Here is a 121896-nt window from a genome sequence, read left to right as displayed (position 1 = left end):
GTGAAAGGTCTGATTTTTTTACCTTGCCTCAACAGAAAAAAAAAATGTACAATTTATTCAAACATTCCATAGAATTTCTACCCTTGCTTAAAGTTAAATATTGTATTATATACGAGGCGATGGAAACCCATGCTGTTGCACAGCTGTGGCTATTGGGCCATATAATCTACCATCTATGCAGTTTTACTCCTACAACCAATGAAATTGTTGCATGCAAATTAGCTGAAGAGTAATGGTGGTGATTGGCTGAGTTACCTCTGATAGCACAATAGTCTAGGTCAGTGGTTCTCAACTTTTCCAGACTACTGTAACCGTCAGGTGTCTGATTTGTCTTGTGTACCCCAAGTTTCACCTCACTTAAAAGCTACTTGCTTACAAAATCAGACATAAAAATACAAGTGTCACAACACGCTATTACTGAGAAATTGCTTACTTTCTAATTTTCACCATATAATTATAAAATACATTGATTGTGATATAAATATTGTACTTACATTTCAGTGTGATACTTGAGCCAATTTTTTACTTTTGAGCAGCGTCTGAAGCCCGAGACAGCAGGCAGCAGGGCTGAAGCATGTAACTTAACTTCATGGGGCCCCAGGCAGTTGCCCTGCCTCCCATCCCCTAATGCTAGCTCTGCACCTGTGACCCCCCTAAATCCGTCCTGTGACCCAATGTATGTGCATGATGCCATGTGTCCCAGGAGACTCTGGCACTTTCACACAGTCATGATAGAATGACTTTGGAGGGATCTTATCAGGGATGTAATTGAAAGGAACCGGTCGTTCTGAAGTAGAGCTCATTTGCACTGAATTGAGTAGTGCTCCGATGAACTCTATCCTTTGGACTGGGATCAGGATGGACTTCTGGCAGTTTATTCCTGAAGGAAGGCCACTACTACTGCCATGCAATTGGTGAAAACTTGTGCGGCAGCTGACAGGCCCAACAGCAGCACCATGAATTGGTTGTGACCTGGGTTCACTACAAATCTTAGGAAATGTTTGTGCTCAGGAAAGATTGAAATGTGGAAACAGGTGTCTTTTAGATCGAGGGCAACACATCAGTCCCTGGGATCTAGTAACTGGATGATGGAAGCTAAGGAGACCATGCAGAACTTTAGATTCTTGAGATATCAGCTGAAACAACGGTCTAAAATGAGTCTGAAATTTTTTTTGACTTTTGGAATTAGGAAGTAGCAGGAGTAGAACCCCTTTCCTCTCAAATGAAAGGGAACCTCCTCCATGGCTCCCACCCAAAGGAAGGATTGGACTTCTTGTTCTAACAGGAGCTCATGAGAATAGTCCTTGAAGAGGGACAGGGAGGGGAGTGGGGTAGACAGAAATTGGATGGTGTAACCCAGTTCTATTGTGCTGAGAACCCAGCAGTTGGATGTGATCTGGGTCCAGGCATCCATGAAATAGAAAAGGCAGTTGGAAAATGGGGATAGCTGGATCCAATCCAGGGGAGATTGCAATGCCAACCTAGAGTGTCTCGTCAAAACGAGTGCTTTGATGACCCATCATGCCTACGAGCAGACTGTGTAGGGCCTGTTGAGGATAATTGAGGAAGGGGCCTGCATCTGAACCCTCGGTTCCTTCTCCTCTCTTGGTCCTGCTTGGCTGTTGGAGGGAAATACTTGACTGCTGCAGCCTATACCACTTCCTCAAACCTGCCAGTACATAAAGTCCCAGGGATTTCAAGGTTGCCTTGGAATCCTTAAGACTGTGCATCCTAGCATCTGTCTGCTCTGAGAAGAGCAATGATCCCTCAAATGGGAGGAGCTAGATCATGTGTTGTACTTCCTGCAGGAGCCCTGACCACTGCAGCCAGGAGCTCTTGTGCATTGTAACTGCTGTTGCCATAGACCTGGCCAGAGAGTCAGAGGTGTCCAGGGCCACCTGTAGGAAGGCCCGAGCTACCATCTTCTTTTCCTCAATTAGGGAGGAAAACTGTCTGGAATCTTGGGGAAGTAGCTCCTTAAATTTTGTCCAGTGTATTAAAGTCATAGTACCACAGCACAGCTTGCTGGTTCGTTATGCGCCCAAAGAGGTCCAGTTTCTTAGGGTCCTTTGCCTTGGGCGTAGTACATGGCTGTCCCTGGAGATCCCACTAATTGGCCATCACAACTACCAAGGATCTTGGAGGGGGCAGTGCAAAAAAAAAAAAAAAAAAGAAGAATTCATACCTTTAGTAGGAACAAGGGGGGAGGGAGGCAGGGGTTTGCCACAGGGCATAATCAGGTCCATGATTGCATCATTCAGTGGCAGAGCTTTTCTAGATGGGCCTTCTAGTGAAATAATGTCCAGAAAGCTATGTGTCACCCTCTTGACCACCTCCACTTTGAGGCTACCTGCTTTAGTAAGTCTTGGTAAGCCTTATTGTGCCCATCTTCAAATAAGGGAAGGAGGAGGATCCGGGAAACTACAGACCAGTCAGCCTCACCTCAGTCCCCAAAAAATCATGGTTCAGGTCCTCAAGGAATCCATTCTGAAGCACTTGGAAGAGAAGAAGGTGACCAAGAACAGTCAACATGGATTCACCAAGGGCAAGTCATGCCTGACCAACCTGATTGCCTTCTTTGATGAGATGACTGGCTCTGTGTATGTGGGAAAAGTGGTAGACGTGATACATCTTGACTTTAGCAAAGCTTTTGTTACGGTCTCCCACCATATTCTTGCCAGCGAGTTAAAGAAGTATGGATTGGATGAATGGACTATAAGGTGGATAGAAAGCTGGCTATATCATTGGACTCAATGGGTAGAGATCAACGGCTCAATGTCTAATTGGTAGCCAGTATCAAGTGGAGTGCCCCAGGGGTTGGTCCTGGGGTCGGTTTTGTTCAACATATTGATTAATGATCTGGAGAATGGAATGGATTGCACCCTCAGCAAGTTTGCAGATAACACTAAGCTGGGGGGAGTGGTAGATATGCTGTAGGGTAGGGATATCATAGAATGACCTAGACAAATTGAAGGATTGGGCCAAAAGAAATCTGATGAGGTTCAACAAAGACAAGTGCAGAGTCCTGAAATTAGGATGGAAAAATTCCATGCATGCTACAGACTGGGGACCGATAGGCTAGGCAGCAGTTCTGCAGAAAAGGACATGGGGGTTACAGTGTACAAGAAGCTGGGTATGAGTCAACAGTGTGCCCTTATTGCCAAGAAGGCTAATGGCATATTGGGCTGCATTAGCAGATCAAAGGAAGTGATTATTCCCTTCTCTTCCACACAGGTGAGACCACATTTGGAGTATTGGGTCCAGTTTTGGGCCCCCCACTACAGGAAGGATGTGGACAAATTGGAAAGCGTTCAGCAGAGGGCAACAAAAGTGATTAGGGGGCTGGAGCACATGACTCATGAGGAGAGACTGAGGGCACTGGGCTTTAGTCTGCAGAAGAGAAGAGTCAGGGGGGGATTTGATAGCAGCCTTCAACTACCTAAAGGGAGGTTCCAGGGAGGATGGAACTAGGCTGTTCTCAGTTTTGGCAGATGATAGAATAAGGACCAATGGTCTCAAGTTGCAGTGGGAGAGATCTAGCTAGATATTAGGAAAATCTTTTTCACTAGGAGGGTGGTGAAGCACTGGAGGTGGAATATCCATCCTTAGAGGTTTTTAAGACCAGGCTTGACAAAGCCCTGGCTGGGATGATCTAGTTGGAGTTGGTCCTACTTTGAGCAGGGGGTTGGACTAGATGATCTCCTGAGGTCCCTTCCAACCCTAATCTTCTATGATTGTCCTGTGGGGAGACTCTGGGTGCCATGGTTGCCTCATCTGGAGAGGAGGATGAGGAGGCTAATACCAGCTGAGGAGCCTCAGTTGGTTCCTTGGTATCCACAAGTGCCTGTGAGGCTTACTCCTAGGGCTCGGTGCCATGTTTGGTACCAGAGTCTGGTTCCAGGGTCTCTGTGTGGTACCAGGGGCTCCCTAGCCTCTGAAATGACAGAATATGACCATCTTGAAGAGGTACCCTGAGGTGGGGGAAACCACCCAGGGTTCTAAAAGGGCCTTTGCATGGTCATCGGCCCTCATGCACTCGGCCACCAAATACCCATTAGTAGCAATGATATTGGTGCTGTGCCAGAATGAGAATGGCCCCAGGGAGCAGCGAGGTCGACTGTGTTGGCAGCGGGAATACAATCTCACTTTGGACACTGATGAGGATGATGAGCTACGCTGCAGAGACTAGGGCAGTGCTGTGCCGCTCAGTGCAAGGGAGGGTCACCGAGGGGATCGCAAGGCTATCAACATGGGTTTCCCCTTGGATAGCTGTCACAATATTGGGTGACAATTCCCTGCCACTTGGAGGCACCGGGGGTGCTGAGTCCTGACCCTCCAGCAAGCTCGGTACTAGTAGCATTAGAAGGTCCTTGGCTGCAGCAAAAGCTTTGAGGATTGACAGCACTGCAAAATGGCTGGTGTACTGCCCTTATACTTGTGGCGAGGTTGCTGCAGTACTGGGGCTGCAGGCACTTGATGCTGCAGTGCCAGTGAAGATAGCGGCCTCACATGGGTCTTGCTTGCTCCATCTCCTTTGTCCTTCTGTACTGGAGACCGACTCTTCTGGTGCTTGTGGTGTTTCTTCTTAGGCACTGGTGAAAATGATTGGTGCTTAGAGTCCTGGGTTGTTGGAGGCGCACTCTGCACTGAGACTGAGGTACTTGGTGCTGAGTCCAAGTGTGACTCTGAGGCTGGTCCATGAGGCGTGGTCCTTCTTGACCTGGGGCTTGAAATCCCTGTAGAGTTGGCAGCGGTCTTTCCTATGAGCTTCCTCTAAACATTTGAGGCAGCTTGAGTGTGGTTTGCTCAAGAGTATAGCCTTACTGCAAGAAGTGCAGAGCTTGAACCCCAGGGACGGAGGCATGCCCCAGCCCTGGGACGGTGGACAACACCGCTATCTAAGAGCAGATGTGTCCAAGTGATCTACAAAAACTACAGATTACACTAATTACTAAAACTACACAAACTAGTTACACTACATTTGTCAGAAAAAAACCCACTAAGGCCTGGTCTACACTGGCAGCTTAGGTAGATTTAAAGTCCCTTAATTTGAATTAATTACTCTTGCGTCTACACTGGCGCTACTGTTAATTTAAATTAAGGTGCCTGTAAAATCGAATTAATAAGACCATCTCTGCAAATGGCATAGTGCCTAATTCGAATTTATTAATTCGAATTAGCGTCAGTGTAGACGCAATAGGACTTAATGTGAATTAATTGACCTCTGGAAGATATCCCATAGTGCCCCATTTTAAAGTCCCTGCCCCTCAATCAGCCCCGGGAAGATATGAATCTTCATTTCCTGTGCTTGTTGCCAGCATGGCAAGAGCTTTCCCACTGTTCTCAGCACGGCTACTGCAAAGCCCAAACATGCTCCAGCATGGAGTCAAGCAGAGGTCTTAGACCTCATTGGGCTGTGGGGCAAGGAGTCAGTTCTGGCTCAGCTCAGAGCCAGCAGAAGGAATCTAGACATCTATGGGAAGATATCCCAGGGCATGCTGGAGAAGGGACACAAGAGGGACGCTCAGCAGTGAAGATCAAGGAGCTGCGTCAGAAAACCAGGGAAGCTAACAATCGCTCTGGCCCCTCTTCCAAACCATGCAGGTTCTAAGGTGCATGCTATTCTGGGGGGCGATTCCACAATAATGCCTCCCTGCAGCATCGATACCTCCACTAGTTCACAGTCCATGAACAACGAGAAGGACTTCATGGACGAGGAGGTGGCTGTGGAAAGCAGGGAGCATGAGAGCAGGGTGTCCATTCTCCAAGAAACTCAGGACTTATTCTTGAGCAGTCCACCAGCACACAGGACAGCACAAACGATCCCGTGGAAGGCACATCTGGTGAGTTTTCTTTCTTATTAGCATTTCTGTCCTTGTACATTGGGGGGAGGGAGGGGCACGAGGGGGATCTCAAGTGTTTTGTTGCCTGTACTGGGTGGTAACCCAGGCCTCATTTGATTTGATTTGTTGAGAAAGGCTACGTTTATCATCAGTTATCACTAGGAAAATTTACTGTATGTAATTGTTATTCCTCCCTCGCCTGGAAAAACTTGTCAGGGGAGGGCTGCCATGTTCCTCCCCACACAGCAGGAATCTTCTCTGCAATCAAGGTAGCCAGCATTGTGTTTTAAGCATTTCCCCCCCACCCACAAGCTGTCTGTACTTGCTCTCTGTAAGGGTTTGAAATCCGAGCAGAGATTTCCCCCCCATCCAAAACAAGCCGTACGAAGTTGATCTATGTAAGGGTTGAAATACAAGCAGAGAGAGGAAATAATTTGCTAGCTACATTGTTTCATGGTCTAATTATTTACATAGTAACATTTGTATCACTTTCTTCACTATGCTAACTCTGGCTCCCTTGTTATTTTTCTTTCATTCGGTAGTCACCTCGGTACACCTCGGCAGTGTACCGACCCTTAAGAAATGCTGCGGAAAGACTGTCTCAGATTAGAAAAAGGAAAAAAAGAAACATGACATGTTTTCTGAGCTCATGAACGCCTCAACATCCGCAGAGAGAGAGAGCAAAGAGCGTGGAGGCTGACCTTGTCCAACAGCATGGACGGGGTCGCGGACACTCATAGACAAATGCAGGAGACTGATCGCAGAACCACGCATGAGATGCTGCAACTCCTGCAGGACCAGTCAGACATGCTCCGGCGTCTTGTGGACCTTCAGGAGCGGAGACAGGACAGAGTCCCGCTGCAGCCCCTTCACAATGTTCCTGAAACAAAGCCTATGCTGCTCTCCACCTCCCCCACCACCATGAGATCTCGGAGGAGATTGTCCAGGATGCAGTACATGCTCTCCTCCACCCCAGCAAGCTACCATTCTACCCCTGGAGACAGTGAATGAACCCTCTACCCCCATGACATGAATGTTAAAAAATAAAGTTTTGCATCATTCAAAAATATATATATATATTTTTAAATTAAATATGCTCTTGACCAGGAGGGATTTGTCAGGCACAGATATCCAAGGGAGATTTTTTTGGGGGGGAATCAAAGGCAAACAACATACTTGAAAAGAAATCACTCCTACATCTCATTGCAGAACCTGGTTTTCAAAGTTTCCCTAATGCAAAGTGCTCTGTGGTTAGCTCTCTGCGTAGTGTTGGCATCGGGCTGATCATAATTGGCAGCCAGTCTTTCTGCTTCCACAGTCCAACCCTGGGGGAATCTTTCCCCCTTGGCTTCACATACATTATGAAGAACACAGCAAGCAGATATCACAGAAGGGAGGTACTTCTCACTCATGTCCAGCCTAGTGAGGAGACTCCTCCATCTACCCTTTAACACCCAAAGGCACATTCTACAACCATTCTGCAACTGCTTAACCTCTTATTAAAATACTCCTTGTCACTGTCAAGTTGGCCAGTGTAGGGCTTCATTAGCCAAGGGAGCAAGGGGTAAGCAGGATCCTCCAGGATCACTATGGGTATTTCCACACCCCCAATGTCAATTTTTTGGTCAGGGAAGAAAGTTCCCGCCTGCATCTTAGAGAATAGCCCCGTATTACGAAATATATGAGCATCATGCACCTTCCCAGACCACCCCAGACTGATGTCTGTGAAACGACCCCTGTGATCCACAAACCCCTGCAGGACCATGGAAAACTACCCCTTGCGGTTTATGTACTTGGTCGCCAGGTGTGCAGGCGCTAAGATGGGGATGTGCATCCCATCAATGGCCCCCCTGCAGTTTGGGAAGCCCATCATGGCAAACCCCTCCACTATATCCCGCACATTTCCCAAAGTCACTAGCCTTCATAGCAAAAGTCAATTGATGGCATTGCACACTTGAATCATGGCAGCTCCAACTGTAGATTTACCAACTCCAAATTGATTCCTACTGAGTGGTAACAGTTGGGGGTTGCCAGCTTCCAGAGAGCGATGGCAACTCTCTTCTCCACCGTCATGGCTTGTCTCAAGTGAGTGTTCACCCGCTTCAGGGATGGTGACAGTTCTGAGCACAGTCCAAGGAAAGTTGCCTTTCGCATAGGAAAGTTTTGCAGCCACTGATCATCATCCCACAGCTGCATAACTATGCGGTCCCACCAATGTGTGCTTGTTTCCCTGCACCATAACCTGCAGTCCATGGACTGCAGATGAAACATTATAGCCTGCAGCAATCGAGAATTGTTCTGCTCGATTGCCTGTAGCAGGGTCGCCACAGTGGCATAGGTGTAGTACCTGTTTCGCCTTCTTGCTCTATTTCTAAAGTACTCCATGATAAGCCGCGTTGTATTTGTCACCATCGGAATTACAGTGCAGAGTTCAGCTGTCTCCATGCCTATGCAGCATGGCGATGGGGGGAGGAGGAGTACACAAACGGCACAAACATCCTTTTCCTGTTTCTTTGGGAGGGAATGGGGAGGGGAGGGAAAGCAGCATTGCATCCTGGGACGAGGACACTCTTCCAAACAGCCACTGTGGCTAGTTGCACTGTGGGATAGCTACCCACATTGCACTGCTTTGTAATTCGAATTAAGATTGACCAGTGTGAATGCAAGAAACCAGCACTAACAGCATAGTGTGGACAGTCTGCTGCGATTTCTATAAATTGGCTTCTGAAAGTCGAATTATGCTAATTCGAATTAGCGATGCAGTGTAGACATGGCCTTAAGAGAACAATTGCATAGGAAATGAGGAATTTCAACAGCCCTCAGAGGTGGTAAAAAGGAACTGAAGGGGAGCAGGGGTGGCAGGGCCCTTTATACTGGTGCTATGAGTGTGCAAAAGCTCAGGATGTTACAGCCAACCTAACAGATATCATTAAGGGAAAAATTCCGGCAACTGTGATTGGGGTGAACATCCACCTACATTGGAATGAACATAAGCAAGAATAAAAGCTACCAATTCCACACCAGACTCCATCCGTTTAAGAAGACTCAAATTGAGATGGTTTATTTTAACTGAGTGTGGTCATCTGAAAATATGAATACCATTTTGGATTCATTTCTCCAAAGAGGAGTTCTATACAACTTATTTTATGAGTAAGGGAATTAGGTGCCCAACTCCCATTGAAATTCAATGGGAGCTGGGTGCTTAACTCCCTTAGATACTTTTGTAAATCCCAACCTTAAGATTCAGTTTTAAGATCAATACAAATCTAAATACTGTCAATGTCTAAAACAGACATCTTCTTACAGGTTTTATTTAAAATTGGTATTTGCTAATCTCCTTTTCCTAGCTGTCCTAGAGGTCTATCTTTAATGTTCAATTAGTGTCATACTGGCTATTCTTCATCAGCCAAAATATACGTATTTATCTACAGCAATTTATGATTTACAAAGTGAAAAAACTATTTTAATACTAAGCACCTTCAAAAAAGGAAAATATATATGTCAAACAGTAGTGACAACACTGGTAGAAAAAAGTTTTATTCTCCATATTCTAAAAAGGAGTTACATATAGAAAGTAAAAACAAAATATAAATAGTGCTTGATAGTGTCATTTAAATAAAACTGTATTCAAAATAAATTTAGAGCGGCGTCATTATGAAATGTTCAGTCTGCACGCAATCGTATCAGAACACAGCTGAGCCCCAGCAATTTTCAAAGCCATTTGTCTGTAAAGGGCACCGCTCACTATTCGGTTCATACCCAATGCACTTTGCTTCTGTTCATTTTGAAGCTCCTCTCTGAACTGCTGCACTGCTTCCTTTTTTTCAGACAAAGAAGACACTGTGACCCTGCTCATTGTCTTGCTTGCCTCATAACTCACTGTCAAGTTGTTTTCAACTTCACTCACTACAGAGGAGAAAGAACTCCTAAAGGTGACCATTTCCTTTTCCAAAGCTAGTGCAAGCTGGTCAGTAAGGATGTCCTTGCTTTCTAATCTTAGGGGTTTTACTTTGCAGGTTGATGGGAGAACGCCAATGAGGCTATGAAGACACTGGAACAAGACAGTTTGATTTCTGTAAAATAAAAAGAATCTTCAACACAAGGATACAATTCTTTCAAGATTCATTAGTGCAATGAAGCTACTTTAGACTGACCAGGGAAATTACCTATACATCTTATTATGTAAACCTTTTAAGTTATATTTCCTGCGGATGGAATGGCAAACAATATCTTCCCTTTAGAGCTTATGCCAACTACTGTATAGCTAAAGAATCAATGCTAAGCAGACTTGCGCAACATCAGCAAATACTCAGTGCTGAAATATATACCCACAATTAAGAGTGCTGTGTGTCATCTGTTTCTGGGAGAAGTATTAGACTGTAATTAAGAGGGTGCCTATAATATGAAGGAGATTAATGTGTTGAGTTAGTGTTTCCCCTTACATGCTGAGTCAGAAGGAGGTTATTTGTGATGATGCAATGTGTGTTGTGTGGACATTATAGTAAAGAGGTGTCCCATAACTTGGCATTTCCTTGTTTTTAAGGGTGTACAGGGGGAATGGGTTTGTTGCACTTAACCAGCCTTAATTCCTTTTAAAAAAGTTTTTCATTTATGATTTCCTGGGTTTTTAAACACAAGAATAGGAGGGTATGGGGGTGGGCAGGGAGGGGTGCTACTCCTACAACTTCCATTACGGCATGTGGATGTAGAATTATGGAAGAGGGGAGACTCAGGGAAGACAGAATGGGCCTGTCCAGTGCTATATCTACTGTGCTAGGCCTCAGAAAAGAGGAGTTTTTGAAGCCACAGAGCTTAGACAGAAGCTTGAGAGTACCCAGTACATTCAATGCTAACCCTGATTAAAATGGAGTTTGCATCATAGGCTATCTTCAGGTTCCTGTACACTTTTTTAACCACAGAATATACGGCCACCATTTTTCTTGAACACATTCTGATTTCAGTCCATCTGAAGACAATAGAAGATGGAGAAAGCCTTATTTCCACATGACAAGGCATTAGTAAAACAGTAGCCTTTTTCACCAAAGATAGCTTGTGGATTCAGTCTCATTATAAATTATATTAACTGACAACTATTTGAATGAGGATTAATTGTAAATACAAGGGAAAAACTTAGATACAGTGGAGTTAATAACTTTGATTAGATATAACCAAAATTCTTGAAATGTACATTTGGCACTACTTTTCAATTAATTAATTACATGGGAAGCTTAAAGGATAACAAGCCAGGGGTGTGTTAGCAAAATGTATTTAGAAAAAAAATGGTGAGACACTAAGTTTCTTAAAAAGATTGATACTTAATCAGCGGATCTATTTAGAATTCCTCAGATGATTCAATCTTTACTCAAATAATGTCCTTTAAATTTGGTGATGATACACTGTATTCTTCATTTGAAACAGAGGCTGATCCTACTTTGAGTAAAAATTGAGCCCACTATAGTTATAGTTTACTCTTTGACTTTTAGACTGAATTTTTCAGGGCAGGGAATGTATCATATTTCATGTTTCAGAAGTATCTGTGTAGGCTACCAAGACAAATAACAATACTGCTATTATTAACTCAGTTCTTGGCCTGATGGAAGAAGTTCTATGATCTACCTATTTCTGAAACAGGTAAGATCTAAACATGATTACATGCTAGTTCAACTGATCCACACTGAAAAAAATAAGTTTTATTTAAATAGAAGTTATAATATTGCCTTTGTGTGGAATTCAGGATTTTTCTGCATTGATATTATCTTGCAATTCAAACTGAAGAAGCAATTAAGTGCCATAAACTGAAAAAAGTGGGGACCTCATAAGAGTTGCAGGTATTTGCACTTTCCAAACTGCCTTATGAAGTTTGTGTATAAGACGTCCTACAGGAAAGCCTGCAAATTGCTAAGCTTCATCCATTTACCAAAGGTCTGTGCTTAGTAGTGACAAGATTCCAACTCCTAGTGCCAAGAGAATATTGCCAGAGATCTGACTCAGACATGCATTATTTTCCAAGGATAGTAAGCAAAGACAACCCTTAAAACTGCTGAAGGTACATTATTCCAAATTCATGGAATGTACATTCTGACATATCAAATAGCGTAAGTCCTGTGTATACCTCTTATACTCTGCACAGATACCTGGGCATAAAATAATGATTGCAAAAGGCAATCCAATCAGATCTACTAATAGGCCTAGGATGATCATTTAAAAATAAAGCCTAGATGTCTCTCACTGCTCACTTATTATACTGTGGCAAAGTAGTTAGAATGAAAAAGTGATATTCTGCCTCAAACTCAAGTTACGAAGAATTGGGTATTCCCTAAGCTTTCCAACTACTATTACCTGCAAAACAATGTTAAAATGCCTTCAAATGGAGTTTTCAAATTCCAGTTAAAGACAGTGCCGTGCAGATTTCCCAGTTTATGACAAAACATATTTTCAGGGCATTCCTTGATTGGCATACACTCCATTTGTGACAGTAGCCACATGTTCACTGGAGTCAGTGTGCAGTCAGATGAGACTATCTGAAAGGAGAATTTGAAAGCTACTGCAAGAATAGCTAATATATCTTCCATGGTATCTGTAAGAGAAAAAATATTTAAATACTTAGATTTAATACTTTTATATGTTATTAACAACAAATACTGATCAAAATGGGGTTTCCTTTCAGACTTCATCCTTAGTTACCTCCTTTTTACTGCTATTTCAAGAAACCTAGAAGTGGGAAGTTTCTATGGCCAGGAATGATATCTACCTCCCTTACTTAGCACTAATATGTCCCTCTTGTTTGATATTACATCACAACTGCTTATTCTGATGTCACCCCTGGATCCTGTTTCATCCCACAAGTCTACCAAAGCATCCAGCCCTGCCCAGGGAATTCCCTTCCCACCACCTTCTTACTGCTGTTCTTAGCAAGAATCCAGGTTAGCTGACTAAGAACCTCCTGGATATTAGATGACTGTAGAGAAAAATATCACTTTGCCAAGAGAATTATCAATAGCTACTGTGATAGTAGTGTGATTGGTGGATGTTGGCCAAAGATACAGTAGCTCCTAAACAGACTCTTCCCTGGTTTTGCCTACACAGATGATAGAGAAGTACAGATTCCCTGCAGCTGATTGAGAGAGGGAGGAGAGATGACTGGATCACTAAAATCAGGCGAAATGAGACTCTCTTTTTTTTTTAAACATAAAAAAGTTTTATGTATGGCTGCATTTCCGAACAGGAGTCTCTTCAATGGTTTCAGTGTCATCTGCATGAGGTATTCTCAAAAATTTTAGCTTGTTATCCGAGGAAAAACATTTGGTTATATAATTAATTATGTATATGAAAGTTAAATCTCTCACTCTTAGAGCAGCAGAGACTATATCCTTAAAGACATTTTGTTTTCTCTCCCTTTCAGAGCAAGCTCTAAGATTTGCCATATATGCTGGTTTGTCAGCTCCTCTTGAAGAATATGTTTTAAAATTGATGCCCTTTGTTCTTCTATTATACAAGAATAAACTGGAGTTCCCAATTTACCTTCTCTATATCTTTCTCTCTTTGTACATCTCTATCCTATCCCCTTATTTAATTCCTCTAAATTAAATAATCTCAGCCTTTTCAATTTCTACTTATGTAGAAATCTTTCCATGCCTCTTGTCTCTGGGCATCTTCTATTTCTACCACATCTTATTTTGAGAGGCGATTAGAATTAAATACAGTATTCAGTGAAAAGGCCATTGACATATAATGGGATAATGCCATTATATATAAAATGGGTATCGTAACATTGGTGATCAAAAAGCAAACAATGTGCATTGAACAGAAACCAGATTATAGTTATTTTGATCCCAGCAAAGTTTAAGCAGAGCTGGTGAGAAAATTTCAGACGAAAACACTGGTTTGCAAAACCTGAAATTTCTTGTGAAAGTGAGTCAGGTTCAACAAACTTTTGATGAACATTTGACAGTTGTCTGATTCCCTACCTGCTCACCTGGTCAGCTGCTGGGGAGCTGTGCCATGCAGACTGCCCTGGGGCCATGAATCTCAGGATTCCAGGGTCTGTGGCTTCAGAGCAACCCCACTAGGATTCCTGTTGGTAGCCTGAAAGCCCTGGAGCTTTCAGGGTTTCCAGGCTCCTGGATGTGGAGGGATTAACGGGCTTTTGCCATGAGGCTGAGAGCCTGGAGGTCCTGGAATGGGCTCCCAGGGTCTGCAGCTCTGGGGCACTTACCATGGCAGGGCAGCACTGTAGACCCTGAATAGATCCTGGAGCCCAGGCAGCTGCTGAGTGAAACTGACAACAATGTCATTTTCACAGGATAGTGGCTGGTTGGATGAGAAATTTCATTTTGGAAACACCATGTGTCAGCATTTCTGAAGTGACATTTTTTTAGAATTTCCAGGTCACAAGAAGTTTTGAAAAATTTCAAAGTTTCAAAATTTGTCAAACCAGAAATCCCTCAACTAGCTCTAGTTATATGTACTTCAGATTACTCTTTCCAGGATCAATTACCTTGCATTCATCATGTGCCATCACAGTGCCAATTGACTAAGTTTTATTAGATCCCCTTTAAGTTCCTCTTCGTCTTTTCTAAATAAAGAATCTAAGTACCTCCAAATTGTGCACTGCACTCCCTCTTTTTAAGATTATCAATAAATACATTTAACAATTAATCCTAGTACAGAACCTTGGAGCAGCTCACTTAATATTTTTCCACACTGAGAACTGTATTAATTTATTCTTACTGTTTTCTGTCTCAGTCAGTCAGTTTCTTATTCATGATAGACCATTGCCTTTTAATGAAATTATATATATTTTGATAAACTCGATTACAACATGAAAAAATGAGCTTACTATGGCTTGAAAACAAAGAGGAGGAAATTAAACTAATCAGCTCTTCTGATCAATGTGAAAAAGTCAATGCATTACATATTTACCTGTACTATGACTATTATTCCTTGGCAAGTTAACTGAATATTTTCCACTTGAAATATCTTCCAGATTTAATAAAATTTTCCCACATAGTAAAGTCAGCTTTTTGCTTTCCTGTAGGTCGCCATCTCGATATTTTCTCCTCTTAGCGTGTAGTAGTATCATGCAACATACATCACGGAATGCCAGCAGTGGTGAAAGCTGGGTAATAGCAACGAATGTCTTTGCCACATCTCTTGCAATTTTAGAAGGCCTTTCATGGTACTCTTTTTTCAGATCATTCTCGCTATGGAAGTCCAGTTTTATCCTTTTTGGTTGTGGCTCCATTTGGCATGAGGAGACAGACATTGCTGAGAAAGTGTTGTTCAGTTTAACTATTTTACTCTGACACTCAATAACTGGAGAAACTGAAGTGAAGTCTTGATCCATTACCAGGGATAAGCTGACATCATCCAGTGACCTGTAAAACACATACAAGATTACTGTATTTCAAGTTCACATTTTACAGTCAGACAAATGTAATCAAAGCTTTGCAAAGATGTCTACTGACATTTAGTGCTTTAACGTCTTGGAGATTCAAGATTTTAAGTTGTCAGCCACATTACCAAATGAACAGTTGAACTGATCAAGAACCTTTAACATACTTTCAGACTAATTCATTCATGTACAAAGGTGTCCGGTAAGCACTCTGGTGTATTTTAACATATACTTTACCCAAACACAGTATGCATGGTTTTAGGTTTTGAAAATACTGGCTGGGATTTTCAGAGGAGCCTATGGGAGCTAGGTGTCGAATTCCCACTGAAAGTCAATAGGGTCTGTGGGCTTATCTCCCTTAGATGTCACTGAAAATCCCAGTCATAAGTTTCTGGATATAAACTATTAAAGTTTATTTTTAAATTTTGTTTTAAAGAGGATATTTCTTTATAATATAGTACAAGGATACCTAAAATACAAGACAGCAACATTCCTTCCTTCTTTAAGACCTGTTTGAAATGTGATGTTAACCTTTCAGGTGAAGGTTAGGGCTCTTGCTACTCCATCCTTAATTTTAGAACCTCTATGCAATTTTGTTCAAATAGCATGTGAATTTCAAATTAAGATTCTAAATTACTATACTATTTAATTTAACTAAGATATGATACAGTGCTGTGTGAAATTTGTGAAACGCTTTATTCACTTTAAAAACGAGAGTCCTGTAGCACTTTAAAGATTAACAAATTTAATTTCTGCAGGCATAAGCTTTAATGGGCTGTAACCCACTTGGTCAGATGTAAGGAATAGAAATCAGATAGGAGGTATCTATTCACTTTAATATTACTTGTATTGTTCTCTCAGAAGGGCCCTTGAAGGGTCCTTCAAGTCCTTGAAGGACTTGAAACAATATTTTTGTTAATTTCATTTGGTCAGTCAACAAAGATTCAAGCTATGAGTCATGTTTAAAAGTCTTATGTTTCAGTTTTCTTTGTAGTGAAGTAACATTTTATGCTATAATCCAACATTGCAATTTTGCTGTACAGGAAAGGGAAATGTTTTCAGGCACAGGCATCACTAGTTAAATATTCCATGGTCCCATTAAAAACAATTACTATGTTAAATACAAAATTACTACCATCAGAACTAAAACTTAACACTTAAAAGCAAAGACAACTTCTTCCCCCAGTGGCTCTTATAGAGGCTATCAAGATAATGAGGTCAGGTTTTTTATAAAGTTATAGCAATCTGGCAGGGAGAGACACTATATCTATAACTTGGGAACAGTGGCTAAAGGATTTAGCAGATCAGTTCACTCAGTCACTGGACTGATTTTCAGTGGCACCTATACTCAATTACATTGCTTGTGGGGAATATAGGTCAAAACGTAAGAGTTCTGCGTCTAACAAGAAATATATGTTCCTGTGTCAAGTTCATGAGTTTCAAGAACTTTCTTTAAACTAACTTGTAAATTAAATTATTGCTAATTATATTTTTCTAGGGCATAAGTGAAATATTAGTGAACACTCTCTAGAAATAGAAAATGTTCAACTAACTATGAAAATCAAGATACATAACAGAATAAACAAGCCATTTTAAAGAAAGTTAGTTTTATATAATTTATTTATACATACATAAAGTGCTACAAATTTATACACTTGATTTAAATCATGTGGAATTGCCAAATTTTTATTTGACTTCACACCAAACTGTAACCTAATTCAATTCAAAAGAATAACACTGGAGTATCTGGATGCACACCACGTGACCAGATATTACCAATGATATGATCAACAGAAAGTCTACTATGTTTTCTACTGTACTTTTCTCTTAAATGACATAGACCCTTGCCAAGAATGGAAACAGAAACAAACATTTTTATATTATTGAAGGAACTATGCTAAGGCAGCCATGAAAAATAAATCCAAAAATGCAAACGTTAAGGAACTTTTAGATTGATGTAACCATATTGCCCATAGGTAGTGTGCGACGTTCAGTTTTCTTGCTTCCCGTATAGTTTAAAGTATCTTTAAGTCTATATCATAAAATATAGATTTTCAAAGCACAAAACCAAAAGTTACAATCAAATTTTTAACTTTGTAGTCACCTTCATCTTTGCAATTACAGGGCCCAACTTATAGACGAAGTTATTAGAATGTATTTACTTACAAGTTAAGTGATTCTGTTATTTTTACTCCAACTACCAAGCTGTCATCCACCACGCGCTGCCATAATTTTTCTATGAGATGTTCTGGGCCCTCAGATGTCATTGTCGTCCTTTTATCAAGAGGATGAAGAAGATTTTCTGCATCATCCCAGAGAGAAACAAGACCTTCCTTACAGAAAAATACGTTGTTTAAGATAACTGAAGTGTATATAGTATAATTCTTTTACTGCAGTACTTAAGTACTTTTACTGTGCTGTTTACCAAAAAGTATTCAGTTGATCATGAGAAGGAAACAGAAATGTATCTGGGAAGTGCTTTGGTATAACTGAAGTATGAAAGGAAATCTACAGAAACTAATTCTATTCTTTATAATAAATGTCAGATGAGTTCATGTAACTGTGGTTTGCCATGAACTCCTCCATATGCATTAAGACATATTCAAAATTCATCCTTCCATTTTGAAATTGATTATAGATCACAACAACTCTGCACTGCTACACAACCCAATTGGCTAGAACAGGTTATGTGATCACAAGTTGTCTTGCACTATTGCCCTCTTAATTACTTAATAGCTTCTGGTACCTAAAACTACAAGCTAACTAGCCATTTAATTGACAGGTGAGTCTTGAGATGCCCTAAAATAGAGATGTTCCAGTATAGGTTAATTTAATATGCTGCACATCTAGGGCAATATATTAAAGAGTCAGTTTTCTTAAGTCTGTCACCTCTTCAACCCACAACTGAAAAGTGAGTTTTCTATTATAAGCCCATCTCCATTTAAAATAGATCATAGTTCATTTTGACAAAATATATAGAAACTATGACAGTGTAATCTATTTTACCTTTTCTGCAGTTGGTAGGATATGCTCTGTCCCTTGGACAAGGTCTATTAACGCGCTACAAGATTCAAAAAGAACCTTCTCCTTGAGTCGTAAATGCTGCAGTAGTTGCCGAACAGAAGTGCAACCAGTCTGTGGGGTGTAAAAAAGGATGGTGATTAGAGTTAGTCAGCAAACTATGAGTGGGATCTTGAAAATGCCCATGGCCTTTCAGCTTTACATTTCATACTAGACATTTAAGTCAAGATTTTTTTAAAAATAGGGTGTCTGAAGATAGGCACCGAAATTCATATTTTAAAAATCAGGCCACTTTGTTGCCAAATCAAACTTGTGTGCCTTACTATATTTTAAAAAAAAAGCCTAAAAAGTATCTTGCTTTAAGATAGTCTTCTGGATCCTTAAAAATCACAGACCTACAAAAATATTTAGTCATCTCTTCTTGCTTTACTTTTATTATCTAAGAGGAAAGGCTGTTTTACCTATGTTGGTAGTGATTATTCACTCAACAAAGTAAGTCACTACATTTAACTTGATGGCATTTCTCTGTATTTACCATGATAACTTCTGAATGAGACATCTGATGAATTTCAAAGTTTCATGGTATGTTCTAGGCAGAAATTGGCAGACATTATTTTGGTGAAAATGAAAAGGGGGAGAAGGGAAACAGGAGACCACCAAAACCCCCTTATACCTAGTTAGTAGACTTAGCTGCTTCAACCACCTCTTTAATCATATATAGGTTTAAAAAAAAAAAAAAAAAAGGTGATGGCAACCATTCAGCCTTCCAGCCCAATATCTCAGCTCTGCCCAGGATGATCAGATGCCCTGATTTTATAGGGATAGTCCTGATATTTGAGGCTTTTTCTTATATAGGCACCTATTGCCTCCCATCCCTGTTCCAATTTTTCACACTTGTTATCTGGTCACTCTAGCTCTGCTCATCTTCCCATTAGAGTTTATAATGATGACACCCCGAATGCACTTATCTCCCAGAAAGAAGACAATAAGGAAGAATAGAATGAAGGTGGGAAAGAAGAATGAACGGTCATGGGAGGCACATAGAGACTTGAGAGAGCCTATGAAGGAATGAAAGGAATCCCTGGTGCATGTAATTAGCTGAGCCTAAAGAAGCAATAAAGCATACAACCCTCTGGTAATCTAATTTTAACTGTAAGCATGAAAAAATATTGCACTCTAATTTGCATCTTCTATGCTTTTTCTCTAGAAACCTGAACACAAGTCTGGAATATGCTCTGCCTCAAGACAGAGAAACAGCAGCATTAAAATATTTGTTTAGTCAACTGTCCACCTTGTCTTGCTTTCTAGAAGAGCTTCAAGAGAATTTTAGAAAAGATTCTAAAGGGCATAAAAGATCTTTTTTCAAAAGGGAAAAGATATAAAAATAGGGATTCACTCACTTAGTTGTTTCTGCAAGTCGAGATACATGCATACCTCCTATCCTAGGCCACTGTTCCTAAGCTTCCTGTGTGGAACTCTCCCATCCCTTTCTATTTCAGGAACTCACTGCAAACCCATCACTACCAGCTCTTTGATGCCAGGGGCTCCCCCTCTATTGACCTCCTCTAGTTGGGACGGTTCCTCAGATTTGTCACATAAAAAGAATGGCTCACATATGGGAGTCTCCCTCACATCCTCTGCAATGAATATTGATGCAAAAATTCATTTACCTTCTCTGAAATGGCCTTGTCTTCCTTGAGTACTGCATTAATACTTGGACTGTCTAGTGGCCTCACTGATCATTTGGAAGGTTGCTGCTTCTCGTGTACTTAAAAATATTTTTGCTGTTAGTGTGTGTGTTTTTCTATTTGCTCTCTAAATTCTTTTTTGGCCTGCCTAATTACACTTTTACATTTGATGTGCCAAAGTTTATGCTCTTTTCTATTTTCCTCAGTAGAATTTGACTTCCAATCTTAAAAAAAAAACCCAAAAAACCAAACAAAATAGCAATTTACATATCAGAAAATAGAGAGAGAGGTAATGCAAACCTGTAATCTTGTTTCAAGAGCTTGGATGGTAAGAAAACCATTCTCTTGTAGTTGTTCCGCATGAGGAAAATCCTTTTTACAACTGATGTCGCTCTAAAGAAAAGCAAACAGTCTACCAGCTAAAAGCAAGGTGCAGCTTATTGACATACAATTATAGAAGAGTCTATGATAAGAAATTAAAAAGCCGCAAGGACCATAACGTGCAATAAAAAAAAATTATTTACCCAAGGAAATTAGAGGTTAATGGTAAATATTGCAAAGCCCAATTTATGAAAGGTTAATTAACAAGTGCCAGGTTCTTAATTAGAGTCTTTGGTTAACCAAAAAATAAGCACTGTAGCAATTGTTGATATATGAAGTATCAACATGAAGCCTCTTTAGCGGCATTATTTTAATTTCCCCAAAGATTTCCTGTTATTATCAACTGTCTCTTCCAGTCAGACTGTTATTTCGATTGATTCTTGCTTATTATAACCTCATTATTAAAATCATAAGGCAATGTATTCAAATTTAAGGGCATTTGATAGCATATGGACAGCTTCACTTCATACAAACATTTCTATTAATATCTTGAGGTTCTGTTCATGAAGTTTCATTGTTGTGTACTGAATGGGTAAGAAAAAGTAAATTGAACTTACTGCATAGCTGACCTCTCCAAAATCTGTTATTCTGAATGTACTTAAACTATCTGTATTGGATACGTCCTTAAAAAGCAATAAAATTTGTTCAGTCCCAGTGCCAATAAAGTCATCTACCAGAACAGACTTCACGTTTTGCCATCTGGAAGCAACCTGCAGTAAAATGCAATATTAAAAATGTATACACCTTTTTGTAAGACATCTGTATTTGAGATTCAGTTTTGTCACAGTTTACCCATATAATTTACTTTCTAAAAGAGCACATAAAAAAACAATTACTACTTTTGCACAAGCAGGCACTTTAGTCGAGAGGCTAGAGCACAGTACTGTGAACTAAAGTCCCAAATTCTGTTCCTAGCTCTATAACTGACTAGCTGTGTCACCCTGGACAAATAATTTATCTTCTGTGTCTCCATTTCCCCTATATATAAAGTGCATATAATGCCTTTAGAAGAAAAGTCCACTTTTCCAGGTAACAGCTTTCAAATACTGCAACTTTTGACTGTTTATTCTTAAACAGAATTTACAATAAGAATTTTCATAAATTTATTGAGACCTGAGATTTAGTCAATTCCCATCAATATGAAGATAGCTGTAGAGCTAAATTCTGCACAGCATATGGAAAGCTAGCTTATTCACAGAACAGTTAAGGAGATGGTAACTTCAGGCATTTACAACTCTCCATACTTCCTCTGAAAGCTCAAATTACAGACAAAAATATCAAATTAAGTGTTTATGTTAATTATGTCCATTAAATGCAGAGAACTGAACAGAAAGGATATTTTGTGCTCTTTGAGGGCAAACTATGGGTTTCCAAATAAAGAAAAATTATACACAGCTCTTGGCAGCATACCAAGAAAACACTAAATTCACATTGCCTCATGCATTTAGGAAAACTAAAGCCAAAAAATGTCCATGGGCTCTCTCTGACATTTTGGCAACAAAGAAATGCAGCAGGTGAAGTTAGTAAAATTCAACAGCAAATTTAAATTTGGGGTCAATATCAATTCAGTTCAGTTCTCTAAAAATGGATTACATAAAAACATTCATAACACAATGTCTTGTTATAAAGGCAATTCTTATTCTAAACAAATTTTGAAGTAGGAATAGGGACAATGGCCCAGTCTCAAAGAATTCTCTCTCTCTTTTTTTTTTTTTTTTTTTATTAAGCAACTGCATCATTTACTGCTTTTTAGACAAATCACAGAGCAACACTAGAAAAGATGCACACTATTGTATTTAGGTCATTTTAATGGAAGCAACATACAGAAGAGCAGAGGGTTCTCTAACTTCTCTCTATGGAAACCTGACTTACAAATGTGGATGGGGAGAGGAAATAGAACCCTTAAAAACTTCCATTGTTACTTCCATTAAAAACTTTCATTGTTATAAGACCACCATACCTGAAAGCTATCTTTCCGCACAACACAGACATCTCTGGAAGCAAATGACACAACAAACAGCAGGTCATTTCTGCTTGTTGCCGCTACTTGTATTGAACAGGGCTCCTCATCTTGAAGCTGGCAGACATTTTTGGGGAGACCATCTTGGAACCAGATCAACTGTTTTTTGCAGGTGATAGCAACAACTGACGTTTTGAATTGGCTTTTTGATATCTCAATCCTGCAGACATGCACACAAGATATCACGCTGCTATAGGCGTGAGGCAGAAAGCAAATGCCAGTTAATATTTTCTGATTTTCAATTGCATATACAACAAACTCACTACCCCAGATGGCTCCATCTGATACAGAAAATGTTTGCCCATCTCTTTCTCCTGGCAAACAAGCAGTTCTCATCCCTAAAATGACGATACCTTCATTCTCAATCTCACCCACCCATTCAATGGAAGAAAACTGAACAGAAGCACTTAGCACTGTACAAGTTTTGATAGAGATGTAAAAGAGTTTTTTGGCATGTCTCCATAATACTGTTGGTCCATTAAGTAACCTTATATCATCTTTCAATTCATAGTCCAATTTAAAATTTAAGCACTGTTCAAATTTGTTGGAGCTGTGAAGCAACAATAAAAAATATTTGAAAACACTATTTTTTTTCTCTCTCATCAAAATACAGGGGAGATTAATTCCTGTTCTGAAGTCCGTTGTACAGTTGCAACAAACCATTTCAATACTCAAGTTCCCACCATGCATGCTGAACAGTCCTGAGGATTTTTGAACAAACAAGTTAGTGCCACTGTCATATACCATTCTTTTGACATGTAATCTTGTTGTTTTTTCAGTTGCAAATTTTGCTTTTGACAGCTGAAAAATGAGGACTTCTCCATTGTAAGGTAAGATTTTTTCTTGTTCATCTGATAGCATTTCCCTTTATGGTTATTCCACTACATGGAGTCTGGATGTCTCTCCATTTTTCATTAGGATAATTTTTTTGTTGAATGAAATTTGTAATCCATCCGGACTTTTTCAATCTACAAAAGTAAAAAAGAAAAAAAAAAAAGCTTTCTAGATTAATTGAATATAATTCAGGAGAATTGCATATGAACAAGGGTACTAGTTACAAGCCAATCATATGGTCCCTATTATATAGTTCTGAAGTTAGTGTGAGGTTTGCCACAGTTAGAAATGCAGGACTAGAAACAAAGTTAGCAAGTTTTTAATCAAATTTAAATGATCAGTGTAACATTTTATGGTACAGATTTAATATTTTTACTCTTAATATAACAAAATATCTTTCAGTTTTTGACACTTATTTACTAAAAGCATTAATTTGCTGGTTATCAACAATTGTACAACAGAACTTAAATTAAATAAATTATTTTATTTAATATAATTTTGTTAAATTATTCCACATGTACAATTAAAGAAGGTTAGCACTAGGATGAAATTAAACAGATCAGGAAATTGCAACTCCAAGAACTCCCAAACTTTTTACTCAGGCAAATTTCTATTTACATTTAAAGAATATATTTTTGAGCAGTTACACAAAAAGATCGTTTAACAAGACCTTTTTTCCCAGAACAAGAATACAATTACTCCTTGTTACATGGAAAACCATTTCTAGATAAAATGTGTCACTTAATTTATACCTCAACTACCAATTCTTAGCAAGCTCCTGAGAAAAACAAAGGTTAATTTCCATTAGCTGATCTCACAAGTCAATACCGGGCAAAGTAAATTGAGTTTTAGCTGCAGTTAAAAAACAAACAAACAACAATATTACACATTAAATTGTGTGAAATACATATTTAAATATATGTAGCAACTATTTTATTAGTACTAAATTACTTGCATACTAAGCTCTGTAGTTCAGTTGCTTACAAGTCTCTCAAATAAAATAGCTTTTCATGTAATATTTCTCATATCAACTGATTCAGTATAAAAGTGTTTTTTCAGCCTAATCTGGGCTGAGTTAGTTGAGCCTTTCTGAGAATAAAAACACATTTTCTCCATAAATTCCAATCAGAAAGTTTTGTTCTCGGAGAACAAACACATCCAAATCAAGATACTTCAAACTTGGCTTATTAGTTCTTTTTGAAGCTTAAAAAGCAAACCAGGTTTAAGGAAAACTGATTCAGCAGCTTTAGAGTTCTGAACTTTTAAGTAGACAATTGCATGCATGTTCAAACTTTCTTCCAGGTTTGCAGTGGAAGAAGGGAGGACCATTCCACTCTCATCCTCATGTCTCCATCTATTTCTTTTTTTTGATAAGATGTAGAGAAATACAACATGACTACAAGTTACCACTCACAAGTTACACAATAGTATTCATAAAGATATAACAGAGAAAGAAACAGATTGAAATGTGTTGTAAAACATTTATAGTAAACATTTAGTGAAAGTTTTCACTGATACCTTTTTTCATTAACAGTTCCACAAAACAAGATGACCACATGTAATTTATAAAAGACCATGTTACAAGTAATTTGCTAACCTGTATTTGCACATGAACTAGTAACTTACAAACAAAATTATACATATTTAATGAACACAAGTTAACATTATTACAGGAATGGACAAATCATTTAGTCACTCTGTACATCAGTTCTCCATCTGTAAAATAGCAATAGTAGTATTTCCCTAGTTCACATCAGTGTTGTGAAAACAAATATATTTATGATTGTGACACTCAATTGTTACAATAATGGAAGCTATTTAAATACCCAAGATTTATAAATAATCTGCAAAAGTGAAGATCCTATTGTTTACAGAGTCTTATAACATCCTTATCACCATATTATCTGCATGCCACTTCCCATTTTCCAAATTCTGTGCATCGAAGACCCAGAACTTGTGACTTATTTACATAGGTAGGTCTGTGCATTGAAATGGTGCTTGTCTGTGCAGAGCAAGTTGCAAGGCAAGCCTTAAATTTGTGTTAAAATAGGTTTTTCCAGGTAATAAGTTTTGCAGAAATAGTATTTTCATTTAAAAAGCAATCTCACACCTCTGATAAAATGTCTATTTAAGAATGTTCCAATAGGAAAGAAACTATTCTTCTAGACATCCAGTGAGGAATTCCCATTACTCCAAGTATTTTGTATGGCCATCTTACAAAAATGAGTGTTCTAAACTACATGTAAAATATCTGATGCTGCATATGCTCATTAAAGCTACAATACTAGTTATGGTCTTCTGCTCTTTTTAGTAGTAGAGGTTCATTGGGCAGATCAGATTTTGATGCTGGAACAAATCCTGAGAGCATCCAAATTTTTCCATCCATGGCATTATTTTCTCAGGCTTCCTATTCAATTACACTTTTTAATCAAGATGTACTATAATTGTGTGTGTTAAGGATGTATAATTCACAAAAGAGAAAAATTTTACTTATACACTTCGATTAAAAAGTAGCTCTCTGCACAACAAACCATCCTTTGACTCAAACTGCACCAGAAGAAAAACAGCTGTTGCCCACATTCAGAAATTACAAGTTGAGTTGTCACTGGATTTTGCAATTTACCCCATCAACATGGAGAGCGATGCAAGTTGCAAGTGAGGTATCAGGTGATGTGTATATTTTACCACTTTGAACATGGGCAGAACACTTGGATAGTCTGCTAGTTCAGAGATCATCCAGATAACCACTGTTCTTGTAAGTCAGAATAGTCCAATTCCAGAGCTAGATAACAGTGAACGGGCACCTTTCCCAATCTGCTTCCTCCCCACCCCCACACACTATAATAAAGTCCAATTTCTTTCCCCGCTGCTTCCTGGGATTTGCATTTGTTAAATAAGTCAAAAGTAAAACTCAGCTCAAATCTCAGCCACAGGCTCGTCAGGCTCCTCTCTAAAGGAGACTCAGCCCACACCCTAAGTCATCGATCTTTAAACAGCCAGTCCTTATTCCCAGCTAAGGTAATGGACCGTCAACCAACTCTTCCCCGGGCCCCATCAGTTCAGTAAGCGCCAAGGGCCGCGGGCCGAGGCCGGTGGTGCGGAACACACGGGGGAGCGCTGGGGGGAGGCTGAGGGTGGGAAGCGGAAGGTGGCGCGAGCCCACAGCGCGTCACAGGGGCTGCGGCTGGGGACGTGTCGGGCGAAGGAAGAGGCCGTTACACGGGCACGAGCCTCCCCTCCCCTGCGGTGTCGCTGAGAGCCAAGGGCCCGCCGTGACAGCGCCCAGGGCGGCAAGGAGCCCCAGGGCCGAGCCCACCCCCTAGCTGCAGAGCGCACCGGGCGGCGGGACAACGCTCGCACCCTTCCCCGCCCGCGCCATCGCGCAAGGCGTCAACCCTCCGTCTTACCCGCCCAGCGCGCGGACAACCTTCGGCGGCGGTTTGGTTCGGAGTCCGCAGGGCCACGCGCGGGCTCTCTCTCGTTACGCTCTCTCCGAACGGCCCGCCCCGCAAAGCATTGTGGGAGAAGAAGCACCTTAGCACCGCCCTCTCCCGGAAGGGCCGGAGGAAGGGAAGGGCGGGGCTACCTCTCTACTGAGAGGAGGTGGGCGGCTGTCTGCGCGCGCGCGCTGTGTGACTCTCCCTTGGACGGTTGGCCGGTCGGGCGTCGTTGGTTAGTTGGGGGTGGACTCCTTAGCAGGTTGCGGGAACTGTTCGCGGTTGTTCCAGGAAGCGCGTGGCGTCGGCGCTCCTCTCCCGGCCCCACCCCTTCTGTCACGCGTTCCAGTCCTCCGTCACCCCCGCGCGCCCGCCCGGCTGCCTCCCTTTGTCTCCAGCTGCTGCTGCTGCTGCGTGCGGTGGGGGCGACCCAGTCAGCAAGACCATGGCAGGCGTGAGTAGCTGCGCGAGAGCGAGGCGGTGACCCCGAGAGCCCCCCCACCCCCCTCTCTTACAGCCGCCCCAGGGAGGGCGAGGGGATGCAAATTTGGAGGGGTGGGGGACACTGGAGGAGATGGGGGTGGTGAGAAGGGGACACCTTAGAAACAGGTGTAAGGGACTTATCCAGGGCTTATCCTCTTGTTTCTCAGCAGCAGGACAAGGCCGCATTAATAAGCGAAACCAGACGGCGATTTGAGACTGAATATCTTCCAGGTTGGTACCAGGCTGGTGGTGGTGTCCATCCCTTTTAGGGTTTCATGTGGTGTCCATCCCCAGCTGCAGTGCTGGGGTAGTGTTAGGATGAATGTTTCTTCACATAGATTACACATCCTATGGTTTGCACAAGCCTTAGTTATTTTGTAATTCTTGTCATTTTGCCATTCTTCTATCCCACCCCCCGTCCATCCAAGTGCATTGATGTCTTGTCCTTCTTCAGGTGAATTGACGTGCAGAGTCCTTCACTTCTAGATCATGAGAACTAACACACATCCATGTCCTGCACATTTGGTAGTTTCTGTGGAATGAGTTGCTCCTGTGTTTGTTTCATTTTCTACTACACAGGTGACTGCATCATAAACCACCACTGTAATTGGTGTGCTTCTGTTTGGTAGTGTTAGAGACAAGGCCAAGGATAAAATGGGAATAGTGCTGAGTTACTGTAACTCCAATTAATTAATTCATTTTATTTATTATTTGTATTACATCAGGGCCTAGAAGTGCTAGTCATGAACCAATACCCCATTGAGCTAGGGACTGTATAAAAAGACAGTCTCTGCCCCAAAGAGCTTACAATCTGAATATAAGACAATATTTGAGACAATAGATGGTCTGAAAGAGATCTATCTCTTCATGTCAATTTCCCCATGTCTGCACTGAGGAAATACACATTAGTTAACACAACATTAACAATTTCATTTAGTATTTAGCATCATGCTGTAAGAAAACATGTTACAGTAGAACCTCAGAATTACGAACTGTCCGGTCAACCACACACCTAATTTGGAATTGAAAGTACACAAACAGGGCAGCAGCAGAGCCAAAAAATAAAAAGCAAATATAGTACAAATAGAGTGTGTTAAACGTAAACTACTAAAAAAAGGAAAGTTTAAAAAAAAAAAAAAAGATTTGACAAGGTTTGACAAGTAAGGACACTGTTTCTTTGCTTGTTTCATTTAAATTAAGATAGTTAAAAGCAGCATTTTTATTTTGCATCATAAAGTTTCAAAGCTGTATTAAGTCAATGTTCAGTTGTAAACTTTTGAAAGAACCATAATGTTTTGTTCAGAGTTATGATCATATCAGAGTTACTAACAACTTCCATTCCCAGGGTGTTCATAACTTTGAAGTTCTACTGTGGTTAGGTTTTTTAACACAGCCTGTGTGAACATACTCTAACATGATCTCAAACATGATTTGGCATTCAGTGTAGATAACATGGCTCCCCTTCTTAGGAATTTTAATGTAAATCCATGAATAGAAGAACCCAATAGCATAAAAAGTGTGATACTGTGTCAGACCAATGTCCTGGCTCCGGCAATGTCTAGTACCAGAGCTTCAGGGGGAATGTACAGAACAGGGCAGTTGGTGTCACCCACCCCTGTCTTCCCCTTCTGGCTTCTGACAGTCAGAGGTTGCATCCTTAACTATGTTGGCTAATAGCCATTGATGAATCTATCCTCCATGAACTTATCTAGTTCTTTTCTGAATCCAGTTATCCAAAAGTACATCACAACATCCCATAGCAATGAGTTCTACAGGTTAATTGTGTGAAAAAGTACATTATCTTGTTTGTATTAAACCTCCTTCACTAATAGTTTCTAACATTCTGTTAGCTTTTTTGACCGCTGCTGCACATTGAACCTAATTTTTCAGAGAACTACCTTCAGTGATTCCAATATCTCTTTTCTTCAGTTTATATGTGTGTCGTGGAAAAGATCACGCAATCTCTCTTTTAGGGTTGGATTGAGCAGAACTTTAATTGTGACATACACACAGGAAGCTATAGTTATAGGAAAGCCCAGACAGCACATCCCTGTGGTACAAAATACAGATAGCTTATATAGGCTTTTTTAAGATTCATTTTACATACAGATCGTATAGTGGAGTTTCTGATACTTAACAGGTCATTTACCGCACATAGGGTGCTTATAACACACAGTGGGGGTCTCACGGTGCCAGCATGTCCCGGTGATTCTTTTGGTGCCAGTGAGTCCCTAGTCTCACATATAGTCACTTGTTATCTATCTGACAGAGTACGGCTGGGTGCTATTACAAAGAACGTCTTACAACATAGACCAACGATTTTGCATTTCTATTGTAGTTCTAAGACATCCTGCCTGAATTTAGCATTTCCATCACAGTTTCAGTCTAAGGCATCTTGTCTGAATTTTTGTGATTCCACATGTGTTAGTTAATTGTGTAAGTTGTATTCCCTGGACACTATCATTTTAATAAGGCCTCAAACCAGCAAATGCACATGTGCTTTAACTTTATGCACATGAGTAAGCCTACTGAAGTTGAACATGTGAATAAGTGTTTGCAAGGTTGGGGTCATACTTGATAGTGAGTGTTTATTGTACTTCCAGTAAAAAACTTTGAGTACTGCATAATTGGACTCTAATGTGATCAAAATTTACATTTGATTTTTAGTTACAGTGGAAGTGAAAGGAACACCTATGGTTAAGTTTGTATAATGGCCTGCATTCAAACTCTCTGTTTACAATCACTCATAATTGCTGAAATATTTCAGGCTTGGTCTTTGCCTAAAGGTGAATTTTTCTTTACTGGTTTGGTGGGAGGGAGAGGAGAGGATCAGTTGTCATTGAGTTCAATGATTTTTGTGTTCAGGGGGGCTGGAGTATGGATATGCTTTTCCCACTGTAAAAAGGAAATAAATGTTGCCACTCTTTAAACAGCCCAAGCAGTTGCAGTACTCATAATGGAAAATTGAAATTTGTCATTAAAATAGTTTGATTAAAGAGCAGAACTTTTGAATTTCTGATGATATCTTTCTTTTCTGCCAACAGCATTCACAAATAGCTTGTATTTTATTTGGTAAGACCTCAGTGATATGCACCTTCAGTATATTTTTATCTGCACAACTGTTTAACCAGGCACCTGTGCAAAGTCAGCCTTCCTTAGCTACAAGTTTTGTGAACCTGTTTAAAAACAAAACAAAATGCATGATATAGACTGTACTGTATGAGCACAGCATGCAATATTTACAAAGGTTTCTAGCTCACTCATACCAAAACTGAATTTTACCATAATACCTCTCTTCCTTGCTAGATTTCAGTCCTGTCTTTTCAGCTGTGGATCTGTTTTTTTTTTTTTTTTTTTTTTTTTTTTGAAAAAAAAACCCACTGTCAATGTAATAGGAAAAGTTTTTGTCCCACCCATCTCATATTTAAAAATGGCTTTGCCTCTCTCTGGTTGAAGAGAAATTATTTAGTGCTTGAGTGCTGATAGAATTATATACCTTGGAGAAGAAGGAATTTACCATACCATATGAAATCTCTACATAGTAAAGATGTACTTGACCGTTCCATAACAGAACTGTGAGTCATTGGGGTTCATTTTTTTTATTATATGGTCTCTTGAATATTGTCATTTTCAGACAGGAAACAATTCCTTCACCCATATTAGTATCAGGGGAGAGGAATTACCTTGATCTTTATCAGTGTGATATTATCATGAGATCATAGCCATGTGAGGATGGTCTTGGGTAGTCACCTAATGCTGCTTTGGTCCTCACACAATCTCTGTTGAGAAGTAATATTCCCTTGAAATAGGGAGCAGCCTCGCTGATCACATAGCTAAAGAAGTCTGTGGAATTCCATGGGCTGTTAGCCACAAAGGCTGTTTTTGGCTGGCTGAAATCCTTAAAGGAGACGCTTATACCGTTGCTACTGCAATACAAATAGTTATTATACTTCTTGGAATTCCTATAGAAATATCTTTTCCATAAACTGTTTTTCTGGCAATGTTCTAAGATTTTTTTCTTCAGTTCTATTTTTTTCCATGAAAGCAGGATTATGGTTTCTTCAGTTAACTTGCTGCTATGGCTAATTTGCCCCTGAGGTTGTGATTCTTTGTTTGTGGCGTCATAATCCTTCATGCAGTAACCAATTGCAGTATGAAAAAATTAGGGTTTTGGCTTCAGTGGGGAATAAGCAGCAGCAGAACCAGTGAAGCAGTTAAAACAGAACACGTTGTACTTAATTCTTCTGTTCTCCTTATTTGAGAAAATGTGAGCTACTCTGAGGCCGATATACCTGTGAACACATCAAACAAATGTATGGATCACTCTGTCATAAAGGAAGAAAACACTGCTAGATATCCAGTTCTGTTAGCCTGTCTTGAAAATTTGGGCATCAGCACTTCAGGATGTAGTTTGAGAGGTGTGGACTGCAGCTGTGTTCAGATAGAGTCCACTAAATTTGCTTGGAGTATTATAGCAATAAAATGAACAAATGGTCTACTTCCCATTTACAGATGGGCTAGGAGAGCTAAATGCTAGTCATGTGACATTGTGAAATCCTTAGCATATTTGAGTATGAGAGAATTACAGCCCCCACTGTTTCTTCATTTATTTATTTATACAAGGAAGTCAGTGTCTTTGATTATACTGGAGAGAACTTTTTGCCCCACAACAGAAAGGGACCATACCATAATGCAGAATTCATGACCTCCGAGTTGTCTCAGCAGAGAAAGAATACTAAAACAGAGGGGTCAGTGTCACAAGCATGATTGCTAATGTTGCAATGTGTTGTCATGTTGTTATAGTGTTGTTTTTTTGTTAATATATGAAAAGTTATAGAGCATTTGAAATCTTATTTTACTGAAAACACTTAAACCTATTTGAGTTTTTTCACATTCCATAAAACAAGGAGTAAATTTCTTATCTGCTTATCCTTAAAAAAATTTGAATATAAAATGTAATATTTTAATTGGTACCTCTTCCTACAAAGACTAAGGCCAAGGTGTGAATAAGCCAACCCCTAAGCAATGTATGTTACACTGACCAAAGTGCCAGTGTGGACAGTGTTGTGTTGTCATATATCAGCTGCACCGAAATAGCACTTCTAGTGTAGATCAACCTTTTGTCACATTGATTATTCTTTATATTTAAGATGGTTCAAAAACTGACACTATAACGGTGTTGATAATTTGCAGTGTAGGAGTTAAGGAATCAAATTCACCATTTGAGAAGTTTTTCAAAGTTGTTATAAAGCCGGTTCATCCATGTGGTTAAAGTAACCAGTCAATAACCAGATATAGTTTGAGGAAAAAATACAAAACTTAAGGCATCATATAAATACAGGATAACTTCACTGTCTCATTTCCCAAAAATTTACATGAATATTTGCGTGGGAGTGCCTTTTTTCCATGTTCCTTGAAGCAATCTGGAAGGAAGATTAGGCCAACATGGGATCTGTGTTAGGTTTTCATGTTCACTGTGATATGATTTTTTCTTAAAACATTAGATATCTAGAGATATATATATATATATATATATATATATATATATATATATATATATATATATATAAAGTCATCTTCTGTCTTCATTGTTTGAGTTAAAGGAAAAAGCATTGTGCCTACGAACAAAAATATTTTTTCCAGTAACAAAATGCTCTCTATTTGGATATTGGAAATATGCTTCTAAAAGTTCCTTTTGCTCAGTTTCAGGGATTAGTGGATACAATCTGGGCTGTACTGGTGTGGAAAATTGTGGCAGTGCAGGTTGGCCCATGCAGCAGGGGGAAAAATTTAATCTTTTTCGTAAGAGCTGTTGACGTAAGTGGTTGGGATGGTGAGATTGAAACAAGGCAAACAAGATTATTTGCAAGTACTGACTTATAATAGCAATATTTTCTATCAATCAGTCTTACTTTTTTTTTTCCTTTTTTTTTCTTTGCTAATGCTTTTCACTGCTTAGGAAATTTCCACAACTAGCCTTTTGACCATGTGTTGCTACTGTTTCAGTGTTCCTCTCTTTATGTAAATGGTGTGATCATGAAAGAATATTACTAATTGTTTTAATGATAGCTTAATCATTCCCATGCAAAGTCTCTAGTAATAAATAAGGGAGGAGAATTGTAGAAAAATGTATTAAATATATGTAATTATATTTGAATAATTGATTCATGTTTTTCCTTAGGCATCAGTGCATCTTCAAAGACAATTTTGTAACATTAGTTTCTGAGATTTTTCCTGTATGTCATTCTCTTTGTACATGTAACTCATTCCAAATGTAAGGTTTGTTTCTGTCTTCGTTTAAGGCAATGGCAAATCTGCACTTGTCTTTAATATGAGTAGGATCAGACCTTGCATGTTTTGAATTCTGTGTGCTGAGAGAACCTTGATTTACATATATGGGAAGGGCTCATAGAGATTGTGACTAGTTTTAAAAAAAGCCAAAAAATCCACAACCCTTACAGGCAAATATGTTGCATGCCTATTCGTGTCTGTCTAGGCTCTGAAAAACATGTTTTTCCAGGCTCTGGCTCTCAACAAGCTGAGAAATGATATATTTACGTTTGTATCAAGGTATATAGTGAAAGGATAAGGCCTTGTCTACATTAGAAAAATAAGTTGACATAATGTAGTTTGACTTACAGCCACCTTACTGCGTCCTCACCAGGAGCACTTCCACCAACCTAAGAGGAGCAGTGTGAGGAGCTGAGAACCTGGTCAGGCTTCTGGACTCCCAGTGGGCTCCCACCCCCCCGCACTCCCTGTTTCCCTCCGGGAGCCAGCTCTGGGCTTCTCCCCTCCCCATTCTCTATCAGGAGCTGGGGAAAGACACCCTAGGTTTTCCCCCTCCCTGTTCCCAGGAGGAAGCCGCCTGGGGCTTCTTGTCCCTGGGGAGTGGGGTCCAGCTGTCCTAGCTTCTCGCTCCCTACCGGGAACTGGCAGCCTTGTTTGTTTTCCAGCTGAGCTGCCTCAACAAGGCTGCCCTGGCTCCCTGCCAGAAGCAGGTGGAGAAGTGCCCGGGCTGTGAGCGGGGTCCAGCTGCTCAGCTCCATCCCAGTCTGGCTGTGAGTGGGACCCAGCTGCTTAGCTTGGCTTTCCAGAACGATGGTGAAATTGATAAGAATGATAGCCTACAGCCAATGTAAGGGAGATGCAGTGTCTACAGTTACACTGTATTGCCCTTACTAAGCCGACATAAGCCCTACACCTCTCGTCAAGGTGGTTTTATTTTGTTGGAAAAAAAGAGTTTTGTTGGTGTACGACAGAGAGATTGCAGTGTGTACACCAGCACTGTTTTATCGAAAAAAGCTGACTTTGGTCAACAAAACAGTCTGGTGTAGACCAGGCCTAAGAAAGATATATTGTTCTAGTCAGTGTTATGCCTTTATCTACTAGATGAAAAAGCCTTCTGTCTTCTGGTGTCTTCTCGCATTGCAGATACTTACAGCCTGTGATGAAATCACCACTGAACCTTTTTTTTTTTAAATTAAATAGATTGAGCTCTTTAAGTCTCACTGTATGGTGTGTTTTCCAGTCCTCAAATCATTCTTGTGGTTCTTCTCTGAACCCTCTATGATTTTTCAACATCCTTCTTAAAGTATGGACACCGGAACTAAACACAGTATTCCAGTAACAGACTAATTAGTACTGTAGTCAAAGGTCATATAATCTCCCTTTCTTACTCAATATTCACTTTTTTTATACATCCAAGGATTGCATTAGCGCTTTTGGCTACAGCTTCCCTCTGGCAGTTTATCTTCATTTGGTTGTCAGCCATAATTTCTAAGTTCTCTTCAGAGTCGCTGCTTTCCAAGATACAGTCACCTATCACATAAGTATGGCTTAGATTATTTGTTATAAGTTGTATGACCTTGGATCACCTGTAGTTAGATCTAAAGGAAGAAAACACCATGGAACAGAGGCACAGACTATGGCCAAACATTTTTCCTGATGCCTCGGTCAAAACAGCACATTTTTTAGCAAGTGCAGTTAAAAAATATGCTCTAGGTTCTCCCAAAGTGTGGAGACAAAAGAATAGTAGGCTCCTGGAAATCATTTACCTACTATTCTTTCAGGAACAAGAAATCAGGTTCCAGGAAAAAAAACAAAAAACCCTGAAACTGTAATATTGTGCGATATGTCTTCAGCAAAGCCACACTTGTCAGGCTAGGTTTCAAAACCTAAAATCAAACTTTTTGGACTTAATACCTTCAATCCCTTTTGGGGACTTTATGTCCCTCCCAATGTCATAGAGTGTAATTACCTTGAACAAGTGGATTTAGAGGTTACAGAAATCAATAATTCCACCTAGTTCCATCTAGTTCCATTCTGTGTAACTACTGTGCCTCTTAGGAGTTACTGGGGAGGAAAGGAGTTTTACTCCTATTGTTGCCAAATCTCCAAAAGAATGAAGAGGATAGTGAGAACATTGGCCCACTCTAGACATGTGAATATTGAACCAATTCATTTGAAAGCTGGAATTCAGAATAGTAACACTAAATCTCATTCCTTAAGTCCTCAGTATTGGTTCAGGCTCCATACCTCAAGGATGTATGTTTTAAATTCTGTTGTCTTGTCAATTACCTTGTTTCTAAGTTGGCATATAGAGATCCTGTATGCCTGCCTTTTGATATAAATTGCTTTTAATGGAAATCAAGAAAACTAAAAAGAAAGAAGCAAAGATGCAGCAAATTGGGTTTGTCAATATTAGTACATAAACATCTTCAGTCTAACGCTTGAGCTTTCAGTGCCTCTTCCATACAAAAGGGAAGCATTTTACACCTTGCCACAAAGTCCCTGCAGTTAACTGTCTGAATTTCATAACCTTGAGAGAGAGGTTTGAATGTTTCTTAGAAGTAGTTACTGGTAATTGTATTCCATCTGCTAGGCAGGTAAAATCTGGAGATTTTTCTCTGAACAGATGGCAAGCTGATTGACCTAACATCTGCTACCTTTCCCCATTGTATTGGACCTATCTCCTAATGCCCAAGAAAGGGTTTTCATGGTGCTGAGAACCTAGCATCTCCCCCTGAAAGTCAATGAGAGTTCCTAGGTGAAATATGTGCTTAAGAACTAAATGTCAAGCATCCATGATTTGAAATTTTACCAGAGTTTTTACCTAATATAGTCCATTAACTTAAATCTAAATCAGACTCAATTTGCCACTTTCTTCCCTAAAGTGTTGGGAGAATCTAAAGTTCATAGTTTAAATATGAAAAGAGCAATTAGCTCTTTTTCTGAAGGAAAAAAAGAAGTCCTGTAGTTTGTAACTTCTGGACTAAGTCCAAAGTTTAGATTCTTATCTGCTTGGACTGTCTTGATAAATAATATTTTATATGAAAACATGTTATGCTTTTTGAGATATGTAATCTCTGAGGGATTTAGGGTGCATTTGTATAAAGCCAGAACAATCTTTACAGCTTGCCTGAGAAATGTCCCTGTGGTGGATATTTTCAGAGCTGATATGTGAAGCACTCTCCATACATTCATATGGTATTCCAGAGATGTAGACTTTCGTTTGGTGGAGTGGTATTTAGTCTTCATTTAATTGGGTCATCTTCAGACCCACCATCTTTGTGAAAGGTCACTGCTGCTCAGCTCCCAAATTGTGGATCTGTGCCAGCAACAATTTTTAACAACTACAGTTACGGGTAAGTAACATGTCTCCCTTTTTCCTTTTTTGAAGTGATCATCTCTGAAAGTAATAACTAAGTGAACCTTTAATTTATTGATAAAGGATTGATAGGGGGTTGCTGAGACTGGAAATCGGAAGTTTACAGGTTCTGTTGGAGAAAGTCTCTGACCTTTGTTCTGCAGTTTTTATAAACTTTTTAGACTTAAGCATTGAAGGAGTTCTTTTTGCAAACTTTCTACGTAGAAAAGTTTGTATGGTTAGAACTAAACAGGACATATATATCACATTTGGATAACTTTTACCCATGTCTAGTGGGTGAAAGGATCAATAAAACACATTAACATGAGATATGATATAGCACTATAGGCTTGAATAAATATGCTTTTTACTAATTGTTAAATTGTAATTCACCCTGTGACTAGTGTGACATATATGTATGTGCTGTTAATTTGTTAAGAAATAGAGAAACTTAATTTTTCTGAATAAAAGTATTTTAGAACAAATATTGTAACAGCCTAATAATTGCACAGAAATGTGCACTGGGTAATTTAAAATTACCAAAAATACTTCAGATTCTTGTACAAATGTATTTTAAAAGATGGGCTTCCAAATTTCTGTAGGGTAGGTACATTTAAAGTTACTGGAACATATCAGAACAGAAGTAGAGCTTCATGCTTCTGGATTGAAGCACATTATAGTTTGAAGGACTTTCAGCAATTACATATTACTTTGTTTCATATGTCTAGAATAACAGTAATTTTTATGGTATGGAATTTGTTTATAAATATTTGTACTGTAACAGGAATCAGTTCATTCAGGTCAGGATGTCCTACAGGTATATTAATTTTACTGGGCTTACATCACTGAAGTCAGTAGGATTGCATCAGGAGCAAGCTGGGGTGGAGTATGACCCATTGTTCATTTTTATATGCATAATGTATTATGCAAAATTTATTTGAGGGATGGGAAAAAGTCTGAAGGTATCCTAGAAGTAGCCTTATACTCCATATATATGATGGAGAGCAAGATCCATTAAACTAAGGAAAGAGAAAATATCCCACTTAATATTCACACTGAGTTTTCCATTGTGATATTGAAGTGAAGAGGTGTGGAATGGGCAATATAGTGCCGGTCTCTAATAAGGACAACCTGGAGAATTAAAGTTCAGTCCATTTTTAAATTCAGTCCTTGGAAAGATAATGGAGAAAGATAATGGAGAAGCAATCAATTTGCAAACACATAGAAGATAATAAGATGATAATTAACAGTCAACATGGATTTGTAATCAAACCAACCTAATAACTTTCTCTGTCAGGTTAACAAGCCTTGTGGATGGGGGAATGCAGAAGATGTGGTATATCTTGACTTTAATAAGGCTTTTGATACTATCTTGCATGACCTTCTCATAAACAAAGTAGGGAAATAGGAGCCTAGATGGAGCTATTATGAGGTGGGTGCATAACTGATTAGAAAACTGTTCCCAGAGAGTAGGTTCAGTGGTTTGCAATCAAGCTGGAAAGGCATATTGAGTTGGGTCCTGCAGGGATCAGTCCTGGGTCTGATTCTGTTCAGTATCTTCATAAATGATTTAGGTGATGGCATAGAGAGAGTACTTATGAAGTTTGTGAACATTACCAAACTGGAAGGGATTACAAGGTGCTTTGGAGGATAAGATTAAAATTCAGAATGATCTGGGCAAACTGGAGAAATGGTCTGAAGTAAATATAATGAAATTCATTAAGGATAAATGCAAAGTACTCCACTTAGGAAGGAGCAATCAATTGCACTCATAGAAAATGGGAGTTGCCTGCCAAGTACGGAATACTGCGGAAAGGGATCTGTGGGCTATTGTGGATCACAAGCTAAATATGAGTCAACAGTGTAACACTATAAAAGCAAACATCATTCTGGGATGGATGAGCAGGAGTGTTGTAAGCAAGACACAAGAAGTAAATCTTCCACTCCACTCTGTGCTGATAAGGCTTCAGCTAAAGCACTGTGTCCAGTTCTGGGCACCACATTTCAGGAAAGATGTGGACAAATTTGAGGAAGTGCGGAGGAGAGCAAAAAAAAAAAAAAATTAAAGGTCTAGAAAACATCACTTGTAAGGAAAGATTGAAAAAAAATTGGGTTTGTTTAATCTGAGAAGAGAAGACCATAGGTTAGAGGTTTATTATAGGAGTGTGTGGGTAAGGTTCTGTGGCCTGTGTTGTGCAGGAAGTCAGACTAGATGATCATATTGGTCCCTTCTGACCTTAATGTCAATGAGCCTATAAGACTGAGGGGGGACATAAGTTTTCAAGTACATAAAAAGTTGTTACAAGAAGGAGAGTGAAAAAATATTCTCGTTAACCTCTGAAGATTAGGACAAAAAGTAGTGGGCTTAAATACAACAAGGGAGGTTTAGGTTAGACATTAGGAAAAACTTCCTAACTGTCAGGATAGTTAAGCACTGTAACAATTTGCCTAGGGAGGTTGTGGAATCTCTGTTACTGAACGTTTTTAAGAAAAGGTTAGATAAACACCTGTCATGAATAGTCTAGTTTAGTGGTCCCCATCTCCCCCTTACTACTGTCTGCCCTCCCACCCTGTTACCCCCCCCAGCCCCAGGGGCTGTGGCAGGCCCCTGCAGCCGGGGGCTGAGCTGGAAGCCAGGTGCCAGAGCCAAGATGGGAGCCGGGGGCAAGGCTGGAGAAGAGCTCAGGGCTAAGTGGGCTGGGTGGCAGTCCCTCTCTGCCCCCAGTGGGGTCTGGCCTGAGCTCTGCTGTTCCTCTCCTCCCAAATATTCCTCTGTGCCCCACTAGGGTACACATTGCAGTTTGGAGACCCTCTGATCTAGTTATTACATAGCCCTGCCTTGAGTTCAGAGGACTGGACTAGATGACCTCTCGAGGTCCCTTCAAGTCCTATGCTTCTATGAAGCTATGATTGGTAATTAGTTATAAATGGTCCAGAAATAAAATACCAGGTAGGTTGCAGATCTATATTAATTCACGTCCCATAGAAGTAGATGCATTATGTAAGCTCCTAACTGTCTCAAACAGGTGCTTCTAATCCCTATTCTCTTGACCACTATTCTCACAAATGTATTTTAAGATAACACAGAACCTGCAAAAAACAAAGTGGAATGGTTGGATGCTACTTCAGTTTTAGGACTAGTGCTGACTCTCAGAGCCAAGGCATTGTGATTATAAATTGTTTTTAAAAATTATCAAGTGCTTCGCTGCACCTTGAATATAACTAGGCTTGTCAGGATTCAATTTAAATGGTCAGTCAAAGGTAAACCTTGATTTCACCAGACACAGATATCCATCATTACCTGTTGCCCAGCACAGCCTGCCCTGCACCTAGTGCCTTCAGGGATCCTGATCCCTGCAGGCACAAGATGTGGGGAAGGCTGTGATCCTGGTGAGGCAGAGCAGAGACCCTGGCCAGAATTGTGAGGAGGAGAAGTCCATGACAAGGACTACAAGAAAGAGGATGAGACCCTGGCTTCAGGGTAGGTGATCCTGTTGTTAAATGGCTCTTGTTCTCTCCTGCTGGTGAATGAGTGAGCAGGTAATGACAATGGAGCTGCAGGGGGCTCCCTGCCCTGCACCGGGGCCAAAGGCAGCAGTGTGGTCTTCCCCCAGCCAGGGGCTTGTTCTCTTGGTCATCCTGGCTTTGCAGCCTTCCCCCATTTTACTTTGTGCCTGCAGGGATTGGGTGTCACGGGCCCTGTGGGGAACCCCCTGCAATACCCACTGTCACAGCCCCATTCACTCACTCACTCACTCATGGCTGGGAGCGTGGGAACCGTTTTGCAACAGGGTGGCCTCCCCTGCAGCTGTGACTTGCGCTCCTCACAGTCCTGTGCCCTGCCAAGATTGCAGCTTTCCCCACACCTTGCACCTGCAGAGATTGGATGTCAATAAAGAATTATTGTCTGATCCCTCCCCCCTTGATTTCCTCCAACTCTGAAAATTTAAATAGATTAAAAAATGTAAGTTAAGCCCCATGATTTCATTCAACTGAGAAAATTAAAATAAATAAAAATCAATATTATCCATCAAAATAACAAAAGCAAAAATCAAATTCTGTCAAGCCTAAATATAAAAGGTACACTGCTGGTCTAGCAAAAATATTTTATAACTGAGTAATTTATTGTAATTCTCAGTGGTTAAAATAAAAAGTTTAAGAGTATGACCAGCTTAACAGTAGTATTCTTGGTCTTAAATAAAAAGTGAATGTCGCAAGACAGAGAATCTCTCCTTGTCACTTTAGCAAAAATTTAGAGGAATTTACACTGTGTGAGTTGTATGAATAACCGTGCTAAAAGAAAATGGCTCAGTGAAAACCAGCAAGAGGTACGAACCACTGTAAGAAACTTTGTTTCATTCAGCATTGTGAAAATGCACGTCATGTAAAGTAGGTTGTACTTCAGCACTCTTTAAATGTATATATTCCCTGTGCATAAAGTACATAGCTTAATTGTTCATTGCTATATAATATACTTGCATACGTCTCAGCTATTTGTGAAAGTTTATGGCAAACCAACAAAAGCTAGGAAATTCAAAGTTTAGCCTTAACTGTCAAGGTCTTTTCTGGTTTCAAGGCCAGTTAATTGAGCTGAACTCTAGATCTCAATGAGAGACTAGATTCCTCTCCCGCCCTCCTGTGCCCCAATTCTCAGGCCTTGAAGCTTCATGAAGGCTCTGACACTAGTATCCCCTGCCAAGGAATGCAGGAGGAGAACCACTTCTTCTGTGCAATGGTGGATCCTCTGGTCTTTGCCTTCCCCATTCCTAAATATTGCCTACACTGAGCATTTCCAGCCTTAGAATCATTGTGCCACTGGGAGTGCATTGTGCCACTGGGAGCCGCTATATGTGCTATCCCCAAATCCTGCTTGTTCCTACACCTGACAACTGAATTGCATCAGTTCCTCTGTGCGAAGGCCTACAGAAGAGTTGGCAGAATTTATCCTTGTACATTTAATTATGCTGGGTTTTTTTTCAGTCATCTCGTAAGTTAAAAGGCCAAGGACCAAAATGGAATTCTCTTTCATGCAATATTAATGATGCACAGTTAAATTTTGCACTTTGATGTGCATGTGCAACTCCCATCTCTGTTTTAGATGCCGTGCCATTGGCAGAATGTAGCCCTTATTCTTTGAGTCATGTCTTATTTTTTAAATGCCACAACAAAATCTGGCAGTAATATTAAAATATCAGTTTACCTGGACACATTCCCACACACCTTGAGAGCTTGTATATTTGGGTGTCATGAACTCACTGCACTCTTCCTGCCTGCCTTCCTTTAATGAGCATAAAAGTATTGAAGTTGACAGTGTTTCTGCTTTTAATTAAGTAGGAATCTTGTCAAATTATGTATCCTGCCTGCTTGCAAATATGGGACAAGGTATGATAGTGGGGGTAGCATATGTGCAACTGAAACAAAGCCAGCCCCCTATGTTGTTTGTGTCATTCAGCTGAAAATCTGTGATTTTAGTAGTATTGTAAATACATCTGAGTATTATGAAGAGTCTGAGACTAACCAAGGTGCATGCATGCTCAGATCATGTTCACCATTAATTTACCACACACGAGTCCAGGGTTTGTTTGGGTTGCTTAACTAATAGTAGTAATTTAAAAATTCTTTCTTGTTCAGTCAGTGGGATGTTTCTCCGTGATCTGAGTGGAGTTGGAGGTGAAGACGTATGACCCTGCTTTAATGTGTTTATTTTGGAAAGCTTATTTTCCGTTGTTCTCATCCGAATGAAATATCTTTTTGATTTATTTCTGTTGTTTTTTTTAGTGGTTAGGATGATATCTCTTTTTATACCTAAATTATGATGATGAAGTTGTAAATTACTTCAAGGTATTGTACCATACTTTAACATTCATATTAATATTCACTTGCTGTGGAGTGCTCTTCCTTGGCATCAAAGCTTTTATTTGTACTGAACCTGACTAAATGCATTATTAAAGAGATTCCCCAGCACACTTAAAATCTTTTTGACCTTTTCCATAACTTTTTCTTTCCCTTGGGGAAATTCAAATTTGAATCTTCCCAATTGTTACCATACTCCTTTTAGATGGTTAGCTTCACCCATTACGGAATTACATTCCCAAACTAACCCTTCTCTTTTTCTATTTATTGTCCATTCCACAATCAAAGTTGCTTATGCAATAGCAGAGCGGACATACATTAATCCGTGACATGGCAACTTGCAAGATTCAACAAATATTAGTCAATTTGTTTTTCTGTTTGTTTACTTATTTTGCAGATAACTTCAGTGTTCAACAAATCATCTTTATGTGTACTTGTTACCTCAGTTTCACCCCTCACTCTAGTATTCCTAATCTTGATTGATTAGATACCTTTCTAATAGGCTTAGGGCCAAATTCTATTTTAGGGCATGGGAACACAGTAACCATTGAGTTAAATGGGAATATGTGCAAATACAATCTTTATGCCACACTACATCATTACAGTAGGAGCTAGTGTCATCGCCTACCACTAAGGTTGCCCAGCACTTCCTATTATAAAAATAGTATATGATCATGTAATTAAAGGCTATATTGTAATGCATACAGACAAGGGAGCCAAAATAAGGTTGCACGGGCAACTTTAAATCCGGCATTTCCTAACCTTTGAGTGCTTGATTTTGCAACCTTAATAAAGTTCTTTTGATGTAGTGTTATGTGTGTGTGATTTTGTATATCATTGATATATTTCATATGCATTTATATATGCTCAGCAGTATCTAGATATAAAAGCATCAGCCAGCATAATGGTAGAATATCATATTTTGAACTCTAAATTTGGCAAAAATTAAACAGTGTGTTTGATCTTCAAATCCATATGTGGAATCTCTATAGTAACAGAAGTCATCCTGCATCATCTAACAAGTTTTACTATTTTCCAATATATCTTTTATCTTTTTTTCACCTTTAGTGCTTTCAATGGTAGGCAGTTTGAGTTGCTTGCTGCTGAAATGGGGAGCAGTATTTCCCTCCCCAATAATTGAAGTTTAACAAAAGTATTTGAGAAAGAAAAACTTGTTTTTTAGGTATAATCATATATAGCAGTAGTTTCAGAAAGCAAAACCACAGTAAGAAATCAATATAAAATCAAGGTGAACAAAGAGAGAAATTTGAAAGTTTTTCAGTATACAATAAAGAGAGATGCTCAGAAATCTTTCAAAACTTGCAGAAATATATTTCTTTATTTCTGTCATGTGCCCTTATTTTTTTTTATTTTGCAGTAACACTCATAATATGCTAAGAACTGTATCAGTGAGCACATGCATGTGTGTAAAATCAGACACAGTAACTGCATCGGAAGAGCTAGCAGTCTAGAAATGACAAAAATTTTTGATGGGTATGAGAAAGTATGCAGATAATATGCTTTAACCTTATTGCTGGCCAGTGTTCAGCAGAAGTAATTTTTTAAAGCTTTTTGTTGTGAGGCGCAGTTTTGTGTTATAAAATACATTTTTCTTTACTATTGTCATCTTATTATATAAAATCTTTATGGAAGTCAGCACTGATCTGAAAACTGAACCTTCTCATCTGAACAAGTCAACAACAATATCCCCAGGTCATTTTCAATGGTAGTTGTCTAAAGTTAAGCACCAAAACTCATAATCAGGCACCTAAACAAATAGCCTGATTTTCATAGGTATGGAACACCTCCAGCTCCCATTTGATCTTAACATAATTTCAATAAAAAGTCTATAAGCTTGTGGTTTTCTTTTGTAGAAAAGCTTGTGATGTTTTTTGTAATGTAAACCAACAATTACATGTAATGGGAAAACAATAAGATAAATGTATAACCAGTAGGAACTAGGTAATGTATTTTGAGATGGAACACTTAATTTTGTTTAATGTGGTGGTGTAGAGCACAGCTGGGAATAATAGTCAGTTTTTATATCTTTTTTTTATGCCATTTCATGAGGGATCATAAAAGTATTCAAAAATTTGGAAAATCCAGGCATGAACTGATATATGTGAATGTGTGTATGTGTGTGCATGCACTCTCAAAGCTTTGAGACTTCCAGACCTTTTAGACTTTGTATATTGTTAATGTATACTGTTAGAAACCAATCTGTCTCTGTGTATTTGAGGGAAAAGATTGGAAGAAAATTATCTGCTTGTCATGTAGATACAATTATTTTTTGTCAATTTTAGTGTTTTACTTTAAATAAAAATAATACAAAATGCATATCTTTCCAACCCTGAGAAAGAAACTGACAGAATATTAATAAATTACTTTTTTAATGTAGTTGATAGATATTTTCAGTAGCTTGCATTACATGCTTGCTTAAGTGTGCTGAAATCTTTGAGATCTTGGTACTCCCTAGCCAACTGCTGCCCTGAAACTTTCCCAATTTCAATTTTGTAATGTTTCTGTAGCAAGTACCGTATGTTTAAAACATTAAAATTTTCAATTTTTTAAAATTAGATAAATCAGATAAGTATGATTCCAGAGATGTGGAAAGATTGCAGCAAGATGATAATTGGGTTGAAAATTATTTAATTTGGCGTCATGACATTGTGGATGATACATTGAAGATGATTGATGAAAGCTTTCAGTGGAGGAAAGAATATACAGTCAACGGTAAGATGTCATTTACTACTAATTAATATGGTGATGATATATGTCAGTTTCTTAATGAAGAAAATCTAAGGCCCTATATACAGTTTCATTAAGCACCTATGCAAATAGCAGTATAAATTCTTCTTTGTCAAGTTGTCATATAAGTCACTAATTGTGCTTTATAATTTGGTGTGGATATGGCTAGATTGTGGGCAATGGAGCCATGCAATAGCCTAATGGGCCTAAGATAATTTGAAGGGGTTGGGGAGTTTGCTGAACTTCAATTCTTTGCATGTTCCTCAGGTGCAAACCTCTACAGGAATAAAGTTCTCCCTCTCTGGTCTGAAAATTATTGAGGGAGGAGGTGGTCCACAGCTGAGAAGACACATGTCCTGCAGGCATCATAAGCTAATAATTCATTATCTCCTCTACTACTGAGAGGAAAGCAGAATCTTTCCAGATCAGTAAAACTAATTAAACCAGTGAAAATCTGTCATTGCGGAATTACTGTATTGTCTACAGGCTCCAATCAAAACAGGGTCCCATTGTGCTTTGTGCTGTATAAATGCAGAAAAAGACAGCCCCTTCTCCAAACAATGTACAATCTAAATTAAGAAAAGTTGCAACAAGTGGGTGTAACAGAGAGAGAATGCAGGATGGAAGACAATGCTAACAAAATATTTGTACCTCCTTTTTTCCTCCTGCCGTCTATATCTAGTTTGTGTTCCTCTCTCTTCCCAAATAGATGTTAACCTTTCATAGTCTATTTTAAAGAGAAAAAGATATTAAAGTTTGCAGATGGGTTTATTCTTCTATTTTACAATTCATTTATCTCACATGTGAAGCTGATTTTTAATATCAGGTTTCTCATTCTGTTTTAAGATTAAATGGTATTTTGTAGTGACTTTTATTAAACAGCAAATATAAGGATATCTAATACCAGTTTGCTAAAATAAACATTCTGTTTGCTACGCAGACTTGTCTGAATCCATCCTTCCAAAATGGTTATTTGAAAATGGTGCTCTTTACCTGCATGGGTATGATAAAGAGGGCTACAAGTTATGTAAGTTACATGCACTTTTATATTTTCAGTTATGTATTAGTATTTTAAATATAACATATGTACACACACACACTTTCATATTGGAGGTTGATAAAATCTGGAAGCAGTTGCTTATCAGGAGCTACCTTTATGGAAAGATATGAGGAAATCTTCAATGGATATCCAACAAATAGATTGGCAAATAGTTATAGTGCATTTTTCATCTAGTATTATTAATACTGTCAGCCATGCTTGTTGAGTCCAAGAGTCTTTTACTAGAGAGGAAAAATCTTTAGTGTTCATATTTTGTAGCTTGAAATTCAGCTTTCTCATTGTAGCTTTCATGATACCAAAAAGCTCATTGTTAAGGTTCAATTTTCCTTCATAAACTACATCCCATCCCAGCTTTGTAATACAGTTTTAAAATGTTCAATTAAAATGCAATATTTCTCTCTCTTCTGCTGCGAATATATAGCCATCATGAGCCTTGTCTACAGTTTTCTCAGTTAATCCTTCAGTTTCCTTGATGATCTTTCCAGGTTAATTTTGACAGCCCAGAGAACTGTGTTCGGCATATAGCAAATCCCTTGGTTACCAGCTGCATGCAGGCCCAAGAACACTTAAAGTAGTATCCACTAGGTCTCAGTTTTGCCTGCCTCCTCCTGCCTCCCCCTCACCAGTCTCATCAAAGGTAGCAGCAGTTAGAGTTGTCAACTGCCCCTCCTTGACCCCACTTGCTTTCAGTTTCCTCAGCTTGTTTTAAAATAATAAAATAGGGAAGGGGAGCAAGTGGGCGGGGAGAGAAATCAATTGGTCATGCTTAATTATGTTAGCTTATCCCAGTTTGACTTTTTTCAGTGGGTATGTGTGAGGTCCCTTTTTGTCTCGTATTATTTCCGGGGTTCTCACAATGAATTTTTGGTGGCCTCAGAATGCAGCCACCAACTCTTGCTGGGTGGCCATTCTGACAATGTTTCCTAAAATACTTAATTAGCTTTAGGAAAAACAAATAAATATGCACACATACATGTCCAGATCATTGTAATTTATATATATATAGGGATTTTTTTGCAGACGCAATAATAAAAATAATGTACTGTTGTCTCTCTTCTTTACTGGACCTAAACAGAATAAAAACACAATAAGGTGTTGTTTCTTTAACTTCATTGGTTGCTTTTTTTTAATAGACTTGCTAGCTAGTAAATCTGCTTCTGTGAAAAGTGATATTTGTATGTTTAATAACACTTTTCACAGCAGCAGACTTGCTACTTAGCTGCCAGGCTGTGAAAAGTGATACTAACAAACATACAAATATAACTTTTCACAGGAGGCTTACTCAGCCCTGGGAACAAATTAAGCCCTGAATGGGGAGATGTGTAGGGAAGCTGCAGGGGCTAGGGGCAATGAGAGGGCTGAGGGGCTAGAGGTGGCAGTGGGGGCCAGGGATAGTGGGGGTGGGAGGTGAGACGGGGGTCAAAATCCAAAACCCTGTGACCGGGGACCGGAGCCCAGTAACCAAAGCCCAGGAGCGGATGACAGAGGGGAGGCCAAGAGCAATGGGTGGTGGGTTGAGGTTGGGGGCCGAAGCCTAGTGGCTGGTTCCCACATCTGGAGCCCCAGGATCTGGTGCATGCTGTCCTGTGGCAGGGGACTGGAGCCCTGCGACTGTGTGGCCAAAGCTTGGGGTGGGGGCCGGGGCAACGAGGGATGGGAGTGAGCTGGGGCTGGGGTCGCAGCCCAAAGCCCCATTGTTGGAGCCCAGAGCCAGAACCCACGGCCATGCAGACGGAGTCCGGGACCAGAGGAGGTAGTAGGAACCAGAGGTGCTGTAGGGTGGGTGGTGAGCCTGAGGTGGAGCCCAAAGCTTCATGGATGGGGGATGGAGCCTGCCATCACACTGCTGGAGCCTACTGCCCGCCATCCCAGGCCTGAGCCCCACCACCCCTTGGAAGGTGGAGAACTCACACTGGCTGCCTGATCCTCCAGAGTTTGTAGTTCTAGGACCAGAGAGGGTCAGGGCCCAATCCCTGCTGGCAGCCCTAGGTGGGAGGGACCACTGCTTTGCATCTCTCCCTCCACTATCACTGCCCTGGAGGTAGTGGCCACATTTGAGAAATGCTGTATTATTGTATATTTGGCAATGGTTTTCTATCTATTTATATTAATATTATATTAGTATCTTTGCAGTGGAAAAAGATAGAGACTTAATTTAAATGAAAATATAGACATTTCAAAATATTGTAGAATATAGCAGAAAATACGGTGAGACCTGATTAAGAATTGCAGATGAGCCTCTCTTGTCTTCCCTCTCCCATGTGTGTGGGAACCTTTTGCAGTGTCAGTTCATTTCAGAAGAGTGTGTGTGTGTCTTTGTAAATGTCTACTTCGTCTTTTTGTTCCTACCAGGGTTCCCTAATGAAATCACAGTGAGAAAATTCAGTATTGCCACAGGAGGTGGGATTTTTATTGTTGTGTCTCTCCCATAGCATGTTACCCACCCCATAGGTATCCACTGAGCATGCTCAGAAATTACTTTGTAGTTACTTAAACTTTATTTTCCCCCAAATCAAATATAGTCACTAGGTCTTAGTAAGAGTTCTAAGGCAGATTGATTTAAATCAAGGTGATTTAAATCAGCAGTTAAATCATCAAGTGGAAAGCATTGATTTTAATTGTCCATTATAATCAACTTTTCCATTTATACTTCAGTTATTTTTGTAAAGAAAGGTGCATCCTCATTGACTGATAAAATCATAACATGTTGATTCACAGCTAAATAAACAAACACTAGATTTGGTGCGCCTTTTTGCTACCTAAGAGAGTACCCTATAACTATGTACATTTATTTAAGCAATTATATAGCTTAATATTTTCAGATTCTTATTAATTGTACCATTTCTGTATATTAGAAAATGAATGATATATTGCTTATTTACTAGATAATTAATTTTTTGCTCAATGATTTGTGTCAAGTTGCATTAAAAATGGTAGCTAAAATTTAATTAAACACACAACAGTATATTCACTTCTTATTTAAATGTGTTAAGATATTATACGTTTAAACCTTAATATATTTTGTTTTACATTCAAATTTCATTTTAAACAGGTCTATTTTCAAAAAGAAACTTATTGTAATTTAAATAAAATTTAAAAAATCCAATTTAAATTAAAAATACAGATTTTTATCCACCCTGAACAGTTCTATCCATGCCAAGCTGCAAATAAGAAATTTTCATAGACTCTCAGAAGATTAGGGTTGGAAGAGACCTCAGGAGGTCATCTAGTCCAACCCCCTGCTCAAAGCAGGATCAACCCCAACTAAACCATCCCAGCCAGAGCTTTCTCAAACTGCACCTTAAAAACCTCTAAGGATGGAGATTCCACCACCTCCGTAGGTAATCCATTCCAGGGCTTCACCACCGTCCTAGTGAAAAAGTTTTTCCTAATATCCAACCTAGACCTCCCCCACTGCAGTTTTGGTAGTTTGCTTCAGAGGAATGAGCCAAGTTTGGGAGTCAGGAAGTCCCAAGTTCTAATTTTGACACTTGCATTGAGTGTATGTTCTTGAGAAAATCACTCCACCTTTCTTAAATTGCTTCATCTTTGTTTGTTAAATGTGTATAATAGCTTATCCACCTACTTCATAGGGGATCTGTGGGGATTAATTAAATAGAGCCTAATCATTCAGTGAACTTTACATGGTGGACACTTAAACCGTCACAGAGCTCATTACAGGATTAGTGACATATAGTTACTATAAACTGCAATATAAATGCTTAAGAACATAAGAACAGCCATACTGTTCAACAGACCAACTACCCCAGTATCCTGTCTTCCACCAGTGTCCGATACCAGGTACTTCAGAGGGAATGAACAGAACAGGTAATCCCCAAGTGATGCTTAGCTTTATTATTAATATATCCCTGTTCACAAGTGTTTTTAGAATCTTTTTACAATGGGAATAATGGTCTTGGAAGAGATGAGTGATTTGTTGTGATTTTGTGGATTTCCCCCCTCCTTTCCCAGAAGTAAAAGACAGGGGTAGAAATGTTGTTTGAATAATAATAATATCCCCCTCAGGGGCCATGCATGGAAGATTTTAACACTAAGTATGAATGTTTCAGAAAGTTACAAATTTGTTAAAATGGAAGTTAGACTAGACAATGTCTTGCAACCTTAACAATAGCTACTGTATACAGAGTCTGGTAAAATTAATTTTTAGAGTCTGTATGATTTCAGACTTTATTCAGTAAAACAAATCATATGGTAGATGCAGATTTTGTATAGAAGCATTTGTGGATGGGGGTAGGAGGGAGTGTGTGAGAGAGATTTGTTATTCACTGTACTGTAGCATTCAGTTATAGTTCTTATTATAATATTTTATTTTTCCTTTTGTTCTTATTCTGTACCTTGAGTTTTGTATTAAAACACCAGCCTCAAAAAGAGCATTATTTTGCCACTGTTTCTGTAAGAGCAGGTGTGAAATAGTTGCAAATATAGGAACTGTACATACATTTATCAAGGAGCTAGTTGATTTCATAAGAGACCACTTACACTTACCACTAATAAGATTCTGGTGTTCTGATAAATTATTCATTTTTTAAAATAATATATATTTTATTAAATAATCAATATATGTATGCTTTCTTTGTAGTCTGGTTCAGGGTGAAGCTTCATATGAAGGATCCTAAATTGCAGTTTGAAAAAAAGAAGTTTGTAGCCTTTTGGTTAGAGCATTATGCCAGAAGAGAGCATGGGAAGCCTTTAACAGTGGTGTTTGACATGGCTGAAACTGGAGTCAGTCACATAGTAAGCATTTTAATTATGATTTCTGTTTAGACTGTTTATAGATTAATCAAGGCACTTGTGTCCTATGCAGCACATTAGACCTGAATTGTACAACAAAGGCTCTAGACCTAAGCAGCACTGCCCCTCAAGATCTCTTCTCCTAACTGTCCCATTCTTCCCGGCACCCAGGAAGTCATGACAGCTGGCTTTTAGGCAGCTAAGGCTTTTTGTTCTGCATTTTCTCTTCCTCTTTTGAACTGTGACAGAGGTTACTGGGAGGAGGCAGAGACAGGTACCACAGTCACATTTAACAGCAACTGTCTACCTGATTATACTCTGACTCAATATCTGCCATTGCATCCAAAAATGCCAAATTAGTATGTTAGCTTGATATTTTTTTCCTTCAGTGGAGTTGCACCCACTTACAACAATTGTGAATTTGATTCATAAAGCCTGCCTCTAGTTACTGACATTGGTCTGTAACTTTCAATAGCTCCAAATTCACAAAATTATATTTACTAAAGGAGAGGGATAAAACACACTTACTTAATGTTGAGCCTCTATTTGTAGTATAGGAAGGTGGCAAAGTGTAGATGTTGGGGTTTTTTGTAATTTGTTTATTACCGTGATCTAAAGCTTCAAGTCAATAATGTGTTCTGCATTATACTAAAATAACTATCCATTTCAAGAGGAAAATCATGAATTTCATTAGAAGTTTTTTCATTTTAAAAGGTTGTTCTGAGATAATGTGTATTTCCAAAAAATTCTTCAGGATTTTAATTTGTAAAGCTACAATGACTATTTATAAATGATATTTCTTCTCTTGTGTCCTCTGCATATTCCCACACATGGGATGTGACAGCTCGGGCAGCCTAGATGTTTCTGGAACCTTCTCAGAGCAGTAGCATTAGAGAGCTCACGTGTCCATCCTACCCTTCCCCTCAGCATTCCTGAACTTTCCAAGAAGGCGTTGCTCCTTGCTGCCTCAGTTCCTTCCAACACAGCAGCAGACGGATGTGAACCCACAGTTCCCTTCCAGAACAAAATTCAGTGCCTTTAGTGATAGGGCTGGTTTACATTACACAGTTAGGTCGACATAAGGCAGCTTACATCGACCCAATTATGTCAGTGTACACATTACAGCTTTGCTCCCATTCACGTAAGTGCCCTACTACACCGACATCATAACTCCACCTCTACGAGAGGCGTAAGACTTATGTTGGTGTAGTTGGGCAACACAGTATCTGTGTAGACAATGCATTACTTACATTGGCTGTTGGCTGGCTTGTCAGTTTCATGGCAGGAGCCGTGAAATTGATAAAAAAGTTGGCAGCTAGAGCCCAGCTGCCGCCTGCTTGCCTGGAGAGCTGGGCAGCTGGACCCCGCTCCCAGCTGGGAGACGGGCTCCGTTGTCAAAGTTATGGCTCCGAGCTATGCTGCCATACTGTTGTGGCTGTAAGTAAACCTATATTATTTATATAGGTTGACTTACATTTCTAATGTAGACATTCCCATAGTTTTACTATTACATATAGTTAGGATCTGTTATAAGATAAGTTTAGATTGTTAGTTTAGGATAAATTTGTGTTATAGTTAGATCTTCTAGTCCGACTACTGGTTACATGCAGATCCATATATGAAAAGATTAGGTTTTAAAATGTGCACGTCACTTGCAGTGGCCTCCATGGCATCAGATGCTTGCACTCGATGCCTAGCATGCCAGAGTGAGTGTTGCTCTCCTTTAAGATGTATGATCTGCTGCACCTTTATCCCATGAACAAGAAAGAAATGTCAGAATAAGCTGCAAGTCTGACTATTACAAGTAGCTCTGATGGCAAATCTTGTCTATTATGACTCTGCTAAAGGTCTGAGACGAAGAAGAGGAGGCCATTGTCAACTCAAGACACTTCTAGATCTGAGCAGAAAACAGTTCAGCGTGAGACATCAAGCTCCTGATCTAAAGCGATCATGTTGATACCAAAATCAGGAAATCTAACATCTAGGTACTTACTACCTCTGGTGTTGGCCTCTGACATAAGAGCCAAATCACGTGAACATTTCAGATATGAATACCTCTGTTCCATTGCATGTGACAAAGCCACTTGCTGGAGATTCTTTAGATCTCTTGGAGCAGGATCAGATCTAATGCAACAAGAGTAAATGGGCAAAAAGTCTCCTGAGAGCTTCTTCCTTGCATGAGAGGGTTCCGTCAGATCTGAAGAAGCTTTTGGAACCATTGTCAGTTTGTTTGGGTCCTTTGGTCATGATTGTGATGCAAGTGCATATGAAGGAGGGAAAGAAGAGGAAGGTTCCTATGAGTCACCCTCTTCTTCACCTATACAGAACACTCTCCTACTGTAGTGCTGGACTTTTATCTGAAGAGGAAGCTGCCTCTTGTACAAATGGAGTATCAGCAGCTAGATCCAGAGTTTGATTCTTCTCCTGATGAGAATGTTAATATAGCTGCAGCTTCTCCTGGATAGAATGGTGTCTATGTTAAAGCTCTTCTAAGTTACCTTAGAGGAGACTTCTCACCCAGTCTTTGATATTCTCAACTCTAATTTTCAGTAAAGTCTCTATCCCGATTTTAGATGGTCACCGGCAACCAGCAAGATCTATTTGGTATAATCTTGCTTCTTGTCAACTGCTCTCAAAAATGCTGAAAAGGATTATCAAATTCCACATGAAAGATTCTCTTGCTTACATACCCTTCTTCCTTGTAATTCATTGGTAGTAGTTGCAGTGACCAAAAGGTCAAGAAGTGGACATTTGCATTCTACAGCCTCTGACAGGGAAGGCAGGAATTTGGACTCAGTGATAAGGAAAATGATTTCTTCTTTCTTTACCCTCAGGATAAGAGTAGCAAATTACCAGGTAGTGATATTGCGGTATCAGTGCCACTTACGGAGCAAAATGTTGATGTTTGCAAAGACATTTCCTGAAGACTAATATAATATAGCAATTACATCAATACAGATGGATGGACAGTAGCATAACAGTATTCTTTGATGTTTTTTACTAGGTCATAAGAATAATTGTGATAGCCATCACATCATCATGATCTTCTACTCTCCCGCCAAAGACAAAATCTAAAATAGAGTATCTATTTTGAAGGAGGTGAACTGTTTAATAATAGGGAAGATAAAATTTTAGAGAAAATGAAGGATACAGTATCTACAGCCAAGATCAGTGTCTCTCTTTCAGTTTTAAAGGAAGAATTCTTCAAGTGCTTGCTCATGTCCATTCCATGTCAGGTGTGCATGCACCAGTGCTGGAGATTTTTCTCTCAGCGGTATCTGTACAGCTGGCTCTAGCGCCCTCTCGAGTCACACACATACGTGCCGATATAAGTGGCACCACCAGTCCACCTACCCTCAGTTCCTTCTCACCGCCTGTGATAATGATGAAACGTCCTCTTGCTTTAGCAAGCTCCTCTAACCCAGTGGTTTTTTTCTTGTAGTAGTAGTGTACATAGTTAAAAGTTAGTTAGTTTAGCTCTTGGTTTACCAGTTATATCATTGATACAACCCCAGGGATGGGGCATGCCCCGGTCCCTGGGCATCAAGCCTTGCGCGTCGTGCGGGAAGCCTATGCCAGTGAATGACCCACACTAGAGCTGCCTGAAGTTCCTGGGACAGTATCATGTGCGAGATAAGTGCAGGATCTGTAAAGATCAGACCTCACACTAAAAAAGAAAGGGACATCAGACTGAGAGCACTTCGGAGTTGGCTCTTAGACAGGCCTCTGCGTCAGGCCGTTCAGATTTGGCGCCGAGTATATCAGCATCGGTGTGGAGCGTCCCTCTGGCACAGAGTTCCTCCTGGCACCAATTGCCATCCCTGGTGCCAGTGAAGAAGCATAGGAAGACACATACCAGGCGAGGGCACTCACCAACACCAAGGAGGGACAAAAAGGGCACAGGAGATAAGGCGCAAGACCCGGGCTCATCTTCGCTGGGACTCGGGTCAGCAGCAGCTTCAACCCTTGGAGTTTCCAGCCCAATCCTGGACCCACCACTGACTCCTGGGAGCAGCAAGGGCACCCAGCACCTTATGGTACTGTCCACGTCCGAGGCATTCCAAGCGGCCAAAGACCTATTGATTCCTATGCTGTTCTTGCCTTGAAGGGAGACCCCTCCCCACCGCCACAAGAACTCCTTTCCATACCATCAACTGCAGGACCATCCACAGGCAAGCCTGCGATGGGGCCTCTGCAGCAATCTCCAACACTAAGACGTCACTCCCTGACCCCGCACAGGTTGCCGACACCTCACCAGCGGTCCCTAGACCCCCAGCCCTGGTCCTGGAGCCACATCGCCAACAGCTGGACTCCTGGCACTTGTCTCCAGTCCCACAATATCAGTCCTTGGAGTCATGGCACTGGTCCCCAGAACATCAACTTCAATTTCCGGAATCTCAGCACCAGTCCCCAACATTCTATCGGACACTGGAATACAGCCACCGGTCTCCAGACACGTGGCACTACCCCACAGGTCCCCAGTACCAAGACACTGCTCCTTCTGGTATACTGGGGAAATGGAGGCATTGCCGTGGTCACCAAGAGAGGACTCCTCGGATATGGAAGGGGATGAAGTGGCTCTGCCCAAGAGAAAGATGACCACTGCAGCAGCTGCGGGCTTCCCTGTGGGGCCCCCTATGGGAGCTTGGCTTCAGGGGTAATGGCCAATGCCATGGGAGTTTTGGAACCCGTAGGGGCTTCAGAGAGGCGGTCAACAGCAGACACTTGCCAAGCACCTGGCTTAGACATGGAGTCAGACCAAGATGCTGAGACTTCTGCAGTAGCCCCAGAAGGAGCCACTCCAGCGAAGGAAGAAGAGCTCACTCCTCCACCCTTGCTGGCATCGTCGTCGTTCTCACCAGATGAGGCAGTATGGAGCCTTCTGCCGGTATCCCACAGGACGACTTTAGAATGCACCAAGAGCTGCTCAAGCGGGTAGCCTCAAACCTGGGCTTAGAGGCAGAGGACCTGAAGGAAGCGACTGACCATCTCTTTGACATCCTGGCAGCAGCAGCACCATCTAAGGTGACCCTCCCAGTCCACAAAGGGGCTGTGAAGCTAGTAAAATCCTTGCAGCATATCCCAGCCTCCCTGCCCCCTACATCTAAACAGGCCAAGAGAAAATATTATGTACCTGCTAAGGGATTCGAATATTTGTTTACTCATCCCTCTCTGGAGTCTTTTGTGGTAAGTTACCAATGACAGAAACAGATGGGGCAGGTGAGTTTGACCCCCAAAAGTAAAGAGTCAAAGAGACTCGACCTTTTCGGCAGAAAGATTTACTCAACCATGAGCCTACAACTATGCGCATCGAACCAGCAAGCTCTATTGGAGAGATATGATTATAATATATAGACCTATGTACTCTTTCTATTGAAACATGCCCCCAATGGTTCTCCTATACATTGAAATGCTCCCTCATGCCCATATATCTCCCTGTAAACCTTAAACCTAACACCACCACCCCCCATCTGGGATACTGCAGCCCATCCCACCACTGTCCTCCCCAGACCCACACTCCCACCCCCATGCATGGACTCGCTTGCTCCCCTTGGAAAATACCTCCCAGGCGATGGATAGCGTCTCCCCCTCCCCATATATCCCCCTGCACGCCATTGTACTCCCCAGACCTCCACTCCCACACATGGACTCACTTGCCTTCCTTGGCAAATGCCTCCCAGGGACCCTCCCCCCACGATGGATAGCGTCCCCCTCTCCCCACATACCCCCATGCAACCCTCAAGCCCCATACTTCCAACCCCTCCTACGGGGCCACAGCTCATCATGCTGCTGCCACCCCCTGATCCTCGATCACCCCCCAACCACCCCACTGCATACCATCCCTGGATGTTGTATTACTGTGCCTTGTAAACCCTGACTGTTGCGTTTTTGTTTTTTGCTTAAACATTTTCTCTAATAAAACGTTTAAATCTGGTACTCCATGGCCAAGTTTGCTGACTCTCTGCCTCAGGATTCCAAACAGGAATTTGAGGCTATGCTGGAGGAGGGAAAGACAGTAGCCCAAGCCTCCCTCCAGGCAGCCTCTGATGTGGCCAATTCGGGAGCTAGAGCAATGGCGTTGGCTGTCTTTATGAGAAGAGCCTCATGGCTTCAGTCATCCGTCCTGTCCTTGGAAGTCCAACAATCTATTCAAGGCCTCCCATTCAACACTGCAGCCCTGTTTGCAAAACAGATACAAGGCTGCATGGTTTAAAGGATTCCAGAGCTACACTCTGCTCTTTGTGTATCTACACTTTGTTGACCCCAGGAGACACTTCAGGCCCCAACAGCCTCAGAGATTTGGGGCCAGTCCAGGAGCGAGCCCTACAGAAAGAAAAATAGGGGTTATAAGACAAGCCAGGGTCAATCTTCTGTTGCTGCCTTTCAGTCGGATTTGAGACACTATCCCTTTGGGGGTTGGCACCCTACCAGTCTTTTTTCAGGATCCAGCCTCCCCTTTATTTTCAGACCATCTTGCACCCTTCTTCCTGGCCTGGACTGCTATAACATCAGACTAATGGGTATTAAATACCATAGCAGCTGGGTACACCCTCCAGTTTGTTTCCTTTCCATCTTCCCACCCCCCATCCTTCTTCAGGGCCCCTTCTCACGGGCAATTTCTTGTCCAGGAGGTGCAAGCCCTCCTATGGGTGGGTGCCGTAGAAGAAGTTCCCTGAGAATGTGGAAAGATAGGGTTCTACTCCCACTACTTTCTGATCCCAAAGGCCAAAGGGGCTTTCAGTCCCATTCTGGACCTCATTGCCTCAACAAGTATCTCAAGAAATTGAAGTTTCACATGGGCTGTCTGGCTCCATCATCCACTCCCTAAGTCCTGGCGACTGGTACGCTGCCCTAGAGTTAAAGGACATGTACACCAATATTTCTAACTTTCAGGGCCACAAAAGATTCCTACAGTTTATAGTTGGGAAGAAACACTACCAGTTCATAGTACTTCCATTTGGCCTATCAACAGCGGCAAGAGTGTTCACAAAATGCATGGTAGTGGTTGTGGCCTACCTCCGACAACGGGGCATACAGGTCTTCCCTTACCTTGATGACTGGCTTATCAAGGGTCACTCGTAAGCTCACAACCAACAGTTTTGTTGTTGTATGTGCCACCTCTCAAGCGCTGGGCCTGTTGATAAATGAACAAAAATCAACATTGGTACTGGTACAGAGAATAGAGTTCATCGGAGCAGTCCTTGACTCCACCCAAGCCAGAGCGGTCCTACCCAATTCCAGATTCTTGGCCATATCAGAGCTTCTAGGCCATGTCACATCTCACTCCCTCACCACGGTGCGAGTATGCCTCAGGCTGCTGGGGTACATGGCAGTATGCACCTATGTGGTCCAGCACACGAGTTTACACCTCAGACCTCTGCAGATGTGACTGGCATCGGTTTACTCCCCAGCCAGGCACCATTTGGACATGGTCCCCATGGTCCCTCCATCAATACTTACCTCCTTAGCATGGTGGTCAAACCCTCATCATGAGTCAAGACGATCCCCTTCACAGCCCTGCAGCTGACGCTGTCCCTGGTATCGGACACTTTGGATTTAGGGTGGGTGATACAGCTTGGCACCTACAGGACCCAAGACCTCTGGTCCAAGGAGGAGTCTGCAATACAAATAAACGTCAGGGAACTCAGGGTGATCTGATTGGCCTGCGAAGTGGTTCTTCCCCAGCTGTCTGGCAACGTAGTGCAAGTGATGACAGACAACATGGTTTTGATGTATTACATCAACAAGCAAGGGGGAGCGCAGTCCTCAGCCCTCTGCCAAGAGGCCCTCTGTCTATGGGACTTCTTTGTGGGTCATGCCATCCACCTAGAAGCTGTACACCTCCTGGGGGTCAGGAACATGTTGGCAGATCAGTTCAGCAGATCCTTCTCCTTTTGTCACAAGTTGTCCCTACACCCAGAGATTGCCAAGATCATCTTCCAGAGGTGGGGAACTCCCCAAGTGGACCTACCAGACAGAACAGAAAGTGTCATCGCTTTTCCTGTAAGTGTTTGACAACGGCCCACTTCCTGATGCCTTTCTTCTACTGTCATCAGGCGATCTGATGCACCCCTACCCACTAATTCCCCTCATTCATAAGGTTCTTATAAAGATCAAGAGGGACCGAGCATGAGTCATCTTGTTAGATCCGATATGGCCTCACCAGCACTGGTTCGTCATGTTGCTAGACTAATCGGTGACCCCTTAACCCTCCCAAACCTACTGGACCTGATCTCACAAGACTGCGGTTGACTGCTGCATCTGAACCTACCCTTCTGCACCTGACATTGTGAATGCTGCATGGCTAAGCCTTGAGAAATGGACCTGCTCCACCCAAGTCCAAGAAATCCTGCTTGGAAGCAGAAAACCCTCCACCAGAGCCTCATACCTGGCCAAGTGGAATCGTTTCATCTGCTGGACATTTGAGCGGAATCTTTCCTCAGCTAAGTCATCTGTTCAGTCCATTTTGGAATATCTGCTCCACTTAAAACAACAAGGTCTGGCGTTATCATCAATGAAGGTATACCTGACAGCCATATCAGTCTTTTGTCTTCCTATTCAGGCAGTTTAGTCTTCTCACATGAGATGACAGCCAGATTCCTCAAGGGCCTGAAGAGGCACTTCCCGCCGGTACGAGACCCAATTCCTCCATGCGATCTCAACCTGGTCCTTTCAAGGCTCACAGGGCCCCCCTTTGAACCCTTGGCATCTTGGTCTCTTCTACACCTATCATGGAAAGTTGCCTCCTTAATGGCGATTACTTCAACAAGGCGAGTCTCAGAGATCAAGGCCCTGACTTCTGAACCCCTTTACATGGCGTTCTACAAGGATAAGATCCAGCTGCACCCACACCCAGCCTTCCTGCCAAAGGTGATATTGCAGTTTCATGTCAACCAGGCTATTTTCTTTCCAGTCTTCTTCCCGAAACCACACAACTTTAGTGAGGAAAAGCATCTTCATATGCTAGAAGGCAGACAAGCTCTGGCTTTCTACATTGACAGGACTAAGCCTTTCCATGGGTCCATGCAGTTGTTGATTGCAATTGCCAAATGGATGAAAGGACTGCTGGTATCATCCTAGAAGATTTCATCCTGGATCACTGTCTACATCCGAGCCTGCTACGAGCAGGTGAAGGTCCTGCCTCCGGCTTTACTGATGGCTCATTCTACAAGAGCTCAAGCTTCCTTGTCAGCTTTCCTAGCTCAGGTCCCACTACAGGACATCTGCAAAGCCACAAAGTGGTCATCCCCCCCATACCTTCACGTCCCACTATGCCATTACTCAACAGGACTGGGATTATGCGGGCTTTGGCAGAATGGTATTACAATCAGCATATCCATGAACTCCTGACCCACCTCCAGAGGTACTGCGAAGAAGAAAGAACAGTTATTGACCTTTTGTAACTGTTGTTCGTTGATATGTGTTGCTCATGTCCATTCCATGACCCACCCTCCTTCCTCTCTGTTGGAGTTCTGGCAAGAGGTGCCCCTTATACTGGCGCATATGTGCGCGACAACAGAGGGTGCTAGAGCCAGCCCTGCAGATATCACTGAGGGAAAAATCTCTGGCACCAAGCAAGATGGATTAGCAAGTTGTATGTCTCATAACAGACTCCCCATTTACAATGTTTCATAAAGATAACATTGTACTTGGACCTCACCCTAGATTCCTTCCTAAGGTGGTGGTTGAGTTTCATATCAATCAATATGTCAGTTTGCTGGTTATCTTTGAGACCTTGGTGCTCATAAAAAAGAATCCAAACTACATACTTTAGATGCTTAAAGTGCCTTAGCTTACTATCTACATAGAACAAGAGAATTTTGACACTAAACTTTTTATTTCTTATGCTGAAAGCCATAGGGGTCAGGATAAATCTGTTCAGTCGTTATCTAGAGGCAAAGACAGTGAACAGAGCAAGCATATAGTCAGAAATCATTAGTTCCTCCTCCTAGTGGAGTTAGACCACACTCAACTAGAGTAGTATCTACCTCTATAACATGTCTCAGACATGTTTACGTTGTTGAAATATGTAAAGCCACCACCTGGAACTCTGTTCAGACCTTTACAAAACACTGTTCATTAGATTTGGCATCTGAATCAAAAGCTCTGTTTGGTAGGGCCCTTCTGTCTTTACCTAATTAAACCCTCAAGTCCCACTATCCAGTCGTGTGTACTGCTTACGAAAGTATCCCATGAGTGGGAATGTGCGGAGCACATACAAAGAAGAAATGGAGGTTACTTACATTTGTAACCAGAATTCTTTGAGGTGGACTCTGCACATTCACACTCTTGACTCACCTTCCCTTTTTCTTCAGTGTTCTAATAAGATATTAACCCTGCAGAAGCCCTGAAAGGACTAAGGTGGCAGGGAGCACCTTGCTCTTGAAATGATCAGGAATGCTGTGAGGAGGTACCATGAGCACTCTAATAGGCACTGCGAAGAGTAGATTCCACCATTGTGTTTGCACCAGCCATTGCATCTCATGAGTGTGAATGTCCGTCTGGTAGCAGGTAAGTAATATTCATTTGTCCCTACTTCATAAGATATGAGTATTTTATTTATTTTTTAAAAATATGCCTCAAGTATGAACCTGTTTTAACATAAAAAAAATTCTGTTTGTGCTTGTGAATTTTCAGAAGTGACCAGATAGTATTCATTCCCTAATCTTTTGCAGATTTATGGTTGTTTGTAGAATTTTAACCATTGTTCATATGTTCAATGTTCATAGAATTTTAAACATTAATTTTTTTCTCAATATTAGTGAACTGTGTTTTCATTAGAAATCAGGACAAACAGAACTAAAACACACTTATAAAAGGCAACATTTTCTTATTCCTAGAAGTGAAATTAGTGTATAGAACTTACATAGCTGGCTTGTCTTACTTCGGTGCAAGTTTGCCCTTCTGCTATGTAAGAAAGGCCTGGTACGTTGCCATTTAGAGACAGTTTTATTTCTTTTGTTAAACTGTAGTTCTTAAGAAAATCTCCAGACTTTCCTGAGATTTTAGTTTTGCAAAGATGTAATACATGTGCTTAACTTTATGCACTGTGAGTAGTCTTAGTGAAGCCACTAGAACTACTTTCAGCTCACAAAGGTAAGCATATGTACAAATCTTTGCAAGATCATGGCCTGAATGAGTAGCATTGCATTGGAAGTTGGGTCAGTGTTTGAAATTTAATATACTGTATATAGCCTGTGTACATTTATTATGTTTTACTTTAATTGAGAACTTATCTCTGAAAATCTTTATTGCAAAATTCATAGTTTTTTATCTAAATGTTTGTTTTAAAATTTTGATTTGTACTGCATTTATTATTATTAATTTGTCTTTATTTTAGGACTTGGACTTTATTCGGTTCATCATCAACTGTTTTAAAGTTTACTATCCTAATTACCTCTGTGAGTAATGTATATTATCCTTTCTAAGGAGATAACAGTTTTATAGAATTTGTATTATCCAAATGTTTAATTATATAAACCTTTGTAACTAATAAGGAGAGAAGATATTTTTTTAAGATTTGCAAATGCTATTTATTGCATGTGTGGACTGCAAAGGTAAAACCAAAATTAAGTTCAGAAATGTGTGTGTGACATGCCCCACAAGCAAGGTGCCATGGGCGTAGGGTAGTTCATCATATAAATACGTTTAGTATTAATGTCTTTTAGAAAAATTATTTTATATGCAGAATTCCCTCACCATATCCTCAGACTGGTTGTTGGAGCTAATCAACACACATTTCTGAACTTACATCTGAATTTCAAACCAAAATTAATACACTGATTTGCATTAAATTTGAATAGTCTAAAACAAGTATCTTAGAAGGTACAAAATCACCCTGTTTTTCCAGTTTTAGAATAATATAGTCCTACCTTCCAAGGCCAGAAGGGACTGTTGTGGTCATCTAGTCTGACCTCCTATAAATCACATGCCACAGAACTTCCCCCAAATAATTCCTAGAGTATGTCTTTTAGAAGGACATCCAGTCTTGGTTTAAAAATTGTCAGTGATGGAAGACTCACCACAACCCTTGATAAATTGTTCCAATGGTTAACTACTCACTCTTAAAAATTAAAAAAAATATACCTTATTTTCAGTCTGAACTTGGCTAGCTTCAACTTTCAGCCATTGGATCACATTATATCTTTCTCTGCTAGGTTTAAGAGTTCATTATTAAATATTTGTTTCCCCAAGTAGGAATTTACAGAATGTGATCAAATAACCCCATAACTTTCTCTTTGTTAAACACCTACATAGATTTAGCTCTCTGAGCCTGTCATAAGGCAGGTTTTCTAATCCTTTGATCTTTCTCTGGGGCTCGTCTCTGAACCTCAATTTTTCAACATCCTTCTTGAATTGTGGACACCAGAACTGGACACAATATTCCAGCACCAGTGCCAAATAGAGAAGTAAAATAAACTCTCTGCTCTATCTTGAGATTCCCCTGTTTGTGCATCCAAGGATTGTGTTAGCCCTCTTGGACCCCAGTGTTACACTGGGAGCTCATGTTCAGCTGATTATCCACCGTCACACCCAAATCTTCAGAGTCAATATAATTGTGTTGTTTTTCAGTCTTTTGCTCTCCTTTCTTTGTCCATCTCTGTCCCTTTTCTCTTCGGTTTCAGGGTTTGGCCAAAAGTTGGAAGATACTGGTATGACAGTTGGCACTCTGTAGCAGCCAAGAGGCTAAAGATTGAGTGGAAATGGACTCTACCCCATTGTCTCAGAGATGATCCCTCTCTGAGAGAGTTGAGGCATTTTGGTGGGGCTGTATGGGAAAATCTTGCAGGTTGTCCATGTTTAACCTTTATTATAGATAGATACAAAGCTTCAGTCAATACTGCCATTTTTCTCTTTCATGAGTTCTAAATTCATGTAATTTTTTAAGTGAAAATATAACTGAACATTTAAAAGTTTAGCTGTTTGTGTGGCATTATGTTTCTTAGAATAAAGGGTACCATCCTGTTATAGTTGCTGGTATCTGGAACTATTAAAAATAAGTGTTCTAATCTCTCAGTGAAGGTCACCCAATGATAAAGCTATTAGAATTAAAGAGGCATGTTATTTGCGTCTTTCATCTGGCATTTAACACAGTAATTTAAATGAATTCTCTGAATTCAGGATATGCGTAACTCTTATGGGATGGTTTTGCCTTTTTTGTACACCAAAACAATACATGCTATAGTTTCCAATGAGCTTCCTAATACTTCTGTTCATCTTACCATAGGGTTAGTTTTGTATACACTGATAATTGACAAAAGAAGGAAAGCTAACTTTTTTCCTAAAGAAAGTAAGCATGGAAACTGTGTGTTCTGTTTTTAATAATCCTCTAATATTAATAACAGTTTCTCCCCTTTTGTTATTAATGTAGAAATGTCTTTTGCTTCAATTATCTTTTATTCCTATTGTCTTTGCAGCAAAGATAGTGATTTTTGAAATGCCATGGATAATGAATGGTAAGTTAAAGTAAACGAAAAATATTTGTAATTTTCCATAATAGGTTTTAAAAACCCTGTCCTGATATGATATTAATTTAAACATAAACTAATAATCTTTGGGCTTATGAAATGTTTTTAATGTTACTGTGTATATATAGCAATATATAACTAATGCGTAGGCCAAATTTTGCTTTTAATTAAGCACATGATACTTTACATTTGTCAATTAGGGCATTCACTGCTTTATGGTGCAGTTTCCTGGCACTTTGTACTATGACTCAAAGATTAAATAGTCTCCTTCAAAGTGCAGATCAAGGCCTACATCCACCTCACCACCTTCATATCTTGGAAGCCCGTGGTATGCAAACTACTTCTGGAGGCCTCCCCCAGTCCTCTGAAGTCCAATCCACTTCAGGTCCAGGCTTTCTAGGCTTGGTAAATTAATTTCTGTCATGGCCAAATCCAAACAGTGTATTATACAGGTTAGGGCATGTGCATGACACTGATAATTGCTGTATATATCTGTGCTGATTCGTATACTTCAGTAATCAACATAGTCAACACATTGGAAGACAAGTTTTTATTCCTCTATATTGCATTGGTATGTGCGTGCATAAGCCCTTTCTTACACATGCACAGTCCATCTCTATTAAGATTATTTTAGTTTTCTACACTAAGTAGGTTCAAAGAGTTGCCATTTAAAACAAACCTTCCAGAGAAATGTTTCATTCTCCCAACTTTTCTCCCACTCAAAATTAGGAACTTACCCACCTCTCCCTCCATCTTCCCTTCCTCTCTAAAATAAATTACTGTCCTGAAGTTCATGAGGGGTAAATATTTAGTCTGTGACCTGTCACCACTTAAGTTCATAGCCTGATGAGGTCTTGGGAAGGATGTAAGTGACCAGATTAGTGGCTGGGTCATGGAATTTGAGTCAGCTTGCTTTACAGAAAGTTTCATAGAGGTCATTTCCAGTAATCCTCAGGAGCAAGTTACAATGAGAGACCCAAAGTCTTGCAGAAATCCTCCAGAAGCCTCGCTTCTTCCCCTGCTTCAGCCACTTTTGCAATAACCGGTGTTGCACCTAGGCAAATTTGAGGATATGCTGGAGGATCCCAAGCCAACTATAGAGCATGAAGATCCTCTTTTTACCCTACTTTTTGGGAATTGTTACATTTTTTTTCTTCAGATTTAGCATATGTCCTGGACAATTTTGAACTGTTACTTTCTGCAGTAGGAAACCATGCCAAGTCCCATTTCCCCCTTTCCTTTTTCAGAGATCCATTTCACAAGAAGAGGTCCTGGCCCTTATCTAGGGTAGGACTGCTGCATGGAGTTCAGTACACTTCTTCACAAGTCTCTATTCCCTTGACAAGATCAGATACTTATTTTAGGTATTTTGGGTAGCAGTTCAGTTGCTGTTCAAGGAGCTAGTTTCCTGCAGTGGGGCGCTGGAGAAACAATATCACAAAGGGACTACATACCAGCAATAACTTTTGTTGCCCAAATATATTGCCTTCACTGAGCCACACTGAACTTCCCTCTTCTCAGTTTTGGAGCACACATTCAAATGAGGTTTCTGGTTTCTGAGGGGCAGTGGTTTAGGATGTGGGGGGGGGGGGGGTGCCACGGGGTATTTGTACTCTTGTTCTATGGATTGTTGTGTCAAGAGCACTATCTAACAGCCAACAACACTCAAAAAGGTTCCATGGCTAAGTGACTTGGTATATAACTCTTTCTGTGTGGCTGTGGAGACAATACATTCAGACAAGCTACCAATTGTAAATAATTCTCTCTTGGCAAAAGCAGAACACACCTGACATTTCCTTACTTAATTTTTTTTCTTCCCTTGAAGCTTGTGTAATTGGTCTCATAGAACTAAGAGGCAGAGGGAGACAAATAGTACCAGTGAAGAAAACTTAAAACAAAACAAATCTAAGCTATGTTTTACAGAAGGTGTGTCTTGTACAGAGTACAAAGATTCTTCTTCGAGTGCTTGCTCATTTCCATTCCAAAGTAGATTTGTGCTCGCCCTGAGCCTTGCCACCTGAAGGTTTTTCCCTCAGTGGTATCTGTCAGGTTGGCTCTGGTGCTGCTGGAGCCACGCCCATATAGCACTGGTGTATAGGGCCCTGCCAACCCACCATTCCCTCAGTTCCTTCTTAGTGCCCATAATGGTCACTGGAACTTCTGCTTGTCACTGCGTTCACACAAACACTCTCTTCAGTGGACTTTGCTTCTTTTTCCCTATATATAGTCAATAATATAGTTGTTAGAATTTAAAGTTCAGTGTTAGCTAGTAGTTATTAGATTAGAACCCCACTTATCAGGGTTACCCCTTCCCCAGCACTGGGGCATGCCTCGGTCCCCGGGGTTTAAGCTGTGTGTGGTTTGCCATAAGCCCATACCCCTTAGTGACCCCCCCCACCCCCCCCCCACACACACACGTGTCTTAAGTACTAGGGGAAGTCCCACCTGCGGGAGCACTGCAAGATTTGCAAGGAGTTTCAAACCCCATACTAAACAGGACAGAGACCAGAGGCTCAAATTCCTCCTTATGGAGGCAGCTCTGCATCCTCCCTCAGAGCTGAATCATGCTGAATCGACACCGAGCACATCTACCTCGGTGAGAAGCTCACCAGCTTCTCAGAGAGAGAGAGAGAGGCAGCACAGCTCGATCTCTCCAGCACTGAGGAATGACTCCATGTCCCATGACTCAACTCAACTGCAAGCACAGTACTGTTGACTCCAGCCCAGGAAAGGAACCCATCAAGTACGGAACCGTTGGACTTTCCACTGAAGGAGAGCCATTGGAGTGCAGCCCTGGCACTTCCATCCATGCCAGAGGTGTTTGATGCAGCAAAGGAACAATATTTTTCCTGGTACCGCCATCCCCCCCTACTAGCCATGAACAGGCACCAGAAGCGAGATCTGCCGTGGCACCAAAGCCCCACCTGGGAAAAAGGGCGATGACACAACACTGCTTGCCTCCCCACCGGCATCACACTCCAGCACTGCTTGATACCATTCCTCCATGGTCACTATGAAGAGACTCCTCACAGTTGGACTTTGAGGTGGAATCTTACACATCCTGCAGGATTCGACTATCAGTATCCAACAGCTGACACGGGGATGCACCCTGCGGGACAGGGATTTCCACCAACAGCCTGGCCAGCCCAGTGGCAGATGCCTGTGCTGTGACCTTTCTAGAATCCTGGGCATTCCAACAGGTCCAGGGGTCGCAGTTGAGGAGACCAACACTGTGACACAACAGAGTAAGAGCTCACCATTTCCCTCAATACAGGAACCACGGCCTGGTACCCAGCCCGATACCGAACTTCAGGACCCAGTACCGTGGGATCCATCAGGTGCCAAAGAACAGGAACAGGGCCCTGTACCTGTCCAAACATCTTCCTCCCTGACAATGTGGTAGTGGGAACATTGATTACACCCTTGCAGGACAACCACAGAACACACCACGAGCTCCTCAGAAGAATAGCTTTAAACTTGGGGATCCAGGCGAAGGAAATATTGGAATCCTCCCATGCCCTGGTTGACATCTTAGTCTCTTCGGGGTCATCATGAGTGGCTTTGCCCCTGAACAGTGCCATTCTGGAACCCATTAAGGCCCTGTAGCATACCCCAGCCTTCTTGCAAAGAGGATGGAGAAAAAGTATTTTGTCCCTCCCAAAGGGGTTTGAATACTTACACACCGATCCTCCTCCAGGGTCGCTAGTTGTGTCAGTGGCCAATGAATTGGAGAGGCCGCCAAGGCAAAGACCACCAAAAAGTTAGATCTGCTTGGCAGAAGGATCTGTTCCTCAGGGGGGCTCGAACTTCGGATCACCAACCAACAGGCACTCTTCCTTGCTATGACGTTCACTCCTGGGGTGCAATGACCAAAGTCAAGGAGTGGCTGCTACAGGAATCTAGGGCCAAGTTATCAGCTCTAGTCAAGGAAGGAACAGCGGTAGCAAAAGCATCCCTGCAAGCGGCATTGGATGTGGCGGACACTGCTGCACGAACCATGGCTTCAGCAGTGGTCATGAGGAGAAGCTCATGGCTTCAGGCCTCCCCTGTGAAGTGTGGCAGATGGTCCAGGACCTCTCTTTTGAGGGTACAGCGCTCTTCTCAGAGCAGATGGACTCTAAGCTCCACAGCTTAAAGGACTCTAGGGCCACCCTAAAATCCCTACAGCTACACACCCCAGCTTCATTGAGAAAGCACTTTTAAGTCCCAAGCACTACCCTATTTCTCCCAGCCTCAGTTGAGGCAGGATTACAAAAGGAGGCAAGGTAGGGACTGTTAGAGGGAGACCTTCTCCCCAGTCCTTGTTGGTTCATGGGCCTGGCCCCGTCAGACAATTGTCAGGGTCTAAACTAACCTTTTGAGGGTATGCTCAAGGACGGCATACCAGAACAAAGTCTGGATCCACCCTCCCTTATTTGGGGACATTGACCTGTATCACCTCAGACTATTGGGTATTGCGCACGATAGGACTGGGTATTTGGTCCTTGCAACACTGCAATTCGGTTCTTCAACCCTCCATCCTGGTCCGTCTTCAGGGCTCTTTCTCATGAGCAACTTCTAATCCTGTAAGTGGGAGTAGTAGAAGAGGTTCTTCCAGAGCTAAGGGTGTGGGGGTTCTACTCCCGTTATTTCCTGAGGCCAATGGCAGTCTCAGACCTATCCTGGACCTGCGAAACATCAACAGATTCATGAAGAAGCTGAAGTTCCGCATGGTCTCCTTGGCCTCCATTATTCCCTTCTCTAGATCCATTGACTGGTATGCTGCCCTCGACTTGAAGGATGCTTACTTTCAAATTTCAGTCTTCCAAGGCCACAGAAGATCTCTTCAAATCATTGTGATCCAGGTACACTACCAGTTCACCGTACTCCCATTTGGTCTGTCAGCAGCACCTCGGGTTTTTATGAAGTGCATGGCAGTTGTCGCGACTTTCCTAAGAAAGCAAAGGGTTTAAGTATATCCTTACTTGGATGACTGGCTGATCAGAGGTTGGACCAGGGCCCTGTTGGAAGCAGACATATGGTGAATACTGTCAACCTTCCAGAAGTTAGGCCTGTTGATAAACATGCAGAAATCAACGCTCTCTTCTGGTCAAAGGATAGAATTCATAGAAGCAGTCCTCGACTCAGTCCAGGCAAGAGCCTTTGTTCTAGAAGCCTAGTTCCAGGCCCTGGCCTCGATCATAGAAAGCCTCAGAAACCAACCCATCACCATGGCAAGGAACTGCCTGAAACTTCTGGGGCATATAGCCTCATGCACTTATGTGGTAAAACACGTGAGAGTGTGACTCAGACCTCTTCAAGCCTGGCTAGTATCACTTTACCGACCAGGCTGGGATCGCTTGGACATGGCCTCCATCAGTGATCACTACCCTCCTTTGGTGGCTGGATCTGTAGGCATATGTGCAGGTGTCCCATTCTCAAAACCTCAGCCGTCAATGTCTCTAGTCACTGATGCTTCCACGCTGGGTGGGTGGCTCATCTGGGGTCGTCAGAACCCAGGGCTGCTGGTCCCAGACAGAGCTCTTGCTTCATGTCAGTGTGAGAGAACTCAGAGTGGTGCATCTTGCTGCCAATTGTTGCAATCCCACCTGGAAGGCAAATGCATACTGGTGCTTATAGACAACATGACAGCAAAGTTCCATATAAACAGAGAGAGTGTTACACGCTCCTCTCACCTATGCCAGGAAGCTCTCCACCTGTGGGAATTCTGCATATCCCACTCAATTCACCTCAAAGCCTCCTATCTCCCGGGGCACAGAATGAGCTGAAGGATCGCCTCAGCAGATGCTTCTTCAATCACGAATGGTCCATCTGCCCAGACATTGTGAAGGACATTTTCCAGAGGTAGGGAACTCTGGATAGACCTGTTGATGACCAGACACAACAGAAAATGTCTGCAGTTCTGTTCCTTTCTGAATCACAGCCCAGGCCCACTCGCAGATGTGTTTCACCTCTGTTGGAGAGACCATCTCTGCTATACATTCCCCAAATTCCTCTCATACACAATGTCCTGCTGAAGGTGGGAGAGGAAGGAAGGAAGCTGATCCTTATAGTCCTGGCCTGGCCTTGCCAGCATTGGTTCACCACCCTTCTGAACCTTTTGATGGGAATACCAATCAGCCTACCTCTGTTTCCAGATCTCATCTCCCAGGATCATGGATGCTTACATCACCCGGACCTTGAGTCCCTTCATCTCACAGCCTGGAAGCTCTATGGCTGAATTCCTTGGAGCTAGCATGCTCCGGTTTGGTTCAAGAAGTTCTTCTAGGGAGCAGAAAGCTTTCCAGTGAGGCCATGTACCTGGTAAAGTGGAAAAGGTTCTTGATCTAGTCAGCGCAGAAAGGGGTCTTGCCCAAGCGGTCATCAGTCCCGTGTATTCTGGACTGTTTGCTATAGCTGAAGCAGCAAGGACTATTGGTGTCTTCAATTAGAGTCCACCTGGCTGCGATTTTGGCTTTTTCACTCATGGGTGAACGGCAGATCCATCTTCTCAAACTTGATCTGTAGTTGCTTTCTCAAGGAGCTGGACAGACTGTCCCCACAGGTGAGACAGCCTGTCCAACCCTGGGACTTCAACCTGGTATTGTCAAGGCTCATAGGTCCCCCATTTGAGTTCTTGGCAATGTGTTCTCTACTCTGCTTGTCATGGAAGGTGGCCTTCGTGGTGGCTATCACCTCATCCAGAAGGGTCTCGGAGATTAGGGCTGTTACCTCAGAACCTGCCTACATGGTCTTCTTCAAGGACAAAGTTTAACTGCACCCTCACCCAGCCTTTCTCCCTAAGGTGGTGTCACAATTCCACAATAACCAGGACATATTTCTCCTAGTCTTCTACCCAAAGCTGCATGCCAACAGGGAGGAACAGACTTCATTTACTAGTTGTCAGCTGGGTGCTTGCCTTCTACATAGAAAAGACTTCATCATTTCAGAAAACTACTCTGTTTTTCATGGTGGTGGCAGACAGGATGAAAGTCATCCAGTCTCAGCCCAGATAATTTCATCATGGATCATTTCTTGAATCCGCACATACTCCGGCCCTGACGGCACATTCCACAAGGGCAAAAGCATCTTCAGCTGCATTCGTGGCACAAGTTCCCATCCAGGACATCTGTAGAGTGGCAATGTGGTCTTCAGTCCACACTTCCGCAGCTCACTATGCCATCACTGAGCGAGTCAGAGATGATGATGAATTTGACAGAGCAGTGCTACAGTCTAGTCTGCTTGTCAATAAACTCCAAACCCTCCTCCTATATCTGCTTGGGAGTCACCTACTGGAATGGACATGAGCAAGCACTCGAAGAAGAAAAAATGGTTACTAATCTTCCATAATTGTTACTCTTTGAGATGTGTTGCTCATGTCCATTCCAAAGGTCCCCCGCCAACTTCTTTGTTGGAGTTAGCCAGCAAGAAGGAACTGAGTGGGCAGTGCGTCCACGGGGCCGTATATACCACTGCTATGAGGGCACAACTCTAGGGGCACTAGAGCCACCCTACGGATACCATTGAATGGTGGTGCTTGGGGCGAGAACACACCTGCATTGGAATGGAAATGAGCAACACATCTCAAAAAACAATTCTGGAAGGTTAGTAACTGTTGTTTTTATAGGCATATATTTGTGATCACCTATATTACTTTGTTGTGACTTTGCATTCATAAGTAGTGCACCAATGCACTCTTTGAAAAGTCATGCCAATAAAGTTTTTGTACCACAAAATCCTGGTATGTGTATGTGCATATGCTCTGTCTTTTGGGGCATGTTATAATTGGTTAAAAAACCAAACAAAAAACCCCCCATAACTAGACATCTAGCTAGTTCACTGAATTCAGTGCTTAGCCTAGAATCTAATGAACATTTATTTACATGCTATCAATGACAGATAAAATTGTAGAATTTGTATTAGGCAACTTATGTATTATTTTCTGTCTAGCTGCTTTTAAAATTGTGAAGGGTTGGCTTGGTCCAGATGCGATAAGCATGTTGAAGTTCACAAACAAGAATGAAGTGCAGGAATACATCAGTGTAGAGTATCTGCCTGCATACATGGGTGGAATTGTAAGTATATTGAAATACTAAAATATTTTGTAATGGTTAATATCTTCATGCAATTTTCTGTGTGCATATAAATTGCATTTTTACATAATGTAGTAGAGCCAACTAGTATTTTTCAGATGTCTGACCGTGTCCATGTGATATTAATAATCTTACAAATTAACTGTTAATGATTTAAGAGCTATTAAAAATCTCAATTGATTTCCAAATTTTTGTATGTTAGTTTTAAAAAAAAGTTTTCATAGCTCTTTTTATAAGATAGGAAGTAATTCTGCACCCCTATTTTGGTGACTTAATTTTGGGAATTTTAATTATGTGAATAGGAAAAGGGAGAGGGAGGTTGAGTGCATGCTACTGCTGTTTCTCACCTCCCGCTGAGGCCATGATTGGCTGAAGAAGACCCCATCCTTTCTCTGACCTTCCACCCTCTCTAGCTCCTTCTGTTGCCCCTCATCTCAAGTGTCCCAAAACCCCTGGTGTTCTTGGCAATTTCTTTAAAAGGAAGGTAAAGCTCAAATGGTTATGCTGCACTCCAGTACTGCATTACTGTCATCTTTAACACACACACCCATTTGTTTATACACATTATAGTGCATTCTAAGTGCTGATGCAGCATAAGCAACTTGTGTTAAGGACATAAATTTGTCACAGATCTAATAAGAGTCACAAATTCTGTGATTTCCTATCCTTTTTCCTCAAACTTTATAACTTTTACACACACACACTCACTCACTCACTCACTCACTCACTCACTCACTCACTCACTCACTCACTCACTCACTCACTCACTCACTCACTCACTCACTCTCACTTTTAACCCAAGCAGGGTAAAAGTAATACCACTGACTTAGGAGGAAATGGCATCACCTATCTTCTCTGCAAAAGTGATGGAGATTGTCATTGCCTATCTGCCTTTCCTTCTGCAGGTTATAGGTGAATATTAATACTCCATCATTAGAGAAAAAACACAGCAAAATGCTGTCTGAGAGACCCTCTTGAGACAAGATAACTGCTGGAAAGATGCTTGGGGGTTCTGTTCCTTGGATTTGGGGGCACGGAGGCAAGAGGGAGCCGCTTTCCCAAACTCCAATTTAGGCAGGATGTCTCTCCGGATCCTCTCCTCAGTACCTGCAAGAAACATCCAAAAGGAATGAGTGAGGAGAAGCAGTTAGTGGCCCAGGGAGTGAGGAGGAGTGGTTGAGTGCATTGTGTGTGCTGTGGGAGATGGTGAAACAGAGTATCTAGAGAGTGGAAGATTCTGCTGTCACCTGCTTCCCAGACATCTTTCCCCTGGTATATGTAGGTAAAAAGGCTTGCTGCCAAGTAGGAAATCTGGTGGTCAGCATCACCAGGGGAAATAATAATGATGAGACATAGCATTTTATTTACATTTTGAAGTCTTCACTGTGAAAAAGCTTGGGACCTTATTTACTGTAGAACCTCAAAGATACGAACACCAGAGTTACGAACTGACCAGTCAACCGAACACCCTGTGGAACTGGAAGTAAGCAATCAGGCAGCAGTGGAGGGGGGGAAAAAGAAAGCAAATACAGTACTATAGTTAAAAGATTGGCATGCAGATCAGAAGCAGCCTGGGGTCTGCGCTGTTTCCTGTAAACCAAGGCTGCTGTTTCACACACCCCCTCGGTCGCCTGCTACCCCATCCCACTTGGAGGGGAAAGCTGTTTTCACCACCACCCTGTGTTGGGAGGAGGACAAGCAGCTTGGAAAAGAAGTTGCAGCCTGCCACAGGGAGCTACTGAGCTGCTATTGTTGTAGCCAAAATCTGTCCTGGAACTGGAGTGGGAGCCAGAGTCTGAGGCTCAGAGCTACTGCCTGCACACTGCGCTCTGGAGATGTTTTAAAGGGCCACAGCCTATGCACTGGTGTGGCCCAAGCTTTGCCTGTGGCTGCACTTCTGGATCCTGCCACCACTTCTGGGAATGCAAGGGGCAGGAGAGGGAGGGGCACTGGCACGAGGCTGGCACCAACCCCCTGCTACATGCTGCCTCTGGAGCCTGGACTGGGGCTTGTAGTGCCAAAGATGGGGACAGGGCTGCCCCCCCATATTAGCCCAAAAGCAAGAAACAGGAATAGGGCAGGGAGCTCCTTGCAAATCAGTGCGGTGCTGCCAGGTGCCACCTTTACAAAGATCTCTCCCAGCCTCAGCTGGAAGACACTGACTGCAGGGTACAGTACCATAATGTTTTGTTCAGTGTTACGAACATTTCAAAGTTACGAACAATCTCTATTCCCAAGATGTTCGTATCTTTGAGGTTCTACTGTAATTGAAAGTTTGATTGCAATGTCTTTTAAAAATTATTTTGTTAAATCATCAATAAAATACTTGCCACAGTCACAGAACAAAAACAGTGGTAAGCAGTTAGCGAGGAAACCCTCTGACTTTTAAATCATGTTTGTTCAGAACCACCCCATGTACTAGTTCTCTGGAAAGATCAGGGAATAACAAGTTTGAACATTTTAAAATCAAGCCATTTATTAGTTCTGACTTTCCAAAAACTTCCTCTTTCCTGGGAATCTGCTGTTCTTACATGTTTGGAAACTATTTGTTTCCAGCAAAACAGCAAGAGTCCTGTAGCACCTTAAAGACTAACAAATTTCTGCAGGCATAAGCTTTCATGGGCTGCAACCCACTTCGTCAGATGGAAGGGGGTTGCAGCCCACGAAAGCTTATGCCCGCAGAAATTTGTTAGTCTTTAAGGTGCCACAGGACTCTTGTTGTTTTTGCAGTACACAGACTAACACGGCTACCCCTCTGGAACTTTTCACCATGAAAAGTATTTTTTTCCAGTCTTTGAAGCAGAGCCAGAGGAACCTCGTAAAACTATTTTTTTTTTATTTTATTTTTTTTTATAAGCAGCCTGCCTTTAAGTACCTTCTGATGGCACAGGTTTGGAGCTGCATGTCTCAAATCTGTGGTTCACAGGAATCTATGCACTGGGGAGAAACTGACACAAATATCAGTTTTAAACCAGTGATAAAATTGGTTGGAGCTGCAGTGTAGGCAAGGCTCCTTGACTGACCCAGTTTTTACCACCATTTGAGCTAACTTTTAATAAATTTCCTCAATATATATGTGACCTAGGTACTTTGAACATGGTGTTTAGATTACTACACTTTCCAGCTTTTTAAAAATAATCTGCCATGATCCGTGTGTGTGTGTGTGTGTGTGTGTGTGTGTGTGTGTGTGTGTGTGTGTGTGTGTGTGTGTGTGTGTGTGTGTGTGTGTGTGTGTGTGAGAGAGAGAGAGATGGACTAGAAGTCTATACATGTGCATTACCTATTTTAATAATGCTAGTTCTTTAAACTTTAATAAATAGCCTGTGTGTGTTAATTTTTATGAATCCAAGTCATAAATTGACTAACTGCGGGATTTTCTTTAAAACCAAAGCTGTTATAAAGTTACAGAAGTACAAAAAGCATCTGAAGACTCACTGGGGTTTTTTTATTATGTTTTAAGTTTGCTTTCATGTAATGTAGAAACAAAATGTGGTTTAATTCTGCCCCACTGCTAAGTTTTTCAATACCAAATTTCAACTCAGAACAAATTCTGCAACCTCTTGGGGAACATGTAAACATTGCCATTAGCTACAAATTAGTGGCTGCATTAGATGATTATCATATTTGTTTATTATAGAGGGCAAAACCCAACATTGACTTTTTTCATGTGGTCCAATGGAACTTAGAATGTATAAAGGAAATATATACAAGGTATAAAAAGACTGAAAAACCCCAAAACTGTTAAGATCTCTATTTTAATTATGCTAGTGAAATCACTTTTCCTTCCTTTTGAAACACTAGTGTATTAAATACCTTTACATTTTAGGATACTTTCAAGTACAGTTATCCTCCATTGGTTGATGATGATTTTCAAACTCCATTGTGTGAAAATGGACCTATTACTAGTGAAGATGAAACTGAAAGTAAAGAAGAGATAGAAGCAGATAGCAAGGAGGCTGGAGAATCCAGTGAAGAGCAAATTCTCAATCCAAAAAAGGTATCTATTAGCTCTATGAAAAGTTGGAAATGGTTATTTTACATGGCAGATTTTTATGTTGTCTGTTATTGTTGGATGTCTTTGCCACTTACAGTGAAAACCCAGTAAAAACCTAAGAATTAGCTTCACTAATAACACATGGATTACAGTGCACACAAAAAAAATCTAGTGTCCATCTTATTCTGGTACTACTCAGTTAAATGTACAATACAAAAATTTAAAAATAGATAATTTTAACTTTATCCCTAAAACGTTAGATTTCTCTAGAGTTATAGTCAGTTTTTAAACTTCCCTCAGGGCAACCATTGTACTGATTTTTAATATCATATATCTAGTTTTCTCAATAGATGTTTTAATCAGCTCCTGAGAGAGGGAATATTAAATAAACAATTGAAAACATGATATTAAGAGCTAGCATCTAGCAAGGTATTGGGTTTTTTATGCGTTAGGCATCTTATTAGTTACACAACGTCCAATTTATCTTTATATGGTCACAAAACAAAGTAAAGCCCCGAATCCTGCAATTTGATCTAGGTGGCTGTAACGTTACACCTGTGCAGAATCCATTCTAGTATCAGGGGGTCAAGAAATACGCGGTGATAGCCAATGGGAAATGTAAATTTTGTCCATTGATATTGCTTTTGAAAAATAGCTACTGTAATCCAAAATCTGGAATTCACTGTTATTACTATAACTCCTGCATCAGAATATAAATATAATAATTTTTTGCTCATGTTAGTTTAATATACCTAATTTTATAGTATACAAATTTTCAGTTTGAATTAGTATTTTAATATTTTGGTTGAATATTTTGAAATGTATGGAACAATTTCTATTTTAATTGTTAAAGTATTTTTTACAATTTAGCCAGACAGATTAATAGGGTAGATTCACAGAATTTTAAGGCCTGAAGGAACCATTAGATCATCTATTCTGACTTCCTCTATATCACAGGCCCTTAAATTTAGTCCAGTTACCCCTTTGTTGAGCCCAATATCTTGTGTTTCTGTTTGGCTTAAAACGTATCTTCCAGAAAGGCATCCAGTCTTGATGTGAAGATGGCAAGAGTTGGAGAATCCACCACTTCCCTTGGTAGATTGTATTCTAGTGGTCAATCACCCTCACTGTTAAAAATATGTGCCTAATTTCTAATATGACTTTGTCTGGCTTCAGCTTCCAGCCATTGATTCTTGTTATGCCTTTCTCCGCTAGATTAAAGAATCCTTTTAGTACTTGATATTTTGTCCCCATAAAGGGACTTACACACTATAATAAAGTCATTTCTGTCTTCTTGATAAGTTAGGCTGAACTCTTTAAGTCTCTCACTTTAAGTCATTTTCTCCAGACTTCCAATTATTTTTGGGGCTCTTTTCTGCCCATTCTGTAAATTTTCAACATCCTTTTAAAATGTGGATACTGAAACTATATGCAGTATTCCAGTATCAGTCTCACAAATTATATATACAGAGGTAAAATTACCTTCCTACTCTTCTCTGTGTTTTGTTGTTTATGTATCCAAGGATCGCATTAGCCCATTTTGCCAACACACCGGGAGCTCATGTTTAGTAGTTTGTACACTGTGACCCCTAAACATTTTTTGCCGAGTTATTGCTTTCCAGGGCACAGTTCCCCATTCTGTTACTATGTCCTGCATATTTTGTTCCTAGATGTGTAACTTTGCATTGGGCTGTGTTAAAATGCATTTTGTTTGAATGGCCTGAGCTTACCACTTGATACCGATAGCTTGTCTGACTACTCTGTCCTCATCACTTCTTACCACTCCTTCAGTCTTTGTCATCTGCATATTTTATCAGCAATGACTTTCTATTTACTTCCAGACCATTAGTGAAAATGTTAAATAGCATTGGACCAAGTACTAGTACCTGTGGATCCCTACTAGAAACAGACCACTATTCTAGAGTTTTTTTAATCCAGCCAGTTCTTAATCCATTTAATATGTACTCTACTGATAATTTATAATAAATTATAATTTATAAATATAATCATTTTTAATTAGAATATTGAGTGGTACTAAGGCAAATGTCTTGCAAAGGTCTATGCATATCACATCTACGCAGTTACCTTTAACAACCAAACTTGTAATCGCCTCAGAGAATGAAATCTGATATGAGAAGACCTGTTTTCCTTAAAATCCTGTAGACGGGTGTAGGAAGGTGCTGTGGCCGGGGGACAGGGCGATGACTGCTTGACAGTCCGCCCTGCCTGAGGGCCGGACTACGACTCATACGGAGACGCTGTTCCGCATTTAGGAAGGAGCTATGGCCTTCCCCGGAGTCTGGACCCGAGGAAGGGCCACAGTGACCGGGCCAGATCAGATGGCTATCCAACAACAGGCATTAATCATATTCATATCCTTTATCTATTCAATGTCATATTAGCTTTTCTATTATTTTACCCAGGATTAATGTCAATCTAGCCAACTGATAGTTACCTGGGTCATTCTGCTTACCCTTTTTGAATATTGGCACAAGATTAGCCACTCTTCCAATCTTCTGGAATTTCCCCAATATTCCAAGGTTTAATAAAAAATTAATATTAGCAGACAAGAAGTCTCCTTGGCCAACTCTTTTAGTATTCTTGAGAGCAAGTTATTCAGGCCTGCTGATTTTAAAATGTTTATCTCTTGTAGATGATGTCAACTAATCCCCTTTACTAATGGACTGGAAATTACTTCAACATCCTCATATGATATGAGTATATCATCCTGTTTTTTTCCAAATAAATAACGGAAATTTATATTGAGCGCTTCTGCCTTTTGTGTATCATTTACAGTTTTACTATCTCCATCTAATAACGGGCCTATATGAGGTGTGGTATCCAAAAGGGTCATATTTGACCCCTGAATATGCAATTTTGATATTCTTTTACTTAGAAGCCATAAGGTAATGGTATAAGGGAATAGCTTACTTTAGAATCATGTACTGAACCAAGCCAAAGGCCTGTCTTGAGTTTCAGACCAGAGATACCTGCAAATGAATTGTGGATGTTAGACTTGATTTGTTATCTTCTTCCTCTTTCATGAATTACAAACCCCTTTGTAACTATGGCCTTTTCCGTTACTTTCAAAAAGAAATGTGTTTGTAAGGAAGGACAGCATGTAATTCTCATTTAACACCCTCAGCAGTCCAATATCTGAAGAAAGGGTAGCTCAATCCTTTCCACCTTCCCCCATGTGTTGGGGGGTGTGGGGTTTTTTTTTTTTTTTTTTTTTTTTTTTTTTTTTTTGGGCTAAATTCTTATTCTGACCCTTTGGATAAGTTATGATATTGAATCAAAATGTTAACCAAATTGGAAAGTAAGATGTAGCCCGACAGAGGTCTCCAAAATATGTTTAATCCTAAAACAAATATATATATTCATCTCCTAAAAAGTTGCATACAAACTCACAAAACGGATATAATTTAAGCTGGGTAAACACTGCTGCTAATAGCTATGAAAAAACAATAACATGATACTACCAAGGAAGGATGAGATTATCAACTGTAGGATATATGAAGGTAAACAAACCTTCCAAATTTATTTTTGGAAAAATTTCTTCTGTCTGAAACAACCAGACATCCTGGGGGCCATCTTTGTAAATTAATCACTTCCTGATTTACTACTTCGTATGTTTTTAACATAGATGTTTCTCACCAAATAGCCTCTGGTTTTGAGATTACAATTGCTACCCAAATGTGTTTACCATCCTGAGAACAAGGAACTATTGTAACTGGATACATTTATGGTCTTTATGTTAAGTTTCAAAGTGATAAACTTGAATTCCTTTCTTGTAATAAAACCCATTTGTATAGAATTAATTCTTATATTTGTAAGGAAATATTCTTACCCCCTTTAAGATTATACTCAAATTATTAGCATAAGTAATTAAATATTGAAATGTTTATTCACATACTAGGAATGCTGTGCAAAGTTTGAGAATACAAGTTGTGAATTTAATATTAGACAATATTTTTAGTTTTAGAAATAGAATTCTTGTTTATTTTACTAATGTTTTCAAGTTATCAAGGACAGTATCTTAGAATAGCTAGAATATTTTAATAGATGGGAATTAGGATATTTTATAATGAACCTAGAAGTTGTTTAAAATTAGAATCAAATTGAGAATAACTCTTCCTACACTTGGAAGATGGGATAAACACTTCCCAAATTACAGGTAAGTGAAGGAAGAAAAAATAAACTTTAAAACTTCAAAATGAAGGAACACTTCAAGAATATAGTCACCATATTAAAACAAAGTATAGGGAAACTTTATTCTGTTAAATGTTTCAAGAACAGTTAGCAACACAGCATTAAGCTAAAAGGCTTCTCAAACAATTCTGTTAGTAGTATATTTTTAATTAATAATACTAAATAAGAAAAGAGAGTACTCCAGGAAAAGAACTATATATAATTCGTGAAAAGATTAACTTTTTTAAAGTTTGGATGCCACCTAATGGATGGGTAGAAAACATGCAATCATGCTTTGATCTGTCTGATGGATAAATTTATCACCTGCAACCGAGATCGGTTCATCCCAAATTTTGTGATATAATGAAAGGTGGTAGTATCAATAACATTCATTTTGAAGCTGGGCCAGCCCACCAGTAGAGCTGAATGGAATATATTAATATATAAAAAGAGATGCCGAATACAGTTGAGGAGATTTGTCTTCATCTAAGCAATCCAGAGGATGAATCTTCATTGAAAGGTCCAGAAGTCCCAAACACACTCAACTCAGTCTTGACTCAGATGAGTATACCTGCTTCCTTTAAGAAATGCTCAATGTTTGATTCCTCTCTCCCAAGAGAGAATTATTTTCTGTAACCAAAATCCTTTATGAACAAAAACTTGGGTCTTGGACCTTAAAGTCCAAAGTCATAACTGTAAGAAGTCTGGGGAAAGAAAGCGCTTTTCTGAAGAGCAACTATGCCAAGAAAAGATCATCACCATACCAAAAGACTCCTCTGATAACAGATGGCTGGGTGTGATAAATATTAACTTTCAAATAGATTGAATTATCTCTATGAGGTACAATAGGAATGTCTGTGCTTTGAAGGAAGTCAGAATTTGGCCTTGGAAAGCAAAAGGTATTGCCTTTCTAGAATTCTGAACCCTTCTGAAGTTCATATCTTTGTTCCTTTAAATTCAGACCCTTGTGCTGATGGGATTTATATATTGAAATATTCCAAATTAATAAACTTAACAATATCATGGCTGCTCCAGAGATACCTGATTCCAAATAAATATCAAGCAAGATTACACTAGGAACAGGAAAGAAAACCGAGTACTGAAGTAGCCTTAAGATTTGAACATAACTGCACTGAGTTACAGGAATTAAACCTAATACCATGTAATTAAATTGCCATAGTGTTTGATTCAATTATCTGTTTTTTACTTAGATAGCACTATAATTTTAGGGAGATATTATATTTTCGTTTTGTATGCTAGGTGATGATTAGATCAACCTTATCTTACTAAAGTTATTTTTTTGCTTAAAGAATTAACCTTGAACTCATAATTGTCTTGCTATGTGCTGCCTAAAATCTGAAGCTGTACTGTCATATCTTTGTTCATTGTTTGTTGGTTAACTTTTGTCCAGTTAAAATTTTTATCCCTAAATTTAAGCACTACTGAAAACTGATTAATATACTCGAATCACTGTTTCTTCACTGTATCTGACTTTTCTCTCACTCACAGCAGCTGTGATGCATCTGCAAGTGTGTATAATTATCTGCTGTTAAAGAAATCCTCAGACCTGTCCTGTCTGTGACAATTACACTGTGTGAGACCAAGAAAAGCTCCCTCCTAACTTCACTTCAAACTTCATTTTTGTGCATTATAAAATCTAGAACACTTTTGTATACTGATCTTAATTGTTGTGTGTTTTTAACTAAAGAGTTAATAGCATGTTTGACTACTTCGTCCTCCATACTCACCTCATTTCCATTTTTGTGTGGTAAATTATTACTGATTTACCTTTGTTTATTTCAAATACGAAGAGCGTGGTGGTGGTGGTAATTTTCTGCATATCAGCTTTATGTCACAAATCTAGTCAGGTGCCACCTTGCTGGCCACTGACTGGACAGCTGTGAAGGGAATCTTCAACCTTCTGTGTCCCTGGATCCCCTCCCTGGGTGTTCTAAGCCTCCAGAATGGGAACACAGCTAATCACTGTCCCAATCTCCGGTCTGTAGGCCCACTCTCAGGCACAGCCCTTCTGTCTGGCACCTTCTGAGTACTGGCACCTACTGTTTAGCTCCTTAGCCTCTTTGAGCACATTGCTTACCCTCAAACTCACCCGTATGTAAACACACTCTCTCCTAGAACTCACCCCAAAAGTCTGAAGCTTCTGGCTTACAGTTTAGCTCTCTGGAAGCAATGTAGTAGTTGTAAAGCATTCACCACACACTGACACTTTGCCCAGAGTCTCTCACAACTACTCTTTTACTTAATCATATAAAGCCCAAGAGAGTCCACAAAAAAATAAACTGTACATGCCTTTCCCTGCTCAGTTTCCTCACGACTCCTAGGCCTTCTTGGGTAGGGTCAGAGTACCTGGGAAGTACTTGGGGACATGTGTGTCCAGTAAAGCAGGCAGGATTTCCCTGCCTCACGCAGGCTGGTCACATGTTGGGGCTTCTCCTCCGTGGTCTGTGATTTTGCTCTCTCTCGCCCAGTGCTTCCTCTTCCTATCTGGCTTCTCTTGTTGTGTTTCCTTATTTAAACCCTTCCTGGGTCACCTTGCTGCTTTCTTTTTGGGATCTGGTTACTCCTTTTTTTGCATAACTTTTGCACCCAAGTCTTTTCCATTTGTCCTCAGGCTGTGGTGTTACTGGTGCATGTCCTGACAGCAGTGATGGAGCCACATACAGAGAGGCATATGTGATACAGCAGTTTTTAATAGAAACATTTCATCATAACTCTTGGTTGATATTAGGAATTGATAAATTGTACAGGCAGATTCTCAAATTGTCACATTTCTCCCTTGTAAAAAACCAAAACAAAAACAGTACTCAACAAGTGCTCTGAGGGTGTTCTGGCACTCCATTTTTAGACAGTGTCAACTGTTATTAATTCAAACTCATACGTTCATTAAACAATTCCACTGATTGCACCAAAGTACAATTACATGAAAACTTTATAGGTCAGTTCCTGCCTACATCATATAAATCTTCTCCCTCATTATCCCAGGAAAGGGGTAAATGGGTTCACATTTCATGAGGACTTCCCATCAGTTCTTGTCACCCCAGTACATCTGATTGGTTGGGGTGGCCACAAGGGGCTTTGAGCACTTGCAGAGTGCATCTTGGTGCCACAGCATTGCTGTGGAGATCAGTCCCTGTTCCAGGAAGAGGTGGAATGTGTGCACTTTTCCCCACATCCAGTCCCCTTCACGCTTCCTGGGGAGAGGTAAACTGAAGTGTGTTTCTTCCCCCACCTCCTTCTGGTTCAGTTGCATTATGACTCTCACTCAGAAGCCAAAGATTAAGGGGCATTTTTCCTCCTACATGTCCCAAAGCAATTGCTTCATACATTTTTGGGGATTTTCACACCCTTTCGTAGATATCATGAGTTTGGCACTATTCTTTACCACCCTCCATATCTGTTTTCCTAAGGGAGTTCTGCTGCACAGCATCTTTCAGCTGTGCGTTGGTTTCTGTTTTCCCTGAAAAGCTTTAAATCACAGCACCTTTTAGCTGTGCTTCGGTCTCTGTGTTCCTAGTGGCCTCCTGGCCCACAACATCTAGCCATGTCAGTGTCTCAATGCTCCCAGCATGATTCTGGGTCACAGACGCAGTCAGCATTGACTTAGTTTCACTGAAATGTAGATCATGAGCTTGTCCCCTGGTCCACTGACTCTTGCCTTGGTGGATTTACACCTGCGCCCTCTGGAGTTAACACTATTACATCATTACACAGAATAATAATTGGGAAGCCACCTCTCATATTCCCACAATTGGCATCCCAGATTTTACTTAGTGACCCTTTTGACTCAGACTACAAGAAGAGTGGAGGGATTCATCATAACCACATATTTACCTGCTAACACCTGATTAGCTATGCATTCATGTTTCTCCTCCTGGGTCCCATGAATGTGAATTGACCCTCTTTTCCTGTTGTGAACTGGTGGCATTTGTCCTCGTCCGTAAGCTTCTGTCTCTTCTACTCTGCCTGCTCTGTTGCCAGGCCTCCAGCAATCTTTCTCTCTCCTTCATAAGCAGCCTTTTCCACTCCAGCGTCCACAGCTCTGGACCTATAACCATTGCCACTATTTCTGCTGGATCATCTGTGGTACCATCTGCTTAGTCACCTGCATGCCCTGTAGGAGAAAGGATCTCTTTGAGCCCCTGGTTTGGAGTGAGTGTCCCATCCTCTCTTCAAGCATGGGAGTGCAACAGTGCCATTAACTCCGTATGATTCTCCTTCATAAGCGGTCCTCACTCCAGCCTCCACTGCTCTGGACTACTTGCCTCACCATTACATCTTATGGACAGTTTCTGGAGCAGTCAGTGGCACCGTCTCTGGTTACCTGCCTGCTCTGTAGGAAGAAAGGGATCCATTCTTGCCCCTGATTTGAAGCAGGTGCTCCATCCTTCCACATTGTATACATGAGCAGTATGGTCACCAACTCCAGTTTTTCTGATCTGCAGAAGCCAGACCTTGCTGTGCACACTAGCTCAGAATCTGCTTTTTCCTGAACTGTTCCTAATTCATATCTGGCAGCTATTTTTATGCAAGACATTTAAAAGATCTGGTCTTGGCTTTCAAAATAACAGCAAAAATGAAGTCCCTTGCAAAAGTGTTTTTAAAAGCTTCAGACGCTACTACGCTAATCACAGACATTGCCACCATTCTTTCATAGATCCGGTCAGGCACCTGCTTGCTGGGCACCCACCAGACTATTGTGAAGGGACTCTAAGCCTCTCTGTCTCTGGATTCCCCGGAGTATGCTTCTAGAGTCTAAATGGAATCCAACCACTACCCAGCTGTCTCACTCCTCTGGGTGAGTCACTCACCCTTCAGACTCTTCTGTACTTAAGTACACACCCTCCCAGAACTCCACCCTGAAGTGTGAAGCTTCCGGTTTACTGTTTAACTCTCTCGAGTGGCAACATAGAAAGCATTCAGCACACACTGACACTTTGCCTAATGTCTAAGGCTACATATACACTACAAGCTAGGGGTGTGATTCACAGCTTGTGTATTCATACTCTCACTAGCTCTCATGAGCCAGCATAAGCATAGATAGTAGCATAGCAACAGTAGCCTGGGCAGTGGAGGCATAGCTTAGCTGGGCAAAATAAAAACCCACCTGAAACCAGAGGGTATGTACTTGGCACAGCTAATCTTTATTGATGCTGTTACTGCCCATGCTACTGTGACTACATATTTATATTCACAGTAGCTGAACGAGAGCTTGCGTAAGTCTGTGTATGGAAGTTGTGACTCTCACCCCAGCTTGTAGCGTAGACGTAGCCTAACGCAACTGTTCTTAATCATGTAAAGCACAAGACAGTACAGGTCTACAGAACAATACACTGTACATGCCTTTCCCTTCCTCAGTTTACTCATCACTCCAGAGCATTCTCTAAGCTGGTCTCAGCGTTCCTTGGGGGCATCTGTGTCCAATAAAGCAGGCAGAGTTTCCCTGCTTTGTGCCCATGTTGAGCGTCTTCTCCCTTGGAGTTTCCTTCTGACCATTTTCTGTGACCTTGCTGTCTCCTGCCCAATGCTTCTGCTGTCTGGCTTCTGTTCTTCTGTGCTTCTTCATTTAAATCCCTCCAACTCATGTGGCTACTTTCTTTATTCTGTCTCATGTTGTTTTCCACTGTTAAACAAAACACCACCATCACAACAACCCTCCCCTCAGATGGAGGAGGAAATAGCTTTTTCCCTTCCCATGCAGTTTCTTTTGCGTAACTTTTGCACCATCATTAACCTTAAGTATCTTCTCTTTGTCTTCAGTCTGTAGTATACCTGGTGCATGTTCTGTCAGCAATGGTGGATCCTCAAACAGTGAGATATTCATGAGATAGCAGTTTTATAGGATCATTTCATAATCCATAATATCAAACAATTCAGAAGTTGTATTGATTCCCAAATCGTTATGTTTTGCCAGTGTTTACGCTGTGTGTGTGTGTGTGTGTGTGTGTGTGTGTGTGTGTGTTTTGTCTGTGACAATAATGGAGAATCTCTCTCATGCAGATAACTGAATGACAAAAGCATGTGTTTCACCTAACAGTTCCTAACTCAAGTTTACCAAATTTTTGCTTTGCCTAATTTGTACTTTCACCATACACTTCCTAATTGAATGGCTTTAGCATTTGTCACCAAATTAAACATTTCTTATTAACTTCACAACCTGGAGCTAAAAGTATACACTTTGTCCTGTTGTAACAATCATATGGATATAGTTATTGTATCTCAACTTCTTTCATATTGTTGTAATTTACAGCTAGGCATGTATATATGAACAATGTATAACCTTGTGCTGTAATTGTCACATGGCCTTATATTTACCTCATCAATTCTATGCTTAGTCCTAGAACTCTAGTTTCTTAAAAGAGAATTAAGAATAGTTAGTTGTTTAACTAGCGTTTTTAAAAATTGAAATTACTTTCAAGTGTAGTATCCTATTTTACCATTTTTATATTTTATTTAGTTTAAGAGTCTTGATATTGAGTTGAATCATAGTTTTGTAACCTAGTTTACGTTAATTAAATTTACATTTGGGTTCTCAGAAACTATTTTCTTAAGTATGTTTATTGAGTTGTTGCTGGTTCTTAACCATTAGCTTCTCTCAATGGGAACAGCTTTTTGATATGTTTAGTGTTCTAAGAAATAATCGATTGAATAGTGTGTAAATATACCCACTATTATGGTACTAGTGCTTTCACATAGTTAATTTTTATTTTGATATTCTTTCATTTTATAATTTTATACTTAGAAAGTTGCTTTTAAGCATTATTAATACATTGTATAATTCATTTACTTTTCTTTTTATATGGTGTAACTCATTTGATTATTCATTATTGATTGATTTGTTTGTTTGTTTTTCTTTTTGTCTTTGTAATTCTTAAACATTTTTCTTTATTTTAAAATCAAGTTCAGTTATTGATTTCCATGGCATCCCCTAGTACATGAATGAGAACTCTTTGTGGTAAATAACAAGACTACCCTCTAAGTTTAGTATCATGAATAGCAATTATTAATAATTTAATCTTTAGAATATTTTTTCTAAACAAATTGCATAAGAAACAATTAGGTAGTAATTCCATCTATTTCATTCTTGTTTCTCCCAGGTCTCAATTTTGATAATTTGATTTGTGTTTCATGCTCTTTCACCCCCGCAATTGCTAGGATTTCTTTCACTTCTAATATACTTTTAAAGACCTTATTATTGATCTTAGCTAGCCCTGACAGCCATAGATTTTTTTCCCTGATGTCTTTAGCTTCCCTTATTAATTTTCTATACTTAGTAACTTAAATTTATATTTCTTTCTTCATCCGCTTGCTATATTGGTTTTTCTTTCTTTATTTCTGATTGGTTCCTTCATTTGGTCACTGAACCAGGATGGGCTTTTAGTCATAGTTTCTTGTTTGTAGAACTGTACTTTTTTTTGGCCATCTCTTCTTAAAGAGTTTGTCATCTTCTGTCTTAATTTTTCCTCCCAATCAGTTTTGCTCATAATTTTCCTAAGCTTTGGTAAATTACCCTTTTTGAAGCATCAAGTGTGTGTGTGTATATATATTTGTGTGTATATGTGTGTGTATATATATAATATATATATGACTGGTAGGGCAATGCCTATAGTGATCCGCAACAACATGAGCATTATACTTCCATCAGTTTTATTAATCAAATCATTTTTTTAAAATTCCCGTGAGTGCTTTATATCTTGAACACTAAGGAACAAAGATGAGTTGAGTTTAGCAAGTCCATGAAATGTAATTAAATACAGTATCATAGTTTATTTTATCTGTCGATCTAACATAATATTTTTAGTGATTGTTATATTGGGATATATGTTTGAATGTTTTGCTCTGCATAGGAGGGATGAGTGAGGCCAGTGGTTTGTAAATTAGAACAATCCAGAGCAGCTAAAAGTTGTATTCCCAGAGTTTTACAGGAATCTCCAAGCTATGAGGAATCAGGCTTCTAAAGTGCATATATATTGACCATTTGACTCAAAATAGAAAATATTTTATCTATAAATTAATTTGTTAGAAGCTTTATAGAGTGAGTGTCTGTGTGTTTCAGAGCCATCATACATGGTTCATTCATTGATGAAATTACAAGGAATTCAAAGATGAACAGGGTCTATAACATGTAAATTTGATGGAATGAGCATCTTGCCATTATATTTGCTGCAGAAATACCTGCATTACTGTAATGTGTATGACTCATATTTTTTATTCCTTTGTAATTCTCATTTATATTTACTCAGGTATGTTCTGTAGAACAAATTTCCAAACCAGAAGAGAGTGACAAAACGGATTCCAAAACAAAAAATGCAAAGAAAGCATTAACCATTTTTAAAGGACCATTATTACACATAAGGTAATAATGTGCAATAATAATTTTGTTTTCTTTGTCACATTGTGTATAGCTCACTTAAACAAAATTAATTAGGTCAGTTTAAAACCACGAGAACTGAAATCAAGAATTAACTGATTTGACTAATCTTAAATTAATTTTTACCTTCTAAAAATTCTTACTTTGTCAGATATGAAATCTTCTCAGACTTGCATGTCTTCCATTCAGCAATTCTAAGTATCTGTCACATACTATATTTATCTTTCTGGATGAACATCTTTAGTGATCATTAATTTTCCACATATATTATAAGTTATTTTTTGATTGTTTTTATAGTGCAATAAGTATGCCTGACACTAATTGACAGTTTAACAGCTTAACTGTACTAGAAAAGTGTATCAGTTTAACTAAATTTGAAATAATCTAGTTAGACCAATGTAAACCCCATACATTTAAACTAGTTTAACCCTTGCTTAAATTTGATTAGCTTAAGCAAGATTAACTAGGTTGATTTTTAAAATGTATTCAGTTTAACTGATGCAACTTTGGTTTCTGATTTAAGCTAAAACCAAATGTAAGCAAGGGTTAAAGTGGTGTAAATGTGTCTGCTTTAAGATTTTGCGTCAATTAAAGTAGATCAATTTAGTTAACTGGTGCAACTTTACTGATGTAGACAAGAACTATATGCAAGACAGGACTTTGCCCTGAGGATCTTCATCATCTAAAATTCTCACCCTTTGCTGTGAGAGTCTGCGTTGTTACATACAAATCTAATTAAGAAATGGAATTAACAAATGTCATCTCTCTCTTCCCATTGTTTTGCAGCTCAAGGTGCTTGTTTGGCAAATAAACTAAAATCTAGATTTCTGTTCTATTTTTTATTTCTGTTTTGATTTTAGATGATCAATGAAAATAATTTTTGACTTACTGATAAAAGCACTTGAATGAACCAACCTGAAAAGTACTATGTGCTAAATCAGAATTTGAATGAACTTGGAAAAATCCAATGAAAATTTACATTGGAACTTGCAACCTAAATATTTTTATACATGTGAAATTTAGCAGATTTGCACCTCAGATTCAGAACTCTGTCATCACTTGTGCAGCAATCTTCTTTGCACACTGTCCTTCTTTATGGCAAGACAAAGGCATAACCTGTAGACTCTTCTGATTTAAAAGATTTTCTGAAATCCACCACCAGGCATACGTTTCTGGTTATGATTTATTAGACTACAGAATTCAAATAAGGATTATCTGTTTTTTTTCTAAGTGACATAAAGAAGCTGCCTGTGTCATTACAAACAAGTAAACTTTACACTTTATCATACTAGCGTCCTGTAGCACTTTAAAGACTAACAAATTTAATTTCTGCAGGCATAAGCTTTCGTGGGCTGTAACTCACTTCGTCAGATGTAAGGAATAAAAATCAGATAGGAGGTATATATATACATCTAAGGGTAAGGAACAACAATGGAGAAGTTAGGTATAAGCAAAGTCCATTCAGTTAGAGTAGTTGAGGCCTATTCACAACCATTGATTAGGAGGTGAAAATGTGTGAACAGTGAAGATTACTTCTTGTAATGAGATAACCATTCCAAGTCCCTATTTAGACCCAGTTTGATTGTGTCAAGTTTGCATATGAGTTCCAGCTCTGCAGTTTCTCTTTGAAGTCTGTTTTTGAAGTTTTTTTGTAGAAGTATAGCAACTTTCAAGTCAGCTAGAGTGTCCTGGGAGATTGAAGTGCTCTCCGACTGGTTTATGGATGTTATCATTTTTTGTGTCTGATTTGTGTCCATTTATTCTTTTGCATAGTGACAGTCCAGTTTGGCCAATGTACATGGCTGAGGGACATTGCTGGCACATGACACCTGCATATCTACTAATGTAATATATGCTAAATGAGCTCCTTATGGTGTGACTGATGTGGTTAGGACCTGTGATGGTGTTACTAGAGTCGATGTGTGGGCAGAGCTGGCAACGGGGTTTGTTGCAGGGGTATGTTCCTGGGTTAGTGTTCTTGTTGTATGGTGTACGGTTGCTGGTGAGTATTTGCTTCAGGTTGGTGGGCTGTCTGTAAGCAAGGATAGGTCTGCCTCCCACAGCTTGAGCGAGTGAGTGATCATCTGCTAGAATAGGTTGTAGATCCTTAATGATATGTTGGAGAGATTTTAGTTGGGGGCTGTAGGTGATGGCCAGTGGTGTTCTATTGTTTTCTTTGTTGGGTCTGTCCTGTAGTAGGTGACTTCTGGGTACCCATCTGGCTCTGTCAATTTGTTTCTTCACCTCTCCAGGTGGGTATTGTAGTTTTAAGAATGTTTTATGGAGATCCTGTAGGTGTTTGTCTCTGTCTGAGGGATTGGAACAAATCGGTTGTATCTTAAGCTTTGCTGTAGACAATGGATCGTGTAATGTGTCCAGGGTGTAAGCTGGAGGCATGAAGATATGTATTGCGGTCAGTTGGTTTTCTTTATAGGGTGGTGTTGTTGTGACCATCCTTTATTTGTGTTGTAGTGTCCAGGAAGTGGATTTCTTGTGTGGACTGGTCCAGCCTGAGGTTGATGAAGGGGTGGAAATTATTGAAATCCCGGTGAAATTCTTTGAGGGACTCTTTCCCATGGGTCCAGATGATGAAAATGTTATCAGTGTAACGTAGGTAAAGGAGAAGTGCTTGGGGACAAGTATTGAGGAAGCGTTGTTCTAGGTCAGCCATAAAAATGTTGGCATACTGTGGGGCCATTCGGGTGCCCATAGCTGTGCCACTGACTTGAAGATATAGATTTGCTCCAAATCTGTAGTAGTTGTGGGTCAGGACAAAGTCACAAAGTTCAGCTACCAGGTGTGACATATCATCATCAGGGAAAATGTTCCTGATGGCTTGTACTCCATCTTTGTGTGGAATGTTGGTGTAGCGAGCGTCTACATCTATAGTGGCTAGGATGGTGTTTTCTCGGGATGGATTGTCGTTTTCTCAGGAAGTCAGTGGTATCACGAAGATAGCTAGGAGTGCTGGTGGCATAGGGCCTGAGGAGAGAGTCCATATGGCCTGACAGTCCTGCTGTGAGAGTGCCAATGCCTGAGATGGTGGGGCGTGTAGAATTCCCAGGTTTGTGGATCTTGAGTAGCAGATAGAATAACCCTCAGGGGGTGTGTCTGTGTAGATTTGTTCCTGTGTTTCTTTAGGGAGTTTCTTAAGTAGATGTTGTAGTTTCTTTTGGTATTCCTCAGTGGGATCGGACAGTAGTGGCTTGCAGAATGTGGTGTTGGAGAGTTGTCTGGTGGCTTCCTGTTCGTAATCAGATCTATTCATGATGACAACAGCATCTCCATTGTCTGCCTCTTTGATTAGAATGTCAGAGTTGTTATTGAGGCTGTGGATGGTATTACGTTCTGCATGGCTGAGGTTATGGGGCAAGCAGTGTTGCTTGTCGACAATCTCAGCTTGTGCACGTTGGCAGAAACACACTATGTAAAAGTCTAGTCTGTTGTTTTGACCGTCAGGAGGAGTCCATGGAGAATTCTTCTTCTTGTAGCGTTGGTAGGAAGGTATCTGTGGGTTAGTGTGTTGTTCAGTGGTGTGGTGGAAATATTCCTTGAGTCGGAGACGGCGAAAGTAGGATTCCAGGTCACCGCAGAATTACTCATTACAAGAAGTAATCGTCACTGTTCACACTTTCTCACCTCCTAATCAATGGCTGTGAATAGGCCTCAACTACTCTAACTGAATGGACTTTGCTTATATCTAACTTCCCCATTGTTGTTCCTTACCCTTAGATGTATATATATACATCCTATCTGATTTCTATTCCTTACATCTGACGAAGTGAGTTACAGCCCACGAAAGCTTATGCCTGCAGAAATTAAATTTGTTAGTCTTTAAAGTGCTACAGGACTCTCATTGTTTTTGCTGTATACAGACTAGCACGGCTAACCCTCTGGAATTTATCATACTAGAATCTTTTGTGCTCTACCATTGCATTAGAAGGGTTTGAGTTTGTTGGAAACAAGAGGAAGATTTAATTTAGTGAAGTCTACCAGTGCTCATACTTGTGGTGTTACTGATTTGGAAAATGAAGAAATGGTGTCTCTATAGCCTATGCTGCTGTTGCCAAAGTAAAAGCTAGAGAGGTAGAATATGCTATACATGGTGATTGGATTAATTATCAAAATAATATACTATTGGAAAAAAGAAAGCTGAAGTAATATGCGGCACTAGAAGCTTTTGTTGCAGTGGTGGATCTTGGGTGCGGCTTATACACAGAAAAATGAATTTGTAAAATTGTCTCTTTTTACCTAAAAGAGCTGCTCCTCATGTGCTTTCTGGTTTGCATTCTACTGCAGTAACCAAGTAACTACTGCTTTTTACACCTCATATAGCTGCACAGCCAATACTGACTTTGTTACTGGGCAAGTAAGGTGACCAGATGTCCCAATATTATGGACTGTGTCTTATATATGCAACTGTACCCCCTGCCTCCCTGGGGAAGAAATGTGTCCTGATTTTTCACACTTGCTATCTGGTCACCGTATGGACAAATGAAATAGAACCCATTTAACTCTCAGATCCCATCTCAAGTTTGTAGAGTTTTTTCCAGCTGCCGGCCCTATCTTAACTTGTAAACTGAACAAAACTGATGAGAAGTAACTGAGACACAGTAAAAATGGAATCTCTCAACAACATTTTCATCATTCTCAGTATAATCACTCTAAGAAAACCACAAAAAGTCATGAATGCAGAATATATGTTGTACTGTAATTCTTGCTTGAGACAGAAATGTTAGACACTTCTGAGTTTTTCTCGGGAAGATATGTAGTCTAGTGGCTAGGGCAGATGACTTGGATTCAAGACAGGTTTGTTACCAGATCTATCACTAACTTTCTGACAGACCTTGGGCAAATCACTTATGCTTCTTCTGTACCTCAATTTGTGCAATTGAAAAATGGATATAGGACTTACCTTATAAAGAAGTTGAGCAGCTTTATTAATTATTGCAATGCACTTTGAGATCTTCATGCAAAGTAATAATCCTACAGTAAATGACTGCTGAATAAAAAAGATGGAAAGCAAAGATCAAAGGTTGATTTGGAAGGAAAGTTTTGTATTAAAATGTTAGATTATTTAGAGCACTGCAATACTTGTCAACTTCAATTCTCAGGAAATATTGACTAAATTTTGAGAGTTTTAAAATAAATAAATGGCAACTGATCTTGTCTTGGAAATCTGTGGTATCTAGCTGGCTTGTGTTCCAGGTTGCCTCAGAAATGGAGTAGAAAGAAAGATTTTGTGTAAGCTAAAAGATGCTTATTCAAATTCCAGACTGCAATTTATGATAAAAGACAGCAGTTCTTCAACACAATAGTACATTATTTTAGGTGTGCGCGCACACACATTTATAGAGAACTTGTGAAATGAACAAACTTTATAGTCTATGAAAAGGGAGCTGTTCCATCCCCTTTTCCCACCACACATTGCTCTAAGTTAGCTTGCAAAGAGAGTTCTTCAAGTGCTTGCTCATGTCCATTTCATGTTATTTATGTGCATTCTGTGTGCGCAGTTGCTGGAGATTTTTCTCTCTGTGTCATCCATATGACCAGCTCTAGCACCCCTGGAGCCGCATGTGTATGAATGGGTGTAAGGGGTGCTGCTGGCTCTGTGCCCTCAGTTTCTTCTTACTGCCCATGATGGTTGCTTGGAATGATCCTTCTTGCTTTTGCAAGGCTTCTTTACCACTGGTTTGGACTTTTGTAGATATTGTATGGTTATTGTAGTTAGTGTATATACTTCCTCATGTTAGTGTATATACTAGTGTGAATAGTTGTCCTCTTCTCAAGAGACTTTAGCCCCAGGGTCTAGGCATGTGCCAGTTCCCAGGCTTCAACCCGTGTGCCTCCTGCGGCAGGTCCATGTCAGTGAGTGACCCGCCCTTGAGCTCTCTAAAGTGTCTTGAGAAAATCACATTAAAGAGAAGTGTCAGATCTGCAGGGGCTTTAGACCACACACTCAAAAAGATGATGACATCTGTCTGAGGGCCTTACACATGGAGGCAGGCCTCAGACCGGCCTCCAAGCTGAGCCACCCCGAATTGGTGCTGAGCACTTCAGATTCCTTGCAAAGCACTCCACCAGCACTTTGCTCTTCCCAGCACCAATCTCCATCTCTGGTGCTGAGGAAGAAGCACAAGAAACAGTGCACTCAGAAAGCGCTCTCTGGTGACCAAGAAGGAGAAGTGGAGAGTAGCTGGCATAGTGCGACCCACGCTGGGCCACTCCCTCCCCAGAGCCACTGTCTGCTCCAGTGACTCTACCTAGAGCACCGAGTTCTAGGAACTGTCATTGGGACCCTTCAACTCGAGGTTTTCCAGGCGGCAAAGGATCTGATGTCCCTCCCGATGTCGTTAATCCCTCCCCCCCCACGCTCTACTGCCAGCCAACGTGACAGAATAAAAGGGATAAAGGAGTGGCAAGTTCCATCGCAGCACCATCCAGAAAAAATCATCCATGATCCAGTTGCGGTAGTCTCCAACCTGTTGTCGGTCACCAGTTCCCCGACACCTCCTGGAGGTGGAAGGGGGCACTGCACTGCCATGGTCTCAAAGGGAAGAATCCTCTTCAGATTCTGATGGGGAATCCTTCGCCCCGCCAAAGACATACCAGTACCCGGCTGAAGCACCAGACTCCGTTATCGTCATCTGTCCCGAATGAAGTGGTCACAAGACCTAGTAACCCGCTCCCACAACAATGACATCAGGGCCCCTCCAGGACTCCTGAAATGGGTCACCGCAAGCTTGGGATTGGAAGCTCAGGAGCTGAAGGAATCTACTCACAGCTTAATTGATATCCTGGCTGCAGTGGCCCCCTCCAGAGTAGCCGTGCCAGTTAATGAGGTGGTGTTGGGACCTGTCAGGGCACTATGGCAGACCCCTTCGTCTCTGCCCCACCTCAAACAGGGTATAGAAGAAGTACTGTGTACCAGCTAGTGGGTTTGAGTACTTGTACTCACATCCTCCACCTCCCGCCCCTGGTGGTGTCAGCTGCAAATGAGTGGGAGAGGCAGGGGTGATCAGATGCTACCCCAAAAATAAAGAGGCTAAGAGACTGGACCTGTTCAGGCATAAGGTTTATTTGACGAGCAGCCTCCAGTTATGTATTTCTAACAAGCAGACTCTGCTGGGGAGATACAATTTTAACCTGTTGGACTCAGTGGTCAAATTTAAGCACTCTCTGCCGCAGGGCTCAAGGCAGGAGTTCACAGACATCCTGGAGGAAGGCAAGACTTCCCTGCAGGCAACTCTGGATGTTGCCGACTCAGCAGCCAGGATTATGGCATCAGTGGTCACCATAAGGCGCTGATTGTGGCTCCAGTTATCGGGCCTCTCTCACGAAGTGTAGCAGTCCATCTAGGATCTCCCCTTTGAGGGGATCTCCCTGTTCTCCAAACAGACAGACTTTAAGTTTTGTGGCTTCAAAGACTCAAGAGCTATACTGCTCTTTCCTGGGCCTTTACATGCCCCTGGTCTCCAGGAAGGCACTGGGAATCTGGAAGGCTGCAGGGCCTAAAATGCCTCCCATTCGGGCTCACATAGATATCCCGGTGGGGTCAGGTGGGCCTTTTGAAGATATGCCCAAGGATGGCATACCAGTCCCAACTCCAGATCCATCCTCTGTTTTGTTTGTGGACTGCCTGTCACCCTTCAGTCCAGTGTGGTCATATATAATGTTGGACTGTTGGGTACTCAGCACTATAACAGTTGGTTATACCCCCCCCCCCAATCCCGTCCCGTCCCTCTTCAAGATCCTTCTCACAAGCAGCTTCTTGTGCAGGAGTTGCAAACCCTTCTATGTGTGGGGACTGTAGAAGAGATTCCTTGAGATGTGAGAAGGATTGGGTTTTACTCCTGATATTACCTAATCCCGAAGGCCAAAGGGGGTCTACAGTCCATCCTGAACCTGTGTCACCTCAACAAATATCTTAAGAAACTGAGGTTCCGCATGGTCTCCGTCATTCCCTCCCTGGATCCAGGAGACTGATACGCTGTCCTCGATTTAAAGGACACTTATTTCCACATCTCCATCTTCCAGAAGCACAGGAGATTCCTCAGGCTCATAGTGGGTCAACAACACTACCAGTGCACTGCATTTCCCTTTGGCCTGTTGGCAGCCCCACAAGTCTTCATGAAGTGTATGGCAGTAGTAACAGCCTTCCTTGGACATGAGGCATGCAAGTCTACCTCTCGACGACTGGGTGATCAAAGACTGCTCACAGGCTCAGATCCAGCACAACATTGGTACAGTATAAGCCACCTTCTGTATTCTGGGTCTCTTGATAAACAAGCAAAAATCAATTCTGGTCCTGGTTCAGAGAATAGAGGTCATCGGGTCAGTGCTCAACACGACCCAGGCCAAGGCATACTTACTGGAAGCAAGTTTCCGAGCTGTGTTGAACCTAGTCTCCAAGATTATAACCCACCCGCTAACAACTGCTTGGGTTTGCCCCAAACTGTTGGGTCACATGGTGGCATGTACCTCTGTGGGGCAGTACTCAAGGCTACACCTCAGACCCTTACAGATCTGGCTAGCCTCAGTCTGTTCCCTGAGCAGAAACTACTTGGACTCGTTACTCACAGTTCCGCTGCTGGTCCTTGCTTTGCTAACTTGGTGAAGGGACCCAGGTTCTGTAATGAAAGGGGTACATTTTGCCACCCATCATCCGTCAGTGAACTCTAGTTTTGGACATGTCAGACAGAACAGAACTGCCACCAGACAGAACAGGAAATGCTATCGGTTCTGTTCACTACGTGGGCACAGTAGGGGATCCCTCTTCTATGCCCTCCTGCTCTTGGGGCAGACCGCATGCTATACACCTTCCCAGCGATCCCATTGGTTCACAGCGTCCTCCTAAAGGTCAAACGGGACAATGTGAAGATTACACTGATAGCACCGGCCTGGGAACACCAGCATTGGTTCAGTATACTTCTGGACCTTTCAGTGGCAGCTCCACTCACGTTCCCACGCCACCCGGACTTGATTTCACAAGACCACAGCTGATTGCTTCAACTGAACCTTGCATTCCTGCAGCTGAACCCTGAACAGCAGGCCTGCTCAGAATAGGTCTGGCGAGTCTTGCTCTGTGGCAGAAAGCCTTCCACCAGGGCTACCTATGTGGTCAAATGGAAACATTTCTGGACATCCCCGTCTTCTCTGCAGTCTATCCTGGACTATCTGCTCCACCTGAAACATCAAGGTGTGTCTGTTTCCGTCTATTAAGGTTCACTTGGCAACCATCTCAGCCTTCCACCTTCCTGTGCAGAGCAGATCAGTGTTCTTCTATGAGATGATAGTCAGGTTTCTCAAGAGCCTTGACTCTACACTCAAGTTCATGACCTAATTCTCCCTGGGACTTAAACCTGATCCTGTCAAGGCTCACGAGGCCCCACTTCAAACCATTAGCATCTTGTCCCATACTGCTTCTCTTTTGGAAGGTCACCTTCCTGGTGGCAATCACCTTGGCCAGAAGGATCTCCGAGATCAAAGCCCTGACATCAGAACCTCCTCATATGGTGTTCTTCAAGAACAAGGTCCAGCTGCGCCCCCCTCCAGCCTTTCTACCAAAGGTGGTGTTGAAATTCCATAACAACCAGGACATTTTTCCTCCTGTCTTTTTCCCGAAACATTACAAGACCACTAAGGAACATCGGCTGCATACATTGGACATCTTCTATATTGAAAGGACTAAGCTCTTCTGCAAATCTGTGCAACTCTTTGTAGCAGTAGCAGAAACGATGAGACTGTGTCGTCTCAAAGATTCTCATCCTGGATGACCCCCTGTATCTGGGCTTGTTACAAGTAGGCAAAGGTTATTCCTACAGCCATCATGACCGCTCATTACATGAGAGCCGAGGCTTCGTCAGCAACGTTCCTTGTGCAAGAATCAATCCAGGACATCTGCAGAGCCACAACATGGTCATCAATTCATACCTTTGAGTCCCACAATGCCATCGCCCAACAGGCCCATGATGATGCCAATTTTGGGAGAGCAGTGTTGCAGTCAGCATATCCATGAACTCCGAGACCACCTCCAGGAGTACTGCTTGTGAGTCACCTAGCATGGAAGGGGACATGAGCAAGCACATGAAGAAGGAAAAATGGCCTTTCATAATGGTTGTTCTTCAAGATGTGTTGCTCATATCTATTCCATGACTCACCCTCCTACCCCTCTGTCGGAGTTACCGGCAAGAAGGAACTGAGAACGCGCAGAGCTAGCAGCATGCCTTATACCAGCGCATATGCATGTGGTGTCAGGGAGTGCTGGTGCCATTCCTATGGATACCACTCAGGGAAAAATCTCCGGCAACTATGCATGCGTCACAGGCACACCTGCATGAGCAAACCTCTTGAAGAACAGCAGTTAGAAAAGGTTAGTAATGTTTTTTGTCATGTGAGACTGCTGACCACAGGCAGGCCTACAAAAATGGCCAGTAGAGTTGACTTTTAATGCTTATCTTACTGAAGGCAGTTCTGACCAACTATCTCAGAGCCTTGGGCCCTAAAACCAGGAGCAGCAGGCTAGATGCCTGTCTTAGCTCCTCACTACTTTCCCCAGGTTACTTCCTCACCCTTTGTGACAGTGCCCCTCTGTCACAGAATCCCCTAACTTACTGTCTATTTTTCTTACGTTTCCTGGTGAGGTAGTTTGTTTACACCAGTAGCAGGGAACAGGACAACCAGCCGCAATTAGCTGCTTTCTCACAAATTGAGTATTCATTTTGCGATTGGGAATTCAGCGGATTATGGGGGGAGCCCAGGTGCCCAGATAACCTTGCTGTTGATTAGAAAGCCAGCCCCTTCCATCACTTTTCCCTCATCATAGTTTGTCCTGTCCCATCCACTATTTCTCTTTGATTTGCCTTTTCCACTCCCATGCAGATTACTGGATGCCTTATGGCACATAGGTACTCCTTTCCTCACCAAAACAGCACTAGACTGCTTCTGTTTAGAATAGGGTAGCCTTATGTCCTCAGACAGGCTTTAGTATGCTAAGTACTTCTACTGCTGAACCCATCCCCTCCCAAGTGAAGTACAAAGCTACCTGTGAATGGTATAAAGGGTGGGTAGAGGGAAAGGGAAAAACTAGCTTTGATGGGGGAAGGGGTCAAAACAATCTAAATTACTGTTAAGAAATTGGGGAAAAGAAAGGAATTGACCTTGATTATTTAACACGACCCTCCACTTTTCAGAAAAAAAAATTGTCAGGAAAAAAGGTATAGCACACTTTTATGTGTGCCTTTCAGTGACTTAAAAAAAAACCTAATATTTTCTTGCACCACTTCTTTTCCTTCCATTATCCATCATTACTCTTACTTGAGATATGCACATGCTCTGCTTTCTCTATTCAAGATCAATATCAATTTCCAGAATGATAGTACCAACATGATAAAATGTTGAAAGAGATGCATAACCTCCTTTTTTCCAATTACATAAGAGTATAAAGCAGGGGGAGAGACAAACCTTTAGTTTCTAGTGCCTACACACACACAAAACACTTCCACCTTTTACTGTTACCAACTTTGGATTCTACCAAATTTAAATCTGCTGCAGGTTATTGTGGTCGCCTGCCTGTGGATAAATAAACTCAGATTTGTTTTATGATAAATTATTTAGAAAGATTATTTGTGTTGAAAATAGTGGATTAAATGCAAGTTTGTATAAACCATATTTTTATTTTATTTTCAATTAGTCCAGCAGAGGAATTGTTTTTTGGACCCAAAGAAACTGGAGAAAAAAAATGCTTGATAGTTCTGACAAATGTGACTAAAAATATAGTGGCCTTTAAGGTAAATAATATTTTGTGTATATACCTTGTTTTGTTTTGTTGACCACATGCTTTGCACTTGTATAGAAATATACATTTGTCCTGGCAAACATTCCAAAGTTCCAGATCTCTCATGGAATAAATGTCAAATAAGATAATTATGGTAAAAAAATAATGGGAGAGTAGTGTCCTTACATTTCTTAAAGTTTGAAGCATTTCTTGTCTATTTGGGTGTTCAGCCATTGCTGGATTTTTACCCCCCTTTACCTACATGGTCTCCTTTTCCATTTTAGTATTTGGAGAAAAAAGAACTATTTTACTTAAGGTTTTGTAGGTCATCTAATATTTTGTTGTGTTTTATCCATTATGATGATCTCTGGGGGCAGGTTATAGAAATTAAAGCAAACTTTTGCCTGCATTTGTCACATATGAAACCAACACCAAATATGATGGTAAACAGCATAAATCCACACAGGAAACCGTGCATGAGCGAGGATTTAGGGATGATTATAAATTTCACCTCATGATCCTCTGGATCCTCCCTAAAAAGAATGAAGGGGGAACCACTATGTAATGATCACTTTATTGTTCATTCCATCAGCTCTTTCTGATGTATCAAAGCAGCTGAAAAATCCATTCCCTCAGAGGAATAAGTGCCATCTCTGTTTCATGTTCAGCTTAGTGGCCATGTTAATAGGGATGCAGGAAATTAAAAGAATTTAGGTGTGCCTAGACTTGGCTTGCCACCACTTCATAGTTGTTCTCTGCATATATTGATAATTCAAAGATAGATGGTTTCAAAGTTGTAAAACCAACAATTTTCACAAGCATTACATTTAGTAATCTTATTTTGTTTTGTTTTATTCATGTAAAAAAAAGGAGAGAGAGAAGAAATAGGGAAGGACAAAACTGGTAGAGGAAGAAATTGGAAGCATTAGCTTCTAAGACTACTTTCCAAAAGGAAAGAGGTGTGGGGTTTTCTATTGTCTTCATTACGCCATCTTTTCGCAATAATAGAGGGCTGTTAACATTTTAGGAACACCAAACCCTGTGTCTGTCTCTCTCTCTTTTTTTTTTTTTTTTTTTGTAACTTAGCAGTAACAGAATTGGTAGGTGTAACATGTTAATCTCTGACATACATATGCTTGCTTGTTTTTCTTTTAGGTGAGAACAACTGCTCCTGACAAATACAGAGTTAAACCAAGTAATAGTAGCTGTGAACCTGGTACATCAATAGACATAGTAGTATCCCTCCATGGTGGTAAGTAAAAACTCATAGGACAGAATTTTCAAACACGTCTACCAGAGGTACATGCATAAGTAACAGCTATTCTGTTAGTTGGTCACCATATATTCTCAGTTGTAGTACACACCTCCTGGCATCATGAGCTTTGGGCCCTTCTACAAGAGCAGTGGACTAATAATGGAGATTTACTTAACAAAACAAGGCACCCAAACTGCGTTTTTTCTGCTTGGTGTTGCTGTTTCTCCTTGACACTGCTTCATTATCCAAGTTCTTTGCTGCTAAATTAAGAGTGGGCCTATGTTAGGTTATCTGCAAGAATGGCTAACGGCTGTTTTAATCTATTGCAGTAATGCCTAGTGAAGGATTTAAAATAAGCATCATATTTAAAGATGTATGTTGAGGAGATTTGATTTGAATTATTTTCTTCATCCAATATAGAGAAGTGTTCTGTTAATCACTAATGTGATTATCATTAGTCCTGTCTTTTTACCAAAGTGTCTGTATTTTGAATGTAAAATAAAGAAAATGCGGGTGGCTTCTGGAGAAGATGAACGAACACACACAATTAATTTCATTCAGTACAGATAACGTTAATATTTCATCCATGTGATTTGTAATTTATACTGATATCGTACTGCTTACTGATGTTTGATGGAAAAGAAGAAATTCCAATTTTGTGTTATGAAAATAAAATGTAAGTCGTTTTGGGAATACATTTCTATAAAGAGTAGTTACATCTTACATCTTTCTGCCTGGCTAGCTCTTTTGTAATGAAATAATATGGAATCTTTTAACAAATCTTTGAGAGGAATGTTTAGCATGAGTGAATGCTAAATTCATTCTTTATATTTTCCATATATTGCCACATATGTCTCCAAATGAGTCCCATTTAAAGCATTCCTAATTAAAAATGCATCAGTGTGTTTAGTTTTCTTTTTAATCTCAGAGGGTCCAGATGTTGAAATAATTTTGTTAAGGGTAATTATGTTAAACTATGCCATAAATCTACTAAAGTGATTATTAGCTTATTGTCTCATGTCTCTATTGCCATCCCAACCCCTCTTTTACTAACCTTATCAAATGCAACAAGTCCATTTCGTGAAGCAACAGTTGCAATAAGTTCCTGGTACCAAAGTTTTTGGATCATTAGCCTAGAATTGCTGGCACAGTTTGGCTAAATAGTCTCCATTCTGAAGATTTTAATTCCTACAGTTTAATGTGTTTTCTCCTTTATTCCTGTGCGACTTCACAAGTTTTTGACACCTGTTTGTAGTTGCAATGTACTTTTCTTTTTCTTCGAGTGATGGTCTTTATGTGTATTCCACACATGGATGTGCACGCGTGCCAGACACCTGAGTCTGGAAGTGTTTCTTAGAAGTGTCCTTTAACCTGCACATGCGTACTGCTTCTTGTGCTCCCAGATGAGGGTATAAGAAATACTGTGGGTTGCTGCTACTTCCTCTTCACGCTGCAAGTCCCTCTTCACACTACATGGCCTCGGTCAGAACCCCTGTTCCTTCACACTCTTAGTCTACCACATTCCCCCTCCCACCCACCTCCCGCCGGGGGACTATGCCCAGGATCCTGGGCTTCAAAAAATGTCTCTCCTGCCCATACTCTTTGTCCATGAGTGTCAAGAACCAGCAGTGTCTCTACTGCCTGGATGAGGCGCACATCCTGCCATCTGTAAGTCCTTTCCTCCCAGGACTAGTGAAGCCCTCAAGGTCTGTTTCCACAGATATCTTATGGAGGAGGCAATGTGGCCCTGGACTCACTCAGGTTGTGGCCTGGAAGACCTCCCTGTACAGCGGCTGCCACCGGCAGTGAGTGCCCTCTGAGCACCGTGCCTGCCTTGGAGCTGGCAGTGGTGAAGGCTAAGGAAAAGTCCCGACACAAGCAAAAAACACTGTCATGGGCACAAGAGCAGGTCTCTGCAGAAGACTACTTCCAGGCTCAGCGTTTCCTTCCTGAGTCAGGTCAGGTGAGATGTTGCACGTGGATCTGGCTGGAGCAGCACCCCAACATACCCCAGATGAAGGGTAAGGCCTGGCACCAACGGTATCAATGGTCACCTGGACACCCAAACATCTGGAATGCTCACTGGCATACGCAACACCACGTATCCCTCTGTATTTATGGATCGTACCACTGCCCACTTCATGAAAGGATAGCTCATCCCCTTTCCACCAGTGCTGAAGCCCACACCCCTAAGGGACCTTAATCTCGTTCTCTTTGCCCTCACAAGACCATCCTTTGAACCAATGGCCACATACTCCTCCCACCTCTCAATGAAAGTGGCATTCTTGGTATTCATTACCTCAGCCAGATGAGTCAGTGAGCCCACAACCATGATGGCAGACCACACCCACATGGTATTTCACCAGGACAAGGTGTCCTTATGGCTGCACCCCAGATTCCTTCCAAAAGTGGTATCTGAGTTCCACCTCAGTGAGTCCATCCACTTGCTGGCATTCTGCCAGAAACCTCATGCCTCCCTCCTGACAGGGCCCTGCACTCCCTTGATGTCTGATGCGCACTAGCATTCTACCTCCACGTGACTTGACCATTTTGAAAGTTGCTTAAATTATTAGTGGCCATCGCCAAAAGGTCAGAGGGATGAGCCCTTTTGTCCCAACAATTCTTCAAATGGGCCTTGGGATGCATCCTCGAATGCTACGAACATTCCAATCTACCTCCACCAGGCAGGGTCACGGCTTGTTCTACACAGGCACAGGCCACCTCCCCGGCCTTACTGGCAGATGCGTCCTGGCAAGATACCTGTTGAACTGTGACATGGCGTTCTGTCCGCACATTCACGGCACACTATGCCATAACACAAATGGCAGCAATAGACACAGCCATGGGCCATGCATACTACAGACTGCAGTGTCATTAGCATCCTCACACCCACCTCTGCACTGATCATTGGTCGCGAGTCACCCACATGTGGAATATACATAAGGACTATCACTCGAAGAAGAGGTTACTTACCTGTAACTGGAGGTTCTTTCCAGTATTTGTGCTGTTCTGTTAAATGTACTTAAACTGCACAGTTCATGTTTTCTTTTGTAAATAAAATTACTTTTTAGCTTCCTTCCTAGAGAAGTAAAAGGGATGCTTTAGTCTATGCATACGACCTCTGCTAAATGTATTGTTTTGGATTTTTTGCTTGAGGGCAGGTTTTGCCGCTTCCCTGCAGGACCGTTTCCTGATAATGGCAGCAGAAATGGACCAATCTTCTGGAGCAGGTGTACCAGAATTGGCTCATTTTTGGAAAGAAGTCCCTAGAAACAAAGTGGTGGAACATAGGTAAGCATATAGTTAGCCTTAGCTTAACAGCTTTCTTATGTGGGTTTTATATTCTAATTTCTCATATTTGTGCATCATCACCAGTATTAAAGATTCTACAAGCTGAATTTTGCTCTCAGTGACCCCTGTTCATCCCCATTGCCTACAGTGGGTTTTATAGATATAACTGATTGATTGGAACTTAGTTTGTTATTGATGCATAAGCTGTAATAGAACTGAACTCTCAGGGTATGTCTACACTGCCAGGGCTGTGTCTGGCTCCATGGATCAATGTAGGAGGATTAATTGAGTGGGCAGTGGAGACCCACACAGTCGATCCCAGAAGTGCTTTGCGGCTGATGCAGTAAATCCGCCCCCCTCCCTGAAAAAAGTAATGCTGCATTGACCGGAGGGCGTTTCCCGTCAACGCAGCACAGTGGAGACGCCACAGTAGGGGAACTTTAGTAAGTCAACTGTTTGTTAGTAAGTCAGTGTCACTGGCGGTATACACCAGGCCTCTCACTGTTAAGTGTTAACATGAGTAAGCAGCAGTAGCAAAAATTATTTTTGTAACAAAGGTGAACAGATGTTACTGAATAGACAGAGTAGATATGCTAAGTAAGAAAGTGCTATTTTTTATAATAACTCTTTAAATTAGAACTGCAGTTTAACATTATCTTAATAGGTTTTTTTATTATAATTTTTTTGGTGTTTTCTAAATAGCAAATAGTTAAAAAGAGGAATTCTTTAATATAGAAATATTTTCTAGCCAACACTAGAATGCTGTTTCCCATGTAAGACATGCCCGGGAGAAATGTGTCTTGCAGGGCCACCAGCCTTGCCTTACTGAATATATACCTTAATCCATGATGCAAAGCTTCTCCAGAACTCCACTTTATTTCATGCACTCCTTAATTACACTTACTAACTGCTGCTCTTCTATACATTTTTGGAACACTCATTTTACCTAGAATTTTCAGAACTTAGCTGAATCCTAATCAGTTTTCACCAGGATACCAAAAAGCGTATCTCAAAAGATTCTTTATCTGGTAGAAAACAGAGTTGGAAAATTTAATTCCACAGTTAGAGTGTTGGAAAAAGTTAACAGCAATTAAAGTAAAGTTTTGAGGATGGAAGCACTTGGCTTTAATAAAACTGACAAATTTGTTAGGGCATTAAAACCTAAGATCTTTCTTCATTATATATTTCCCCCCTTTATATTGAAATTCATGTTTTACTAAATTGCCTCTTTGTGTTTAATTAAATCTGTTTTTCTAGTCCATATATATATATATATATATGTTTTGAGATCTGACTGTTGAACCTAACCATTTAATTCAAAATGGTACATAGATGCTCATAAGAGAATATCTTATGCTAATTAAGCAGTTCATAAATGCATCCATTAAGTACATTTTCTATTGCTCTGTCATTCAACAAACTCATTCTTTCTGAAGCTTATAAGAGCAGTGTCACTTTTCAAGGAATTTTCAGATTATTTCTCACATTTTATATGATTCGTATTTTGAAAAAAAGCATCTAAGGATAGTTTAATCTCTCCTTTCTTCCAAATCCCCAAAGAAAAGAATAAAGTTCTGTATAGGAAAACATGACACCATTCTTAGATTATTTTTGTTTACACATATAGAAAAGTGACTCTTATGCTTCCTTACTTAAACACTGGTATTTTGTTAGGGTAGGCCATTGAACAATAGTGAGAAATTACTTGACTATATTAAAACTGCAACAACAGCCTTCAAGGAATACTTGACTAAGAAACCAATACAAATGAATGCACCAGGAAGCAAGATGTTCTGAAATGTGCTTGATCCAGTAATGTGGCATGTAGATTCATACAGTGCTAACCTTTCATTTTCAGGGAAACCTATATCGAGTGCAGTAAAGTGTTGTTTAAGTATTTATAGGCTCAGATGAACAGCTCCCTCTTGCTAAGTCCTCTTCTGGAGGAAGCCAGTTAGCATTTTGTTTTTTCAAAAACAAATTATTCCAAAGCATTCTGTCCTTTTTTTTCTGCTTTATTCTTCTTTTAAAAGATTTAGCATTTCCATTCTTCTCACATATGAAAACTGAAATAGTCTCATAATAAGCTTGATTCCTCCCCTGCAAATAAATGCATCCATTTCCTCTCTAATGGGCTTTACGTGTTTTCAAAATGGTTCCTGCTGTGTTTTTATAAAACGCTTTAATTTTCAATATCATGTATGACATCAGATACATTAATGACTGGTTATTTCCTCTTGAGTAAATTTTCTAATCTTGTGTAAACCTCATGTCTTGAAGCTGATAACTAAGTATATTTAGGCATGCTTTGAAATTCCGTTTTTGCTTTCTTTAAATATTTTTATATTCAACATAAATGAAAACATTTCTGTAGTATTGAATCTTGGATTATAATCAGCTATATAGTGTACGAGAAACGTAACAGTAAGGTAAAAAGCATGAAGGTAAATGATACATTCTGTTCCTGTTCTGGCTTCATACATCAAAAGCTATCACAATGCAACAGTGGCATTTTGGATGTGATCCACCTCCTGTTGACTTCATTGGGGTCAGAATCATATCTTTGATAAGAATATTGTATTGAACTATTCAATGGTTTTTTTAAAAAAAAAAGATTGAACTGGAATATGTTATAAAAAGTGTATTTTAGGATTTTTGTCCTTTACATTTTTTCAATGTTTTTAGTTAAAATAACAAACTTTATAATATTATTGATCAACTGCATTTGAATTTTGACAGGTTAAGATGTCATGTTGTAGAAAATAGTAAGCCTTCTACTCTGACATTAAAAGAGAATTCATTTAATATTCCTACAAAAACCAATGAAGATTTACACTTACAGGTAAGAGTATTCTTCCATACAAATGGACATTGAACAGAATTATAGATTATTAGCTTGCAGCTGTAAATGGCAGTAGAAGATTTAATTAAATAATACAAAACAAGTTCAATACTGAAAATATTTTCAATGAAGGAATTGAACACTTCAAAGTACCTGTGAACCAAATAGCATTACATAATTATTTTAATGATTCTTGATATACTTAATAAAATGAAAACTCGACTACATTTTCCACTTGCAATACACTGCTCTTATTCCTTTTATATGTATTACAAACCTCAAATATTAGAATTGTTAAGTGTCCCTATCTGCCGCTTAGTAGAAAAATGTCATTTTATTTTGTGTGTGTGTGTATACATACACACACATATGTGTAAACACACACATATATAGATATGCCAAGATAGAATTGCTTATACCTCTAAAATAGTATCGTCTACAGATGTAATCCAAATTAGGGGAGCATGCTGTGATAGAAAAAGGAATTCTTGAAGGTTTTTTTGGTGTTTCTTATAAAATATACTATAAAATATACTGTTGGCAAATTCAGTATTGTAACTGCTTCTCATGGTTATCTATAGCTAAAATCAGTAGAGATAGGAGAGTTCATTCAGTAAAAAGCTATTTAATACCATATAACTTATTTTTCTTTTCAGCTAACTCAATTATTACAAGTTAATAAAAGACTTCAAGAGCAGATTGATCACTGTGTCTGGTTCCAGCAGCTAATAGTTTTATTAGTATTGTTCTTGGTTGCTATTGCTGCCTTTTGCTTTTACCTGTTGTACACTCAGAGATGCTAAACAGCAATGCTTTGTACTACACATGCTGCCTGTGTTAATCAGTTTGAAAAGAGAAAGAATCCGGTGCTGCTTCATTAAATCCTGAAAATGTGAGGAAAGCTTAGGCTCACTTGAGACTGAAAAGTATAACGTTGAGTCATACTATTTGCTGGTAAAAGAAGAAATGAAAGACCAACAAGAGCTCAGAAATGTACGGAACCTGTTTTGACACTTACTAAAGTACAGAAAGAAGAGGATATTAGAAGAACTAGAAGCTATGTTCACTGGACAACTTAATGAGTATTACCAAACAAAAAAGATGACTAAATGTAATAATAAAACTTAAAAATGCATAGAATATATTATCTTTCTGCTGTTGGTTGAAGTATTTAAATGTTACTTTTTTAGTTTCATTCATGCTCATGCATATAAGATTTACTGAAAGGTGCAAGCAGACTGCTTAAACTTATTTTTTTTTAAACCTACTCTTTTTTTTTTTTTTTTTTTTTCCAGAATTAAAATAGTTATGTAGTATAGGTTAGATTTTTCTTACATTATATGTGTGTTATGTACATAGTATGTATGAAAATATAGACATGAACATACAGTACACGGTAATTAGATGGTTGCACTTTTTGAAATTCAAGAACAGCACCCTTATCATGGTTATATTCTTTGTTTTTGTTTTTGTTTTTGTTTTTTTCTGAATTTAAAATTATTGTATGAATATTTCATGCCAGATAGCATACTCAGTGCATCAATTTGTAGCCATATTCCCCTGAAAAAATGCCTGCCATAATTCCAAAGACATTTGATAAAAATATTTTTGTTGAGACACTATCCTAATTAATTACAGATATTTTGTTCTGTTAAATTTCCCTACTTTAATGTTTACGAATTTCATGATGTTGTTGAAGGAACTCTATTCAAACTTCAAAACAACATACTGTTAAGTAGGTCAGCAATAGTCAATTGCATGATTCATATAAAAGTTAAAAATAATCAATGTAAGAAACATTTCTGAGAGATGTGCAATATAGTTCAATCATGCATGAATATTTAGAAGGAACAAGCCAGGTCAGGAAAAGATTGGGTGTATTAGATGGAATATGAAAAATATGGTATCTGCTACTTTTTTTGAAAGCATTTTAGGAATGGTGTATACAATGACTGAGAATTTATTCTAGCAAAAGTTCTTTGTACTCATTTCTGTAAATATTTATATTAAAATGATCTAAAAATTAAAGGCTTAAAAAAGAGACATGATATCTTTCATAAATTTTTTAATCTTTTTTTTACTCACCATTTATAATAAATGCTTGAAACTTAAAACTGAAATCCATTTCTTGTTTTCACCACAAATTGGCTTGTCCAGGTAAGTCTCTTCATTAGTGCTGGTCTGATGGCTTTGATTTTTTTAATTGATTAGAAGAGATCATTGCAGAGTTCATGTTATATTTTGAATATACTGTTCCCCCGAAAAGACAAATTTAAGGGGAAAAAACAGGACAAACTTTGGGTGTGTCTCTCATATCAGTGTCTCTTTATGTCTATGATGTGGCATCTATAATAATTAAAGTAAAATCTTTTTTTTTAAAACATCAATATTTTATTCTATAAAATATGTAAGTAGTGACCTAATAGACTAATTCTGATGAAGCAGAATATCACTCTAATAAGGTTATTGAAAATTTACTATATAAATGGAAAGCTTTTACATAAATTCCTTTCTACTGGGTGAGCTATCCTGTATTAACTCATACTTCATGTTATTTTATCACAATATTCTCTTAATTTTTCATTGTCTGGGTTTTGTTCAGCTGAATTTCTTCTGTTCTTTTCTTTTCCATAATATTTAATACGTTATCAACCTCTGCTGTTCAAAAACAGGTTACCATTATCCAAAATGTTTAAATTATTTTCCTGTACTTCAGATTCCAAATATTCAACCTTCAGCAGAGCATTTAATGGAACATCCTCTGGAAAAATAATCTAGAGTTCTGGTAACATACAGTAATTTGTAAATTAGAGACAAGATTTACTAACTCTGTTTATAAAATGCTTATCACTAATTTTGACTGGATAAAGTAGCACTTTATTGTAAAATTGCAAGAAATATATTCTTAAAATCTTTGCCAATATAAATATTCTAATGTTCTGGTGCTTTCATATATTTTCAGTATTTTAATACTAAGTTAGTATTTACTTTGTATAATTGATCAGATGAACGTGTTTTCTATTTTAATATGTTTTAGAGAAATAAATACACTTGTGAAATAAATCTAAGGAAAAAAATGTAGCATTTACTATTCAGAGTCTTAAAAAACTTATTGTAGAGTTAAAAAACTGTGGGTTTCATGGTGTGGGTTGGTCCTTTTAGGGTACAGTTTCTACCACAATGAGACACCAACCTAGTAATGGCATCTAGTTGCTAGGTTTAACAGGATTGTGTGTGTTTGTGCGCCCGCATAATGTGTACACAGACACACACACACAGATTATTTTGTTAAACCTAACTAGAATTTCAGTACCGTATAGTATATAAAGACATAAATGTAATCCAAAAAACATAATGAACCACAGAATAATTTCACTTTTTGGTCCAGATTTATATGGTACTGCCTCAGTACAAGAGGATGGACCTGATGATCACACAACATACAATTCTTCTTTGAGTAGTGTTCCTGTGGGTGCTCCATTTCAGGTGCACATGGCCCTCTTGAGCCCTTGATTGGAGACTTTCAGCTACAAGTGTCTGTTTGGCTTTTGCATATGCCCTATGCCTCCTCATGCCAGATACTGAGACTATGTAAGGGTGCATAGGCGATCCGCCCTCAGTTTCATCTCAACTGCCTCAACCTGAGACTGAGCTTAGCGTGTTTGCCTTGAGCATGCCTCCGCTTTTCTGTTTTTCCCTAGCATTAAAATACTTAGTCTAGTAGTAGTTGGTGTAGTTTGTATAGTTATAGTTAGTTAGTTTTTTATAGGTAGTGTGGGGATTGTTTTGTTCTCCTTTCCCTTTTCCCTCTGGAAGACTCATTTTCCTGGCAGGGCATGCCTGGCTTGCCAGGCTTCAAATGCTACCTTTCCTGCCAAGAGGCCATGCTAAGATCATCAGTTGCTTGAAGGAGTCCCAGTCTCCCAGATATCCAACTTCTACTTAGTCCTCAAGTCTAGGGGAAGAAAGAACAGGAAGATCAAGCTAAGATTGTTCGTGATGAAATGCTGCCTGTGACCAAAACCAGCTCAGGAGACCCTATCCCTTCCCCATCCCCATCCCCACCATACATCTGTCTTTGGACAGATACAGTACCCCTTCTGCCTTGTGGCAGGCTTCCTCTAAGGCAGGAAGACTGGAGGCTTCTGGGAATCTTCTCAAAAAGAGGATTGTGGACTCTCACTCCAGGGAGCCAGCTCCAAAAAAGACCAGGTCCCCAGCCAAGTCTACAATCTCTGAGGGTACCATTGAGGCCAAGGACTCTTCCATTGGTACCAGCTGGGCTGTGTGAAGTCCCAAAGTTCCAAAGACAAGAGACATCCCTCCAATAGGGTCCCAGTAGCCTCTACCAGTTGTTGTCAGTCAGGGCATACATGCTGATATGAGTTCCCCTCTGGCTGCTGTCTCAGTTTCTGCACCTAACTGAAACAGCAGACCTCCTTAGCACTGTCCGTGAGTAACCACAGATTCGGTTCAGTGGGAAGGCACTCAGCCAGGTTTATTGTAAGCAAAGCACAATGCTAGCACCCCATAGGAGCTTCAAGTACACTAGGACATGTATGCTCGTTACAATGGACCGGGTCAATTATCGGCAGGAGTTTCTGTTATCCCCTAGGCTGGACAAAGATGCCCTTGCTAGGATCCACTTCTTTTACCCTGATACAAACAAGATTGACAATGCATTTTTGATGTCGGCTATTGTTCCATACCTGGCCTTCAAATCGAGCATAACATCTTCATCCATCCTCCTGTCTTTATTTATCCAGGGTGTCTCTGTACAGTCTTTCATGATTGTGTTCATGCACTATTGCATCACAGGGAGAGTTTGTATTCACTCCCTGTATTGTATTGCTGTTCGGGGAGTACTTGGTCTGTCTCCCAGGATTAAGTTTTTGCAGTTACTATGTATCTGGGGAATTGTGCTTTAAGAATTCTGTGTTTCTGCTACTGCTTTTAGGAATGCCAATGCATTACTAATGCTGTATTTCTGCCAAGTTCCTGCACCAGTCAGTGAACTTATACACAGGCAAGCAGTTGCTGTTTCCTAAAGCTTGACTTTGGTTCAGATCTTGCATCTAGGCCCGTTCTACTAGGACTCATGTCTCAGGCTCTTTCTACTACATCAGTAAGAAGAGCAGTCATAGAGCACTATTGAGTTTGGCCCAGCCATAGATACAGACCCAGCCATCCATACCGTTGCATCCTTTAACCCAGCCATTGGCATCGATGCAGGTTATCCAGCCCCTGGTACCAGCACATTCAGCATTGAACAATGACACCCATCTTCAATTGCAGTGCTGCCATCATTGTCGGTATCATTGACTTTGGTGACCATAACTTCGGCTACTGCATTAGTGCTGGATCTCTTGTCGGTACTGCAGGAATTCCAGTTCTCGAAAGATCTGTTGGTATCTGATGAACAGGAGTCTTTGCTTCTTATGGGTACCAAGCTGCTTTCAGTGCCAAGACCCCATTTCCGGGCTACTGTCCTCTGACACCACATGATTCTCCACTGTTTTCAATGGGTGGCCCCCCATGGGATGATGTGGAGGAGGAGGAAAGAGACTTCTTCCAATCGGTCTCCTCTAGTTCAGTTAGGGGTTCCCCAATAACCCCGTCAGAAATCCCGTTTCAGCTTATCAAAAGGGAGGATGATACTGGTCACCAAGGGTGGTTGAACCAACCCTGTATGCCCCTTCTACTTCCGTATGGACCACAGTGACCATAAAGGGATCTCAGATGGTTTATTGATAGCAGTTTACCAAACCACGGGTACTGTCTCATAGGCAGACCAGGGTTGTGCAACCTTCCCCTCCCCACCCCTCTCACAGAAGACAGTTGAAGAGCAGGAGGCTAGGCAGATGAGGAGACTGACCCCTCCCGAAACTCCCAAGTCATCTTTGTCGCCGGATGAGGTGGTTATGCCTCCAGCACCTTCCATTGCTGATGACTTCAGACAATTTCAAGACCTCGTTAGGAAGATAGCGGACACTCTTCAAATCCTTTCAAAAGGTCATGGTTCCACGATACAAATTGCTGGATATCTTGCAGTCAGCAACACTCTCCAAGTGGCACTATCCATCGATGCATTTCTAGATCTGTCTAAAATGGTGTGGCAAACACCTGCCACTATTTCGCCCACTTGTAAAAGTGCGGATAAAAAGTACAATGTTCCCCCTAAAGATTCTGACTTTTTATTTTCCCATCCCCTATCTAACTCACAGGTGGTGGTACATGCAGTAAGTGAATGGGGTAGACAGCATTTTTCTCGGTTCACTCCTCATGATAAGGACTAGAAAAGACAGGTTCTCCTTTGCTAAAAGTTCTATTCATCAGCTACGCTACAGTTTTGGATCTTGAATTAGCAGGAGATCAGGGCTAAATACAACTTCAATTATAAAAGGCTTGTGACCTTTAATGAACAATTGCCACAAGAACACACGGAGTTGTTCCAGTCTATCGTCTCTGAGGGCCAATTAATAGCCAGACCTACTTTTCAAGCATCCTTAAATGCTGCAAACACTGCCAACAGATCCATCACCACAGTGGTAGTTATGCATGGGGCATCATGACTCCAGCTCTGAGAGTTTCCAAAAGAGATACAGAACACTGTGGGAGGACCTCCCCTTCGACAGTCATAAACTCCTTGAGAGACACCTTCTTTCTATGTAGAAAGAAGGGTCTGTTTTATGTTCTCCCCTAATTCTATCGGTCATGAAGATCAGACATGAGAGAGCCAGAATCATCCTTATAGTGCCAGCTTGTCCAAGAAAACCATGGTAACCATATCTGCTTTGCTTCTCTGTCCAACTGCCATTCAAGCATTCAGCCATTCCTCACCACCTATCTCCAGAATGTGGGTTGTGTGCTTTATCCCAGCCTAGTGGTTCTACATCTCAGGGCATTGTTCCTCAATGGTTTATTAGGTTAGAGGTTTCCTGCTCTGTGGAAATACAAGAAGTGCTACTAAAACAGCAGAAAGACATCAACTTGCAGTACTTACCTTCAGAAATAAAAAATATTCTCTTATTAGTGTGGTTATTGCTCCCTCTGGCCCGCTCCATTCCACTTAGCCTGGCTTACCTGTTGGATCTGAAGAAACTGGGATTATCCATCTGCTCAACCAAAGTACATTTGGCTGTTTTATGTTAGCCTTTCATCCCACACTGGAGGGATTCTCCATATTTGCTCACCCAACATTGTCTAGATTCATTCAGGGGTTGGGCAATCTCTACCCCACATTAGACAGCTCAACCTGGTTCTAAATTGCCTTATGAGACCTGCATTCAAACCAATGGCAAATTGCTCCTTGCTCCATTTATCTATGAAGACTGCCTTCTTAGTTGCCATCATGTTGGCCTGTAGGGTCAGAGAAATCAGGGCCTTACTGGCAGATCCCCCTGCCTTTACGGTATTCTTCACAGATAAGGTCTCCTTATACCCACAGCTTAAATTCCTACCAAACATTCTATTGGATTTCCATTTTAATCAGTCTATCCACATACTAGTGTTATTTCTGAAACCCAGAGGTTAGAAGAGCTTTGGCCTTCTATTTAGCTTGGACCAGGCAATTTTGAAGGTCACCTAGGCTCTTCATCTGCATCACAGATAGATCCAGGGGATTCTCAGTCTCTACTCAGAGACTATCAAAATGGATGGCTGGTAATATTTTCACTTGTTATGAGTTGGCAGGTGCTCATCCCCTATTTGAGTGATAGCACATTCTACGAGATCTCAGGCAACATCTATGGCATTACTGAAGAATGTATCAATTTCTGAGATATGTAGGGCCATTACATGGGCTTCAGTACATGCATTTATGAATTATTATGCCCTTGTTCATGATATCAAATACGATCAGAGAATCATAGAAGATTAGGATTGGAAGGGACTTCAGGAGGTCATCTAGTCCAAACCCCTGCTCAAGGGAGGACCAATCCCAATTAAATCAAATGATGCAATAAATGGTTCTGCAGTATTAGTCCTGAACTGCAGATCTGTTCTGAATTGCCCTCCTCCTTTTAGGTGTATATTGTTTGTAAGTCACCTGAAATGGAGCATCCATAGGGACACTACTTTAAGAAGAGGTTACTCAATTTGTGTGGTTCTTCTTCGAGTGCGCGCACCGCATGCACAGTCATTGGAAGGTTTTTTCCCCAGTGGTATCTATCGTGTTGGTACAGATGCCCCCTGGAGTGGAGCCTCAGTGGCATTGTTATATAGGGCCCTGCTGACCCGCCGCATCCTCAGTTCCTTCTAACGCCCATGACGGTCATTGGAGCTTCAGTCGTCTTGCATCTACAAGCATTCTCCCCGTGTTTCTGCAGTTCCAGTAAAATAGTTAAAAGTAGTTAGAATTAATTGGTGTTTTCATTAAAACAGTTTTTATAGATAAGTGTTTTATAGTTGTGTTAGTTAAGGGGGTTCTCACTTTCATTGTACTCCCCTTTCTGGGGTACCAGATCATGCCTTGGGCCCAAGCCTTCAAGCCCTGTGGATCCTGCCACAAACCTATGCCCAAAGGTGATCTTCATGACTCATGCTTAAAGTGCTTATGGGAGTCGCACCAGACAGATCAAATACAGGAGGTCCTCCTTGGTAGTAGAAAACCATCCACCAGGGTGGCATACTTAGCTAAATGGAAGAGATTCTCTATGTGGTCGACTCAGAGGGGCACTCCCCCAATGCAGGCTTCGCTGCCTCTTATTTTGGAGCTGAACGAGAAGAAAGAACTGGGGAGGCGGTGGTTCAGGAGGGCCCTATATATAATGCCATGGAGGCACCATTCCAGGGGGCTCCTGCACCGACCTGACAGGTACTGCTGGGGGCAAAACTTTCCGACTGTGCATGCGGCGTGCGCACACCTACTTGTAATGGACATGAGCAACACATCTTGAAGAACAATTGTTACGAAAGGTAGGTAACCATTTTTTCTTCAAGATATGTGTCCCTAAGGGTACTCCATTGCCCACCCTCTTTCCCCTCTGCTTTAGACTGTTCCATAGGAAAAATTTGGGGAGAGAAGGAACCGCAGGCGGTTTGCCCACCCAGCCCTTATATATCCTCAGTGTCTTTCACGAGAAGGCATAGGGTGCATGCATGTGCCAAATGGGCTTGGATAGATGAAAATCTCTGAGCAAGGGCTCTAGAGGAACATGTGCACCTGAAGTGGAGCACCTATAGGAAAGAGACACCTCGAAGAACCACAGTTACCATGCAAGGTGAATAACCTCTTCTTCAAGCATGTTTAATCCTAAAACAGCATGTTAAACTGACTTTATATGTGTTTCAGCTAAACACTATGTACATAGTAGTGCTATTAATAGTTTTAGACCCTTATGATTTATTTACCCAAGGAAGCACAATTTATTTTTAACTGTTCATTTTGCAGAAGGTCCTCCTTTTAAAGCTGAGTAAAGTCATACAGCACAGAATGGTCAAGCTAGGCGATTTGAAATGAGTGCTTAATTTAAAATAGCACATTGTGGAAGGATCATTTTGAGCATTTCCTTCGAAGTTCGTATGCATGTCCAAAGTTCTGAGCCAAAAAACATTTTAGGGGACAAAATTCCATGAATTGGTATTAATTAGATTAACAGTATCTAGGAAAGGTGATCTGTGCTTTTCCCTATCTTTCCCTCATTACAGCTATGCAATAGATGCATGTGCTGCAAAATGGGGCAGTTACTAGATCAATCAGATATGTTCATGCTTGAGGAGCTAGAACTAGAACCCTACTTCTTGAGCCGTAAACATTCACCACTTGAACTAAAGGAGAGTTCCTTTATTTTTACAATAGTAGTGAGCCCATTACTCTCTCTGTGGACCAGCTAGTAGAGGGCAGTATTGTACATGTATACAAAGCCAGTATATTATGTAGTAGCAGAGCACAGATCTCTTCAGTGGTAATCATCCAGGGTTTCAAGATATAAAAGAAGAGTTCTGCCATTCTCTTTTTACCAGTTGAAGGATCATGATTTCAACAAGATCTTTGCACAATATGGTTTGTTCAGTCTTTGATACCTTCTGATCAAGAGACATGTTTAGTCATGAATGATATAAGTAACTAGAATTTTTCTGGTTGAATACACGAAATGTGAGACAAGTTGCATTTGTTTGGAAGTGGTGAAGAACATGTTAAGTTATTAAATAGTTTTTCAGTACTAGAGGATTTTTCAGGGCCTAAACTAGCTACATGATTTCCAATGAGAGAAATGCAGGTAATGCTAATGCACGCTAATGCAGGTAATGCTAGCTCGAGCTCTTGCTGGTTTTATTATAACTTTTGCTCATTTAGTGGACAGTTTCTTATCAGGTATTCAGACTTTTTGGTTTAAACTATTGCATTCAGTTTTTGAAAGTTGAGCAAGACATTTAATTCTCTGTTCATATCCTTCATGCCCAGTACATTACTATGGGGCAGCTATGGGAGTTCTATTTGAGCCATTTATGCAGGTGCTCCAGTGACATCCTTCCAAATTGTTATTACCATGATTTATGTTGAAACTGTTTAATCTAAACAAGTAGTTAGCATAGTTGTAAACTGTTTGGAGCATTTTCTGTGCAGATGTATTGTGTCTTACAAGCATACTAGAGATACCTACCAGTTAGCATAATCAGTTTTTCTAATATAGACAAGGATTTGATACCCAGAGAAACGTACTGATCACTCATAATTTTTGAGTTAAAAGTGGCAAAAAGTTAAGACTTCTACAACAATTTTTTTTCTTGCTGTGGAAGAGAGCATATGTCCCTCCTTTTGCCTATGGTCTAGAAATCTTCCATAAATCAGGCTTTCTTGAAAGGTTCTATTATTAACATCCGCTCCTGCCCCCATGGATTCTTACCCTCGTGTCTGGAACTGGAGATGATTAGCAAGCTTCAAGTATTCAAGACTCATGACAACTCTGCCCTCCTCTTCCTTCTTTCCTCTCATTCTGTTCTCTTATTACGTCAACCCACTCCACTTTGCCAATTATTCCTGCCTTTAGTGCCTATGTATCATTTTCTCCAAGAAACATCTCTGTGCCTTCTTCTGTGCTGTCCTTTATGTGTGAAACACCTTTGCTGCTCTCTCCTCCAGATCTCTCCTCAAGACCCAATTCTGCTGTGACACCTACAAGAAACTGCCCGACTATTATGACCGGGTTGAGCAGCAGTTGGAGACAGCTAATTATATTTTGATAAAATACCAACTGATTTGGAATCATCAAGTAATACATATTGTTAGCTTATCTAACTGCTGCTGTTGGTGGCTGGTTGGGTGTGCCATAGGAGTTGTCATGAAGGCAGCGTGCCATCTTGGGATTCCTACTAAATTGGTTAATTGGAAGCCTACACTGGAAGCCTTAAGATGGTTTTAGATTAGCTTTGTTCTATCTGAGCTGTGCAGGGCAGGATCTGGCCCTGGAGTGTTATCAATTTTAGTGAGGTTCGAATGTACTCAGTAATTAAAGAGACCTCAGATCAGTCAGCTTGATTGAGTTTATTAGACAATTAGTCAATTGGCGCATAACAGAAAGATACATTACCACAGTCTGAGAGACTGCAGCCAGTGACCATTAGCTTTCACTATTGTCTGGTTCTGCAATTTGCTTACAAGTTGGCATTCTTACAGCCAACCTGTTTACAGTTTCGTTGTTTCCTCTTTTTTACAGAGGGAGTCTTATGTTTAGTATATTATATTCCAATACATTTCCAACTGCGTAATCAAATATCTGTTGTTTACTATGTCTTATGACTGAAGTACATTTTTCACAACAGAGAGAGGTAAACAGCAGGGTCCCCAAGGATCTGTTCCTGGCACTTGTTCTGGTCAACAGATTCATGAATGACCTGGAAAAGAGAATGAACAGTGAAGTGGCAAACTTTCTAAATGATATAAAATTATTTAAGATAGTGAAGTCCAAAGCTGACAGCAAAGAGTCATAGGGAGATCTCACAAAACTGGGTGACTGGGCAACAAAATAGCAGCTAAAATTCAACAAGGATAAATGCAAAGTAAAGCATATTGGGGGGGAAATAATCTCAATTACACATATATAATGATAGTTCTTCAGGTGATTGCTCATGTCCATTCCACTATAGGTGAGTGCATGCCTCCGTGCATGGTTCCCGGAACTTTTTTCCCTAAGCAGATCCCGTAGGGCTGGCTCCAGTGTCCCCTGGAGCCCCGCGCACATGCCGTGGTATATGAGGCACTGCCGGCCCTACGCCCCCTCAGTTCCTTCTTTCCGCCTGTGACGGTTGCTGGAACTAGCCTTGCTCTCAACAAGTACTATTCCCCTTCTTTGAATTTGTTTGTTATTCTAAGTAGTTTAGTTAGTTAAGTAATTGTTAAGTGTTATTAAGTGTAGTTAGAGATAAGGCAAGTCAGAGCGGCTGGGCTATGCCCCGGTCGCCAGGATTCAAGCTGTGCGCCTCCTGCGGGAGGGTCTTCCCACTCAGCGACTCCCACGACTGCTGCCTTAAGTGCTTGGGGGAGGCACGCAGGAAAGACAATTGTAAGATCTGCAGGGCTTTTAAACCGAGGACTCAGAAGGACCAAGAAATCCGGTGAAAAGCCCTGCTAATGGAGACAGCACTCCGCCCGGCGTCTGAGTCGGTCCGCTCCATTTCGGCACCGAGCATGACCTCGGTGCAAAGTGCACCGCTGGCACCAGCCTCAACCTGGCACCGAGCAACATCGCCAGCACCGGCCTCAACGCGGCATCGCGCAACATCGCCGGCACCGAGGAGGAAGAAGGTGCGCGCGGGCATGGACGCTCCCCTGTGCTGTCAGTATGGGCAGGGTCATACAGAGATTCACCGAACTCGGCCCGTGGAGACTTTCTCCAGTGCCTGCACCTCTGGTCAGAGAGCTTCCACCAACTCCTGGGAGTGAGAGAGTGCCCCTGCCGATGCCGTCGACACTGGAGACTTTCCAGGTGGCAAGAGCCTTCTTGGCCTTGCCTACGGCACCTCTGCCCCTCCCCCCCCCCCGCCAAAGGAGAAGGGGTCGGTGTCACGGGGGAAATCCGTGTTGAGTCCCCCTGAATGACGGTGGAGATCCCCAGTAAGGGGAGGAAGATCTCCTGCCAGACGGCCACCAGGGGTAGAGCAAAGATGCTCCCCCAGCAGTTGCTCCAGGTTGGCATCGTCCAGCCAGCCTGCTTCGACTCAGGACGAGGAGTCTCCCTCGCGGCGTAGACGTTGATCCCCAGCACCGGAGACAGTGCAAGCCAGGAGGCGGCACAGGTCGAGCTCCCGGCACCGACGACTTCACCCGCACTGAGGCGGTGCAGAACCTGTTTGCCATCGGAGGACCCGGCACCATGCAGTCCATGACACGGAACCCGGTCGCCGGATTCCAGCTCAACACCACGGAGTTCAGAGCAGCACCGGTCTCAGTCACCGAAAGGCAAGCAGCAATGGAAGTTATTGGTACCGAGACGACACTCCAGTACCTCGAGCTC

At 40.8% G+C, this 121896-nt stretch overlaps 2 protein-coding genes across 3 annotated transcripts; one reads left to right on the top strand and one right to left on the bottom strand.

Annotated features, from left to right (window-relative positions):
* Positions 1-9362: 9362 nt before the first annotated feature.
* Positions 9363-26676, bottom strand: FANCB (FA complementation group B). The gene is made up of 9 exons (XM_067566115.1): positions 26589-26676; positions 22288-23315; positions 20885-21037; positions 20247-20339; positions 18244-18372; positions 17404-17570; positions 14766-15220; positions 12183-12420; positions 9363-9916 (listed from the first exon to the last, which is right to left on the bottom strand). The coding sequence occupies exons 2-9, from the start codon at positions 23206-23208 to the stop codon at positions 9496-9498; spliced, it is 2577 nt and encodes an 858-aa protein (XP_067422216.1). The 5' UTR covers positions 23209-23315; positions 26589-26676; the 3' UTR covers positions 9363-9495.
* Positions 26677-26746: 70 nt separating this feature from the next.
* Positions 26747-110765, top strand: MOSPD2 (motile sperm domain containing 2). 2 transcript variants are annotated; one of them, XM_067566116.1, is made up of 15 exons: positions 26747-27072; positions 27269-27332; positions 45181-45336; positions 46292-46378; positions 51012-51166; positions 62505-62565; positions 64582-64620; positions 72562-72686; positions 76531-76701; positions 89151-89263; positions 100971-101067; positions 102210-102306; positions 105471-105600; positions 108340-108442; positions 109099-110765. In XM_067566116.1, the coding sequence occupies exons 1-15, from the start codon at positions 27064-27066 to the stop codon at positions 109243-109245; spliced, it is 1554 nt and encodes a 517-aa protein (XP_067422217.1). In that variant the 5' UTR covers positions 26747-27063; the 3' UTR covers positions 109246-110765. The 2 variants fall into 2 exon arrangements, with proteins under 2 accessions (XP_067422217.1, XP_067422218.1); XM_067566117.1 differs by having other exon boundaries at positions 26786-26853.
* The last annotated feature ends 11131 nt before the right edge of the window (positions 110766-121896 follow it).

This window comes from Emydura macquarii, unplaced genomic scaffold (assembly GCF_026122565.2).
Source record: "Emydura macquarii macquarii isolate MOO-44397 ecotype Brisbane River unplaced genomic scaffold, CSIRO-AGI_Emac_v2 contig_2734, whole genome shotgun sequence".
In the NCBI taxonomy this organism is placed as follows: Eukaryota; Metazoa; Chordata; order Testudines; family Chelidae; genus Emydura; species Emydura macquarii.
Note: the sequence above shows the minus strand (reverse complement) of the source record. Positions and strands in the feature narration are given on the sequence as shown.

Coding starts and splice junctions, on each gene's coding strand:
- MOSPD2 (XM_067566116.1), top strand. Junction 45,337..46,291: donor GAAAGAATATACAGTCAACG/GTAAGATGTCAT, acceptor TTTGCTACGCAG/ACTTGTCTGAATCCATCCTT. Junction 101,068..102,209: donor AAAATATAGTGGCCTTTAAG/GTAAATAATATT, acceptor TTTTTCTTTTAG/GTGAGAACAACTGCTCCTGA.
- FANCB (XM_067566115.1), bottom strand. CDS start 23,208: ATGCTATCAGATGAACAAGAAAAAATCTTACCTTACAATGGAGAAGTC. Junction 21,038..22,287: donor TGCGGAAAGATAGCTTTCAG/GTATGGTGGTCT, acceptor ATTTTACTGCAG/GTTGCTTCCAGATGGCAAAA. Junction 17,571..18,243: donor TCCTACCAACTGCAGAAAAG/GTAAAATAGATT, acceptor TTTTTCTGTAAG/GAAGGTCTTGTTTCTCTCTG.